The following is a 143,761-nucleotide window of genomic DNA, read 5'->3' as shown; positions in this document are numbered from 1 at the left end:
CCCCCGGATGCAACAACGCCATTTGGGAACAGGCAATGACACATCTCCCAGGTCCAGCAAGCACGCCCAGGCCCTGCGCCATCTCCAGTCGCACACTTGCCTTTTGGATGTCACTGTGGATTTCAGTGCTCACTCGTGTTCCCTGGCCTTCTGGTCTACCCACGCATGCATGTGGGGTCTGAACTGAGTTTGGGCCGTAGAAACAAGCAGAGAAAATCTGAAATCATTCAAAATATCTCCCTGTACTGGAAACACATGACCCTGAGCTTACGAGAGGAGCAGAAGCTTAAGTGGGAGGAAGACCCCAGGGAGGGTGAAGGCAGCGATGGCAAGTGAGCCCTTCAGAAGAGGATCCTTTCTTCATTACTGTTAGAATACTTGTAATTGACAAATCGTAATTGTGTTACATTTCTGAGGTAGGATTTGATGTTACATTATATATACAGTGTGGAATGATTGAATCACGCTAGTTAACATCACCTCAAATACTTGATCGTTATTTTGTGGTGGGAGCATTTGAAGTTAAGAGAATTGCTCTTATCGATTTTGAAACATATACAGGAATCCGTTGGTATCCATGGGGGAGGGGTTCCAGGATCCCCAAAACACCAAAACCTTATACTCCAGTCCCGCAGTCAGCCCTGCAGAACCCACAAATGCAAAAAGTCCTCTGCATACACGGGATTCTCATCCCTCAGTGTTTGGCTGTGGACGAGGAACCTGCCGTGCCGACCCGACTGTGTGGATGTGCAGCTCAGGCCCTCACTGTTCCCAGGTCAGCTGGCATTAGCTGTAGTCACCCTGCTGTGCAATAGATCATTAGAACGTATTCCTCCTAACTAAAGCTTTGCAGCCTTTGACTGACATCTCCCCATCCCCTCCCTTCTCTCCTTCCCCAGCACCTGGTAACCACCATCCCACCCTCTGCTTCCATGAGTTCAGCCCTTGTAGTGAGGTCGTTCAGTATTTGCCTTTCTGCACCTGCCTTATTTCACTTAACATGGCGTCCTCCAGGTTTGTCCATGTTGTCATAAGTGACAGAATTTTCTCCTTTTTAAAGGCTGACTAGTATTCCATTGTTTAATACCACATTTACTTCAGCCATTCGTCCTCTGATGGACACAGGTTTCTTCCACATGGTGACTGTGGTGAGTAGTCTTGTGGTAAACGTGGGGGTGCAGGTGCCTGTGCGACATACTGATTCCATTTCATTTGGCTGTAAACCCAGTAGTGGGATCGCCGGAAACTATGGTAGTTGTCGTTTTAGTGGTTTTTTGTTTTTTGTTTTTTTTTTTTGAGACGGAGTCTCGCTCTGTCGCCCAGGCTGGAGTGCAGTGGTGCGATCTCAGCTCACTGCAAGCTCCGCCTCCCGGGTTCACGCCATTCTCCTGCCTCAGCCTCTCCGAGTAGCTGGGACTACAGGCGCCTGCCACCACGCCCGGCTAATTTTTTGTATTTTTTTTTTAGTAGAGACGGGGTTTCACCGTGGTCTCCATCTCCTGACCTCGTGATCCGCCCGCCTCGGCCTCCCAAAGTGCTGGGATTACAAGCGTGAGCCACCGCGCCCACCCATTTTAGTGTTTTGAGGAACCTCCATACCGTTTTCCACAATGGCTGAACTAGTTTACGTCTTCTCCAACAGGGTGCAAGTATTCCCTTTTTGCCATATCCCCACCAACACTTACATTTCGTCTTTTTTGAGAATAACCATTCCAACAGGTGTGGTGTGATAGCTCAAGATTTTCATTAGCATTTCTCTAATGATTAGTAATGTTGAGCTTTTTCCATGAACCTGTTGGACATTTGTATGTCTTCTTTTGAGAAATGTCTGTTCAGGTCTTTTGCCCATTTTAAAAATCAGGTTGTTTTCTTGCTATTGGGTTGAGTTCCTTACATATTTTGGGTAATAACCCCTTATCAGATGTATGGTTGGTAACCATCCATGCTGTGGGTTGTCTAATTAAGAGAAAATAATTTCAGCTGGACCAACATCTCTTACTATGTTGCATCAAGAGGAAGGAGGTTTTGTCTGAAATAGTTAACTTTCTTAATTTCATTTTAGTTTTAAACACCAGACTTGTGATTGAAGAAAAGGTATTGAAGGAAGGGAGTGTGTATTTTGACTTTCACCTGCGACTTGCAAACAGTGCTGACACTCTGAGCACTCGGTGGGTGGGAAGTGCCATCCTGCCCAGAGCCCCTCAGCATTCCCCTCTCAGGACGCACCCTGCTCAGACAACCTGTACTTTCCGCCTGGGTCTCTGGTGGTGCCTTGTTGCCCCAGGAGCAGCCAGTGGCAGGCGGGAGAGGGTGGTGAGTGCTTTGGTATTCATGGCCCTCGGAGGGACGGCTCTGGGGCACGTTTTACATCATTTCCCAGAAAGGCCGGCAGGAGCGGGCACAGCTGCCACAGCAATCAGCGGCTTATTGAGGCACCCTTCCCAAGCTCCTTGCTCAGAGGCAGCGGCAGCAGCCAGCCTAGGTCACAGGGTCCCAGCAGTGGCCTGGGCGCCCTCCACGCGCACACTGGTGATTCACTCTTCAAATGCTTGGCCAATGACCTCATGGAGCCAAGAGCTCAGGAAGGCGGTGTCTCAAGGAGCTGGTGTCTTGGCAGCTGTTGTTGACTGGGTGACCCCGGGAGCCACCATCGTTTGTGACATAGAAAGAAAGCTGCAGTTTCCGGCTGACAGAACCAAAAACAGTGTTTTTAGAAAATAGTGTCTGCAACTTCTTCAAGGCAGATTTCCGTTTGGCTTTCAGTTTTGTAACATTTTGCTGTCCCTTGAAGCCACATAAAATGTGTAAAGTTTAAAAGAAAATCCACCAACTGCCTGAGAAGAATCCAAGAAGTTAAATGTTAGCGTTCTCAGTCTTTCTCCAAATGGACTCAAGCGTCCACCATTATGTGCTTCTATGTGAAGAAGGCGTTTTCCTGTGTGCACCTGAGAACACTGAGAAAATGGACACACATAACCTGAACGGATCTTATGCAACACAATAGATTTTACATGCACAACACACACACTACACCACACACACACCACACACACACCGCACACACACACCACACACACACAACACACACACATACACACACCACACATACACACAACACACAAAGACACACCACACACACCACACATACACACAACACACACACTACACCACACACAAAACACAACACACAACACACATACAACACACAACACACAACACACACACATACATACACCACACATACACACAACACACAAAGACACACACCACACATACACACAACACACACACTACACCACACACAAAACACACAACACACAACACACATACCACACATACACACAACACACAATACACACCACACGCATACACATACACACAAAACACACATACAACACATGCACATTACACACAAAACACACACCACACATACACCACACACATACACACAGCACACATACACACACCACACATACACACACCACACATATACACAAAACACACACTACACAACACACACGACACACATACACACCACACACACCACATAGCAAACACACCACAGACATACTACATGCTACACACACACACGCCACACCCTTATGATCAACTTATAGAGCATTCCTGACACACCGTTGTGTACCACACACTACACAACACAAACACACATATACAAACACCACATACACAACACATACACACACACACACAAGACACACACCACAACAACACACACACACACTACACCACACACCACATACACACACACACATACACCACACACCAAACACACAACCACACACACCACACAACATACAACACACACTACAGATACACACACTACACAACACACATATAACACACCACATAGCAAACACACCAGATGTACCACACGCTACACATGTCACACCTGACACACACTACATGCACCACACATACACACAACACACACAGAACACACACCACACAGTACACACAGCACACATACACACACCAAACACATACGCACATCACACATACACACTACATACACCACACACATACACACACCCCATAAAGCATACGTACCACAGACATACCACATGCTACTCACGCACACACACACACACACACACACACACCACACCCTCACGATCAACATATAGAACATTCCCGACACCTGGGAGTCCCCAGTGCCTCTTCCCAGTCATCACCCCAGCCCCAGAGGGTCACTGTTCTGACTTCTATCAGCACAGAGAAGTGTGTCTGCCCTCAAACTTTCTAGGGTTGGGCTTCTGCTTTGAGGACTCCTGGGTCTGGCTTCCCCCGACTTCATCGTGTCTGTGACGTGTTGTTGTTCTGTGTGCACCTGTCCTCTCCTGCCACAGAGGGACCCAAGGTGTGACCACAGCACAGGCCACTGCCCACTGTCCGTCAGTGCATGTCTGGGTTGTCTGTACTTATTGGCTAATATGCTCTTGTATGTGTATGCTGGTGGACACACACACACACATTTGTCTTGGGTTTGTACCTAGCAGAGGAATCGTTAGGTCATCAGTGGACATATGTCTAGTTTGTAGTACCTACTGCTAAACGGTTTTCCAAAGGGATTGCACATATGTATGCCCTGATCAACAGTGTGAGTGCTGTTACTCCATATCATTGCCAAGACTTGGTATGATCAGCCTTTTTAATTTTAGCCTCTGCACTGAGTGTCTAATGGACTTCCCTAACAAATAATGAGAAATAATTACATGGAGCACATGTGTATATTCTTAGAGGCCACGTTGGTATCCTCTTTTGATATTACCTGAAAAACAGATGTTTTTAATTCAAAATAAAATAGTATTTTATAATATTATACCATAAACAAAGATAGTCTTTAGAAAACATAATGTTTTAAGTTAAATGCATGAAGCACATCTAATATTGTTAGACTAGCTATTTTAAAGTAAATTTAAAAGGAAACAGTTATCAAGAAGCTCTGGGCAGACACAACCAGTCAGGTCTCATAAATTATCTCAACCTTGATTGATTTGCAGACATAAGCGACACTTAACTTGAGCCATTTCTTGTAAATTCTCATTTTAAAAAAGAATAGGACTTAAGTTATCAGAACAATCAGAAGTAGCCAACAAACTTTTAGTAATCATATCAGAATATCATATCAATTATATCAATCTATAATAATTGATATCAATAATATCAATTATCATATCAAGGATCATATCAGAATAAACAATCAGAAGTAGCGAACAAACTTTTAATAATCATATCAACAAGGAACTTTCCAATAGGATAGAACAAATAAGGCAGCTGTGCAAGTGTAACCAAGCCAGCATTCTTTGCTTTACTTCTGTGTTGTCTATAAAAGCCTCCCCCTCACATTCCTTCAGGGGAGTTCCTGAACCACTTCTGGTTTCGAGCTGCCCAGTTCATGAATTGTTACTTGCTCAGATGAACTCTTTAAACACATCACCGTGCCTCAGTTTACCTTTTTGACAGTCTGGTGTCAGAAGTGAGATCCCTAGGAGCAGAGAGTAACCAGGCGTGGGCAGCCCCCAGGCCACTGTGCTCACTGCTGTCTGGCTGCATTTGGTGGCCACAGGGGAAGCCCCTCCAGGAGGTCGAGCTCCACAACTGGCATCCTGAGCTCTCCGACTCCATGGGAGCAGTTTTTATTCCAGAGCTCAGCCTGGGTCTGACAGGGACTGCACTGGAACCTGGACTGGGATCCAGAGTCAAACTGGGTGTTCTACAGGAACTGGCCTGGGTCCAGTTGGAGGCCTCAGGTAAGAAAAATGTGAGAAAAACAGGGAATTATGGGTTCATCAGAATCCATGGAGTCTGGGACACCCCATCTGGAACTCCAGCTAATTTTATGTTCAGAAACTACAGACCCAGAGCCTATGCCTTTCTAGAGAAATGGGTGCAGCTCAGGGGGATGACGCTGAGTCCCAGTGGCCACACGGGAAGTTCATTCCACATGAAATCATTCACGTATGGGCACATTCAAGAAAAAGGATCCCTGAGTGTGTGCAAACCACGCAATACATTTTTTGATTGGCATACAGATTGACTTCAGACAGAATGATTGGCATACAGATTGACTTCAGACAGAATGATTGGCATACAGACTGATTTCAGACAGAAGGACTCCAAAATACAGCATCCCTAAAGGAATCTCTACAGCACTTGAACGAAACACTATTTTGAGTCTACTAACATTTGATTATTTGCCTTTTCCATCTGAAGATTCTAAAAACCAAATTCCTTACAAATTAAATCCTCTACTGAGCCTGGGGCATCTGCAACAACTAACTCAGATTTTGGCCTTGCACACAACCCTGAGCTATTACAAAAGCAGCCACCTGAGGCTGAAGATGAGAAGGACTCGTCAACACACCAGTGCCTCCTGGCCACTCCCTAAACACGCCCGTGGTCCCAACAAATCTGACCCCGGACAACAGGCAACTATGCCCACAACTCCTTTCTGGAGAAAACTTAATGTCCTTTCTCCCTGCCTTAGAGATACCGAAATCTTTAAAATGCAGGCATCTGGGAAATGACGCACCAGAAGGGAGAAAAAATGGGAACACTGTAGAAAAAAACTGGCAAATGGAAAATCTTAAAGTCCTTTCCATATGTATTAACAAAAGACTTTGGCCATCCGAACAGGTAACTTTATCTGCCAAGAACACAATTTGGACCGACCAGTGAGTTTTATATTATTGTACCTGGCACAGGGCTACAATTTGAGAACAGAGTCCAGGAATCTCTGCTTCTGTCTGTTTGGTTATGTACGTCTATATGTATGTATGTTATTTATATATCATTCTACCTCTGGATGGTATTATTAGAAATAATATTAAAAGAGCTCTATTTTACTGGCCTAAAGAAAAGTAAGTGCTTATACAAATTTTCTCAGAAAACAAACGAACCCAGATCATTTTCAGGGTCACATAACTTGAGTAATCTTTTTGTTTTGTTTCTTTTTTAAGACAGTCTTGTTCTGTTGCCCAGGCTGAAGTGCGGTGATATGATCATAGCTCACTGCAATCTCAGTCTTCTGGGCTCAAACAGTCTTCCCACCTCAGCCTCCCAAGTAGCCGGGACTGCAGGCATGCACCACCACACCCAGCTAATTTTTTAATTTTTTGTAGAGACAGGGGTCTCACTATGTTGGCCAGGCTAATCTGAAATTCCTGGCCCCAAGCAATCCTTTGGCCTCCCAAAGTGCTGGGATTACAGGCATGAGCCACCATGCCCAGTGAGTCATTTTTAATAAATGAGAATATTGATGATTTAGTAGAAATGGATATTCTACCTAGCTGTAATAGTCAAATAAGCTTACAAAATTTCTGTTACAAAATTTGTCAACAAGAAAATATCCTGAGATGACAAGGAGTTATGTCTGCCTACAAACAGTTTCCAAAATACTTTTGAAAACTTGAAACCTTAAAATTATACTAAAATTAAATGATAGTTATTAAATATCTAGATCATGCCTGGATAAGATAAACTACTAAAACATTAATGTTTCATAAAATAAATTAAAGCTTAAGTATTTTTGGCTTATTATAGAGGAACTGGAGCTACCTGGGTCTGCCAGTAAGCGTGTCCCGTGCTGAGGAAACACGTGCCATCTAATAACTATGATGCCATGGACTTCCTAATTCACAGTGAATATTAATGCCACTAAGGATTAAGAATTTGAATTAACATGTGTCATTAAAACCACTAGAAAAATAAAGACTGAAGCAAACAACAGTATATGAAAAATGTACAAAGTAGAATGTGCTTTTAATGAGAAAAAATATACGAGGTCTGTGTTTAACGAAAAAAAGAGATTTTGTCCTAAAGCAAGATAACTGATTGTTCCAGAATAAGGAAGAAAATGAGTAAGACAAAAATTTAATGCGTATAGAAAATTGCAGAAAGTCTGAGAAAAAAAAAATTTATGTGTGGTCAAACTAAGATTAGAATAATTTTACTTATAAGGTTTTTTTTTAAAAAAAAAGTTTAAGAAGTGCTGACGCTGAGTTGGAATTTTGCTTTCTCTCTGTTAAAAGGACAAAGTTTTCTTGGAGTTGGTCTGCTCTTGATTATGAAAGGTTTTTTTGCCTTTTAAGCAATTGGCCTAAAAAGCAACGATTTTGTGTTTTATCAGATTAATTTCTTATGCTTCATGTTGTCTTTTATTAGGTCTTTGATTACTTAAGAAAAGAGTCTTTTCAATACTAAAAAAGCTAAGATTTTTTTTTTTTTGCAACTAAGCTGCTTTCTGTATTTGCCTATAAAATCTTCTGTCACTTTGGCCTTGTTCCGCAGTGGCCTGTGGTCTTAAGTGTTTTAAGCCATTTGACATTTTTAACGGCATCCCAAAATCAAATTCTATATTAAGTCTTTTTCACCTCAAATTAACTTTGGTAGTTTTCAGGAGGGATCCTGGGGAGTACATCAAAAGAACATTTTCTCTCCTTATAAAAAGAGAGATGCTAAACTAATGAGCTTATTGAATATGTTAAATTGCATGAGAAGCACTGTCAAATACAGAATCTTAGGTTACACTTACATGGATATATATTATTCATAGAAGTGCTTAAAAATTACATGAAATTTCTAAAAATCTGATATGTTCTGGTATAACATCATCAGTCATAACTAATTATGTTCTTAAAATGTGGCATGTCACCAAATCAAATTTTCTTGTCAGTTGCTTGATACAAAATTGCAAGAGATTCGTGAGAAAAACTCTCAACAGGTACTTGTGTCTAATAACTTTAAGATCATACTATTAAGGATTTCCAGAACTGTAATGAAAAACGGATGGATTCATAAAACCGCTAAGCAAAGACTGAACAAAACAAAATTCAGTACCGTTAATTATATGGTACTGAATTAACTATTAGAAGAATTATAACTTCTATGACTTTTTGTTTGAAACATTACTAGCTCCTTAATGTCTTATTTTTCAGATTTAAAGAACCCTTTTTTTCTATTAAGCTGTCTATAACTTGCAGCCATTTGATAAAATATGCTTTTGCAAAAAAAAAAAGAAAAAAAAGTGGAATACTTATCTTTTTCTCCCAAGCCCTGCAAACTGAATCTGGATGACTTTAAACTTAGGAGAATCCCTGCGGCAGACCACGGATGGACAGTGTTCATGCCCGCTGCCACGCGGTCACTCAGGGTTCACCAGAACAGCCGATGACATCACTAGGGACATGCCAGCTGCAAACCAGAGAGGTCCATCGGATCTCACCTGCTGTCCACATTCCACCATCTCAAGATGCTTCAAACTCATATCTAGAAATGCTCTTGACAGCTGCCCTCTGGACTCAGCCACTAAGATCATAATTTGCTCCAAATGTTAACCTTGGCTTTTCTTGTTTTCATGAAACAATACCTTGAATTCCCTTCAAGCAATACAATCTGAAATGAACAATTTAGTCTTAATGGTACTCCAAAGTACACATTCTTGACACCTCAACAGGTTAGTAAGGAGGAGTTTGTGCTCTTATTGATCTAAAAACAAATTGTTTCTATGTTAATAAATTAGAAATTGTTACCCAAAATTTAAAGGTGCTTAGGAAACAAATACAGGTCTCTCATCTACAGGTGCTGCCTCCTCCACTGATGGATTTAATTGGTTAAGTCTCGGCTCCTCAGGGTCTCTGCTCCAGGGAGTTTGTCAATCCTTGGCTATTACTTTCTTACCTTCATGGCCGTTTTCTCCCGTGTGTTGTATCTGCTTAGGGAATTCCAGTGCTTCCCAGCAGCCACTCACACATCAAATGCTTGCCCTCAGGATCAGACAATGTGAAGAAACCACATCCTGCTCCCCAAGCCTTCAATGCCCAGGCAACCTTGGACAACCACGGCTCCAAGACCCACCTTGCAGTGCGACCGTGGACAATGCGTCCTCCACAGGACCCTCCCTCCCAGCGACTGTGCCGGTCGTGGCAGCTGAGAACAGCACTGCACTGTCGGGTCAGCCTCTTGGCTTGCTGAGACCTGTTAAAGTAAAAATTTGAGCCTTGGTTTACATTTTTAACAGCTAAAAGTTTTAAAAATGAATTTCCTTACTCAATGTCATCCTGGAAAGAAGCTGACACCATAATGGTCCTAATCGGATCGCTGAGTTCCAATGGGTGAGGGTTTGGTAAAAATGGCACAGGATGGGCTGGGCTGGTTGAGAATGTACCGTGTTGGCCTCTCTCTTGCTCTGCTGCTTGCTAGCTATGCAGCTTGGCAAGGTCCTGCAACTTTCTGCATGCACCGTCTCCAGTTTTCAAAAGTCCACAGCTCGTGTTTGTAGTGCTGGCTTTCCAGATGGAACTGGGTCTCCAGGGGCAAAAGGGCAGTGTGTCATCTGTTCTCATGCTGCCCAACGGCTTTTCAGAAAACAACATCAATGGACATTTCCACAGCACTCTGCTCTCCAACCCAGCACCAACCACATTTGGTTTTAGAGTCAGGCGTAACAGACGTTATCTCCATTGAAAAGGAAGGAGAAGTGAGAACAGGTTCCCGGCCAGGCGAAACTGATGGGTCTTCGTCCAGAGCAGGGGTGCAACCTCCCAGGAAACGGAGCTGCCACATCCTCTCTTTCTCTCACCTGCTCACCCACCTGCTCTGGCAGATGGCATTTTCCAGCATCTCCCGCCCCACATTCTCCTCTGCAGTCGGCTCTGGCCACTCCCTCGGGACAGACTCTTGTTTCTTCACTCCTTACACCTGGGCAGGACTTGTGGTTCAGACCGAGGGTCAGAGGCTTGAAGCTGTTGGCTGCAGGCACAGCCCTGACCTGGCCTGCAGCTGATGTCACCTGCCTTCGGGAAGCCACTCCATGTGAGAAGCACCATGCTGGCTCCACACACGTGTGCAGCCCCAGCCACACAGACAGCCCACGTGGAGAGACAGAGAGAGGCCAGGCACCCTCAGAAAAGCCAAATGAGAGGTGGGTCCCTCAGCCTCAGCCGCGCCAGCACCCGGTGACAGGGGGTCCCTCAGCCTCAGCTGCGCCAGCACCCGGTGACAGGGGGTCCCTCAGCCTCAGCCGCTCCAGCACCCGGTGAGAGGGGGTCCCTCGGCCTCAGCCGCGCCAGCACCCGGAGGATCAGACGATCCCTTGCCCATGGAATCATGTGCAAAATCAAACAGGTGTTTGTAGCCACTAACGTTTGTGAAAGTTTGTTATACAGCAGTAGACAATCAAAACGCGCACCGCGGACCAGGGAGAGCGCCCACTCTGTGCTTTTCTAGGCTAAGAAAGCAGCATCGAGAACACCCCATCACAACACCATCGAGCTTCACCCTAGAAAAGTCGCTGAGATTTCCCGTCTAATGGTCCAGCTGAGAGCGTGGCTGCTGGACCAGATGGGCTGGGGCGAGTCCTGCCCCACAGAGCCGCACGGCTTTGCTTCACCTCATTCCTACGCTCGTGACTCTCTGCATCTCGAAGTGAAGAAAAAGTGGCCTTCGCCTCCCGTGGGGGCTAAAAGCATTCACACCCAGACACAGCAGCACACCTAGAACAGGTGCACCCACCTTACTGTTCCCAGGCTGCATCTGGAAACAGGCTAACGTGAAACCTGCAAGGAAGGTGTTAGACTTTGTGACCCAAGTTCACCTAGAGGCTCTCAGCATCTGTGACTGTGGCCAGGGCTGGTGTCACCTTAGGACCCCATTTCATCGGGACGCTTTCCGGCCTGAGAGTCAGCTGAGAAAGGTGCAGGATGGATGGTGCCCTCCGCACAGCTGCAAGACGTTTGACATCATCCGGGACCTGCTTCAGCTGCTGCTGCTGCTGTGGAACAAACACTCCAGGATTTAGCGGCTTCAAACATGAATTTTATTTTGCCTATACACAAAATGTTGTGTGTCAGAAACTTGGGAAGGGTTCAGCTGGGCAGTTCCCACGTGGGGCCATTCATGTCGCCGTGGCCAGCCCCAGGCTGGACGCCACGCGGCTCAGGCACACAAGCCTGGCCAGGGGTTCACATCTCTGCTCAGCCCCTCAGCATGGCGGGCTCAGGCCAGGTTTCTCACTGGCCTCCCCAGTGAGGGTCCCAAGTGAATTGGGTGGAGGGCCCACGACAGCCTCACTTTTAATAAGTGAAAAACTTACGGAATTGATTTTTAAGGATGAATAGCAGGCAATTTAAAAATAAAGCTAATAAAATAATTTAAAAATAAAAATCAGTTCATGAACTTCAACTTCAAAAATAAATAACAGGCTGGGCACGGTGGCTCACGCCTGTAATCCCAGCACTTTGAGAGGCCAAGACAGGTGGATCACCTGAGGTCAGGAGTTCGATACCAGCCTGGCCAACATGGTGAAACCCATCTCTACTAAAAATACAAAAATTAGCCTAGCATGGTGGCACGTGCCTATAATCCCAGCTACTCGGGAGGCTGAGGCAGGAGAATCACTTGAACTTGGGAGGCAGAGGTTGCAGTGAGCCGAGATCACACCACTGCACTCCAGCTCGGGCAACAGAGTGAGGCTTTGTCTCAAAAAAAAATAAAATAAGTGAAATAACAATTTCACTGGTTTTGTGAAATTTCCCACGGCATTTCTTCTTCCACTGAAACCCCCCGTTAAATGGGTCACTTCACTGGAATTGTAATTTTACAAGTGTTTAGCGGGTGGGGAAGGGAACAGAAGCAATTCATTTGGGTGGGTTTGGTCATGGAAGGGGTGATTTGTGGTATCGCTAAGGAGAGACGGGCCTGCCGAGAAAGACGGGGAAGAATCCCACGGTGGGAAATGGCTCCCGAGGAGTCACTGTGGGGAGTGAGCCGTTCTTACTTGGTGTGAGCGGTGTCTAGGTTGGATGTTGACAAAAATGAGCAATTTGGTGGAGACGTCAGGAAGAGTCAATGTCACCGGCAAGATGGCTGTTCCTGCACCAAGAGGGGCGGCTCTGGGAAGCCTCTTAGAGGGACACCAAGCACAGCTTCCGAGGGTCCCCCAGCCACCACCCACGGCAGCACCCCAGAGCACAGCACTGTGATCTCTGGCTGGTGACTCAGAGCACTTCCTTTTTCCATTTTCTTAGGAATTAAATTCCTAGATTGCATTAAAGTCGTATTTTCAAAGGAGCATTTCATAAACAGAACTGAAGCGAAATTGGTATATTAAAAGGAATGTTCTGTTATTCAAAGCAACACATGAGGCTGTGAAGCCGCAGAACCACCAGTCAAATTTCAACGGGCGCCGCCAGTCTCCAGTCTGGAATCCAGCTCAGCAGCTGCGACGCCCCCTCGGGAAACCAGGGGGTTTGCTCCACACCAGCTTGTGCTTTTGGGTTTCTGTACACTTCGGTAATAAAATCAATGACTTTTTTTTAAATAGTCCTTTTCTTCCATTAAAAAAAAATGGGTCCATAGTATCTGCAGCAGTGGCTGGGGTGAACTTTGTCTCCAAGTGAGCAAATCACATTTTGTTAAAGTATAACAGTTGCCTCCGGTAACCGGTGTTTTCTTCTAGGGATAAGAAGGGTCTCGGAGTCACAGGGTCTGGAGGATCTGCTCCTCCACAGCAGGTGGGAGCACCAGGCCTGTTGGGTGCAGGTGCCAGGCTGAGCACCATCAGCCGCTCCTTCCCTGCTCATTCACAAGCGTTTACCCGAGGCCGCTGCGACGGTCGGCTCTTCTCTGGGATCCAGAGCTTCGTGATGGCCAGTGAGAGGGCAGAGACACACCGACGCATCATGAAATCACAGGACCTGCCTCTGTGCAGGCCAGAAAGGCAAGTGCCTTAGAGTGAGAAGGAGGCAGCCTCAGAAGAGGTTAAGGTTATGGGCCCTAAAGTGAGACCACTGGGATTCCCTATCCGGCTCTACCACCACAAGTGACAAGTCTCCTTGTCACTTAAACAGGAATACAAATAACATTTACTCCATAGCAATGAGCGGGATTGAATCAAATATTCATGTGAAGTTCCTGCCATAAAGTATGCCACGGCCTTCTCAGGATGAAGGAAGGCAGGGCCTGCTCTGATGGAGCTGGTGGACAGGCAGCTTCTCTCCACAGGGACTGGCCCCTGGCTACCCTGTCCCAGCCAGAACAGAAGGCCTGGACTCAAGGACACACAACAGAAATTGGTAATTCAGTGTTGTCCTGGATGTGGCCTCCAGATCTATCCAACAAAGCATTCCAAGCCCTGGGCTGGCTGCTGAGGCACTGAGAGAGGCCTGACCATTGTCCTGGCACCACACACTGGGACAGAGGAGCAGAAGCGTCCTGCAGAGACACAGCAGCCGGCCCTGGCTTCTCCAGCTGACTGCGTGGCCTTCAGCAGGGGCGTTGTCACCTGCACACAGGGGCGTCAGTCATCCCCAGGGTCCATGGACTCTGAACTCCACGCAGCTGTCAACATGCCGGTGGTGCTTATGAAAACACTGCTACCGCCGGGTTCCAGGGAACAAGTCACGACGTGGACCAGCCTCACATAACCTGCACACAATGCCACTCGGGCAACAAAGCAAAGCACCTTTCCCAGCACAGTCGACTCCATACGATGGAGTGGGGAAATCAACACAGGGTTTAAATCTAATCATCGTTTCTGCATCTGGCTTTTGAGTACCCTCTTCATTTTCCTCACATTCTTTGTCACTTCCTTGCCACAGCATCTTTTACGGTCTGGAGGAAGGGTATACTGCAAGAAGGAAATTAAAGTAGAATATGACCGCTGGAGGAGTGAAACACTTTAATACAGCTCAAGTGCCCTAATTATAAGAACATTCTTCAGGAGAAAAGTGGGTTGATTTGTGGGCTTAACAGATCTTCATTTTCTGCCATTACAATGTGTCCAAGTTGATGTGTTTAGCTGTTTGGTTGACTCATAAAGGAATTTTAGTTAAAGCTCAATACTTATTTCATTTATTTTCTGTCTATCTAAATTCCATCTGTGTGGTCAGTTGATTAGAACAAAGTACTAAAGAGGACATGGTCCGTGGTCTCATTGCTGTTTCTCCTCAGATGCCAAGCAAAGCACCTTGCACATCCTGGGTCCTAAGTAAATTGTCAATAATTGATTAACCAGTTGGGAGTTTGTTTCCTGTCTTGTGAGACCATCTGAAGACGGTTGGGGCGTGGATGGAATGCTGCAAGTTCTATGCTGGCAAACAGCACCATGTGGAAAGCACCTCCTTAGGCACCACTGGGGATAAGAGAGATGCAGGTCCGAGGCCCTGCACTCCGCAAGTCTGCAACCTAGCTGAGACGTGGAAACACAAAACAGTCAGAGGTCACACAGATCAGCGTGTGGTTACCCATCAGAATGAGCGGCAGGAGCAACAGTCATGGTCCTGGGCCGGGTCACCCACCGCCCACGTTCTGACACCACTGCCCACGCTCCGACACCGTCGCCCACGTTCCAACACCATCGCCCACATTCTGACACTGCCTTGGTTGCAGTTTTGAAATGAAAGGCACGGCTGAGCCAGGCAGCGAAGGTGGCATCGTGGCCGGGAGGTGGAGTGAGGGAGCCCCTGTGTCCTCCGATGTTCCGATCTTCATTCGAGGAATGGTTCCACAAGTGTAGGCCACTGTAAAACTCGCTGGTCGCCCACTTACAACTTTGCCCTTTACTGTGTGTAACTTACGCCTCAACTTAAAAATCAAAGAGGAAAATGATTTTAACTGCAGCCAGGCACACATTTAGTTGAGTCTGGAAACTTTTGAATTTCTGGCACACCAAGCGTCATCTGGCACGCAGAATGATTGTGGACTGGAGAAGACAGCAAAAGAAGATTCTTGAAAGTGCATCACCATGTGCTTCTTGATGGAAAAGATGGAAAGGCATATACAGTGGACCTTGAACGAAGAGGGGGTTTGGGGCCCAACGCCTCCCACCCCCTGCACAGCTGAAAATCCGCAAAGAACTTTTCACTCCCCAAAACACTTAGCTTCCCATATCCTTCTGTTGACAGGAGGAGCCTTACCGCTGACATGAACAGGTAAGTAACATATATTTTGTATGCTCTATGTATTACATACTGTATTTTTACAACAAAATAAGATAAAGAAAATGGTATTAAGAAAACCATAAGAGAGACCAAGTTTACTGTTCATGAAGTGGAAGTGTGCGTCGCAAAGGCCTTTCCTCCTGGCGTGAGGGGGAGTGGTGACTAGGACGGCAGCACTGCAAACCGCCTCCAAGTCTGTTCTCCAGAGCTACAGGCCTTCATCCTCCTCGTCCCCACCTGGAGGGGCTGAGGAGGAGGGGAAAGGGGAGGGCTTGGTCCTGCTGTCTCAGGGTGGCAGAGGGGGAGAGGGAGAGCAGGGGGGACGGAGGTGGCAGAGGCAGGCTCACCCAGGACAGTGCTTTCTTGGAAACAACCCACACTTGCCACGCAGTTCAATCGCATGCATTTGTTTTCTCCTATCCATTTATTTGTGTAGAAAATTTTTCATCTGATATTTTAAAATTCAAAACTTGTCATGAATGGAGTAGTTAATATTTGGAAAATGAGTTTTGCCCTCCAGGCTGTAATGCACGGTTTCTAACCCTCTTCCGGGAAAGGCATGCAAGTCCCTGGTGTCTCACACAGTTGCAGACCCTGAGAAAAGCATTGTGCCCGTGGGAAATGTCGTATCCTGGAGTCCTACACAAATCTCAGCAAAATACGGGGGATAGAATCTTTCCTCAAGGAGACGCAGTATACATGTGCGTGTGTGGTGGTGAATTTTAGGCATCGACTTGACTGGATTCGGGACACCTGCATGGCTGGTGAAGCATAAGTTCTGGGTGTCTCTGGGGAGATCAGCACGTGGGTCGGTGGACGGAGCGGGCAGATTTGCTCTCACCGTGGGCCGGCACCGCCCAATCAGCTGGGGACCCGGAGGAAAGAAAAAGGTGGAGGGAGGGAGAATTCTCTCTCTCTTCCGGAGCCGGGACACTGCTTCTCCTGCCTGTGGACTTCGGAGCTCCAGGCTCCCTGGCTTTTAGACCCCAGAGCTTGGGGATTTGCCCTGGCAGCCCCCAGACATGCAAGCCCTCAGCCCTGGACTGAGAATTACACCATGGGACCCCTGGCTCTCGGGCCTTTGGACTGAATTGCACCACCAGCCTCCCTGGTGCTCCAGCTTGCAGAGGGCACGTCGCCAGACATCGCAGCCTCCGTAATTGCGTGAGCCGGTTTAGGCCCCCACTAATCCCCCCCTCACATACCCGTATCTACATCATGTCCTGTCGGTTCTGTCTCACTGGAGAACTCCGACTAACACAGGGTGTGTGGCTTTTCCTAAAAGGTTCTGCTAGTCTCCAAGTGTCAGTCCCTACGAGACAGGAAGTGACTCAGAGTTCCTAGTACCTGGCTTGCGGCTTGGCACGGTGCACATGCTCTAAAATAGGTAGCTATTTAACACATTTACTGTAAGTAGAGATTACAGAAAAAGCTAAATGGAAAGAAAATGTATTTCCACAGGTATGCATCGTTCTATTAAAGACTTCAGAAGTAACGATCAGCTTTCACAAAATTGAGCTTCATTGAAAGTAAAGTCACAGAAAAATTCTGAGGTTGACAAATTTACCCTGAGAATCTCTATCCCCGGCCCCCTTTTTTGTGGCTCATTCACCCCTCATTTCCCCACACTCCTGTCCTCTGCCTTCCAATGTGAAGAGTTCCCCTCCGCAGTGGCATCTGTGCTCAAACACTGACGGCAGCCCTACGCTAAAAGCTCCAACTGTGATGATGGAATTCCAGGCACATCCCTGGAGTCGGAAAGGACTGAGGGATGGGGGTGAGCAGGGCCAGCCATGCGGCCAGCTGGGCCCACAGCCTTTGGAAGAGACGGGGTCCCCTCTGCCGGAGGTGTCTGCGCGGCTGAGCGTTTACGCCCTCCCTGTCAGATAGCAGTTTCCTCCTGGCTTTCCTAGAACTGGGCTGTTACAAATGTCCCTGGTCTTGGCAATTCTCAGACAGCGACTTTCCTGGAAAAGTCGTCTTTTGATGAGTGAGCTGTCACTGTAATACCTTTTTCCTTCAGATGAGGAGCTGATCCTTGGAGTAAGGACAGAATCCCACGGTGCAGCCGAGACACAGCCGTGGCCACAGGAGTGCTCCTGGTCCCAGTGTGCGAACATTCCAGGGCTTCTGTCTTCCAAAGATGCAAAAGAAGAAACTATAAGAGATTTTATTTCCGGTTTTGAGAGCATAGGAGGTAAAACGCCTCATAATGTCAGTTTATTTTGTTAAAGACTCCAAGTGAATATGAAAATGAAGTTAATTCAGTTTTTAAATGTCACCCTAGTTTGCCTTTGAGGGTGCTGGGGGGCGGGGGTCACTGAAATAGTCTACCAGCCCTTCAACTAGTTCCCCTCTCAAATGAGATTTGTGTCTGGAGAGATGAGATAACGCCTCCAGGTAGAGCCGGCACACCTGGGCCTCTGGGTGCCCAGGGCTCTTTCGATTGCCACAGGGCTGAAAATAAAAGAGAAGACCCTGCTGCTCAGGACGCCAGCGAGGGAGATGTTACTCAGCCACTGTTAGCGTTGTGTCTTGGGAAAGCATGGCTTAGTAACTGGTAGTAAATAACACTTTGAAAACTCTTATGTTGAGGGAATATCTCCATCCCGTCACCCTCATCTGTCTGTCCCCATCCTCTTCCAAAGGGCATTCAGAACTGGGGAGAGGACCTAGTAAAATAGGTTAGAAAATGGGAAAAAAGATTAAGAACAAAAAATCAGTATTTTAAAGAAAATACGAGGACAAAAGTTCTTGATACTGTAAACACTCTGGTTTTGTGCGTAAAAATAGTAACTGAGAACAATTAGGCATAGAAAATGCCTCACTTCCATGTGATGCTTTAATTACTCCCAGGAGAACATTATTAATTATTTAAAGGGCCACTTGAGTCATTAATTATCCTTCCCTATTCATTTCTAAGCAAACTTTTAAATTTAGTCTCATTCCCCAATTTACTCCTCAATTAGATTTCTATTTCTGCTTCACACGCAGCTAAAAATAGTTCCCTATTTTGTTCCTTTAATGTTGTTTGTTTTCTTCTCCCTAAAAAGCCACTTGGAAAGGTGGCATGGCCGTCAAACCAGGCCCTGCTTCTCTCTGAAGTCCAGGACCCTCTGGCCTGGAATCGCTGGCCTCCCGGCCTGCAGGGTCCCCCGTCACTCCCAGGACCCTCCTTTCACCCACTCTCCCCTTCTCCATGCTCCCTGGATCCCCTACACCCTTGGAATTTTGGACACGTGATAAATTCGTGACCCATGCCTACCAATGATGACCAGGGAGGCTCAGCTGACAGCTTTCTCCCCCCTCCCACCAGGCCCCACCCAGGCCTCATCTCTCAAAAAGGAAAGTCCTGGTTTACCAATTCACGCACAAATGTTTGCGATTTAGCACCTGTTGCTTCTCCTTTGAAAGGGAATTGGAGAGGAAAGCATAACCCAGAAAGTGAGGAGGCCCTGGTGAGGGGAAGGGTCTGGAGGGCAGCCCCGCAGACCTGCTCCCTGCCTGTGGAGCCGAAGCGTGGGCTCTGGGCTGGGCTTGAGGGGGAGTGCTCAGGGAGGGGCCCTGCTGTCCTGGCAGCCGCTGGCTGAACCCTCCAGACGGGAGTGAGCAGAACCAGGAGTAATTCATACATCTGCCCACTTGCTCATCAACGAACAGGGAACACCTGCTGTACAAACCCACAATGCTGGGCATTCACTGAGGGGCAGACACCAAATAATCTCTCTAAATATTGTATCCTATCGCATCATATTAAGCTAAGAAGAGTTCTCCAAGAAAGTGGCAACACCTCCTTGTAAATGGGGAGTTTAAAGAACTCTGAGCCTGGTTGGTCTGAGAAATTGGAGGACGGCAACAGTCAGGGCCCCAGGAGAGAATAAAGAGACAGCTCCTGGAAGAACTGGTCAGAAGCAGAAGGGAGAGGCTGGTGGCCTGTCTCTGTGAGCCCCACCTGCCTATGGTGGGAGGGGGGCCAGGGCAGGGCTGCGGCACGCGCTGGTGTGTGCCCGGCTCTTGGACAAACCATCTGAGATGTTCTCCCAGCTGCTCTGGCTCCATCGCAGAGCCTCCTGCTGAGCTGAGTAGGGGTCCCTGGCTGGCCTGGCACTAAACTCTGCTTAGATATGTCCAAGGGTCTCTGCTTTTGCCCCAGCGAGGAAAAGCAGGATGCTTCTCCAGACTGGGAGGGCTTTCCTAAGGCAGACACCTGAGCCAAGACAGGAGGAAGCTGTGAGGCATGTGCCTGGGGTGGAGCGTGCCTGCGGCTTCCAGAGATCAGCAAGGCTGAGGCATGAGAGGCAGAGTGGAGGCTGCGAGACGGGTCCAGGAGGAGACTCAGGCCCAGATCAGGTGTGGCCTTGCATGTAGGGTGACCACGTGCTTCCCATAATATGTCCAAACCAGGACATTTCCAAGAATAGGGGGACACGAGTAATGGTTACGCTGGGGCAATGGGCAAAGCCTGGCCAGGCCCAGCATGGCAGGTGGTTGCCTCTTCGAAGGTATAAACCAAAATGTATTTGAGACAGGTCTCAATCAACTAGAGGTTGATTTTGCCAAGGTTAAAGACCATGGCCCAGGGCACAACCTCAGGAGGTCCCAAGAACACGCACCCAAGGCGACAGGGTATGGCTTGGTTTTATACATTTTAGGGAGACTGAAGTTACAGGAAAAGACATAAAGCAATATCTGGAAGGTATACATTGATTTGGCCCAGAAAGGTGGGACATCTCGAATTGGGGTGTGGGTCGCGGGGGGGGGGCCTTCCAGGTCACAGGTGGATTACAGGATTTCCTGATTGGCAGTTGGGTAAAACAGAGTTAAGATCTGCCTGAAGACTTGAAATCAGCTTGAGTGAAGATAAAGGGGGTTGTGGAAGCCAAGGTTCTTGTGGATGAAGCCTCTGGCTAGCAGGCTTGAGAGAGAGTGAATGTGAATGTCTACTCTCAGGGCCTTGAAAGGTGTCAGACTCTCCAGAAAGACCTAGTGAGGGACAGGGATTCTCCAGAGTGCAGGATTCCCCAACAGACAGCTTTGCTGGGCCATTTCAAAATCTGTCAAATATATTTCTTCAGGGCCTGCTGGCCGTCATGTGATGCTCTACTAGAGTCTGGTGGGAATTTGCTATCTTATTGCTATGAAGAGTCTGGTCAGCCTTAGGAGCTCTGTTTTTATGTTAATGTTGGTCATGAACTCCAGGAAAGGAGGGTGTAGTGAGGCCTGCCCAACCCCCTCTCCCTGTCATGGCCTGAACTCGTTTTTCGGGTTTCTTTGGGATCCCTTTGGCCAAGAGGGGAGTCCATTAAGTTGGTTGGGGGGCTTAGAATTTTATCTTTTGTTTACAAAGGCATATTGAGGACTTTGGTCATTTTTCTAAGAGCATCAGGTAACCGCAGGGTTTAGGGGTGTTCAGCAAAGCCCGTGACTACACACACACTGGACCTTCAGAGAAGTGTGGCATCTAGCTATGACCACAGCCATTTCTCCTGGTCTACCCCGTCCAGCGGGACGCACTGCTGCAGGAGAAGACTCATCCGTCATGCGACCCCTCACTGCACCCCGGACAGTCACTTCTAAAATGTAAGCCTTCAACAAGGTATTAACGTGTGCATTAATTACCTTGATTCTTACGGAGCCCCTCTGCGGTGGAAGGGCAGGTGCTGTCATTCCTACAAATGCACAGAGTTCAAAGTTCATCGCTTGCCCAGGTGGAACCGGGAGAAAAAGATGGGTTCGGGCCGGGCGCGGTGGCTCACGCTTGTAATCCCAGCACTTTGGGAGGCCGAGGCGGGCGGATCACGAGGTCAGGAGATCGAGACCACGGTGAAACCCCGTCTCTACTAAAAATACAAAAAAAATTAGCCGGGCGTGGTGGCGGGCGCCTGTAGTCCCAGCTACTCGGAGAGGCTGAGGCAGGAGAATGGCGAGAACCCAGGAGGCGGAGCTTGCAGTGAGCCGAGATCGCGCCACTGCACTCCAGCCTGGGCGACAGAGCGAGACTCTGTCTCAAAAAAAAAAAAAAAAAGAAAAAGATGCGTTCGTCGAAGGCACCCAGCGTCAAGAGCTTTCTTCACAAGCCAAGCAGCTCGTCTAAGGCCCAGGTCTCCCTCTCTGTCGTCTCCCACTAGATACACATGGATGAAGCCAGAGAGATAACAGTTAGAGGATAGATGACAGGCAGATGACAGATAGGCAGATGATAGATGATCGATAGATGACAGGCAGATGACAGATAGGCAGATAGGTGATTGATAGATGACAGGCAGGTAGATCACAGATATGATAGGTCACAGATGACGGATAGGCAGGTGATAGATGACAGATAATAGATGATAGATTACAGATAGACAATCGATAGGAATATAATAGATGATAACCACATGATAGATGGATAGATCATAGATAAATGACAGAGAGGTAGATGATAGATGATAAATAGGTAGATGGTAGGTAATAGGTAATAGATGATAGATCGCAGAGAGATGATAGGTAGATGATAGCTGATTGATACATGATACAGAGATGATAGGTACATGATAGATGGATAGATCATAAATGACAACAGATGATAGATGATAAATAGGTGTAAATGACAGATGAAAGATAGGCAAATGATAGATGATAGGTACATAATAGATGGATAGATCACAGATAATAGATGACAGGTAGGTGATAGAGGATAGGTGGATGATAGAGGATAGGCGCATGATGATAGATACCTGACAGATGGATAGACGATAGGTAGATGATGGACAGGTAGATGATAGATGACAGATGATAGATTACAGATAGACGATCGATAGGAAGACGATAGATGATAGATAGATACATGACAGATCGATAGATGATAGATGATAGGTAGATGATGGACAGGTAGATGATAGATAATATGGATGATAAACATCAGATGATAGAAAAATCGGTATCTGTGAATACGGGGGGTGGGGGATCAGAGAGAAGCAAATGATAAGCCCAATGAGGTAAATGTTAATGATGATGACCGAATCCACAAAAAGGATAAAAAGGAGTTATTTGTAATATTCTTATTCTTCTAATTTTTGTGTAAGTTTGAAATTATTTCCAAATAAAAATTAAAACAACACAAACTTAACTTGTATCTCTCATTCCAGTGCTTTCCACTTGCTGGGGAACGCCGAGCTCTCCTGGGTTGGTCACGCAGGCGCCTCGGGAGGCCGCGCAGTCCCGCGTGGGGCGCGGCGGGGCGGCCCCAGTGGCACCGCGTGAGTCCCCGCCCAGCGCTCCCCACCCGCCGCTGCGTTTGCGGGGACAGAATGACCCCCGTTTTGCAAACGCAGGACACAAAACCAGCTACCCAGCTGAGGCTGGGACCCACCTATACCTCCGTCTGCGTTTTTCTCCAGCTTTCCGTTCAACCTGACGTCCTCTTTTGAGGCTGCGGGGGTCCCCACCAAAAAGCACTCTAATTTTCTCCATTTTCAGACGCCCCAACCGAGCCCCACTGGCTACAAAGACGGCGCGCCCACCCCGGACGGGCCTCTGGCCGCTTTCTTGGGCTTTATTAAGAAAGGCAGGTACAGGCGGCGGCAAAGGCATCCGCCCCTTCCGAGCGCACACCTGGCCCGGGTCCTCCTCTCCCGGCCCCGCGCCGGCCGCTGTTCCCCAGTTCTCTCTACTCCGAGCCGGGCGCGCACTGAGCACCCCCTTCCCAGCCCCTCCGCCCACAGAATCTGGAGGCGCGGCCGGGAGGGGGGCGTGGGGCAGAGAAGAGGGGAGGAGGACGGAGAGAGAGGCTGGGGGGGTCGCGGAGACCAGAGGGAGCGCGCGCGGCGGGGACAGAGAGCCCAGGGGCGAGGAGAAGGCGCGGGGCGCAGGGGAAGGGGAAGTGGGAGGCGGGGAGGAGGGGCGCGGAGCGGGGGTTCTCGGGGGAGGAGGGAGACGAGGACTGGGGCAGCGCGGGGCGGGGACCGGGGCGGGGGGCGGAGCGGCGGGGCGCGTGGGGGACGGACGAGCATTGAGCGCGCTCCAGCTGCCGGGACGGAGGGGGCGGCCCACGCGCTCGGGCCGCTCGGCTGCAGCTGCGGGGCCCGAGGTCTCCGCGCACTCGCTCCCGGCCCATGCTGGAGGCGGCGGAACCGCGGGGACCCAGGACGGAGGCGGCGGGCGCTGGGCTGCCCCCGGCACGCTGAGCTCGGGATGCGGACGCTGCTGCCGCCCGCGCTGCTGACCTGCTGGCTGCTAGCCCCCGTGAGTGCGCCCGCGACCCCCGCCCCACGGCGCCCCGGACCCGGTTCTCCCCTTCCGAGAAGAGCGCTCCTCCCGCCGGGCTTCGCCTTCCTCCCGGGCGCGGGCGGGGTCCGGGAGAGGCAGCGGGGTCGCCCGGGGTCCGGAGCTTCCTCCCGGAGAGCGTGAAGCGCCGAGCTCCGGCCCCGCCGGGTTGCGGGACTCGGGTTGGGAGGCTGCCTGCGCCCTTCCCCGCGCCCCACCGTCCGGGGTTTGCTGGAAACGGGATCGTTTCTTCCCGGACGCGTCAACGATGAGCTCGTTCGGGGCCGTCCCGGGAGCTGGGAGCTGCGGGCACCTGCGCGGGCTGCGCGTTTCACGGGGAGATCGGGGTTGGCGTTGGCCGCAGATGCCTCTCGGCCCCTCCCTGTACTTACTGGTTTGTTGGTTTTAGTGTCGGGGGGACGTGGCGTCGGTTAAATAAAGTTTCCTTTTGGAAATAGTTGCTTTTTTCCCAAGAGCACTGGAGGAAATAACTGCGCAAAAGTTTGTTGAATAAGTGCCTTCGCACATGGAGTTCTGAATTATTCCCTTTGTGAACCTTAAAAAAAAGAGAGAGAAAAGAAAAAAAAATTCGAGCCTTGTTTCTTGCTTTCCTCTTGGAGACCGAAGCGGGTTTGCGGTGCGCGCGGTTTTCGTGCGCGTCGCAGCCGAGGTAGGTCTGGACCGATCCGCGGCCTCTCTGCAGCTGGGAGGCTGCGATGCTGACGGGACAGTGTCATTGATTAACCGGCGACGCCCAGTCTGCAGCGGGGCTCGAGCCACACTCCCTGGCCTTGCGCGGAGGCGCAGCTAGGCTCTCCTCCCTCGAGGGTGGGCGCTTTGAGGAGCGGGTCCTTGGAAAGTACCAGGCTTTATCATGGTTAATGCCGCTTTCGTTGCTAAAATGTCCTAAAAGAAGTCATTGCTCTGCATGTTCCAGGAACGTCAGGTATTATTAATGTCTTTTATACTTTAACAAAGTTTTTCTTTTTACATCAATGTAATTTCCTTAATTCTGAAATTTAAGCCACTCACTTGTCCTGCATGAAAACAGAGGACTTGAGACCCGGAGTCAGTGCCTGGTGCTGGTTCAGTCACGAGCTAGAAGCAAGCTCTTTTAAATGGGGCTAAAGGTGGCAGAAGTTCCAGCGTTGTTTTCCCCTTAATTCTGTTAGGATATTGTGTTCCTGGTTGGAACTCTTATTGACCATTTCGACAGTAAGATAACTAAACATAGATGGCCATAGTACGCCCAACAGCGTGATTGTCTTTAGTTACTACTTTAGTACAAGTAGAATTTTGGTCGGTGTTGGGGGACGGGAAGATCAAGACCAAAAGGATGGGTGGGGGGAGCCCTCCTTAAGCCCCCAAGGGCCGCTTGGCAGGCCCTGTGCTGACTTGGGGGTGGGCGTGAAGAACAAGAACGTCGATCTAGGTAGAAACGGTGCCTTCTGAGAGGAAGCATTGTGTAGTTCTGTCTTCTTCTCACATTAATAGACGGTTAATTACTATCTTTGTAGCATCTTCCGCTCCCCTGATGGAGCCTGACTGGAAATCGCCCCCTCTTCTCTGTGGGGCCACAGTGGTGTGATTCCCCCACCTCTTCCTCCCTCCTCATCTTGCTGATTTTTTTGAATATCTCTTCCACCCCAAATTCTAGTCAAAATGATTGCAGTTTTATCTGTAGTTAGAGGGTTAAGCTTTGAACATGTACCAACACCTTTAAACATAAAGCCCTTGTATCACGGCTCTTTCCCGGGTGGAGGCCGTCCTCAGAGGACGCTGCGCAGTCCACAGGCTTAAACCAAACCAAAGGCTGTGAAACGGAGGAGCCAGGTGTCGAGAGATTAGTGGAGTAAAGAGCTCTGTTGCCTCCAAATTAGTACCGACGTATTCTGTTAGTAAGTTCATTTTCCTGCTCAGAAAAAAATATTCTATTAGATTTTGTATTTGTTTTATAATACCTTTACAAAGTAAACAGTGAAGTTTTTTTAAAAATGCCAGAAAAATTGAGGTGATTGGTTTTAAATGCATTTTGGTTTGGAAGCAGTTTAAAACTGTGAGGTTTGGGGTTGTTTTTGTAGAACTTTTGCTTGCTTTTCCTCTTATTGTGGAATTTTTAGTTATTAATATTTCTTTTAACCATGAACAGGTGAACGGCATTCACCCAGAATGCCGATTTCATCTGGAAATACAGGAGGAAGAAACAAAATGTGCAGAGCTTCTGAGGTCTCAAACAGAAAAACACAAAGGTAAGGCAGAGGCTTGGTGAGTAAGAACTCCAGTGACAGTCTTACCCGGGAATGCGCCTCACTCAGCTGTGGTTCAGGGTCACCACCTGCATCTTAAAAAAAAGAAAAAGAAAAAGGCCACTTCTCATTGTTTGTTAATGAACTACTGGTAAAACTCATAGAGAGTTGGATAGGTAAGGTCTTCACACACACCTTTAAAAAGAAAACCTGAATCCTTAACAGTAACAGTTTCCATGGTTTGAGATGATAGCAACAGTTACTAAAACAATTTCATGGGCTTTGTTATGCTTTGCAAAAGCAGCTTCAGTTTTCCAGGGGATAAGCATTTATCTGAATTCTTGCATTTTAAATTCTTAGCTATAGGACAGATGATTTTGATCTGGTTAAGGATGGTGGGTACTTGGCAGAAAGCAAACAGGAAAATGGGACTTTGGTTGTGCTGAAGACGGGCCTGTGGTGAACACTGTGAACGTGCAGATTGCCTTCTCCGGTTTGACAGAGGCATGCTGGGCCATCATGCCCCAACTGGGCCTGCTAACAACCTGTTTATAGACTCTGCCCTGGGATAGCACCCGGCCTATAAATAGTAGCAAGGCCTTTGTCCCTCAGCTTTCTCTGCTCTTTGTCATGATTTTCTCCTCTTCAAGAAAGAAATTAAATCTGTGTTAAAACAGTCTGGTGTCCTGTAGAGGGCCTCAGATGGTGGGCTTTATTCAAGAATAGCCCTGCCCAGCAGCAACAGAATGCAAGCCACATTACAATGAGTAAAAAGAAGCATGAGAGGTTAATTTTAATAGTATCCTTTATTTACCTGAATAAATCTGAATCGTTAACATTTCAACGTATAATCAACCTAAAATTATTAATTTTGCATTCTTATTTTATGATAAGTTTTAGAAGTCCAGTGTGTTTTTTGTGCTTACAGCACAACACAATTTGGACCCCATTTCAAGGTCCAGTAGCCACAGGCAGCCAGCGGTCTTCACGCTGGACAATGGGCTGTAGATTGTCACTAAAACAGGTGTCCCTTCCCATTCCCATCCCCCTCTGAGCCACCGTTTCTTGGTCTGAAACATGCAGGCTCTGCCTCCAAGGCTTCTTCTGGCTTTAAAGATCTGCGATTCCGTGGTGCACGCATGGTTCTGGCCCATCTTCCAGATTGTCTGGTTGAACTCTGTCCAGAGAAAGGCAAATAAAGTAACTTGGCTGAAGCCATGCTGAGAGTCTGTCCTGGGAAGTGCTGATGCGGCCCAGGAGACGTGGATGGAGGAGGCAGCCAGTCCGCCACAGCAGAAGCAGCAGCATGGCCATGGAGGGTCCTTCTTAAAGGTAGTCCTGAGGAGAGACAGGCTTTTAGGACTACCTGGGGGCCTGGGGGCCTGGGCAGCCCTCCTCACCTCCAAGTTCCAAATTGTCCATCTTCCTGTTTTCATGGGATATTAGAAATGCAGATTTATATAAAATATTCCACTTTCTTAAAAGTTTGCAAACAATACATTAAAAAAAAAAGATTTTGAGGGAGCCTGGGGCCATCCGATGCCTCCTGGAACACCCTCATCCAAAGACAGGTCAGCACATTTACACTATTCACAGGGCTTCCCTCCTCCTCAGTGGGCAATCTGTGTGTAAGTCACATCGGACGCCAGGGGCCACAGGTCCCAGGCAGTCACTCAGCCCCACACCAACTTGAGCGGGTTCAGATGCAGGCCCAAGAGGCCCTCGTAGGCAGCGTGGGTTGGGAAACTTGTCACTGGGCTTTCTTGCAGCGACAGGTCGTATTGAAGGCTCTTATTTCCAATATCAGCTCTGTAGGAAAAATATCTGTATCTGATCCGTTTTACCCTTTTGACTTGCACGAAGTACTTGGTAACAAGACACTGCCCTTCAGGAGAGAAGCAGCAGCATGCCGGGGCCTCAGCCTGGCCACTCTTTTGTTTTTTTGCACTCTTTGAAATATGCATGGCTCAAATGCCGGGGATGTAAATAGAAGTAAGTTACCAGAATAAAGATGCTATCAGCAATGTCAACCAGAATCTACAGGCTGAGGCAGGCGTCTGATTAGATGGGCTGAGTGACTCCATGAGACATGCATTTGCACATGATGCCAGGTGAGGTGAGACACTGACGGTCTGTTACAGCCACTTTTAAATCTGTACGATTAAGAAATTTGTGTGAAAGAGTGCCAGAAATGAGGTGAAAAAACCTAGCTTCCAGTTCCAGTGAGGTAATTTGTGTAAGTCTGATTTGGAAATTTGGAAATGTTTCTCTTTATTACATGTTGAATCTAAAAAAAAAAAAAACACGTAAATCCAGACAGAAACCAATTTCAATTCTAAGCTCTCTTACAGGATTCTCTTTGTAAGCTTAGGAGTTATTGGAGCTGTATGACTTAACATCGATGCATCACTAAGACAAGCTTTCTCTTGCGGATATGTGTATGAGGCACTCCTGGCCTCAGAGCCGAGATCCAGCCCTGTTCCCATGGCCTGTGCCAACTCACAGGTGGAAGGCACAGGTCCCTGAGGGGGCTTTGTCCAGGCTTCCTGCCTAGGCACAGGCTGGATAGGAACTTTCGTGTGATTTTATATCATTCTTAACACCCACGTCTGGAGGGGTGTGACCTGCTCTGGGGAGAAGCAGAGGTGGTCTCTGTGTGTTCTGGGAGCTCACTGTTCTGAGACATCCTTCAGAGGTGCATGGTTGAAATGGATCTGATGGCGAATGTCAGCTTAGACCAGGCCACAGAAAGTGCTAGGCTTAAAAACTAACTTTTGTTTGATTTTTTTTAAAACAATGGATGCTGAACTAATTTCAATCTACATGTCAGGAACTATGAAGGGTTTGAGGTCATTCCCCACTTGCAGGCTAACAAGGTCGCCTGCCACAGTTTTGCAGATGCTGCAGAAGATGGGAGATGCTGGGCCAGAGACAAGAGACTTGCTGTTCACGGCACAGCAGGCATCATGAGCTGCATGTGCCCACGGGTTCCCTCTGCTTCTCAAGCCCCCCAGGAGCAGTGGGAGCGGCCCCCTCAGATGCAGTGCATTTGTGTCGTAGCTGAGGAGAACTGGCTTAGGAAACCCCCAGTGTCAAAAGGAGGCTGCTGGCAAACCCCCAGCCTTTGTTACAGAGAGAGATGGTATCTTAATTATCTTAATTATCGAACTCTCCTAGGTTGTTTGCTATACAAACATCCTCAGAAAAAAGGATGACTTATGTCAGAGAAACATATTATCTATCATACTTGGGGGAATGATCTCCTCAAGCAAGGATTGGTGGCTGCCGAGTAGGATGTAAATGTGCTTCCTTTACTGTCCCATAGCATTCTGTGACTTTCGTGATTGTAACTCACTGTGTGATTTCTTGGTCCTTCTCCTACGGTGCCCGGAGGAGATGGCATCATGTTCCTGCTGCTTCTCCCAAGTCTCACACAGAACTTAGCATCTAAAGAGATATTTTAAAAGCTTTTGCTGAACAAATTAATGAAAATTCTCACAGTAGAAATTAAGTGATATATACGTGTATATATATATATATATATATATATATATACATAGAAAAATTCTGTTCAAAAATGTGTGTAACGGGAAATGTCTCTACAGACTCCACCACTGCCAGTCCCGAGTTGCCCCGGAGAGTCGGGGTGTGCACGTGGGCAGACCCCGCTTTTCCTTCCAGACACGTGGAAGCTGGCACACTCTTCACACATGCACCCGGCATTTTGCTTTTCTTTTCTGTTTTGTATTTCAGTGTAACAACTATTTGGCGACTGTTTTGTATTTGTTCTTATATTCTCTTTAAGAGCTGCTATAGTATTCTAATGTGTTTCTTTAGTCTCTCCCAGGTCCGTGGACTTTTACGTAGCCGACAGTATGTCGCTACTACAAGCAATGTTCTAGTGACTGTTTTGATGGTGGGAATAAAATATTTCACCAGCATTTGAGGGTTAACTTCAAGCTACTAATATAAAATTGGAATCACCATCTCCTATGACCAAATGACACTATTTTAGCCCACTTTCTCATTCCTGTGATGGTTGTGTCATGTGGAATATGGTTAATCACAACCCATTTTACACCTAGCCCTTTCTTTCTTGTTCCTCTTTGTCAGAGGAAACCGGACTGTCCACAAAAGGGTTCTCGCTCACAGTGTCATGTGGGGACTGGCCCTCCTCGGGGGGTCCAGGGCCCTGTGCGACGGCAGCATGCCACCTCGCTCTGTGGTCTCAGCTCAGCTGCCCCGCGGTGCTGCTCTCTGCTGCGGGAGCTGGAGCTGTGGTGGGAGCTCGCTGTTCCTGGTCCTCAACAGACGTTCAAGGCAGACCAGTGCTAAGAAACTAAATGAATAATCACTGTGTTATGCTCCAGGAGGTCTGAACTGAGCAGTTTTGGAATCCATGGCAGAGAGCAGAGAAGTAGGTTCCTCTGATGTCGATACTGATGGTGTAGACGTCAGTTGTATCTTAAATGGTGCCTATCTCTTTCCTTTTCGTTTTCTCTCTGATATAAGTAGGTCCTTGTTCTAGTCCAAATACCTTTTTGGACTGATGATATAAACAGCTGGTCACTTTTTTCTTTTGGATCTTTTTGACTAGATTTCTTCTGTTTCTACGCTCCTTAAGGTCATTTCCTTGTCTTGGATATTTAAATAATTAATAACTGTTGATTGGTTGGGACAGTCTTAAAGTAATGTCTTTATGGCCTGGTGCAGTGGGCTCACACCTGTAACCCCAGCACTTTGGGAGATCGAGGCAGGAGGATAACTTGAAGGCAGGAGTTCAAGACAAGCCTGATTAACATAGCAAGACACCAAAAAAAACTTTTTAACTTAACCTGGTGTGGTGGCACACACCTATAGTCCCATCTTCTCAGGAGGCGGAGGCAGAAGGATTGCTTGAGCCCAGGAGTTCAAGGCTGCAGTGAGCTATGATGGCGCCACTGCACTCCAGCCTGGACAACAGAGCAAGAAGCTGTCTCTATTTTTTTAAAAGTAACATCTTTATATTTACTTTTTATAGGAAACAAATCTCACTGAATTAATTTTTACCCTGAATAAAATGCTTATCTTAAGAATCAAAAAGGGAATTATGGTTGAGAAGTCAGTTCCTGGCAGGTGAAGGAGGGGGCCACTCAGAAGTGCACCAATGGCTTCTCCTGTCTGGGAAGAACGGAGCTGTTGCCTGGGTGACCACAGTGGGTCACAGGAAGTGATTCAGGGTGAGCGGCCGGCCCCTTGGGGTGAGCTGCTGCTGATGGGGTCAGAGTCGGCTTCCTCCCCACCCCTCCTGCTGAGGTCAGGGCTCAGTCTGGTGCTGGTGACCCCAGACGCAGCAAGCTCCCACCAGTCGACGGCCTCTCCCAGTGCACACCTCTCTGCCTTCTCCACTCCCCTCCCTTGATCTCTGTCTCCTCCATCCTTGGGCTCTCACACCTGCCTCCTCCTCCCCAGGTACGCCTGGGTGTCCTCAGAACCTGGCTGCTTCCTGTCCTGCTGGTGGGGGTTGGTGACAAGTGGCTGCTCCTCCTTCACATGGCCACAGCGGTAACAATTCCTGCTGGCCTCATTTTTTATGATTTTACATTTAGATACCCATTTCACATTCTTGACTTACAAGCCATGGTTTTTACAGCATATTGTCTGTCGGGGCCTCCTCCTTTTCCTGGGCTCAGCCTGTTCTTCCACAAGGACTGTGTTGACGTGGGGGTTCTTGAGAGGCTCAGAGACCTGGGCTGGCTCAATGGAAACCAAACCCACAGCCAGCATGCAGCTCACCACACACACAACTCCTCAGTGTGTGGCCAGTGACCTCTCAGCTTCTTCCTGGGCAGCAGTGGTTGTCTTGGGTACGTGGCCACTGTGGATGGACACTAATGTGCGCTTTCATGCAACCTGTCAGATTCTTGGTGGCTTCGGCTCTCAGGTGTTTTTGATTTGCTACGGTTTGAATATTTATCCCCTTAAATACTTAGGTTAAAACTTAATCCTCAATGTAGTAGTATTGAGAGACGGGCCTTGAAGAGGTGATTGGATCATGAAAGCTCTGCCCTCGTAAGTGGGTTAATCCGTTAATAGATTAGTGGGTTTTCATGGGAGAGGTTTTATAAGAAGAAGAAGAGAGACCTGGGCCAACACGCTCGGCCCCCTCACTACACGATGGCCTGTGCCACCTGGGAACCCTGAAAAGTCCCCGCCAGCAAGAAAGCCCTCACCACTGTGACCACTCGACCCTGGACTTGTCCAGCCTCATAACTGTGAGAAATAAACGCCTTTCCTTTATAATTTACCCAGTTTCCGGTATGTTGTTATAAGCAACAGAGGCAAACTTGGACATGTGAGCAGACTGCAGCTCTTCCTGAAGGGGACTCGGGACTCGAACCTCTTTGGTCACAAAGCTTTGTAGTTTTCTGGGTCAGTACCCAGTCCTGTGATTCCCCGAAGGCTTCATGGCCAGGGCCTGTGTGTTTGAGGGTTGCCTCATGTCATGGGATGAGTGGAAATTAAACCATCCGGCTGACATTTGCTGATGCGTTGGCTGATCCTCTCATTTATTTATTTTTTCTGAGATGGAGTTTCACTCTGTCACCTAGGCTGGAGTGCAATAGCGTGATCTCAGCTCACTGCAACCTCCGCCTCCTGGGTTCAAGCAATTCTCTTGCCTCGGCCTCCTGAGTAGCTGGGATTACAGGCACCTGTCACCATGCCCAGCTAATTTTTGTATTTTTAGTAGAGATGGAGTTTCACCATGTTCGCCAGGCTGGTCTCAAACTCCTGCCCTCAGGTGATCCACCCGCCTTGGCCTCCCAAAGTGCTGGGATTACAGGTGTGAGCCACTGTGCCTGGCCTCCTCCCATTTATTAACATTTTTCAGCAGGTTTTTATGGAACAGATACCAGATTGTAATTAAAAACTTTCCTTTTTAAATATTATTTTTATTTTATTTATTTTTTGAGACAGAGCCTCACTCACTCTGTCACCCAGATTGGAGTGCAGGGGTGCGATCTGGGCTCACTGCAACCTTTGCCTGCTGGGTTGAAGCAATTCTCCTGCCTCAGCCTCCCGAGTAGTTGGGATTACTGGCATATGTCACCATGCCCAACTAATTTTTTGTATTTTTGGTAGAGACAGGGTTTCACTATGTTGGCCAGGCTGGTCTTGAACTCCTCAATTGATCCGCCTGCCTTGGCCTCCCACAGTGCTGAGATTATAGGCGCGAGCCCCTGTAGCCGGCCCTTTTTTAATATTAAAGACTCACTTTTCTTGACTAATCAAAGACTAAATAAAGACAACATGAAGCTTAATAAGTTATCCTGATAAAGCACAAAATCATTGTTTTCTAGGCCAATTACTTAAAATGTAAAAAAAAAAAAAAAAAAAAAAAAAAAAACTTTTGTAATTAAGAGAAGACCAATATTCAAGAAAATATTGTCCTATTGGCCGGGCGCGGTGGCTCACGCCTGTAATCCCAGCACTTTGGGAGGCTGAGGCAGGCGGATCATGAGGTCAGGAGATCAAGACCATCCTGGCCAACATGGTGAGACCCCGGCTGAGGCAGGAGAATGGCGTGAACACAGGAGGCGGAGTTTGCAGTGAGCCGAGATGGCCCCACTGCACTCCAGCCTGGGTGACAGAGCAAGACTCCATCTCAAAAAAAAAAAAAAAAAGAAAAGAAAATATTGTCCTATTAATGGAAAACAAACTCACTTTGTGTCAGTAGTTTAAGCTTTAACAAAAAATTATAAATAAAATCATTCTAATGTTAGTAGTTTGACCACACATAAAATTTCTTTTGTCAGACTTTCTACAACTGTGTATACCCACTCAGTTTTTGTCTTACTCATTTTCTTCTTTTTTATTCTGGAACAATCAGTCATCTTGCTTTAAGATAAAAGTACTCTCTTTTTCCTTAAACACAGACCTCGTATACTTTTCCTTATTAAAAACACATCCTACTTTCTGTGTTTTTTTCATATACAGTTGTTTGCTTTCATCTTTATTTCTAGTGGTTTTAATTACACATGTTAATTCAAATTCTTAATCCTTGGCAACACTGATACACACTGTGAATTAGGAAGTCCATGGCATCATAGTTATTAAATGGCACGTGTTTCCTCAGCACAGGACACGCTTACTGGCAGACCCAGGTAGCTCCAGTTCCTCTAGAATAAGCCAAAAATACTTAAGCTTAAACTGCTTTTTAGGAATTAGTGTTTTAGTAGTTTATCTTGTTTGGGCATGATCTAGATATGTAGTAAGTGTCATTTAATTTAACAGTATAATTTCAGAGTTTCAAGTTTTCAAAAATATTTTGGAAACTGCTTTTAAACAGACAGATAATATCAAACTACCTGTCATCTCAGGTTATTTTTCTTGTTGACAAATTTTTTAACAGGAATAATGAGCTTAATTGACTAGCTCAGCTAGGTAGAATGTCTATTTCTACTAAATCATTGATATTCTTATTTATTAAAAATTACTCAAGTTATATGAACTTGAAAACCATTGGGTTAGTTCCTTTTTTTCTCACAAAATATTTAATTTTTACAAGCACCTAATTTTCTTTAGGCCAATAAAATAGATCTCTTTTATATGTTATTTCTAATAATAACATCAGAAGGTAGGGTAATATGAGATACAAATAACATACATAAATATAGACGTACATAACCAAACAGACAGAAGCAGAGATTCCTGGACTCTGTTCTCAAATTGTAGCCCTGTGCCAGGTACAATAATATAAAACTCACTGGTCGGTCCAAATTGTGTTCTTGGCAGATAAAGTTACCTGTTTGGATGGCCAAAGTCTTTTGTTAATACATATGGAAAGGACTTTAAGATTTTCCATTTGCCAGTTTTTTTCTACAGTGTTCCCATTTTTTCTCCCTTCTGGTGCGTCATTTCCCAGATGCCTGCATTTTAAAGATTTCGGTATCTCTAAGGCAGGGAGAAAGGACATTAAGTTTTCTCCAGAAAGGAGTTGTGGGCATAGTTGCCTGTTGTCCGGGGTCAGATTTACTGGGACCACGGGCGTGTTTAGGGAGTGGCCAGGAGACACTGGTGTGTTGACGAGTCCTTCTCACCTTCAGCCTCAGGTGGCTGCTTTTGTAATAGCTCAGGGTTGTGTGCAAGGCCAAAATCCGAGTTAGTTGTTGCAGATGCCCCAGGCTCAGTGGAGGATTTAATTTGTAAGAAAGTTGGTTTTCAGAATCTTCATATGGAAAAGGCAAGAAAACAAATGTTAGTAGACTCAAAATAGCATTTTGTTTGAGTGCTGTAGAGATTCCTTTAGGGGGGCTGCATTTTTGGAGTCCTTCTGTCTGAAATCAATCTGTATGCCAATCATTCTGTCTGAAGTCAATCTGTATGCCAATCAAAAAATGTATTGCGTGGTTTGCACACACTCAGGGATCCTTTTTCTTGAATGTGCCCATACGTGAATGATTTCATGTGGAATGAACTTCCCGTGTGGCCACTGGGACTCAGAGTCATCCCCCTGAGCTGCACCCATTTCTCTAGAAAGGCATAGGCTCTGGGTCTGTAGTTTCTGAACATAAAATTAGCTGGAGTTCCAGATGGGGTGTCCTAGACTCCATGGATTCTGATGAACCCATAATTCCCTGTTTTTCTCACATTTTTCTTACCTGAGGCCTCCAACTGGACCCAGGCCAGTTCCTGTAGAACACCCAGTTTGACTCTGGATCCCAGTCCAGGTTCCAGTGCAGTCCCTGTCAGACCCAGTGAGCTCTGGAATAAAAACTGCTCCCATGGAGTCGGAGAGCTCAGGATGCCAGTTGTGGAGCTCGACCTCCTGGAGGGGCTTCCCCTGTGGCCACCAAATGCAGCCAGACAGCAGTGAGCACAGTGGCCTGGGGGCTGCCCATGCCTGGTTACTCTCTGCTCCTAGGGATCTCACTTCTGACACCAGACTGTCAAAAAGGTAAACTGAGGCACGGTGATGTGTTTAAAGAGTTCATCTGAGCAAGTAACAATTCATGAACTGGGCAGCTTGAAACCAGAGGTGGTTCAGGAACTCCCCTGAAGGAATGTGAGGGGGAGGCTTTTATAGACAACACAGAAGTAAAGCAAAGAATGCTGGCTTGGTTACACTTGCACAGCTGCCTTATTTGTTCTATCCCATTGGAAAGTTCCTTGTTGATATGATTATTAAAAGTTTGTTTGCTACTTCTGATTGTTGAGCTTAAATCCTATTCTTCTTTAAAATGGGAATTTATAAGAAATGGCTCAGGTTAAGTGTTGCTTATGTCTGCAAATCAATCAAGGTTGAGGTACTCTATGAGACCTGACTGGTTGTGTCTGCTCAGGGATTTTTCAGCTGTTGTCTCCATTTTAACTTTGAGAAGCTTAAGCCACCTCTGGTGATAACCAAAATCAGTGACTTAGGCATGGATTTCAGTGAAGGTTTCAAGAGGTTTATTAAGCCAGTCTTATAGCAGATCTGGAAAAAACGTGAGTCACAGACACACCTGTGACTCTTTTCTGACGAGGTCTTCAGGAGGGTTAGTGTTTATACTTGTCATTAAAGCGGCGAAGGCCTGTGGGGAGACCGGTGAGGAGGTAGTAAGGCAAATGGCCACATGCTGAGACTTTAGTTGGTACCCAGTAAATCTGCGTTTTACATCAGACCAGATGAACTTTTGAAGAAAGAAAGGGGGTAAAGGAAGCATCAGTTTTGCAGGTATCTCTGGGTAGGTGGAGGAAATGACTGATCTCATCTTGTCATTCTGCACCTGGGAAGACAAGCTTGTAATTCACATGATCAGTGTGAAATGAACTGGGCCTCCATCCTTAACTTTTCCTTTGGCATAAAGAGTTTGGGGGTCCTGAGAGTTTTCTGTTTGCCTTTACACAGGAGATAAGGTTTTCCGTTTGTTCACCATCCACTTTGTGAAATCAGCATTTTCTCTTCTCCGGTCTGTCAATTCTTTGAAGTTTGAGGGCAGGGCCCCGTGTTCTTCTTTCTAAGATTTGATGACCCCTCCTTGTTCCACTGGCTAGAGTCTCCCCTATCACACCTCTGGCACAGACCACCCCATTCTCTACGTTTCTGCGTGTAGATGAACTGGGCGGAGGCAGCGCATTCTGTCTGGAAGAGGAGACTGCCATGCTGGGCCTTGGATGCCACGTCCAGAGCACACTCAGATGTCTGCAGCCACTTGAGTATCCTGCCATTTGTAGTGCTTCTGTGGCTCAGAATTAACAGTTAATTTCAAGGCAACCTTCCTCCCATCCCAGGAGATTATTAACAGAGCTTTTCAAAGGATCTGTAACTTACCTGTAGCTCTTTCCTTGCCAGTGGAGAATGTAACTGCCCGATGGATTCTTCCTGCCCTCTGCACAAACAAAATCAATACACAGCATTTCAGTAAAGAACGAATTTAATTGACGTGATGCTGGCCACGCCATGTGGGAGACCGAGTTGTTACTCAAATCACCTCACCAAAGGCTCAGAGGGTAGGGTTTTTCAAAGGTAGTTTGGGGATGGGGGGGGTGCTAGGCAATGGTGCTTGCTGCTGATTGGCTGGGGTGCCATCCTGGGGGTGTGGGAAATGGTCCTCAGTGGGCTGAATCACTTCTGGGTGGGGCTACAGGAGTGGTTGGCCGGTGCAGGTGGAGCCATGGTGTCAGACATGCAGAAACTCTGAAAAGACATTTCAAAAGGCCAATCTTAGGTTCCTACAATAGTGATGTCATCTGCAGGGGTAACTGAGGAAGTTGCATATCTTGTGACACCCAGAATAATGGCTGCCAATCATTTATATCTGTGCCTTAGCAGAATTCAGCCTCTTCTCCTCCCCCTAGCCCGGTGGTCTCTCATTAGCTTTACAAACATGGCTGAGTTTGGGGGAAGGGCTCTTATCACTTAAACCATAACCTAAAAGTCTCCTGAAGTTAGCTTGACCTAAGCCCAGGAATAATTGAGGGCATCTAAAGGCAATATAGGGGGTGGTTAAATCAGGTCTCTCACTGCCATCATTTTCTCACTGTTATAATTTTTGTGAAGGTAGTTTCAAGAGGGGAGGACAGAGGCCAGTTTGAGGGGACAGAGTGTGAAGCTGGTCACCTGGCCCTGTCCCCCCCAGAGGCCAGTTTGAGGGGACAGAGTGTGAAGCTGGTCACCTGGCCCTGTCCCCCCTAGAGGCTAGTTTGAGGGAACAGAGTGTGAAGCTGGTCACTGGGCCGTGTCCCCTCCAGAGGCCAGTTTGAGGGAACAGAGTGTGAAGCTGGTCACCTGGCCTTGTCCCCCCCAGGCGGGTGGTGACAGGTTCTTCTTACAGCTGCAGACGTCCATGCCATCGCCCCCAAGACCACTGTCTCCTGGCACCAAAATGTGCTGTGGGAGCTCACAGGAGGGAGGGGGTGCATTTACACTGGTGCTCGGGCTGGCTTTGCCCTGGAGCTTGAAGGGTGGCAGGCTTTGGCTTGCAGCAGGTGGAAGAAGCCTGTGTCAGGCCTGAGCTCAGCCGCAGGGAGGGAAGGAGGGAGCGGTTGAGGGAGAAGAGCAGTCAGCGTGCCCAACCTGCAGAGCTGAGACCACTGAAGGCTCCTGAGAAGTGGGGTTCTCATGTGAGCTGTGTTTCAGGAACGTCCATGGAGCTGTCATTTCTGGAAGGAATTAGGGCATTCCTGGAAATGAGGAAACTCATTGATTGAGTTCTTCCAGGTGGGAGACGGAGATGCCCTCGTGGTAAGTATGGGAAGGGCAGCTCCAGGAGCCACCTCCAAGGATCAGTGGAGCCAGAGCCAGGCCACAGGGCAGGACCCAGGCTGCAGGACGGCAGTGGATGCTCCCCCTGAAATTTCACGGAGAGCAAAGAAGGCAGGGTCAGAGGTGAGGAAAGTGCCTCTGGTAGGGACTGCCAAGGCTGCTGGAGGGAGGGTGAAGGGGTCCCAGCACACAGGTGGGAGGCCTGCAGCAGGAGGAGAGTGGCCAGGGGGGCGCAGAGGTTTTTACACAGTTGTTAGGACCTCAGTCATCTGGGGGACATAAGGTGTGTCCTGGTGCCAGCAGGCACCGGGGGGCACAAGGAGACCACTGCAGGCTCAGAACTGTTCCAGGGTGGTCAGGGGTTGGGGAAGGATGGGGCTGTGAGATCATGAGAGCTGGGTCCCAGGGTATGGATGGGGCAGACGTCCCAGGGCCAGCAGCTGTCCCACACCGTGGCCGGCCGTTCTGTGGACCCTGGGCACAGCTGCTGGCCCTGACTACGCTGGGGTGGTGTCCCCCCACCCCCGTCACATCCCACAGGGGCAGAGGCAGCAGGAGCCTCAAGGAGAGACCACTACCAGGTGTGCTCACCTGGCTCCATTCCTGCCGAGACCCATGGTCAGGCCCTGCTGCAAGGTGGGGGCAGGCAGTTTGTCCTGGCGCTGTGGATGTATGTTCTGGGATGATCCAGGAAGAGATGCAAGTCCCAATCATAAATCTATGGAAGATTGTCCTTGGACTAGCATGGCAGGACACCCCGTGCTTTGAGGCCTTGAATGCTCACCCTCTCCGAGGCCTTGCGTGGCCCCAGCCCTAAGCCCCTGCGGCCCCAGCAGCATCTGAGCCATGGCAGGAGTTCGGGAAAGGGGTTTGAGAATATTTGATGTGGAAGGAAGCACTGGCTGTCCATGAAGGTAATAACAGCAAACTTCTGGAAGAGGAAGAGTTCAGGTATTTTGCAGACGAATTAGCACACACATCCATTTTCCTGATGCCCACATGCATTTGCTCAGTGCTCCTGTCAGTGCAAAGCTGAGGGCCCCAAGGACCCTGCAGGTGTGGGAGAGACTCCCACCTCTGAGGCATTTGCAGTGATTCCTTCTCTTTAGGCAGAGATGGCTGGTCAGGGATCCAGCCACATGTATTGGACTGACTGAGGCTCAATGTGGAGCATACTTGGATGTTTGGGTTGTATTGGATTCAGCACATTCTTAAAAAGGCATAGGTTCTATCTGGACCTATATACGTTACTTTGAAAAATCCTCTTGTTCATTTAATAGTTTTTTTTTTTCTGGATTTGTAGTCATGGGTTTAATGTTTGTTCAGGTACCAGAATGTGGCCCCCAACCTGTGGAATCCACCTGAGCCCCAACCCAGAATCAAACAGCTGTTTCTGAAATTCAGAATTCTGCTATGATCCAGTTTCCAGGTGCCACCTAAGGGCAGTGTCCCAGGAGATGGCATTTCCCGACACAGTCTGTAGTTCACCATCAGGCTGTTGAGGGTGGGATGCGTGCAGCGCACTAATTAGAATGTCAGCATATCTGAGTCATCTGAAAAAAATCCGGCTTGCTATAAAATATCCTCTGCAGCATTCTAAACACAGTTGGAGACCGCACTCTGCTGTGGGGCATTGTCCCTCCTGTCTTAGCTGTTTCTCTTAGGGACCAGGAGCGGACTCTTGCCAGCCAGGGGGATGTTCAGAGCAAATCCCCACCTCAAGGCTGTGTTTGCAGGGTTAAGCTTTGCCATCCTTTCTGGCAAGAAAAGCACTGGTCAGGGAGCCCTGGACAGTGGCAGGTGATCCTGTCCATAGTACAGTGCATGGCAGTGCAGCAGATGCTCTGTAAACATTTGCTGGAGAAACAAATGCTTGTTACTGCCAAGTAGAAGCAACTTGTCTGAAAACCATGCTAAATCATCAAGAGCAGCCTGTTGGTTGGACGCTGTATTGCCTGGTTTCTGCCTCTGTGGACGGTAGGGTTACTGTGGCGCCCAGAGTCCCTTCTCTGATTATCTCTGCAGTTAGTCCCTCAGCTCTCAGCTGCAGCTAAGGCCCTTCCCAGCATGTGGCCATCTCACACCTCCGCCGATTGTCTCCTGAGAAGGGCACATTCTCATTTCTGTACTCTGTGCATTCCAGGGCATGCTCCTTTTATTAGTTTTGACAGGTAATTGCTTTGTGTATTTCCCTCCAAAGGTTCTTCCCTCTCTGTTTCTGCCAAAAGCAATTATTGTCATCATTCTTAATTGCAGCATTTGGCATCATACTCAGCTTAGCGAATGCATAGATGTAGCTCTCCTCATATCACTTGCAAATATTTTAAGAACAAATGATGTAAACATGCACCCTCAGAACAAAAAGAAAGACAGAAGCCTTCATTTGGTAGATCTGTGTAATCACTGTTTGTGTTAGAATAACTGAGATTCTGTAGGACTGAGAGTAACAAGATATTTTGTAATTGGCCACCTGAACAGGCAGCATTCAAAAATGTCACTGACAGAGAGATTTCAGGAGTCTGGAAGTGTGGGCCACCGTTTCAGAATCTCCAGATGCGGGGAAGGTTTGTTTACGAGAGCCCTCAAGTTCACGTTCCACGGGGTTGTGAAATCTGGACCTGGGTGATGTCGCATCCAGCTTCCTGCATTGTTTCATCAGCTTCACTCTGGAGCTTTGTTTAACCATAAACACTAAGACAAGAAGGTCCTGGAATGCAGCTACTAGAACACTGAGGGTCTCTGTACAACTGCTCCCTGAAGGGGTGGGCAGGGATGCTGGCAGTGGCTCCGAGGAAACATCCACCCACCTCTCAACTATGAGCCCCTGAGCTCTGGAGATGGACACCGTGGGGACCTTGCTCTGCATGGTCAGCTGGGTGGCTGGGAAGTGATGGCCCTGAGTGTCCAGGCTGACACCAGGTGTCCAGCAATGGTGTTATTTTGAAGGGTCTCTGAGCAGAAAGTCAAAGTAAGGCAGGGATGGAAATCATGCTAAACTGCTGCCAATCATAACTGCAGTGGCCCCTTGAAGGCTCCAGAAAGCAGAACTAGGGCTGGGGGTAGAAATCACAAGTAGCCAGATTCTGGCCCTAGGACATACCAGAGAATTTTCTGGTGAACTGAGGTAGGCAGCTGCTGCAGGAGGTGCTGACCTCCCAGACTCTGAGAGTAACCCAGAGGGTCGGGCTGCCCTGAACCAGCTCTGTGGCCTTTCCAGTCCTGGGCACCCACTGGTCCAGTCTAAAGTGAGGAAAGAACCACAGTTCCCTGTGTCCTCCTCACCCAGGGACCCTGCGGACTGGCCAAAAACATCTTACACTGCAAGAAAGACTGTGTTCTCCCTATAGGCATGGACACCAATTGGCTTTGCAAGGTCAGCAAGTAGGGGTCAGTTTGTCTGGTCTGGGATGATTCAGGTCAGAGCAAATGGCCATGGTTCACAGAGGACAAAGCAGTTTTAAAAAATGATTTTGGATGCCCTCCCTCACCACTCCTATTCAACATGCTATTGGAAGTCCTAGCCAGGGCAGTCAGGCAAGAGAAAAAAATAAAGCGCATCCAAATAGGAAGAGAGGAAGTCAACTTATCCCCTTTTGCAGATGACATGATTCTATATCTAGAAAACCCTATAGTCTCAGCCCAAAAGCTCCTTCAGCTGATAAACAACTTCAGCAAAGTTTTAGCATACAAAATCCATGAACAGAAATCAGTAGCATTTCTATATACCAACAACAGCCAAACTAAGAGCCAAATCAGGAAGGCAGTCCCATTCACAATTGCCACAGAAAGAATAAAATACTTAGAAATACAGCTAACCAGGGAGGTGAAAGATCTCTACAGTGAGAATTATAAAACACTGCTCAAAGAAGTCAGAGGTGACAGAAACAAATGGAAAAACATCCCCTGCTCATGGTTAGGAAGAATCAGTATCATTAAAATGGCCATACTGTCCAAAGCAATTTATAGATTCAATGCTATTCCTATCAAACTACTAATAGCATTCTTCACAGAACTAGAAAAAAAACTATTTTAAAATTCATATGGAACCAAAAAAGAGCCCACATAGCTAAGACAATCCTAAGCAAAAAAAAGAAAGCTGGAGGCATCACATTACCCTACCTGAAACTATACTACAGGGCTACCATAACCAGAACAGCATGGTAGTGGTACAAAAACAGGCACATAGACCAATGGAACAAAATAGAGAACCCAGAAATAAGGCTGCACACCTATTACCATCTGATCTTCAACAAAGCTGACAAAAATAAGCAATAGGGAAAAGACTCCCTATTCAATAAATGGTGCTGGGATAACTGGCTAGTCATATGTGGAAGATTGAAGCTGGACTGTTTCCTTACATCATATACAAAAATCAACTCAAGATGGTTAAAGACTTAAATGTAAAACCCCAAACTATAAAAGCCCTGGAAGACAACGTAGGCAATAGCATCCTGAACACAGGAATGGAAAAAGGTTTCATAACAAAGACACCAAAAGCAATTGCAACAAAAGCAAAAATTGACAAATGGGGTCTAATTAAACTAAAGAGCTTCTGCACAGGAAAAGAAACTATCATCAGAGTAAACAGACAACCTACAGAATGGGAGAAAACATTTGCAACTATGCACCTGACAAAGGTCTAATATCCAGCATCTGTAAGGAATTCAAACAAATTTACAAGAGAAAAACAACCTATTAAAGAGTAGGCAGAGGACATGAACAGACATTTTTCAAAAGAAAACATACATGCAACCAACAAGCATATGGAAAAAAGGTCAACATCACTGATCATTAGAGAAATGCAAATCCCTACCATTATGAGATACCATCTCACACTAGTCAGAATGGCTATTGTTAAAAAGTAAAAAATAACAGATGCTGGCAAGATTGCAGAGAAAAGGGAATATGTATACACTGTTGGAGGGAGTGTAAATTAGTTCAACCATTGTGGAAGACTGGCAATTCCTCAAAGATGTAAAAACAGAACTACCATTTGACCCAGCAATCCCATTACTGGGTATATACCAAGAGGAATATAAATCATTCTACCATAAAGACACATGCACATGAATGTTCACTGCAGCTCCATTCACAATAGCAAAGACATAAAATCAACCTTAATGCCTATCAGTAACAGACTGGATAAAGAAAATGTGGTACATATGCACCATGGAATACTATGCAGCCATAAAAAAGAACCAGGTCATGTCTTTGGTGGGAACATGGATGGAGCTAGAGACCAGTTTCCTTAACAAACTAATGGAGGAACAGAAAACCAAATACTACACGTTCTCACTTGTAAGTGGGAGCTAAATTATGAGAACTCATGAACACAAAGAAGGAGACACTGGGGTTTTCTTTTTTTATATATATATACAGAGTCTTGCTCTGTTGCCAGGCTGGGGTGCAGTGGTGTGACCTTGGCTCACTGCAACCTCTGCCTCCTGGGTTCAAGCGATTCTCCTGCCTCAGCCTCCTGAGTAGCTGGGACCACAGGTGCACGCCACCATGCCCAGCTAATTTTTGTATTTTTAGTAGAGACAGGGTTTCACCATGTTGGCCAGGATGGTCTCAATCTCTTGACCTCGTGATCTGCCCACCTCGGCCTCCCAAAGTACTGAGATTGCAAGCGTGAGCCACCGTGCCCGGCTGACACTGGGTCTTCCCCCAGTTGGAGGGAGAGGAGCAGAAAAGATAACCACTGAATACTGTGTTTAATACCTGGGCAATGAAATAGCCTGCACAACAAGCTCCCGTGACACGAGTTTACCTATATAATAAATCTGCACATGTACCCCAGAACCTAAAATAAAAGTTAAAAAGATTTTCCCACCTCAACCGGTGAATCATTCCATCAAGCTGTTAGTCCTTTAAATTGATAACTGGCATAGAGGATCAATGGCTTTGATGGCCGAAATGAAGGTAATTAGTTCTCTAGAAGCTCTGTTACATCTGCATTTAGAGCTCAGATGGAAACCTCCTTGCGCAGCAGCTGTCTTTCCAGAGAAGACACAAGGCTCACCGGTGTGCCCTGTACCTGGACGTGACCTGTGCTTTCACATTAGTGGCAGGGACTCAGAAACACAGTCAGCCAGCACCCTCCGGACCCACCCAGTGGCAGAAAGTGAGGTTAGAGCTTTCACTCTCCTTTGTTGCCAGGTCTGTTTTTATCGAGTTCAGTCTCTTCCCGGGAGAGCAGGTGAGCTCCGCAGAAGCAAGAGAGCAGTGGCTCAGGAGATGACTTCCAGACCCCAAAGAGAGATTCCAGTGGGAGCACACTTGCCCCTGGAGCCTTGTCTCTGCCACCAGCCAGGCACCACCTCGGTTCTGTTTGTGTAGCCTTTGGTGCATGACCTCGGGGTCCCCGTGGGAGGGGGCCGGCCAGCTCTGCTGGATGAGCCAGCAGCTCCCCATCACAGCCTCCCCAGGTGCCTTGCTCATTCAAGGGCTCAGGATTCCGTGAGCTCCTGCTTTTCCAGAGCCAGGCAGGACTCTGCAGGTAAAGGAACCCTATCTTCATTCTCATCTTAACGAGCATTTCTCCAACAGTAATGCTGGCTCCTTTCTGAATGTTTGATAGTTTGTATAATCCTGGTGGTGGAAGGGTCTGTGGAATAGTCTCGCATTCCGCGGCCTGGATTCGGCAACATTTTGCTGCATTTGCTCCTGCTGTGTTTACAGACTCTAGAGGGCATATTTTGGGAAACTGTGCCTGAGGCTCCTGTCAATGGAGGCATTTTAGCAGGCAGGTCTGTCCCCTAACCAGCCCACATTCTGTCTCAGCATTTCCTTTTGGTGTTGAATTCTTCCTCTGTTCCCTGTGGTTCCTTTGAACTAGAATTTGGTGTTAAAGGCTTGATTAGATTCAGGTCCAAGGCTTTCAGGAGGAATATGTCTGGGGACACTGTGAGCCTGCTGGTGCATCTCTCAGTGCACGGTCCTGCCGCCCATTGTGCCCCTTGACCTCACGATCCTGCCGCCCATCATGCCCCTTGACTTCCCATTATGCTCTTTGTCACCTGGTTAGGAAGTGACCTCCAGAACTCCACGCATAAAAGCGTCTCTTTCCCTTCCTGGGGAGTCAAAGTGGGGCTGGAGAACCACCTGTACGGTTGCTAGCCCAGTGGTGTAAGCTCTGGTTCAACAACTTTTCATGTCTTGGCTTTCGTATGTTAATGATTCGTACCCAATCAGTTGTCTTTGAAGGTTAAACCATGTTGATTTCTCCAATTCTAATCATTCTCCACACATTATTAATGAACATTTGCAGTAAAGAAGGGCTTTTCTTCATTGACTGGGAAAGAACCACAATTCCTTTTAAAAGGACAGGATAAAAGTCCAAGCATTTTCGGCCCCTATTAAATACTGAATAACTAGATTTCCTATCAGACAATTATTTCATTGCCATTTGTTTATATCATAAATATTGTGGATATTGAAGATTACAAATGGGGCATTTAACTGTGTTATGATTGTACTGTGGAATATTATACAGCCATTAAAAATGATGGCATTCTACATGAATAACATGAAAAATATGCATGATCTATTAAGTGGGAAAGCAAGGAAGATTTCCATATGTATAATATCATATTTTTATAAAAAGATATCATACGTAACTTCTGTGTATCCTGTGCATGGGTACCTAAGCATGTGTAACAGTGTGTCAAAATGAACTCCTGGGGTCTCAGATTTATTATGGCCCTAAGCAGGGAGGTCCTCTTCCCAAGCAAGTCCCTGACGTTGCTGGACTCAGAAGTGGTGTCCTGATAGTTACCTCTGCCCTCGGAATTTCGTGTCTCTCCCCCATCCCCTGTGGAGGGAGAGGACTGGAAGGAAAACCTCCCCTAGTAAATGGAGCCCTGGGAGCCGCCTGGTGCAGAGGGAGCTGGCCTGGGGCTGTGTTAGGAAGGAGGAATCAGAACAGCAGCCTGGAGGGAGGGAGGGAAGTGACCACCCAGGTCTCCCGAGCAGGTCAGGAGCAGTCTCCCACCCTCCCCTCCAGCTCCTCACGCCCTGGCGTGGGAGAGAGAGGCCTCCCCTCTTCCCATGCAGGTTTCTGCCCCAAAGCTTATTTGATATGTTTAGCTCCAAACTTTAATGTTTAAGTCCAAGCTTAAAAAGCAGGCAAGGGTGCCTTGTGCAGAGGGTCAGCCAGGAGGCGGCAAAGTAGGGCTGGATGGCCCCTGTTTAAGTCCAAGCTTAAATGTTAAAGTTTAGAGCTAAACGTATTAAATAAGGAAACCAAATCGTACCTTAGACTAGGATGGTTAGAAAATGCATTTTCAAAGAGTGGACAGAAATACTAGGGACGGAGGCACCTGCTCACAGAGGTGAGAAGTGACAAGGCCCAGCCTCTTACCCATCATAAATAGGGTGCAGTGGGATGCAGAGACAGAGCCTGCACAGCTGCACCTGCCGCCCAGGCTGCACACTAGCCTGTTACTATGCAGTGGTGCCAACGTGAGGCCTTCACTCTTCTGCCTGTGCTGTGTTGTGTTGAAACATGTTCCCAGCGGGCAGAGATTACTTTCCTAATTTGAAAATTTACACCTGGAAAAATGCTTGGAATCTTAAAGACATATTGAAGTGAGGCATGTGTATTTTCACCTTAGATATGAAAAGTTCTGGGCTGTTTCCCGTAAAAGAATCCTAGTGGCCCAGGGCAGCCTGGTGTGATGAGACTTGGCGGTGGCCCCCTCTGTCCCTACCTTCGTGACCTGGGAGGGGTCCAGGTGCGGTGGGCAGCCCTTCCTTGGTGAGCACTCCAAGGGGGACCGTCCAGCCCTGCTTTGCTGCCTCCTGGACGACCCTCTGCACCATGCATCCTTGCCTGCTCTTCTCCCTGGTAGAAGGCTGCTCCTTATTTGAGACAGGTGAGGAGAATGACAAATACAGTGAGAAAAACATGAATTTTTTTTCCCATTCAGAGATGTTTAGTATGAGTCTGGACTAAACCAAAATACAGAACACAGGCACGGCTGTGATGGGAGCCCCTCCTTGTCCCTGCCTGCGTCCCACCCAGGTGGGCCGCGACGACCCTCAGCAGGTGCAGGAACCTCAGGAGGTGCCCCTGCAGGGATCAGGGGCCCATGGTGGCAGATGTCACCAGGAACAAGCTCAGAGCTGAGGGTGGCCCCAGCATGCTGTCCCCTCTCCAACGGGGACAGGCGTTTCTTCCGGCCCCACCTACCAGGCTTTGTGCATCCCTGGACAGCTCTAGGTAGGCATGCCTTGCAAAGCTGCACTTCCCAGGCCGGGCCCTCCTGGCCTTCAACCCACCCGACCCCACCCTGGAGGATGCTGTATGGAGGCTGGGAGCAGAGGTTAGGGCATGGCCGGGCACCCCCTGGCTGCTTCACCTCAGGCATTACACACATGGGAGATGGGACTGGTGGTGCCTCCTGCCCTTGGGGTTCTGGTGATGAATGAGTTCCCACATCACAGTGTTGGGGTCATGCCCTGGGAGGGGTTTGCCTTGGCCTCTGCCTTGCACTGCTGCCTCTACTCCCCCCTGCAGCACGCTGGTCTGGGCATCTGCGTCTGGGCTCCTATGGGTGCAGGGGGAACAGCAAGCACGAGTCCGAGTCTGGAGACACAGGCCATGTGTTGTCCTGCAGGAGCTCTGAGTGCCGCCACCCTGCAATCGAGGCCCCGTGCACCCAGCTGTGCCTTGCAGTGCTCGTGATCACCTCCTACCTGGTGTCATCTCTGTTCTGCAGAGGAGCAAACTGAGGCCTAGGGTTAGCAACATGCTCAGGGGCAGCCAGGAGCTGTGGGGCGGGACCCCTGCGTGCCTGGGCCCCATCCTTCCTGTCTCCTGTGTCCACCCGGGGAGCTGCGGCCCGTCGTCAGAGTCGCCTGTTTAAATGGATGGCTAGGGACCACCCTGCATGGTGACCCCATTCCAGCCTCCACGTTCCATGGCTGGGCCTCACCCCTGGGTACACTTGGAACCAGGAAGAATCCTGAAACAATAAAAACATCCTCCAGGCACATTAAACCAGAACCCTGGGGTGTGGGTGTTTATAGCAGTTTTCTCTGAAGGAAATTACAGCTAATTTTCCTCTGAAGGTGTGATCTGTATGGAGGTGTGGTCTGTAGGAGTGCACAAAGCGCTGTGCAGCACAGCCAGGCCTCGGTTTCTGTGCACTCGGGACAGCACAGCCCATGCTGGTGACAGCGTCCAGGAGCAGCTCTGTGCACCGGCGCCAAGTGACTGTGGGAGCCGTGTTGTTCTGGTCACAGCAGATTTTATACAAAGAATCACCATGGTACAAGAAGTGCTATTTTTCTGGTTTCTCTTAAGGTAAGAAAAAAAGTCACTTTCTATAATGAAAGAACTTGGACCTGATCATGCATCTCTGCCTGCGCTGGAAGAGAGGGGCTAGCGGAGCCGGGCTCATGCCTGCCGTTGAATGGCAGCTACGTTTCCATTTCTCTCTTCCTTCCCCTCCATCTCATTCACCATAAACACCCACTGAACCTGGAAGCACTGCACAGGAAGAGGCAGGATCAGGAGGCAGGGGAGGTGGGATGCTGAGCACGCTGTTCTCCCACCTTGGTCTTGCTCATCGGGACCTGTGTTTTAAGCTCGTTCCCTGAGATGGACCAGGCTGACTGCTTTCACATGCAGCTCCTTGAGACACAGAAAATGGTATCCAGCAGCACACTCCATCACAACCAGGCAATCGGAATTCCTCCCGCGGGTCTTTTCCTCATGGCTATCTCCAGGAAGAATCCTGTTACGTTTGGGGCAGAAGCGGTGAGGATTGCAGAGAACTCAGCCACTCAGACATCCGGCTGGGAAGGCATTTAAACACCCACCTTCGGAAGGAGTGGTCACAAGGACTTCAGCAGCCCCCCTGCAGGAAGAGAGAGGCTCATCCTTCAGCCCGTTATTTGCCGTGCGAGGGGAGTATTCGATGGCTGTGACGCCCCCGGCCTCTCTGAGCTCCCCGTGAGAACCAGCTGGGACTTCCTGCTCTGCCCAGATTCTGGAGGAAGCTTTGTTGTTGTCACTTGAGACATAAGTCAAGCTTTCTTGAATGGAGGATGTGATTGGAAATATTTGCTTCTAAATGTGTCGGAGGCAAGCTGTCATCCGAGCCGATGGCCAGTCTCAGGAGGCTTTGCTTCTCAGCTTTCCTTTTCCCACTCGCTGGTTCTTAGAGCTGTTCCCCAGCCCTGTCTGGATGAAGCAGCTTCAGCCCTCATGCCGCTCCTGCCAGTCCTGCTGACACTTGGTGGTCACTGATGACAGCAGCAGGGTGGCCTCCCATGACTCGGGCCTCCTGGGCCACCTACCCTCAGCTGCCACTCTCTGTGGAGTTGCATGTGGGGTAGGGGCAGGTGACTCTGAAGATGGTAGGAGGGTGTGGGAGAACCATGGGAAGATCTAGGGCACCACCCGCCAGAGCTGCCCATTGTCCAAAGAGAGCATGAGCTGCGTGGCAAGCACGGTGCAGGTGACAACTGGAGTTGCACCTGTCTGTGTCCATGACTCAGGTCAGCAGGTGCAGCCCCACCTCCGAGATGACGTCCTGCATTGCCTTTGCGTGGTGTGGCACCGTGTGTGATGTGCTCACTGTTAACCTGTCTGTTCACAGGCCATACAAAGGGGTTCATCCTCATTCATGCCGGAGGTTTAAAGAGATCCTGGACCCACATACCTACCCGTTGGCTCCATGACCAGTGCTTTTATAATTACAAAATCATGGAGAAATTAAGTCACAGGAAGCCTCGTGTGTGGTATACACTGGTGATAAAGCAAGTCCCATGAGGTCTGAGATGGCAAGTGACCTTCTAGGGAAAGGGCAGTGACCCAGCAGCCCGACTGCTCAGCCGGCTCCCGCACTCCATCCTGTGGCTCAGAGCGTGTTTCCTCCCCTCTGTGAACCTGGTCTCCTCCCCAGCGTGAGGACAGGGGCTCTTGCCTTCTTCAGGGAGTTGCTGGGAGGACAAAATGGAGTATATGTAAAAGTCATTTCCTAGATAAGGGGGAGCATGTCGTGAGAGCCTCTTGAAATTTAATTGATGTTTATGTAATTGACATTGAAATAATGAGAAAATAAATCCAAATCCAGAGTTCAAAGTAACACCTATAACGTCATCTGTAAGAGCCAGGACTTCCTAGGGAGTCGCTGGAGAGAAGGCAGCGTCTTTGATACGGTAGGACTGCAGGATCCTGTAGGTTCCTTCCCACTCTGTGCACGCTCCCCTTTGGCTAGAAGGTGTCACATAACTGAGTTACTGCTGTGTTCGTCAGAATTCCACCTGGAGGAATTCCCAGCATACTGATAAGAACCTGTTCTAGCAGCAGCCTTTCCCAAACCCTGTGTATTCCGTTGAAGATGCTGTGAAGCCTCAGAAATGTCGGAAGGCTGCACCATCACAGGGTCCGTTTTTCTGAACCACTTAGTCTGCAATGTCTTTTTCAGGAGACTAAGCTGATTTTCAAGCAAAAAGTTAGGAAGCCACCACTGCCAGTCTACATCGAAAAGTCACTCATTGCCTGGAAGCTTCCAGCACCCTGACCAGCCCCTGTGACTGACCACCGGTCACTGCCCACTCTGCCCACTTGCTTTCCTGAATGCACTGAGCATGCGGGCACTGACCATGCCGGTGCCAACCCACTGCAGGGCCCTCTGGAGGGCCCATGTGACTCTGCTCCACCAGCTGTTTGCTTCCCAGGCAGATTTGCTCCTCGTTATGTGTGACTATGGCACAAATCTCCTGAAACTTGGCTTCAAAATTAGTAGTTGGCTCCTCCCAGCGCTCTGAGGTTGGCCCAAAAGGTTCTGCCCACGTCACCCAAGCTGTTCCTTTCCTACATTCAGCAGGTGCCTAAGCCTTGCTTCTCCCTGCAGCCTCTCCGACCAGGCCTCCACCAACTGCTCCGACCCTTCCATGATGATCACCTTCCAGAAGGACGCACAGCCTGTCAGTCCGAGTGGTCAGCATAGGTCACGGGGCCACATAGCAGGGTAGGGACAAGACCCCATGTCCAATGGGTGAAGCTGGTGTGCATGGGATGGAAGGAGCTCACAGCAGCCCTGGGAGACCTTGCTGTTTACAAACAAATCGATGCCTCACACCTGCTGCCTGACTACTTAGCTAAACGCAGCCTAAGCTGGTATATGAAAGGAAGCACGTGGCCCCAGGAAGCTGACTTGAGTGCTTAGGAAAGACTAGAAGCAGCAATGGAATCGGAGGTGAGAAGGGCAGCTAGAGGGCATGGGGTACCTCCTCCATTCCCAGCACCCTGACCTTGGAGGTTGCAGGCAGCACGTCAGGGGCATGATCTGAAAAGGCCAAGGGATGACCCAGCCAGCAAGCCTGAGCTCAGGGGCTTTGGTGACACATTTTAAGCACTAGTGGTGACACACCTTGCTATGTTCTAATTAAAGTGAGATGTCCAAAGCAGACAGATTGCAGTCCTGTTTCAGCCAGGCTTGCCTGCCAAGCCCTGGCCGTGACTTTGGGTGAGAGGCTGCTGAGATCACAGGAGGCTTCTTCTCTACCCCTCTGCCAAGTTTTGAAAGAGGAAGATTGGGGTGATAAGTGAAACAACTTTATCATTTATATTGATTCATGGGTATTTTGGATTATTTATATGGGACATTTTAGCTGAAGAGCAATGACCCAGAGAAGCGGCTCCTCTGAGCTTCTGCCTCAGTGTGCGAGCCAAAGGGTTTCATTGCTCTTTTCTCTCTCTTTTTGCTTCTTGATTTGCGAGACAGGTTTGCTGGGTTTATGTTGCATTTGTCTAACTCTGACTCTAGACAGTGCTGTCGAGTAGAATTTCCCATGGTAGTGGAAATGCCGGTATGATGGCTACCAGCCGTGGTCCACTGTGGAACATTCAAATGCTGCAGCTGCAACTGAGGAACCAAACCTTTAACTGCATCTCATTTTAATTAGCTTTCATTTAAATGGCCATGTGAGGCTAGTGGTTGCCATATAGAAAGTACAGTTCTAGGGTTTTTTCTCTACTTTTTACCAATTTATACCTCTTAGTTCTTCTTTTATCTGCTGTTTTAGCTGAAACTTATGACACATTGTTGAATAATAATGAATTGCAAGTACCCAACCTGGCTCCTCAGTTGTACAATTCTGTTTAAACATGTCTAATACTTGCTCTTTCTTTCTCTTTCTTCTTCCCTCCCTGCTCCCTCCCTCCCTCCCTTCTTCTTCCTTCCTTTCTCTCTCTCTTTTTCTTTTCTTTCTTTCCTCTTTCTTTGAGACAGGGCCTCACTCAGTCACCCAGACTTGACTCAAGCTCCTGGGCTCAAGTGATCCTCCGGCTTAGCCTCCTGGGTGGCTGGGACTGCAGGTACTTACCAGGGTGCCTGGCTTAATGCTTGCTATTTTTAACAAATATTCTCTGTGATGTTAAGGGAGTCTCATTATTTTACTATTTTATTTAGGGATTTAAAACAATTAGAAATGGCCACTGAATTTCACCAAGTAACTTTTCAGAGTCTATTGATACATTTTCCACTTTTCAGAGCGACCTTTGATTTTATGATCACCATCTCGAAAGCCTAGGTTGCCACCAGAGCTTAACAAGTCCCATTTCCCTGACTGCATTATCTGAGCACTTTTGTTTGTTTCTCACTACCTCCATCTGCAAATCCTTTGTTTCATGAAACCTCAGCTGCCCACTGCTTTCCAAACAGACAGGCGTCTCCAAGTGGCTGTGCTTCTCTCGGGGATGGCCCTGCCTGCCTCCCCTTCTCCTCCCATGCTGTCCTGTGTCTCGGCGCACACTCCTACAGAAGGACTTGCTGCCTCTCCCAAATTCACTGCCTCTCCCAAAGGGTTCGCTGTGCCGAATTTGAATCACGTCCGACACTGAACTGATGGCCTATTCATGCACTATTTTGCTTTGGCCGGCACAATGTTCCTTCAAAATGTAAACATTTAAAAATGGGTATCTTAATATTATGATACACTTTAAATGCTAGTTTTCAACAAAGAGTGCATTTATAAAATTGTAAAAGGCAAATGATACTGCAAGGCTGTATGACGATAATAGTCTCCAGCCCCTCCTCAGCCCCTCCTCATCCCCAGTTCTCAGCCCTATGGCAGCGTCTCTTTCATCTCTTCTCTGGTATTTATTTTACTTCTAAACAGCATACTTATGCTCCTGTTTCTTTTCTTTCTTCCTCCCAATTTACATCAGTGTCCATTAGACTCTAACAAGAATAAAGATCTATCTCTCCTGTGCCATTCTCACCACCCAAGTATAATTTATCGTCCCACCAGCCTCCTGATAGACTCACTTCACATTGCTGGTGTACATCATTGCCACACAGTTGAGCCACATAATATCCAGCATTTCCTTTCTTCTTAACTTTATGCTTTTCCTCGTTTTTCTGTTGCTGGGTTTTTCACCTACCTGTCAATAATTAGGCATCAAACCTCAGGCCAGAACACTCTCAAGACACTGCACTCATGAGGTGGTCTCAGGGTTCCATTTTTTCTCCTGTAGCAGGACGAGCCACAGACAAAACCCCTCAGACACCGAGATAGTGAAGGGAGTGGCTTTAATCAGCTGGAAGCATTGGCAGACTAGCGTCTTAAAATCCGAGCTTGTCAGGTGAACAATTTTTGTCCCTTTTAAGGGCTCACAACGCTAAGGGTTTCACATGAAAGTGTCATGATTGATTGAGCAAGCCAGGGGGTATGTGACAGGGGCTGCATGCACCGGTGGTCAGAGTGAAACAGAACAGACCGGGAAGTTTCACAATGTCTTTCTATACAATGTCTGGAATCTATAGATAACATCAGTTGCTAGGTCAGGGGTCGAATTTTAACTACCAGGCTTAGGTCAGGCAGGTCCAGGCCCGGTGTCAGGTCTGGTTCCTTGGTTTCGGGTCTGCTTCCTAGGCGCTGGGCTACCTGCCTTTAGTTTCGCTTCTCTTTCCTTTTCTGAGTATAAAACAATCTAAAACAATATGAGAGGGTCTGTCTCTCTTCTCTCACTCCTAGAGCTACTCCCTCTGGATTCCCCCTCCTTGCCCAGTTGGAATCCTTGGGCTGGGGTCTGGCCCCAGGCAGGCATTGTGAGCCGCCTGCTCACACAGTAGGGGTCCTCGGGCGGGGAATTGGCCCCAGGAAGGTGCCATGAGCCTCCTCCTCACAGTTGGGATCCGGTCCCAGGTAGGTCCCGTGAGTCTCCTCCTCACAGTCAGGGTCGGTCCCAAGTAGGTCCCGTGAGTCTCCTCACAGTCAGGGTCGGTCCCAGGTAGGCGCCGTGAGTCTCCTCCTCACAGTCAGGGTCGGTCCCAGGTAGGCGCCGTGAGCCTCCTCCTCACAGTCGGGTCCGGGTCCCCAGGTAGGCGCGTGAGTTCCTCCTCACAGTCGGGGCTCTCGGCCGGGTCCCGTACCAGGTAGGCGCGTGAGTTCCTCCTCACAGTCGGGTCCGGCCCCAGGTAGGCGCCGTGAGTCTCCTCCTCACAGTCAGGGTCGGTCCCAAATAGGCCCCATGAGCCTCCTCCTCATAGTTGGGGCTCTTGGCCAGGTCCGGTCCCAGGTAGGCGCCATGGCCCGGCCTCCAGAAGGCTGCAGTCTCAGAGCCCGGGACTCCAGCTGGACGCGGTTCCCTGCAGCATCCTCCGCCCATGCCGGTGCGGGGGGTACCGATGGCCTGTCTCTCGCCTCTCCCCCTCCTCTGCCTGCCTATTTAACACAGTTGCTTCTGTCTGCAAGGCTGTAGGGACATCTCTTGGTGCTGCCCTTTCAAATTTTTGGCTGTCCTTTCCATGAGGTTGAGAAGCTGAGGGAGAAACTCCTGTGTTCCCGCCTGGCGGCTGTTGCCGGAAGGTTGCAGCCAGTGCCACGCGTGCGCCCGGCACTGTGGCAGCGCTTCCGGCTGCACCTTCGGCTGCACTTCCGGCGCTAGCTCAGCCTCGGCGCCCTGACACCCTCGCTTTCTCACATCCTGACAGCTTCTAGCTCTGCTCCCTCACGTGCGGTTCAATAAAGGAACAAATGAAGGGAAGACTTTACCTAGCCATTGAAGGGTTCAGATGGTAAGCTCTAGACGTTTAAATCAAATCCTACTGTAATGCAAAGACTGTTTGATGTGGTATGAGTTTAGTATCTCTGTTGAAATTTAAAGCAGCAATTAGTATTATACAGTATATATTGCATTATAATTTATACTATGTATTAGTTATCTTACTATACATTATCTTATTTATTGTTTGTTTATTGAGACAAGGTCTCGCTCTGTCGCCTGGGCTGGAGTGTGGTGCCATGATCTTTACTCACTGCAACCTCGACCTCCCAGGCTCAAGTGATCCTCCTACCTCAGCCTCCTGAGTAGCTGGGACTACAGGCATGCTCTGTTACCTCCAGCGAATTTTTAAATATTTTCTGTAGAGATGGGGTCCCGCTTGTTGCCCACGCTGGTCTTGAAGTCTTGGGCTCAAGGGATCATCCCGCCTCAGCCTGCCAAAGTGTTGAGATTACAAACATGAGTCACCACACCCAGCCCATTATTTTAAAATAACAATATTATATAATTATTACTTTTTTTTTTGAGACGGAATCTTGCTCTGTCACCCAGGCTGGAGTGCAGTGACACAATCTCGGCACACTGCAACCTCCGCCTTCTGGGTTCAAGCAATTCTCCTCCCTTAGCCTCCTGAGTAGCTGGGATTATAGGCGTGTACCACCAGACCCAGCTAATTTTTGTATTTTTAGTAGAGACGGGGTTTCACCATGTTGGCTAGGCTGGTCTCACGCTCCTGACCTTAAATGATCCACCAACCTCGGCCTCCCAAAGCGCTGGGATTACAGGTGTGAGCCACCACACCCACCCATTACTATTATCAAGGCAGAAATTTGTCATTTTTTGATAAAAAGGTGACCTTTCAAAATAACCAGACACGAAACTGCCAGAGCTTGCTGTTTTGTAGGAGATGGACAGATTTGCTGATCACGTGCAGAGTCTTCACTTGGAGGCCTACACATCTTCACTTTCCTCTCCATCTTGTTCACTCTTGGCTAGGAACCCCATGCTGACACCTCTCCACCACCTGCCCTACACACCAGAGTTAGAGGTGCTTGGTTTATGAACTTAGCACTTAAATAACTCTACTACTTAGACTCTAAGCAGCCTTACAGGGGGGCTCACGCCTGGTGAGCCCGAGGCACATCTGGAGTTTCTAGTGATGCATTTATATTTGATCACTTGTTTTGAACATGTTAAAAGAAAACCAACATTTTCTTTAAATATGTTAACATTAATGTAATATAGATTTATGTACTTATTCAAGTATTGGTATGTAATTTTATTTTATAATAAATATATTTTCACTTTTATTGAAAGTATTTAGAAACTATTTTCATCTGCAAAACTTACTCATGGCCAGCTTTTCACAGACATTTCTGTATTCTTGAAAGTAAAACACTCCTGTGTTCACACCGAAGCTGTGTGTTCTCCATGGATGTATTCCTGCAGTTATTGCACAGGTCTGGGTGGCATGTGCTGAAAGGAAAACTGATGTTTGTTTGTTTGTTTGTTAGTTTTTACCGAGGCTAGCACATTGCTTTTCCGATATTGAGGTTTAAATAAAAGGTAAAATTTTAGAGGTCTCAAATGCAGTATAAATACTATGGACAAGTAGGAAAAAGTCCTGGGTTTAAACATGGATTCCATCACTGTTGTGTGATATTGAGAAGTCATTAAATGATTTGAACCTTACTGCTTTTCATCTAGAAGATAATTAATGCAATATTTTTATATCTTACCTTCACCAGTTGGTTATTAAGGCCAAATAGTAGGTCTAAAAATGTTTAAGCTGTGCATTATGCAAATTATTTGATAACTCCATGAAGATAACATAAGATTTTGTTGCTAATAAGGCATCTTGATGGTGAAAAATCAACCAAATATTATCAAATACTTCTATTTGCAAATCATTGAAGTCAGATTCCACAGAAACACAAGCACACTTTCCCCGGGCGTCTCCTTCCCCGACGGGCCCTTACACTAATACCCAGTGGTGCCCATTTCATCACACTAGGAAATGCTGATCACAAGAAGTAAGTAATGATTCTCTTAAAATTCAGAAGGTACATGATATACATTGAATTACTCAAATGCTTTCTACCACCATATGGTTATTCCTCCAAAGCTAATTGAGATGAACCCACAAGCTAACTATAGTCTCAATAATTGTGTTGGTGCAATTGTGTTTCACAGGAAAGGAGTTTGCGAGGCAGTTATCACATTAATGGCATTTCTATTTGTGATGCTTCTGTCACCTTGCACCTGCCTCACTCTGCTTCTCTCCTTCCAGCCTGCAGTGGCATCTGGGACAACATCACATGCTGGCGGCCTGCCAATGTGGGAGAGATGGTCACGGTGCCCTGCCCAAAAGTCTTCAGCAATTTTTACAGCAAAGCAGGTACTGTCCGTGGGTTGAGTTCCTGAGCTCCTCCAGGGTGTTTGCATCTGAGCATCCATTTTTTCCATCCAAGAAGCAGGAACATCACTTTCCTTCAGGCATCTCTTGCTACCCTGGGGGTCAGGGAACAGCTGTGGCATATTGGGGTAAGTGCCCATCTTAGGGAGCAGAAGGGCATCACCTGCCTTCAGCCAAACCCCAGAGAACAGGGCTACTGCAGGGAAAGAACCAGGGGAGACAGGAGCCAAATGGGAACAAAAGCACGGGAAACATGCGTGAGAGGGGAGGGGAGGCAAGGGGAGCATAAAGGAGGCTCCCCTCCTCCTGCTGAGTCGGCCTTTGACCTTGGAGACCATGCTCTGGAAGTTTCTGGGAAGTGGGAAGTGTGGCACCCAGAGCCTCCATGCTCAGGGCAGAGGCCCCAGGACGCACCTAGTTTATCGAACCCACTCCCCTGACCTCCCTGCCGCCTCACAGGTTTGATGCTGCCTGGAATTTGCAGTTTCTCTGGGCTTCCAGGCTCCTCCTCTGCACCCAGGGCATGCTCCGTATGCGGTGCTGCAAATATCTCTTGGCTGAATCCTGAGAGAAGGGTTTTGTTTGTTTTTGTGAGTGATTCAGATTTTCATAGTGTGAAGAAATCTATTCAGAAAAATAGAAAACAAAGGAAACATCTGGAAACAGAAAGCATAATACTTTGGAGCACTATGGAGAATTTGCTTTTATCTTGGACAGAGGTTAAAGGGTAAGGACTTTGGGAAGTAATAATGCTGTAGTGTTTTAAAGCAGAGTTTTGGAAGAGAGATTGGGACAGAGGAGAAGGAGATTCTGAAAGGAAGATTTTGACTTTCTCACCCCAAGTTGCCAGCAGAGCAGCCTGAACGTGGGGACCGTGCTTGCGTTAGCATCATTGCCCACCCCTGAGTTAGAATCTAAGTCACTTTAGAGAACCTGAACTTTAAGAACTGCCCTCCAATCAGTAGCATTTCTGCTGAGCAGCTTGGGCTACGTCCATTCTCCTGGAGATCTGGAGGAAACTGGCATGGACTCTGGCTTTTCCTAGTCAATGGCATGGTTCTGAGGCTTCCAGAAAGCACCCAGCAGCCTGGTAGTTTGCACATTAGCAAACACCAGAATCCAGTCCAGCCTCTGCCAGACAGAAGCCATCTGGGCACCAGGCGCCCAGGTCAGTGAGGCTCTGGCCCTGCCTGGAGCCTGTGAGAATGGAAACTCCCAGTCGGCTTTGGGTTAAATGCTTATTCCACCTTTTTCCCAAGCAGGGAGCATGACACCACCTTGCTATCGTGAGGAAACCTGTGGTGTTTCCCCAAGTCTGGGTACTTGAGTAGTCGCAGCTAGATGATCTGAAATGCAAGGAAAATACGCTTCTACTTTTTCAACTGATCACAAAAACGTGAGCTATGCGAGGACATGCACGAACTGTGGACAGATGGTCCCCATGGAATGTCTGCATAGAATTCATCTTTGGGGCATTAAATGGGCATCCTTTGCAAATACTTAGAGAGATGTGGATGGGACTGGGGGCCAAGCAGGGCTGGGGTGAAGCCACCTGGCATCGTACCACAGGGGCTGAGGCTTCAGAGACATAATTCAGCAGGATAACTGGAGAGTGTTGGGATGAAATGAAAGTCAGGCTTGCATCTGCATGGTGCTCTGTGGTCTACAGAACACTCTACACATGTGATGGCTGCTCCTCCCATGACCTGTAAGGAAAGCTGGGTCATAGAACACACGTGGAATCATTTCTGCCTGCAAACCCAGGTGTTCCAGAAATAAGTCACCATTCTAATGAAACGTTGTTTTCTCTTTTGATTTCTCATCCTTCCAGCAGGTGGGAGGTTTGGGGGCTGTCTGTCCTATGCTAGGCAGGTGGCCTCTGGGCATCATCACATGTGCCCGGCTCATCATCACAGTGACCAGCACACTGGCGCCCTGCGTCTCTGTGCCAGGCGGGACCTTGGGCCCTGTCCAGAAGCAGTAGGCAGCTCCTTCCCCAGGTCCTAACCCTGCCCTGCAGCAGTAGGACCCGGGATGCAAGTCCTCTCCCCACCCGGGCTGGACTTCACTGCTGCTGCTTGGGGAAAGCTGTGAGGATTAGGTGCTTCAGATATTTCCTGCCCCCATCCCTTCCAGGAAGCAATGAGCCAACTGTCTGCATAGAGGAGAACAAAGGAAGCAGGGAGCCAGGGTGAGAGGCACGAGGACTCATCACCAGGAGGACAGCCTTCTGTGAGCAGCTGCTGTTCATGCCCCATGCTCAGGGCCCAGGAGGCAGCTCCAACAGCTGTGTGCTGACCTTTCTCCCTTGACTTGCTTTCTGTGTTTCCAGTTGCTCCTGGTGCCCACCTGCCAATTCTGCATGGCACTGTTGTAGCCAGACCCAGGGCAGCAGCTCAGCCACCCATCCAGCACAGGTGTAGGGCCAGGTGTGGTTCTGAGCCTTTAAAGGGGCATCAGCACATCCCCCAGTGGAGGATGATGTAGGCTCGTGGGGCTTGGAATAGTGGCTGAGAAGCACTGAAGCCCTAAGGGAGGCCTTCAAGTATTTGTCATCCTGCAAGTGAGCATGCCCCCGCCCCCCACAACCTTTCTTTGCATCTCCCTGGCCTCTCTGCACCTGGGTGGCCTCTGACTGCACCCCTTGGCCTCTCTGCCCCTCCCTGGCCTCTCTCTGCACCTCCCTGGCCTCTGTCTGCACCTCCCTGGCCTCTCTCTGCACCTCCCCGGCCTCTCTCTGCACCTCCCCGGCCTCTGTCTGCCCCTCCCTGGCCTCTCTGTACTTCCCTGGCCTCTGTCTGCACCTCCCTGGCCTCTGTCTGCACCTCCCTGGCCTCTCTGCCCCTCCCTGGTCTCTCTGCCCCTCCCGGCCTCTCTCTGCACCTCCCTGGCCTCTCTCTGCACCTCCCCGGCCTCTCTCTGCCCCTGGATGGCCTCTGTCTACAACTCCCTGGCCTCTCTGCACCTCTCTGGCCTCTCTCTGTACCTCCCTGATCTCTCTCTCTACCTCCCTGGCCTCTCTGCCCCTCCCTGGCCTCTCTGTACCTCCCTGATCTCTCTGCAGGTTGCCACCTCAGTCATGTCCTGTCCTTCCACATCTGCCCCATGTGTCTCAGGAGTGAGAAGTCAGAAAGGATAAAGAACCTGTGAGGGAATCGGCACTTCATAGAATGACTTACTGACTTAGTTTTTGGAGTTTTATTTCAGCATCTTCTTTGGATTGGTAAACACTGATCTCCTGTAGGAAAGAAAAAAGGCTGCACCTCGCAGATGATGAGTGACAGGCTCAGCTCCCACTCAGGTGCTGGCTTCCAGGCTCAGGATAGGGGCCTGCAGGTGACAGCCGGCCTGTCAGGTGTGGTGCTTGGCCCATCGCTCACCAGTGTGACTTTGGACAAGTGACACGACTTCCTCAGCCTTGGCTGTCTCATCTCTGATATTAATTGAAGAGCCGCCTCCTGTGGTGTCAGGATTAACTGGGTTGATGCAAACACAGAGCCCGGTGTTCCTGAGGGCTCAGTGAGTCGTAGCGGCCACTACCACATGACTAGTATTATTATAATAACTATTATGAGTGCTGTTCCTGAGTCTGTGGTGGGCACATCATTTATCTTTGTGGACCTGTCTCCTTGTCTGCACAATGGGGCCGTGGGACCAGGTCTCTAGGAGTCTTGCCTGCTTTAGGGCTCTGTTTTGCCTCTACCGTGTACGGGGTCTCTGCAGCTAAGATGCCCCCAGACCCCACTGGGGCTCCCTGTGTAAGGTGTGGGCCTTGTAGTCAGAGCCCCTGATTAGTGATGGTGTCGGGGCGCCAGTGGGCAGGGCCAGCCCTGTGGCCTTGCTGAGACCAGTCTCCCACCCCACTCCCCGCCTAGTAGAGCCAGAGCCTGGCCCGGCCCTCTCTCTGCCTCTCATCACTGCAGGACAAGAATCACGCACGCACCCCACTCAGAAACTACTGAGTCTTCAAAGCCTTGTTTTCCCCTTCTGTAAAATGGGAACAGCAGTGCCCACCAAGTCTGTCTTGCAGGGTTGTCTTGAAATTAAAAAGTCATGAGAGTGAAAATATTTGCTAAATCCAAAGCCCCAGACCCTTCCAGTCACACAGGCAGGGAGACAGGGACCCTGCTCTGGCCACACCAGGCGCAGGAGTGCATGGAGGGGTCCAGCCTCCTGGGCTCTGCTGTGGGGGTGATCCTGAAACCATGCAGCCATGCTCGGGGCAAGGCTGGCCCGGCATTCAGTGCCTGGTTTTATTCTTACGGCTCGGACACCTTCAAGAGCCTTATCACTTACTGTTCTGTGTGGCCATCTGCTAAGGACATACACAAATACAAGGAACATTGAATTTCTGAGTTTACATATGATTTTAGTTCCTTAGGAGCAAAAGATGAGATTCTAAGGGAACAACTGCCTTGGTTTCCTACAAGTAAACTGTAATTCCGCCATCCTTTCTTCCAACACCAGTGGCCAAATGGAGCCTGCCCTACTGGTCATGGTTGGTGGTGAGGGCCTGGCCGGGAGGAGGGAAGGTGCTGTCAGGAACTGGGGCAGGCCGGGCATCCAGTCACTGTCAGTGGTGAGGGCCTGGCCAGAAGGAGGGATGGTGCTGTTGGGAGGAGGGAGGGTGCTGTCGGGAGGAAGCAGGGTGCTGTCAGGAACTGGGCCAGGCACCTGGTCACCGTCGGTGGCGAGGGTTCTGGCCGGGAAGAGGGAGGGTGCTGTCGGGAACTGGAGCAGGCAGGGTACCCGGCTCCAGGATGGCCAGGGCTTGGCTGTAAATATCACTTATGGTGGCAGAACCTAAGAGTCTGATAAGAATTTTCATTCTGCCCCAAAAGAACTACACTTACAGTCACGGTAATTATGACTTAGGACAGTGCGTTCATTCACATCTCAGGCCCCACCGGCCCTGAGAGGTGACCTGCTGGCCAGGCCACGTGGACTAGGAGGCCAAGGAAGGTTTTTTGAGTGGCAGCCCTGTCTCCTAGCTGACCCCTGGGTGTGGGAAGCATTTTAAGAGAGCACGGGCTCAGCACGGACTAAGGTCCCTTCTAAGGCCAGTTTTCATGGACTTGCAGATAAAATATCTGAATTTCACTTTCCAGGAAACATAAGCAAAAACTGTACAAGTGACGGATGGTCAGAGACGTTCCCAGATTTCGTCGATGCCTGTGGCTACAGCGACCCGGAGGACGAGAGCAAGGTAGGCTCCTGCGTGGTGCTGCGGTGGTGAGGTTCCACTTCCTAACACTGCACCAGCAGCCCCTCCTGCCCTGCAAGAATTATAAGATTTTTCCCGTAAATAATCCTCTGAGTACCAACGCTACTTCCCGCTTTCCAAGTTAAGCGAAGTTCGTGTTTCCGTTCTGCTGCCGGCACTTGGGATTGTTTGATTGTTCCAACATTTTGCAGGCAGGGAAAGGCCGGTTTTCTTGACCTGCTGTATGAGTGTCTGGGAGATAGTGAGGAGAACCTGAGAGTGGGCCCGCCTGCCCGAAAGTTACTTTTCAGATGGGTCCTGGAGAGCACGCCCTTTCCACATTTGGATTTCTTGTCCCATTTAAGATTTTGCCACATTCTGGGGCATTGAGAAGTCAGTGTCATGGTTTCCTGAGCCCTGAGCCTGCAGCAGGAGATGTGACCACAATTAGGGTGTCTTTTCAAGCTAAGAGACCCAGCTTGTCCTCCGCCAAGAGGTGTCTGGGAGCAAAGGTCCCAGGATGAGTCGGGGATCCCCCATCCGGGCTGCACAAACTTGCTGCAGTGATCTGGAGCTCTCGGGTGTTATGTCCACTGTGAACCCTTCTGCAGGGTTGTGATCTTTCAGTAATGAGGATGTTTCTCCCGAGTGTGGGATGTGTGTCCTTAAGCTCTGCTCGGGTCCATCCGTGCAAACTTCCCCAGCTCTGCCTCAGGCAGCTGCTCCTCCCAAGCTGCTCTGCGCAACGTCCTCCTGTGGTTTATCACCAGACAGACCTCCGTCCTTCCCTGCAGCCCTGGCAGCACCGTGTGGGTGGTGGGCGCCGTACCAACTCGCGGCCAGAGGTGTGTGCAGAGCGTGCTCCCTGCACGGGGCGAGGTAGGGGGCAGGGGATGTATTGGAGGCTGCTCTAAGGAGCCCCAGGAAGTATGGTGCTCCCCACATGCAAATGTTCTCCTACAAGCCCACAGAATTCCGGGGCGAAACCATCAGCTCATAGGCCGATCGCCTCCTGCCCTGACCCTGCTCCGCCTGCCCCTCCTGGAGGTGTGGCCAGCTTGTGGGCCGATCACCTCCTGCCCTGACCCTGCTCCGCCTGCCCCTCCTGGAGGTGTGGCCAGCTTGTGGGCCGATCACCTCCTGCCCTGACCCTGTTCCGCCTGCCCCTCCCGGAGGTGTGGTTTCTGCCCTCTGGGCCCCCAGAGGATGGTGGCAATGCTGCCTGGCTGCCTCTTGGGAGAATGAGCCCAACTTTCTCACAGAGGCTTTCTTTGCTCACTTCTTTAAGATTCACAACTCTAAGCCAGTTCTTTCTCCGCCAAATTATTAAACCCCAGGAAAGGAAGTATCTTATATGGTAACCAATATCCCAACAATTGGAAGATAAAACTCCTGACCCATGGTTTATGGGTCATTTTCACACTGCTGATAAAGACATATCTGAGACTGGGTAATTTATAAGAAACAGAGCTTTGATGGACTCACAGTTCTGTGTGGCTGAGGAGGCCTCACAATCATGGCAGAAGGTGAAAGGCACGTCTTACATGGCAGCAGGCGAAAGAGAGAATCAGAGCCAAGCGAAAATGGAGACCCCTTATCGAACCATCAGATCCCGTGAGACCCATTCACTACCACAAGAACAGTTGGGGGAACCGCCTGCATGATTCAATTACCTCCCACAACACGTCAGAATTATGGGGGCTACAATTCAAGATGAGATTTGGGCGGGGACACGGGAAAACCATATTACATGGCCAGTGGATAAGGTGGTGGTGGCTGACGTTGGCAGGTGTTACTGTGAGCCCACTGTCATTGTGTTCAGTGGATAAGGTGGTGCTGGCTGACGTTGGCAGGTGTTACTGTGAGCCCACTGTCATTGCGTTCAGTGGATAAGGTGGTGGTGGCTGACGTTGGCAGGTGTTACTGTGAGCCCACTGTCATTGTGTTCAGTGGATAAGGTGGTGGCTGGCTGACGTTGGCAGGTGTTACTGTGAGCCCACTGTCATTGTTCAGTGGATAAGGTGGTGGTGGCTGACGTTGGCAGGTGTTACTGTGAGCCCACTGTCATTGTGTTATTGTAGTTAGGCTTGAAAACAACTCACTGCATGGTTGGAGAAGCTGAGGCTTAGAGGAGTGGTGAGGTGTGCTCCCCACTGGTGAGCAGCCACAGCCAGGCCCTGGTCTGTCTGCTTCCCATGCAGTCTGCTTGTTGCCATCTGGTCAGGACAGCTCCTGGCCCTGCCGCCCTCCCTGAGTGGGTTGAAGGCATCTGCAGGAGCTGCCCAGCTGGGGACCGCATTGACCTGTGGGCCCGTCTAAGATGCGCTGTTCTCCATGGTGTCCAGTGGAGTTGAGAGAAGACTGAGTTGAGTGTTGGGGGCCCAGCTCCGGCGTGCATGGCTGGGCCGCATGTGAGCCCTTGAGGAAGGTCCTCAGGGAGGGTCCTGGGGTGCATGGCTACACTCAGCTCAGCCAGGGAGGGGGGAACATTGCGGCCTCTGTCATCACACACCGTGGCTGACAGCTGGCTCTGGTGTGTGAAATCACAGCAGTGACAATACCATCTGCCCCAGGCTTCCATAGAAAAGGGAGTGGCCAGGGGTCTCTGGGGCTTCTATGGCCTGGGGGTGATTTCAAGGTCCAGGTGGGATTCCCAGTGTGTTGGAGGCACCACCTCTGAGTCTTCATCTTCGTCTGCACCTGGCCGGCAGCCGTGCCTGGGAGACATTAGGACAGAGGTGCTGGTGAAAAGCAGAGACCAAGACCCCCAGCAGCATCACCCAGAGCCCCGTATGTGCAGGCTCCTTCCTTCATTCTCTCCTTCCTTTATTCACTCCATGAATAAGCCTTCCCTGGGAACCTCTGTTCTGAGCCCGAGCCTGGGTTATAAAGAGTGACGTGGATCTGGGAGGCAGTGACAGCCACCGCCTGCTGTGGCAATGGCAGCCCACAGAGTCATGCCCAAGCTCCTTAGCTCCTGCCGCCTCCTGGGCACACCCTGCGAGGCATCCCAGGGACACGTGGCAAGCTCTTCTGGGTCCATTGGTCCTTCATCAGGGCCCATAACTAAACCCTGCCTGCATGAGCATAGTTGCTCTGTGATCACCTGATGCTTTGCTGTTTAGTCTGAAGAACTATTTTTCTTCTTAATTAAACATTTCAGAGATTCTGCAAATATTATAAGTGCATATTCACTGCTAAGGGATTAGAAAGTCAAAATATTTTAAAGTGAGAAAGCAAGGAAAAGGATGGCACAAAACCAAAATGAATAATTTTTCTTCCTGTTGCAGTTTCTGCTCATTGAATACTTTGAATACTTGGTTGGTTTAGGGACTCGTTTCCAAGATGAAGCGACGGCACATAGCACAGGCAGTTCTGGAGGCTGCAAGCGCCAGAACAGGCCCCAGGCAGCCACGGGTGGACATGCACGGCCCTGGGCCGGCTCTGCCTGCTGGCGAGCACGGGGCCGCCTGGGAGCTGAACTGAACAGAGTTTCTCCTGCCCGGAGCTCATGCTTCGTCCCATCAGGCCCACTTGCTTCCCAGATTCACATTTTTAGTTGTGTTTCCTGCTTGCACAGGGCCAAAGTCTGCCCTGGGTGTTGTGTGTGCAATCATTATTGTTTATTGTTCTCAAAATTAATTAAATTTGAGAAAAAAATTAGCCTCCACAGAAGCCACAGACTTGGCTACATGTGTGAGGGACTCAGCAGAGAAGTGGGTGTGGGAGCCCCTGGGAGGAGAAGGGCCCTGGGGACCAGAGGGCTCTAGGGCAGCCCTGGGCACTGCTGAGCAGCTGCATCTCATCCGGACCCGGAGCCCGAGGGGCCGTACGGGCTGTGGCCGTGGTCTGGGCCTTTATTTGGGGTCTCACCTGCTGCAGTCAGATCCTGAAGCAGATACGGCAGCCAGGGATCCGTCTCCCTATCCAAGGACTTCCCACCTGTGTCCTTCTCCCGCCAAGACCAACTTTCAGGCCTGGGGGAGTCTTAGGTCTTCACTGAGTAAAGGGTTTCATCCACAGTGTATCAAGGAGCAACAGCCCCAGCCCTTGCCCTCCACAGCTGCTCCTCTCCACTTGCCCACCCGCACTTCGCTGTAAGCCACAGCTCTCGAGCAACACCACCAGCAAACTGAGGGCTCGGGATCACCAAGCGTGGGGGGCTCCCCAAGCCATGTGCTGGGGCCCAACCGCCCGGCCCTGCCCTGCCCTTCGCTTCATCCCATCACAACCCTTCTGTGCTGATGGCTGGGGGCCGGGGTTCCCACTGCGTGGAAAACAGAACGGCTCAGGCAGAGGATGGGAGCGGCAGCGGCCGGGCGTGTGAGGCTGGGGATTCCACTCGCCCCAGCAGGGCTCAGGTTTCCAAGAGGCCACGCAGGAGCTCCTGGGACTCATCGTGGTGGGGGCTCTGGCCCAGTGGGTCTGTGTGGGGGCTGAGACCCTGCCTTTCCAGCATGTTCCCAGCTGGTGCCAGTCGGAGTCAGAGCCTGGAATCCTTACGCGAGAGGCCAGAAGCCTTGGCCTCAGCAGTCCAGGCCTGAGAATCCGCCCAGCTGTCACTCACCGATGGCTGAGTAACTTTGCACAAAGCCCTGTGCCTGCCCTGTCCCACTCCTGGGATCAGACCCAGAAATCTCGGTCTGTGCATCCCAACTGGCTACAGTTGCTGCTCAGCTTCTGAAAGGTGCCTCTTCAAGCCTGTTTCTTGAAACAAGACACTGAAAAGCACACTTTGTGTCAAAAGCCCAAAGGGAGTGGGAATTCTCCTTAGTGATTTGGATTTCATCTCGGGCACCGATGAAAGAGCACGGAGTGGGGGCCTCCCTCCTTGAGTCAGGGTCAGGCAGGGGCAACGCAGTCAAATCTCTAAGACCCTGGGCACTCACAGGCCCTGCCATTGCTTCTGTGGTGGAGGTGGCCGGGGCGGAGCGTGGCGTTCCCGGGAATGGCCCCAGCAGCACGCCGTGGTGGGCACGCAAGGTGGCCGGCTCCTGTAAGGCTTCTGTGTTACATACTTGTTAACTCCATTCTTACATAAAAAGCACATCTGCTAAATTTAGCCAAGAGAACTGTTTGGCATTTCGGCCTTCCCATGCTTCAAGTGCACACATTTCTTCCGTGTTACGCCACATCCCTAAAAATAAGCCTCTGCCTCCCTCCAGCACTCAGGCCACCACGGTGACTCGTTCCCCCTGATGGCAGACTTCACTCCCCAGGGCTCCCATCCCTGGTGACAAAGATCACAGCAGCTGGCACCGCGGATGCCTTTGTGGGAGGTACCATCTGATCATCCCGCCAACCCTCCTGCAACCCTGCAAGGACACACCAGCCTCCCAGGGTGCCAGGAGGAGCCTGGCAGAGACCCCCAGAGCAGCCTGCCCCAAATCACTTCTGGGAGCAGCAGCGTTTCAGAAGGAAGCCTCCCCTCGTGGTCCTCAGGCCCAGCAGATGCCAAGCTCGGTGCCAGCCACAAGGGCATTGGCTCATCAAGTGATGGGAACAGGGACAGCTAGGCGGCCATGGACAGGGTGGGCTCGGCCATGGACACAGTACTGCGGAAGCATCCAGAGGTGGGTCGGGACGAATGCTGGGCCCGTGGCTGCTGCAGGGGCCACGAGACTAACCTCAAGCAGGGGCGGAAATCCGGCCACAGGCAGAAATCATTCAGCAGTCACCTGGCACAACCAGACAGGATTACGAGCACTTTTCTGCTGTTTAGTTTTAACCTGTGCATGTGATGCTTAATACTTTCCAAATAAATGGATGAGTCTTTTCAGGGCCAAAGGAGATACGGGACCAGGGAAGGAGGTTAAGAAGGAAATGCATGGATACGCTGGTGCCCAGGGACAGCGATTGGGTCTCCAAGTTCTTTAAGTTCTAAAGGAATCCACTAGGGAAGATTCTCCTAATGGGAGGGAGATGAAGGCGAAGGAATTAGAGGTCCACATGATCAGGAAGGTGGAAGGATGGAGGAGCACACCGGGATGATGTGCAGCGCAGGACAGGGGACCTGTAGGAAACACAGCAGTGCGCCAGGCGCTTCTGGGCATGGAGCTGGCCGATGCCGGAGGAGGGGAGGTACGTGCCTGGCACAGAATGGACCATCCAAGGTAGCAGGGTCTGCACACCAGGCTCTGCATGAAGGAGTGTGTGGCCCCGGACAGGGGTTGAAACTCTCCCAGCCTCGATGGATAGGAGGTCTGTCTTTGGGCTTGGGCAGCCTTGGGTGGGACCCCCGGCATTGTGCTCTAGGGAAGGGTCCAGCCTCCCTGCTGCTCCCCTTAGGGGGAGGTCTGTATGTGGGCAGCAGATGTTCAGCTTGGGCACCAGGCAGCTGGCTCTTGGGCCCCACAGGTGGATGGGGTGGGGGCGCTGGTTCCAAGAAGGTGTGCGCCCTGCAGCTTGTTGCCAGGAGCCCCCGGGGACTCTCCGGATCGTACACCACACACCACACTGGCCCCTCCAGGACACACAGCACATGCTCCAGGACTCAGCATTTATGGTCCTAAGAAACAACTGAATTGAAGAAAGTGTGGAAACCCAAAATTCAGGGCACTAGGGAGGTCTGTTAAAGACTTTAAAAAAAAAAAAGAAGGAAGAGTTTTGAAGGGATTCACCTACTGCCTGTCAGGTCAGCACCACCTGTCACGTTGGTGTGATTTGGAACCCGGATAGGAGCAGGGACTCGTGGAGACCACCATGGGCGGGATAGCGGCCGAGGGGGCAGAACAGCAGGGCCTTGAGTCTGGGGCTCCCAGTAACACTCCTGTTCTCCCTCTTAATAGTCCTTTTGCTCTATTTTCTGCTTTTTCAAAAATAAGAATATATTGGTTTTATATTTACAAAAATCAAATTTTAAGTACTAAAAAATTTATACGAGCTTTGCCTTTGAACCCCAGACTTTGCCAGTACAAAGAGGAAACTCAGTTGTCACATTCTGTCTGCCGTTATCTTTCTTAGAAGCTGTTTTGAAGTTAGTTGCAAGGACAGGGCCAGGTTCGCCGGCTGTGAGCCCCGTCACCGGCTGTGAGCCCCGTCACCGGGCTGTGAGCCCCGTCACCGGCTGGAGCCCCGTCACCGGCCCGGCTGTGAGCCCCGTCACCGGCTGTGAGCCCCGTCACCGGCTGTGAGCGTTTGCCTGGCCCTCACACTGGGTGTGTGCCAGTCACTTGAGGGTGGGTTGCACACACGCCTTTTCACCCTTTAAATGTTAGGAATCCCCTAAAAGCAGGGCTGTTCTCTTAAATCTCTTCAGTAGTGTCATCAAATTTAGGAAATGTCCCATTTTCACTACTGCTGTCATCTGATTTGCTGTCTCGGCTCCGACTTCACAGACTCCAGGCCAGGAGAGCGTGCTGTGTGTGGTTGTGGTAGCTCCCCGGCTTTAATCTGGAACTCTCCCCAGCCCCTCTCCATCATTGTGGCCGTGATGCCCTCAGAGACCTCAGCCCTCTCATTTCACGAAGTGGCTTTGCTGGGGTCTGTCTGATGTCTCCTTGGGACTCGGTTCAGGAGATCTGCCAGGTACCTGTTTTAAAGCAAAGTACAAATATTTGCTAGCAAAGCAAAGGCCCCCACTTCCTAGGTCAGTTGCATTTTTTTAATCCTAAACTCTATGCATGAACTAGGTCTCAATGGGATAAAAAGCTCCAAATGTCTCTGACTGTTTCTGTACTTCAGAAATGTCATGTTTGGATTTTAAAAGAAAAGAAGTTCTCCCTCTAACTTGGACACACCACAAAGGAAACACGTGGCTTAAAATAAGGTGTGTGGCATGGCATGGAGTCGCACTGATTACGGGCTGTCTGCCTCACAGCCGTGTATACGCAGGATCTTCCTCTTTAAAACGTCACCACCAGAGCCGGATGCCACCCTGCAAAGAAGCTGCGCAATCACGCTGCAGTTATCACCGCAGGCTCACTTGGGGTAACAGCAGTGCACACTCTTCTCTGGGAAACCAGCCCTTATTCAGAGGAGGAACAGGAGGCCACCCAAGGATATGTCTGCTGCTCCCCCAGGGAGAGCGGTGCCTGTGCACGTGGCCACGGCCTGGGCCTCCCAGCAGCTCTGGCTCCTGAGTGCCAGCCCTGGCCGAGGGGTCAGGGGCTCCAAGGGTTCCTGAGGGCTGAGCTTAGCTAGTGGCTGATGTCAGAAGCAGCCATGGACTCAACTTTCCGTGGGCCTTGGGCACTGTCTGGCCTGTGTCTAAATGATGTCCCCATTCCTCAGACAGCAAGATTTAAGGGGCAAGTTTCCACGTGCTCATTAGAGACCCTATGGCCTCTTCCTCTGCTGAGTCTGGAAGTGAAGCCACAGGTTTCACGTCCCGGATGGCAGAGGCGAGGCCCTGGCTCCCCTGGGGATGGAGCAGAGGGGAGGAGCCTGCCCTGCGGAGAATGAGACCAGGGTTGCAGTGAGAGACCATCCCCTCCTCCGCATCTGTCCTCTTGGGGCCTCTTAAATGATTTGGAAATCATTCCCCTAAAAATTGAGCCTTTCCTTGAGAGGTCAAGGCAGACTTTCCCATCACAGATGTGAGCCATTCCCCATCCTACCCTTCAGCTTCCTGCTCCCTTTCCATCACCCAGACATGACCACCAGCCCTGAAAGAGGGAGTCACGAGGGGTGCCCGTCAGCACTGGGCATGGGGTGGCCGCTGTCCAGGAGACCCAGGGACGCTGCGGGGTCTCCCATGTCCGGACCCAGGGACGCTGCGGGGCCCCCCTTGTCCGGACCCAGGGACGCTGCGGGGCCTCCCATGTCCGGACCCAGGGACGCTGCGGGGTCTCCCATGTCCGGACCCAGGGACGCTGCGGGGTCTCCCATGTCCGGACCCAGGGACGCTGCGGGGTCTCCCATGTCCGGACCCAGGGACGCTGTGGGCACCTGCTTGTTGCGGGTGGAACACCTCCTTGTTCCCATCTCGGATCCTGAGCCCAGCGCTGCTCTGCACTGACAGACTCCAGGGGAGTTTTCAGCCCGGGGAAGTGGTTATTTTTGTGAGAAATAAAACTATTTTAAAAAATCTCCCCTGAGCGAGGTGGAGAGGCTCCTCACTTCTGGCAGTGAGAGTGAGCTCCAGCCACACCTGCCAGCACCCTCGAAAGTGAGCGTGGAGCCGCGGTGCCTGCCCTGACTTCTACTAAAGGATGCTTCTTAAAACACGGTTGGTCTGAGTTTCCCGTTTCCCTCAAGGATGACCTCTGAGAAGATGGACGAGACCAGCCTCCTGTGTTGACGTTTTCAGTCTCAACCTAAGGAAAAGTAAATGAGCACACAAAGCTCTCAAAGTCTACAGTGTTTTTAAAAATATAATGACATTTACCTCTCACCTTCCTCCAGTAACTGCCAGTGTCTTGAAGAAATGTTTTCTGCCCCCAGCAGCCCCCACAGGACCACATCTCTCAGCTTGTTAGCAGCATCTCCGCTGCTTGGACGGGTTCTCTGAGTGGATGGCACCAACGCAGAAGTGGATGGCTTGTTCCACCTGCCTTGACTCCCCCAGGTCACCCATTCTCCCCGGAGAGGCTGCACACTCACATGTGTGTGTGAGTAACAACAGTCACAGCCTGTGCTCCCAATGCCTGAGTCTTGAGAGCAGTCTTGAGGCTGCTCTTGCTGGCAGCTCCGTGCCGCTGCCCAGAACCAGGCCCATGAGACACCCAGGGCCCAGGACTCTGAGACGCTGAGCTACAGTCCTTCCAAGCAGAAAGCCACGTTGCAAACACCGACCACCTCCATCTGGCAGACACACGAATCTCTGAAAACAGCCGAACCCGGGAGGCGGAGCTTGCAGTGAGCCGAGATCGCACCACTGCACTCCAGCCTGGGCAACAGAGCGAGACTCTGTCTCAAAAAAGAAAAGAAAAGAAAACAGCCTCCTGCCAAAAAGCATCCCGAAATTGCCCATGGAAGGAGGTTATTTTGGTGATTTGGTTCAAGTTATTTTGATGCCAGAGGCTGTGCAATTTGGAATGAGTCAAGACTCTTCAGTTTAAAATGGGAAAGGAAACGAATATTTGAAGATAAATATCTCAAAGGGCAGTGGCAGACCAGAACCCAGAAACCCTCCTCACCCTGTCATCTTGAGGAGAAAATCCCAGAGGAGAGGGTAAATGGGGTACTCAGGTCACTGTCTCCTCCTTTTGACCTCAGATTAGAACGTGGTGGCTGGGCCTGTCTGGAGGGGACAGGGTAAGACCCGCTCCTGTTGCACCCGGAGCTCTCGGCTTCATGAGCGTCAGATTCGCCGATTTCGCTCTGGGCCCCAGCCATCCATTGCTGTGTCCTTTTGCTTAAAAAGGGCTCAGCCTGCAGAGTCCACAGCTCAGGCGGAGGTGGGCAGGCTGTGCAGGTGGGAAGCCCTCACCTCAGCCTCTGACTCTGTCTTCACAGGAAAGCCCTGGGAGGTTCTCACTTCCGTTTTCTGAGGGACTAACTGCTGCCCAGGAGTTCAGTGGCATAATCTTGGCTCACTGCAACCTCAGCCTCCCAGGTTCAAGTGATTCTCGTGCCTCAGCCTCCGGAGTAGCTGGGACTACAGACGTGTGCCACAAGCCTGGCCAATTTTTGTATTTTTAGTAGAGACTCCTGGCCTCAAGCGATCCGCCCGCCTCAGCCTCCCAAAGTGTTGGGATTACAGGCATGAGCCCCTGCCCCTGGCCCAGGTGGCTTTTCTAACTGCGGTTGCTCAGGCCCATGGAAGGAGGACAGGTCCAGGCCCAGCTGACTGGGAAGCAGCCTTTGAGGCCAGGCAGGCTCCCGACCGCAGCTCTGAGTGTTCCAGCCTCCTCCTGTGGCACCGACCAGCGCTCGCGTTCCGGGAACCACGGGAGGCGGCCAGGCAGGTCTCATGGCCCCTCGTTCCCCCACTGCTGATGCTGATGGGGGAACGGGAGTGTGTGAGGAGTGACGTGCAGGGTGGGGCTTTCCCTGGGCCCCCTGTGAGGCAGTCGTGTGCGAAGGAGGCAAGGAGGGCTGCAGTTGTGGGATTACACAACCTGTCACATCCCTTCCATTATAAAAATTCCTTTCATCATCATATCACACCAAATAGCATAAATTATTGAGCGTTCACAGAGCACCTGGCACCATGCTGAACTCGGCATGGACTAGCTCATTCAGTCCCCCAGCCGTGCATGGGATAAGGTGCTGCATGACCACACTTTACCATACGGGGACACGGCTCAGAAGGGGCAGCCACAGACTCATCTGTGAGCAGGCGGTTCGCACGAGCAGTCGAGACATCCGCCCTTATCTTCTGCTTCGTATGCAAAGACCTCTATTAACCTCGCTGGTGTTGCTCCAGTTCCGTAAACCACAATTTGATGCTTCTACGGAGCTCCTGGGATGAAGTAGGTTCCCAAGGAATCCAGGCTTTGCCGGTTTGGTAAAATGGTCACAGGAAGTGGCCTCTGTGCGTGGTCCCAGTGTGTCTGTGCTGAGGTCACCGGCGATGGCGATGGTCGCAGGGGGTGGCCCCTGTGCGTGGTCCCAGCGTGTCTGTGCTGAGTGTCTCCTTTGGTGCCTGCCTTGCTTTTGATTTGCTGTCCCTTCGTCCACAGTAATTGTTTAAGTCCTGATTTGCTCTTCTTTTCTCTCCATGAGTAACTTGTCCCTTCCCCACGGTGATCCTTGCTAATCACAGGTCTTCTAGATGTGGAATGCCTTGCTCTCACAGAAATGCCGCCTCATACTGTCATCGTGTATGCAGTGTACAGCCAGTGAAGTATTAGTTGTTAGGGTCCCATGCACTTTTTGAGACAGTGGGACAGATTTTTGTTGTTGTTTTTTTACAGGTGGAGAAACCTGAGTTATAAAGCATGTAAAGACTTGTCTCAGGTTTCCTTGCTGACAAAAATCACTAATATGTATTGAACATCTAGAATGTGCTAATAATATTAATGATAATAATAATTTAAGGGCTTACTGTGTTCTAAGCACTTTACATGAAATTCTAAATTTAATGCACAACACTGCCAGATAGGAACTATTCCTGTTCCACAGATAAGGAACTAAGGCCTGGAGGCACAGGGATTGTTCTCCCAGCAGCGTTTCCAGGTTGTGACCGGAGGAGCTGAATGGACTGCAGAGCTCACTGCTTTCACTCCGTGGTGCAGGCCGTGCCGCTACTGCTGTGTGATTCCCTCTCCAGCTCAGACAGTGGCTTCTCCAAGAAATCCTACTCAAGAAACAGGTCAGGACTTAGTCCAACTTGGGAGACACTGTCCTGTCCACTCGCTCACTGTGATGTGAATAATGTGGTGGGACTGTCCTGACTCCTTGCAGGTGTGCAGGTGTGCTGCAGCAGGTGTGTAGGTGTACAGCTGTGCTGCAGCTTGTGTGTGGTATACGGGTGTGCTGCAGTGGGTATGCAGGTGTACAGGTGTACTGCCGCAGGTGTACAGGTGTGCTGCAGCATGTGTGCGGATGAACAGCTACGCTGCAGCTTGTGTGTGGTGTACAGGTGTGCTGCAGCAGTTGTGCAGGTATGCAGGTGTACAGGTGTGCTGCACTGGGCACGCGGGTGTACAGGTGTGCTGCACTGGGCATGCGGGTGTACAGGTGTACTGCCACAGGTATACAGGTGTACTGCAGCGTGTGTGCAGATGTAGCGGTGTGCTGCAGTGGGCAAGTGGGTGTTCAGGTGCACTGCCACCAGTGTGCAGGTGTGCTGCCACAGGTGTGGCTGTGCTGCAGCATGTGTGTGGATGAACAGGTGTGCCACAGCTGGTATGCAGGTGTACAGGTGCACTGCCGCAGGTGTATGGCTGTGCTGCAGCATGTGTGCGGATGAACAGGTGTGTTGTAGTGGGTGTGCAGGTGTACAGGTGTACTGCCACAGGTGTGCAGGTGTGCTGCAGCATGTGTGCAGATGAAAAGGTATGCTGCAGCCAGTATGCAGGTGTGCAGGTGTACTGCCACAGGTTTACGGCTTTGCTGCAGCATGTGTGCAGATGAACAGGTATGCTGCAGCCAGTATGCAGGTGTGCAGGTGTACTGCCACAGGTGTACGGCTCTGCAGCAGCATGTGTGCGGATGAACAGGTGTGCTGTAATGGGTGTGCAGGTGTACAGGTGTACTGGCGCAGGTGTACATGTGTACTGGCACAGGTGTACGGCTGTGCTGCAGCATGTGTGTGGATGTACCAGTGTGCTGCTGCAGATGCCGGCTCCTCTGTAGGTTCTCTCAAGATTGGGCAACAGTCAAGGCTGATGGATGCTGTGCTCTAGTAGGCAAAGGAAGAACCATTCTTGACTGTCAGAAGACCCTACGGCTCATTGCCGGCTTCCCCTGTAAAAGACCCTCAGGCTCAGTGCCTTTAGGGGTTGGGTGAGCACCGAGTGGGGCCCCCAGCCAGCCACAGGACTTCCCACAGCTTGGATTATGGGGGCAGCAGGGAGAGAATAGGGAGTGCCCCCGCTTGGGTACTGTTTGTTGGTGAAGCCGTATCTCACTATGAGGATCCTGGGTATTGTTTGTTGGGGAAGCCGTATCTCACTGTCAGGATCCTGGGTATTGTTTACGGGGGAAGCCGTATCTCACTATGAGGATCCTGGGTACTGTTTGCTGGGGAAGCCGTATCTCACTGTCAGGATCCTGGGTATTGTTTACGGGGGAAGCCGTATCTCACTATGAGGATCCTGGGTACTGTTTGCTGGGGAAGCCGTATCTCACTATGAGGATCCTGGGTACTGTTTGCTGGGGAAGCCGTATCTCACTATGAGGATCCTGGGTATTGTTTGCTGGGGAAGCCGTATCTCACTATGAGGATCCAGGGTATTGTTTGCTGGGGAAGCCGTATCTCACTATGAGGATCCTGGGTATTGTTTGCTGGGGAAGCCGTATCTCACTATCAGAGTCCTGGTAGAGTGTGGTTATTGTTTGTTGGGAAGACATATCTCACTATCGGGATCCTGGCAGAGTGTGGTTTTCTTCACGTGAGGACATGTGAGTCTACTCTAGACCATTTGAGGTGAGAGCTGATGTTTTATTCACAGAACCTGAAGACAACCTGCTGGTGTCACAACCAGCCTCCAAGATGCACTTCTGCTGCTTCAGAGAATTGTGTTTATTACATGGGTATCAGCTACTCACTGAGGAGTCCTGGCTTTGTGCCATCCCACGGGGTGGGAAGCAAGCACCGTGAGCCAAGCGTCCTAGACCGGGCGCTCGGAGGTAGGCAGAACTCAGACCCAGCAGGACCAGCTCCTGGGCACGACGCCTGGCCATGGAGAATCAGCGCAGCTGCCACACCCAGGTGGCCCATGTAAAGAGGAAGAGCATCCCTGGAAAGAAACTTCACATTGACATCCCCCGGGTTGAGAGCTTCTCTCTCACCTTCCTGAAGACTCAGCAGAACCATACAGGCCCCAGCCTCAGCCCTTCCTGGAGGCAGAACACATGTGGCAGGTCTCAGCCACGCAGCCATGGGGCAGGATCCAGGCTGTCACAGCTTTTGCTCTGGGAAGGCCTTTTCAGCTTACCTCAGATTCCGGGATGTTACAGTCCCCCACGTGGGTCAGAACAGGGCACCTCCCCACAACCCAGCTCAGCAGGGTCTGATTCTCACAGGACTCCATGGGCGAAACAAGTCAAGATCACGTCTGTGCTTTACCTTGCTGTTGGAAAAACAGTTATCACTGGAACACACATTCTTAAAATGGAACCACCCCAGGCATCCCTGAGTTCTCCACTAGACCTAGCAGCTCCTGCTTTTTCAAGTGAATTGACTTTTTAGAGCAGTTTTATGGTGACATAAAAATTAAGCAGAAAGTACAGGGGGTTCTTGTGCAGTCCGCACTGCCCAGTGCCTCTTATTAACATGTGTTGTTAATGTTGCACATTTGTTACAACTGATGGCTTTGGTATAATATTGACCCCTTGTTGTTAACTGAAGTCCCTGGTTTACTTAAGGTTCACTCCTGGTGCTTTGCATTCTGTGGGTTTGGATAAATGCCTAGTGACAAGGACCCGCCATTACAGCATCGCACGGCTCGTCCTCACTGACCTGAAACTCCCCTGTGCTCCGCCTCTTCGTCCCTCCTTCCCCAGCCCCTGGCAACCACCGATCTTTGCCCTGGCTCCATAGTTCTGCCTTTCCAGAATGTCATGGGCTGGAATCCTACAGCATGTGGCCTTTTCAGATGGAATCACCAGTTACTCCTAACAAAAAAAAAAAAAAAAAAAACTGAAACAAAAGAGTAACTCTGGATTCTCGCGGTGGGAGGCTTCCTTCAGTGAGACGGTGTCATGGGATTCGATCCTGGTGTCAGCTTCAGCATGACAGCCGTGTCCTTAACTCACCATGTGGCCGGGCGTGGTGGCTCATGCCTGTAATCCCAGAACTTTGGGAGGCCAAGGCAGGCGGATCACCTGAGGTCAGGAGTTCGAGACCAGCCTGACCAACATGGTGAAACCCTTTCTCTACTAAAAATACAAAAATTAGCTGGGCACGGTGGCACGTGCCTGTAGTTGCAGCTACTCAGGAGGCTGAGGCAAAAGAATCACTTGAACCCAGGAGACAGAGGTTGCAGTAAACTGAGATCTCACCACTGCACTCCAGCCTGGGCAACAGAGCGAGGCTCCATCTCAAAAAAACAAAACAAAACTCTCCACCCACCTCATCCGTGTCATGGGAACGGAGCAGTGAGACTCAATCTGGTGCCTTCACAGGGTTGTTGCCAGAACAGCATGAATTTGTTCTGTAAATTGCAAAATGCTGCACCATCATGATGATGGTCCTGACAGTCCCCTAAGTGGAGTGACTTGTAGAATCTGATGCTTCACACCAGGATATTTGCCACAGGGTATATCCTCAAAGTAAATGTCCTCAAAGGATATTTTGCCAGTAACTTGAAAGAAGAAAAATTCAACTTGCTAATGCTTTTCCACAGTGCAGTGTTCTCATCCTGAATCTTGAAACAGCGCCTCCGTTTTCGGAAGAAGCTTCCATGGGCCATGACGCCCTTGGAAAATACTGCAGTGGCATCTTGGAGAACATTTCCCACAAAAATAGGTGTGGTTTCTGACGGTGTCTAAAACATTTGAGAAGCAAAAGGAAGCTCCAGCCTTCGACTTCTAAGGCAAGAACAGGCACCTCAAACCTCTGAGACTGGCAACTGGTGGCCTCCAGTGAGGGGTGGAGTCCATGGCCTGAAATCCTCCCTGCACCCCACTCTGTGCCAGCACCGGGCAGAGGCCCCCCAACAGGCCCACATGCTCCGGGGACCCATAAGAGGTGCAGACAAACCCTGCACTTTCTGCAGCATGAGGCCACGCCGCCAGGGGCCCTGCAGACACTGACCAGGCACTGACCTTGCCTGCCATTGCACAGGCAGAGTGCCCTGAATCCCGTGCCCGGCGCCCTCTCTGCAGGAGCCTGAAGCCTGGCAGAGGGAACAGGGGACACATTGTGCCACTCTGGGAGGGAGAGGCCAAGGGAGGGTGCTGTCACTCGGCATGAAATGCTGCCCCAGGGGCCCCCACGTCCTGTCTCCTGCCTCACGCTCTTCCTGCCCCACCTGGCAGCACTGCCCTCCAGCGTGCCCAGCCGCCTGCCCCATCACTCGCTATTTCCCTTCACCTACTAAGTGCTCCCAGGGTTCCTGCCCCGAGCACTCTTCTCCTCCCACCCACGCCTCCTGCGGTCCTGCCAAGAGTACACTGCCTGCCTGCAGAACTCAGAGGCATGGCCCTTGCCCCTCTGGCCTGGTGCGCATTGGTCTTGTTTACTGAGGACCGGACAGAAGCTGTCTGAGTACTGATGCGGCTTTGCCTTCTGCACCCCACAGCCCCCTGTGCAAAGTGGCATTGGTTAAGATGTTCATCGTTACACTAACGGTTGGAAGAAGCAGTTTCCGAGATGGAGATGTGTGTGATGGGGGCTGAAGTGGGCTGGGAAGCTGAGACTTTGTCAGAGCCCATCCAGCAAGGGCACATCCGCTAAGGGGTAAAGACGGCTTCTATCTGACGGGTTTCTGAGAATGTTCATGTGCACCAGCCCAGACACTGCCTGCAGCAAACGCAGGCTCCAGCACGGCCAGTCATAGAGTGAGGAGCCCCCTGGCCTAGCCCAAGGCTTGCTTCGAGTTTGCCTGAGACCTGCAGTTAGGGACACAGTTCACACTGTGATGCAGTGCAGACACCTCACAAAACCACAGGTTCTCTTCCAAACATTGCTTGTCACCCACCAAACTGCATACCTCCTGGATGGGTTATGAATGGAGTGACAGTAAATGTGTCCACCAGACCTGGCCTCTCTCAAGAGAATGGGGCTGTGCATGATTGCCCGGGACAGCAGGTGAGAAGCAGGCCTGGCCCGGCTAGCGGGTACTGGCCGCCCGGGCTGTGGCTCCTGTGGCTCGCTGCCTGGAAAACCGTTGAACCCACGTGCTGTGTGAAGGACTCTGCTATCATCACTCCAGGGCAAATATTTATGGAAAGGTGGAGCTGGAAGGGACTTAGACACCTCCTCGACCAACACACTCATTTAGGGACGAGGAAACTGCTCCCAGAAGGGGAACTATCTAAGGTCATTGCTTTAGGGAAGAAAGTGGGCTGGGCGCCAATTGAGATTCCTTGCAAATGGGACTGGAACAGAAGCACTTTCTCCATCATGGCCACAAGGTTCCAGATGAAGTTGGGGGAGACTCCCTCACCCAGACAAAGATGAAGGGAAGGGGCTCTGTAGAGCAGTGGGGAAGGCTTGGGATCATTGCCGAGTGAGTGTCAAGGCTGCTCCAGGGTGGACAATGGAATTAGTGTGTGTGACAGGCAGGTGGAGTCAGGACAGGGGCAGGTAGGACAGGTGGGACCAGGGACAGGCAGGGATAGGAGGTTCAGGAAGACTTGGGGGTGTGGCCACCAAGATCCAGTATTAGAACACTGAAGCTCTTGCCCTTCTGTTCTATTCTTGAAGCCAATCACAACTGAGACAAATATGATATAACACCATGTGTAATTACATGAGGATGATGGTTAGCCTCATTTGCATGTAATTAGGAAGGATCTAATCATTGTTCATCACACAGTTGGTGACCCATTGATACACTGGGAATGGTCTTGAGCCACCCTTCATGATAGCTGCCTCTCTGTCCATCTGGGAGCAGGTCTATCTGTCTGTCTGTCTGCCTGTCTGTCTGCAAGTCTGTCTGGCTTTCTGCCTATCTGCCTATCTGTCTGCAGGTCTATCTGTCTGTCTGTCTGTTTTCAGCACAGCCTATTCTACTGCCTTAGAAGCCCAAAGGAAATGGGTGAAAAGGTAATTAGGATGAATTCAGAATGTTGCTCTTTCATAGAAACATTCTTTTTTTCATTATTATTATACTTTAAGCTTTAGGGTACATGTGCACAATGTGCAGGTTTGTTACATATGTATACATGTGCCATGTTGGTGTGCTGCACCCATTAACTTGTCATTTACATTAGATATATCTCCTAATGCTATCCCTCCCCCCTCCCCCCACCCCACAACAGTCCCCGGTGTGTGATGTTCCCCTTCCTGTGTCCATGTATTCTCACTGGTCAATTCCCACCTATGAGTGAGAACATGTGGTGTTTGTTTTTTTGTCCTTGTGATAGTTTGCTGAAAATGATGGTTTCTAGCTTCAGCCATGTCCCTACAAAGGACATGAACTCATCCTTTTTTATGGCTGCATAGTATTCCATGGTGTATATGTGCCACATTTTCTTAATCCAGTCTATCATTGTTGGACATTTGGGTTGGTTCCAAGTCTTTACTATTGTGAATAGTGCTGCTATAAACATACGTGTGCATGTGTCTTTATAGCAGCATGATTTATAATCCTTTGGGTATATACCCAGTAATGGGATGGCTGGGTCAAATGGTATTTCTAGTTCTAGATCCCCGAGGGATCACCACACCGACTTCCACAATGGTTGAACTAGTTTACAGTCCCACCAACAGTGTAAAAGTGTTCCTATTTCTCCATATGCTCTCCAGCACCTGTTGTTTCCTGACTTTTTAATGATCGCCATTCTAACTGGTGTGAGATGGTATCTCATTTTGGTTTTGATTTGCATTTCTCTGATGGCCAGTGATGATGAGCATTTTTTCATGTGTTTTTTGGCTGCATAAATGTGTTCTTTTCAGAGGTGTCTGTTCATATCCTTCACCCACTTTTTGATGGGTTTTTTTTTTCTTGTAAATTTGTTTGAGTTCATTGTAGATTCTGGATATTAGCCCTTTGTCAGATGAGTAGGTTGCAAAAATTTTCTCCCATTCTGTAGGTGGCCTGTTCACTCTGATGGTGGTTTCTTTTGCTGTGCAGAAGCTCTTTAGTTTAATTAGATCCCATTTGTCAATTTTGGCTTTTGTTGCCATTGCTTTTGGTGTTTTAGACATGAAGTCCTTGCCCATGCCTATGTCCTGAATGGTATTGCCTAGGTTTTCTTCTAGGGTTTTTATGGTTTTAGGTCTAACATGTAAGTCTTTAATCCATCTTGAATTAATTTTTGTATAAGGCGTAAGGAAGGGATCCAGTTTCAGCTTTCTACATATGGCTAGCCAGTTTTCCCAGCACCATTTATTAAATAGGGAATCATTTCCCCATTTCTTGTTTTTGTCAGATTTGTCAAAGATCAGATAGTTGTAGATATGTGGCATTATTTCTGAGGGCTCTGTTCTGTTCCATTGGTCTATATCTCTGTTTTGGTACCAGTACCATGCTGTTTTGGTTACTGTAGCCTTGTAATATAGTTTGAAGTCAGGTAGCGTGATGCCTTCAGTTTGTTCTTTTGGCTTAGGATTGACTTGGCAATGTGGGCTCTTTTTTGGTTCCATATGAACTTTAAAGTACTTTTTTCCAATTCTGTGAAGAAAGTCATTGGTAGCTTGATGGGGATGGCATTGAATCGATAAATTACCTTGGGCAGTATGGTCATTTTCACGATACTGATTCTTCCTATCCATGAGCATGGAATGTTCTTCCATTTGTTTGTATCCTCTTTTATTTCATTGAGCAGTGGTTTGTAGTTCTCCTTGAAGAGGTCCTTCACATCCTTTGTAAGTTGGATTCCTAGGTATTTTATTCTCTTTGAAGCAATTGTGAATGGGAGTTCACTCATGATTTGGCTCTCTGTTTGTCTGTTATTGGTGTATAAGAATGCTTGTGATTTTTGCACATTGATTTTGTATCCTGAGACTTTGCTGAAGTTGCTTATCAGCTTAAGGAGATTTTGGGCTGAGATGATGGGGTTTTCTAGATATACAATCATGTCATCTGCAAACAGGGACAATTTGACTTCCTCTTTCCCTAATTGAATGCCCTTTATTTCCTTCTCCTGCCTGATTGCCCTGGCCAGAACTTCCAACACTATGTTGAATAGGAGTGGGGAGAGAGGGTATCCCTGTCTTGTGCCAGTTTTCAAAGGGAATGCTTCCAGTTTTTGCCCATTCAGTATGATATTGGCTGTGGATTTGTCATAGATAGCTCTTATTATTTTGAGATACATCCCATCAATACCTAATTTATTGAGAGTTTTTAACATGAAGGTTATTGAATTTTGTCAAAGGCCTTTTCTGCATCTGTTGAGGTAATCATGTGGTTTTTGTCTTTGGTTCTGTTTATATGCTGGATTACGTTTATTGATTTTCATATGTTGAACCAGCCTTGCATCCCAGGGATGAAGCCCGCTTGATCATGGTGGATAAGCTTTTTAATGTGTTGCTGGATTCGGTTTGCCAGTATTTTATTGAGGATTTTTGCATCACTGTTCATCAAGGATATTGGTCTAAAATTCTCTTTTTTTGTTGTGTCTCTGCCAGGCTTTGGTATCAGGATGATGCTGGCCTCATAAAATGAGTTAGGGAGGATTCCCTCTCTTTCTATTGACTGGAATAGTTTCAGAAGGAATGGTACTAGCTCCTCCTTGTACCTCTGGTAGAATTCGGCTGTGAATCCATCTGGTCCTGGCCTTTTTTTTGGTTGGTAAGCTATTGATTATTGCCTCAATTTCAGAGCCTGTTATTGGCCTATTCAGAGATTCCACTTCTTCCTGGTTTAGTCTTGGGAGAGTGTATGTGTCGAGGAATTTATCCATTTCTTCTAGATTTTCTAGTTTATTTGCATAGAGGTGTTTATAGTATTCTCTGATGGTAGTTTGTATTTCTGTGGGATCGGTGGTGATATCCCACTTGTCATTTTTTATTGCGTCTATTTGATTCTTCTCTCTTTTCTTCTTTATTAGTCTTGCTAGAGGTCTATCAATTTTGTTGCTCTTTCAAAAAACCAGCTCCTGGATTCATAAATTTTTGAAGGGTTTTTTGTGTCTCTATTTCCTTCAGTTCTGCTCTGATCTTAGTTATTTCTTGCCTTCTGCTAGCTTTTGAATGTGTTTGCTCTTGCTTCTCTAGTTCTTTTAATTGTGATGTTAAGGTGTCAATTTTAGATCTTTCCTGCTTTCTCTTGTGGGCATTTAGTGCTATAAATTTCCCTCTACACACTGCTTTGAATGTGTCCCAGAGATTCTGGTATGTTGTGTCTTTGTTCTCGTTGGTTTCAAAGAACATCTTTATTTCTGCCTTCATTTCATTATGTACCCAGTAGTCATTCAGGAGCAGGTTGTTCAGTTTCCATGTAGTTGAGCAGTTTTGAGTGAGTTTCTTAATCCTGAGTTCTAGTTTGATTGCACTGTGGTCTGAGAGACAGTTTGTTATAATTTCTGTTCTTTTACATTTGCTGATGAGTGCTTTACTTCCAACTATGTGGTCAATTTTGGAATCTCACTGAGTGGGTGAGGCCATGGTTGGGGCGAAGGTCAGTCCCCACCTGCATTTCTGTGTTTATTTGACAATTCTTCCCTTGTGGTCTTTCTCCGAGTGGAGCTGGGAATGCGGCCATTCAGCATTCCTGTCACCACCCATCCTTCCTCCATGGACACTGAAGGCTTCAAAGTAGGATCTCAGTGGGCCCTCCAGGTTGTTGTTTGGTTCTCACGGAGACCATTTGCTGAGTCAGTGGGCACTGGAGTGGATACAACACCCGAGAGAGGTGGTGGATGTTACTCTCAGGAGGATAACACCTAGCATCCAAAAATGCCACCTGCCCAGATTTAACCAGCTCAAAGGATAAAATGGGTCACAGTCTGATTCAGATTGTACATTTCCAAGCCCACCTGCATTTTTCTGGATAACGTGTAATTGGGTTTCCATTTTTCCTGAGTTACTTATGTAGGCACAACGCGATGCAACAGCGTGCTCCTCCTCAGCCATGAATAGCCCGAGGCTGTGTATTTGCCTGATGCAAATCTGGCTCAACAGTGGATAGATCTTTGTTATAACTGTAAATATCTTGCAGTAAAAAAGACCCCTTCCAACAAGACTCAAATGCAGACTTTCGTTGGCATCTTTTCCAACTAAGTCTCCAAGTTTTAATGTATGGGGCACATTGCCTTCTTTTGGAAGCAGATCACAGAAAACTTCTTAGATCTGGTGAAAAAAAACTTTTGAATATTGCATTAGTGCCTTACAGTGTTGAACCATGTCATGATTACCTAAGTCAAGATAAACATGGGGATGTCTCATTTCAGGAAGCAGTGCTACAAGAGAGCTTCCTCCTAAATTAGGCTTCTACATGGTGTGAGCAATCAGGTATTTGTTAAGAGATATATCTGTGGAAACAAACAAACAAAAGGTTACTAGTTGGAACAAATTATAAACTCAGTCTCTCAGTTCAGAGGGAAGCCAGTTGAGATTTGTAGATTTGAGCTGGAATTATCTTTAGATGGTAAAATGAGGAGGGGGGAGTTTCAATGTGAACGATTTTCCTGATTTGCAGCTTGAATGTCCCAGGCGATATCACCAGGTGTTCCAATGAGCTCTCTAAGTGGCCCACACAGCAACAGGCATGAATGTTGTCCATACATGAACTGTGGCAGCGATTTCTCTGAAGTTTATATCAAATTTTCCAGTTTCAACTTGCAGGGTGTGAGGGAAAGGGCAGTTTTATTTCTGGTGATTCCAGGTCAGAAGAGCGGGGGAAATTGGAAATGTTCATTTCAAAAGTCATAGCCAGACATTGGAGGAAAAAGGAAAAACTCAAATTCCAGTCCAGGTTAGAGGTACACAGCAAACCTCAAAGACACTGAACAGGGCTAGAATCTGATAACAGGTACACTGTAGTACCTCAAAGACACTGAACAGGTAGAATCTGATAACAGGCACACTGTAGTACCTCAAAGACACTGAACAGGGCTAGAATCTGATAACAGGTACACTGTAGTACCTCAAAGACACTGAACGGGTAGAATCTGATAACAGGCACACTGTAGTACCTCAAAGACACTGAACGGGTAGAATCTGATAACAGGCACACTGTAGTACCTCAAAGACACTGAACAGGTAGAATCTGACAACAGGTACACTGTAGTACCTCAAAGACACTGAACAGGGCTAGAATCTGATAACGGGCACACTGTAATACCTCAAAGACACTGAACAGGGCTAGAATCTGATAACAGGTACACTGTAGTACCTCAAAGACACTGAACAGGTAGAATCTGATAACAGGTACACTGTAGTACCTCAAAGACACTGAACGGGTAGAATCTGATAACAGGTACACTGTAGTACCTCAAAGACACTGAACGGGTAGAATCTGATAACAGGTACACTGTAGTACCTCAAAGACACTGAACGGGTAGAATCTGATAACAGGTACACTGTAGTACCTCAAAGACACTGAACGGGTAGAATCTGATAACAGGCACACTGTAGTACCTCAAAGACACTGAACGGGTAGAATCTGATAACAGGTACACTGTAGTACCTCAAAGACACTGAACGGGTAGAATCTGATAACAGGTACACTGTAGTACCTCAAAGGCACTGAACAGGGCTAGAATCTGATAACGGGCACACTGTAGTACCTCAAAGACACTGAACAGGGCTAGAATCTGATAACAGGTACACTGTAGTACCTCAAAGACACTGAACGGGTAGAATCTGATAACAGGTACACTGTAGTACCTCAAAGACACTGAACGGGTAGAATCTGATAACAGGCACACTGTAGTACCTCAAAGACACTGAACGGGTAGAATCTGATAACAGGTACACTGTAGTACCTCAAAGACACTGAACGGGTAGAATCTGATAACAGGCACACTGTAGTACCTCAAAGACACTGAACAGGTAGAATCTGATAACAGGTACACTGTAGTTTTCTACTAGAACACAACTTTTGTCTCTTCAGTCACCCCAATTCCTACCAAGGATAATCATACTAAGACTAATCTGTTTGCAAAATCAGTCTAGTCTCATTAAACTTGGACTGATCATTTATGTAACTGCATCAAGGATAGTGGTTCAATGCACATTCTCAAATATGACATTCCAGTCAAAGTTTTGGTGATAACCAAAGGGGTTATTAGCTCCATAAAGTCCATCTCTACTCATTGAAACTGTCTGGTAATAAGGAATCTCAGATTAGACTTTTAAAAGCTGCTCCAGGCTAAGCAACCAAGCCATGGACTTGCACAATTGTTTCCTGTAATAAGGAGAACAGATTCTTACTGAATTTATGTAAATACCTGTATTGCCATGAAAATAAGAACATGCAGTAAGAGTTTCTGAATTCTGGAGGGTTCAGGTAGAGAGAAAAAGGATGAAGGCTTCATTTTTGTTTACAAAAGTATACTTAACCAAATTACTTTGTTATAGATGCGTAAGAAAAAAGCCAAAAGAGGTTCTTTAAATCTGGAAAACAAAATATTAAAGAACCAGCAAAGTTTCAAAAAAGTCATAAAAATGTTAATCATCCTTGTCAGTTCATTCAGTCTTATGTAATTAATTCTTGTTCTGCTTGATCTTGGGTTAGCAGTTTTATGAATCCATCAATTTGACATTAGAGTTTTGGAATTCTTACCCAGTTCAATGATATGATCTTAAAGTTACCAGAGAGCTCTGTTTGTTCGTCTTTTCCATGAATTCTTTCCATTTTGTGTTATAGCTGCTTACAAAAGTTTTCAGGAAAACAGAATAAAAACAAGATCTATGGATGACAAAAGACTTAAAATGGTCATGTTTAAAAATTTGATGAGCGGCTGGGCACAGTGGCTCAAGCCTGTAATCCTAGCACTTTGGGAGGCCAAAGTGGGCAGATGGCTTGAGCCCAGGAGTTCGAGTTCAGCCTGGGCAACATAGTGAGACCTCATCTCAAAAAAAAAAGAACAAATAAATAGGCCGGGTGCAGTGGCTCACACCTGTAATCCCAGCACTTTGGGAGGCCGAGGCAGGCAGATCACAAGGTCAGGAGTTTGAGACCAGTCTGACCAAATGGTAAAACCCCATCTCTACTAAAAATACAAAAATTAGCTGAGTGTGGTGGTGCACGCCTGTAATCCCAGCTTCTCAGGAGGCTGAGGCAGGAGAATCACTTGAACCTGGGAGGTGGAGGTTGCAATGAGCCGAGATTGTGCCACTGCACTCCAGCCTGGACAACAGAGCAAGACTCTGTCTCAAAAAATAAATAAATAAAATAATTTTAAAAGGTAAAAAATTTGATGAGAGTTTATTGTTAACATTTTAAGACAGTAACTAAAATTATGACTAACAATATTATGCTAGGACATATCAGATTTCCATTAATTTTATACAATTTTTGGAACACTTATATTAATCGCATATCCATACAAATATAACATAAAGAAGGTTAATCATAACCTTTATTTGACAATGCTTCTCATGCAATTTAACATGTAAAATAAACCTGAATAGTTGTACCTTTGACAATTCTTCCCATGCAAATAAGCCTGATTAGTTTCACATCTCTCTTTTTATAAGGAGGGAGTTTTGTTTGTTTGTTTGTTTTTGAAATTTATCAGAGGACCCCTAGAAAATCCAAAAGTTTGCTTGAGACCAAAAAATCCTCACTTAGAATTTGATTTTGGAAAGTCTGTAAAAAATATCCAAAGATTTAAAACACTTGATTAGGATCACAGATAGTTATCTGCTATGGCTTAAATGCGTCCCTCAAATGTCATGTGTTGGAAATGTAACCCCCATATGCATGCGTTGATGGCATTTGGAGATAGGCCCTTTGGGAGGTAATTGGATTAGATAAGGTCATTAGGCTGGGATGTCCATGATGGGACTAGTGTCTTTATAAGAAGAGGAAGACCAGCTGGCATGCCCTCTCACCATGTGATGACCTCTGCCATATTATGACATAGTGAGAAGGCCCACACCAGATGCAGCTCTTTGACCTTGGACTTTTCCAGCCTCCAGAATTATAAAAAATACATTTTTTTCTTTATAAATTACCCAGTATATTCAAGTATAGCAACAGAAAATGAACGAAGACATTATCCATTTAACAAAAGTGACAAAGATTTCAAAGGCAAATACAGAATTACATCATTGTATTTTAAAAAAGCATTAGATTTTTTGATAGAGAAGATTCAGTAGTCAAATTATTTTGATAAAACACATAACCTTTGTTTCATAGGCAGATTACTCAAAACACAAAGAAAAGCCTTTCACAATCTCTTATCAAGAGTAGATCAGTACGCTAAGATAACTTTGTTCTTTTAACAGAGAAGACTAAATCCTAGCTTTGCATCTGTGTATTTTTGTCATTAATGCCCATTTTTAAAAACTTTTATAATTCAATTTTAGCTAGCTTGACCACACAAGATCCTCTCTCTCTCTCTTGCTCTCACCAACTTTCTATATGTATTGATTAACCATTTGTCACACCAGCATTTTGAAGATTGGCAAATCCATGAATACAGTTTTTCTATGTGGTACAGGACATATTTACTAACAGACCCAAATATCTTCAGTTTCTCTGTCTAAAAGTACATAAACTTATGTTGAGCAATTAATGTTTTAATACTTCATCTTATTTAGATTTTCATCAGTTTAATTCATTTGTTTTTCATCTTTCTTGCCTGGAAATTTTGTAAAATGGAGATAATTTAACTAGTAATAAAAGTTGTATGTCTGTATTATAACTAATACTGACAACTCTGAAGGTATATCCTTTTCTTTTTTAGAAAAACTAAATCAACAATATTCTTACTTACCAAAGATTATCCACGTCACATGAACTTAAAAAGCATTTGAGTAAATTCCTGTTTTTCTGAGAGTTTTAGGATTAATTATACAAGTGCTTATTTTTCTTTGAGCCAATTAAATAGAGCTCTTTTATAAATTAATTTTGGAAATGCCATCCAGAGGTTAAAAAAATACACGTCATAAACATAGAGACAGACACAGAGATCTTATAGCGTCCATTTGGAAATTTTAGTCATGTGTCTGGTACAATAATATAAAACTTGCTAGTTTATAAAAGAATAGCTGGATCCAAATTGTGTTTCTGGCAGATAAAATAATTTGCTCAAATGGCTAAAGACTTTTACTAAAGATTTTTCATTTGTGCACTGTAAGTATTCTTTTGGAGAATCATTTTGTCTTTTAGAAGCTTCTGCATAACAAAGAATGCATTTCACTGTCTCTGAAAAGGTGAAGATCCTTTGTTTTCAAGGGTACCCCTAAGCTGATCTATCTTACTTATGGACTTACACGATCTACAAGCAACAGTTTTGTTTTTTTTTCTTTTCTAATGTGTAAATGTTAAAGGTTCCCCAAAGTGGCCATGGCAGTTCCAAATTATCCTCTTTTAAGTTTATCCATTTTTCCAAAAAGGCACAAGATTCTGGCCCACGGAGGATTTTGGGCCAGGTGGAACCCATCTTTGCCTTAAATTACCCAGACATGAACAGCTGTTCCAAAACAGTTCAGCTGTTTCTTCCACTTCTGTACAGAACAGGGTGACCCACCAAGAAGGTTCAACAAAGATTAATCAACAAAATGGGCAAGTTCAACACAAAGGGTGTGGAGATCAGATCCTAGAGACTTACCCTGGACATTCCATGGCCCGTGAAAAAGCAGTAAATGCAGTAGGTCCGTGGGTGCTGGCCCTGGGCTACTCACCGATGCAGTGGGTCCATGGATGCCGGCCCTGGGCCACTCACCGATGCAGTGGGTCCGTGGGTGCCGGCCCTGGGCTACTCCCTGATGCAGTAGGTCCGTGAGTGCTGGCCCTGGGCTACTCACCGATGCAGTGGGTCCGTGGGTGCCGGCCCTGGGCCACTCACCGAGGCAGTAGGTCCATGGATGCCGGCCCTGGGCTACTCCCTGATGCAGTGGGTCCGTGGGTGCCGGCCCTGGGCTACTCACCGAGGCAGTGGGTCCATGGATGCCGGCCCTGGGCCAATCACCGAGGCAGTGGGTCCATGGGTGCTGGCCCTGGGCTACTCACCGATGCAGTGGGTCCATGGATGCCGGCCCTGGGCTACTCCCTGATGCAGTGGGTCCATGGATGCCGGCCCTGGGCCACTCACCGATGCAGTGGGTCCGTGGGTGCTGGCCCTGGGCTACTCACTGATGCAGTGGGTCCATGGATGCCGGCCCTGGGCCACTCACCGAGGCAGAGGTCCGTGGGTGCGGCCCTGGGCTACTCACCGATGCAGTGGGTCCGTGGGTGCCGGCCCTGGGCTACTCACCGATGCAGTGGGTCCATGGATGCCGGCCCTGGGCCACTCACCGATGCAGTGGGTCCGTGGGTGCTGGCCCTGGGCTACTCCCTGATGCAGTAGGTCCGTGGTGCTGGCCCTGGGCTACTCACCGATGCAGTGGGTCCATGGATGCCGGCCCTGGGCTACTCACCGATGCAGTGGGTCCATGGATGCCGGCCCTGGGCCACTCACCGATGCAGTGGGTCCGTGGGTGCTGGCCCTGGGCCACTCACCGATGCAGTGGGTCCGTGGGTGCTGGCCCTGGGCTACTCCCTGATGCAGTAGGTCCGTGAGTGCTGGCCCTGGGCTACTCACCGATGCAGTGGGTCCGTGGGTGCCGGCCCTGGGCTACTCACTGGCCTCAGGGCTCATCAGGGGTCTTCTTTGGTTCCCACTCCTGACACCAAAAATATGATATGAAGATTTTATTGAGAAACAAACTGTTTGCAAAGAGGGAGACTTCAAAGCCAAAAGTGGTAAGAAGCTTGTCTCATGGTTACAGCAAGGTTTATATGCTATGAAAGAGGAAGTTCATAAGCTTTTAAGTCTCACTGGTTAGGTTGAGTGAATTACTTGGGTCACTAATTGCCTACAATGTGCTGAGGTGTTTCAACAGAGAAATAAAGCTCAAAATTGGTTTACAGTTTAAGTGGGTAAATGGACACCTGTAGATTTTGAGCTGAGCTGATGGTAGGCCATTGGCTCACAGGCAAAGGTCAGTTCTAGCCTCCATTTTTATTCTTATTTAACAGTGATAATGGGGGGATCCTAAACTTTTCAAAAGCATCTGCAAAGGCCACATGTAGTCATGTAGTCTAAGACTAACATAGAACAAGAGGCTTCTTAGCCTATCTTTACTCCAAAAGCCAAGCCAAGCTATTTAAATTTCAACTAAATAATGTATCCATTGAGTTCACTTTTCATAGACATAGAGATGCTCCTATCCCAAGTTACCTGTCTCATGGCACCTCGAGCATGATGGGTACCCAGTTTTTCATACATGTCCGTTGGTTTCTTTCTATTGGCTTAAGAAAAACCAGTTCTTTTTTTATCTGGGTTTTTGTTTGTTTGTTTGTTCATTATGACAGAGTCTCACTGTGTTGACCAGGCTGGTCTCACACTCCTAGCCTCAAGCAGTCCTCCCACCTGAGCCTCCCAAAGTGTTGGAATTACAGGCATGAGCCACTGCTCCCAGCCAGAAAAACAAGTTCTTATAGATTTCTAGTCATAAGAACAATTTTTAATACTATATTATCTTAGTCTATTCACGTTGCAATAACCAAATACCATAGGCTGGATGGCTTATGAAAAATGGAAATTTATTTTTCAAGCTTTGGAGGCTATGAAGTCCCAGATCGAGGTGCAGCCGATTCCTTGTCTGGTGAGACCACATTTCCTCTCACGATGCTCCCACAAGGTGGAGGGAAAAGGGGCTCTAACCCTGTTCATGAGGGCTCCACCCTCACAACCTGATCACCTTCCAGAGGCCCCACCTCTTGATACCGTCACCAAAAAGTTAAGTTCCAACATAGGAAATGATGTCCTGAGCAAGCTGAGTCTTTCACACAGAAATGGGTCTGTCTCCCTTTTATTTGGATTTCTCTTCTGTTGCTTGGGGAAGTGCTTCAGTTTCCTCACTTTAGGCCCAGAACATTTTCTGCTCAGTTTATTCCTAGATATTTTACCCTTTGTGCAGCTCTTTTGAATGAGGCCTAATTAAACTTACTTGATAGTTTCACTGATTATTTCTGTTGACTTCTCTTGATTTTTCTGAGTATGGACTTACATGATCCACAAGCAACAGTTTTGTTTTTTTTCTTTTCTAATGTGTAAAAAATTTCATTTTGCATGTTTTATTTTATTGATTAAAATGTGAAAAACATTTTGTGGTAGAAGCAGGAGTGGACATTGCTAATGTTAATGAGAAATTTCTAGTCAGGGCTCTGATTCCATCAGCCCCCAGAATTGTGTGCACAGTTGTCTGTCTGTGCGCTCATGCCTGTGTGCATTTTCTTCCTGTAGAAAAAAGGTTCCATGTCTCCCTTAGGTGGACAGACAGCTCCACAGCCCAGAAGAGGCGTAGAGTTCTGCCCTGGGGCTCCCCCACTCTATGTGGCACTGCCTGTGCCTGAAAGGAATTGTTCTAATGAGACCTAAGAAATTATAATTCTATTCAATTTAAAAAAAAAGGGACAGGCTGAGCACGGTGGCTCAGGCCTGTAATCCTCGCATTTTGGAAGGCCAAGGCAGGCAGATCGCCTGAGCTCAGAAGTCCAAGACCAGCCTGGGTAACATGATGAAACCCTGTCTCTACAAAAATTAGCCAGGTGGGGTGGCACACACCTGTAATCCCAACTACTCAGGAGGCTGAGGCATGAGAATCACTTGAACCCGGGAGGCAGAGGCTGCAGTGAGCCAAGATGGGGCCACTTCGCTCCAACCTGGGTGACAGAGCAAGACTCTTGTCTCCAATAAATAAATAAATAAACAAGGACAAGTGAATGTCAACTGGGATAAGCATTTTTTTCATTGACATATGGATGCAATGTATTGTACTAATTGCAAGCATGCGTCATCTTTGCATCCTGGGGAAAATCTACTTGATTGAGGTGTGTGTATTTAATATACTTCTAAATTGATCTTCTTTTATCCTTGATATTTTGAGATTTTTCCTTTTGAATTTATAAGTGAAATTAGTCTGTAGTTATTACTGTTTGTTTCAGTGTATTGTCTGCTTTTGACATCAGACTTATGCTAGCTTTAAAAATAAGATGTTGTGCTTTTTATTTGTTACTATTTCTGGAACAATTTTTATATCCTAGGAATAATGTGTACCTTAGAAGATGAAAAGAACTCACCTGTGAAAACTCCTGGGTTCACTAACATTTTTACAACTTATATTTCACAGACTTTTAAAAAATAGCTCTTCTGGTTATTGGTGTTTTTTAGCTTTTCCTTAAATCTGTTCTGGAAATGTTTACAGCCCCAGAATGTTACCATTTCATTGAAGTTTTGACTTTGTTAGCACAGAGTTGTGCATCACACTTTAATTAAAATGTGTAAAATAACATTTCTCATTATTTTTCTTGTTTTGATATTTCATAAATATATCTACTCTATTAGGCTATACCAAAAAAGTGGGTTATTGTAAATCTGACCATTTTTTAAAATTTACTTTCCTTAATAAATATTTCCTGAGTATTCCTGTGTGCCAAGCACTGTTCTGGGCATTTTGGATATACATCAATAATTACAAAACCAAGGCCTGGGGCCTCATGGGCCTGTCTTCCAAGAAGCAGGTAACTTTCTGTGTCTTTCGTTTTTGTGCTCTTATTATTATAATTTCCTTCTTCTTGCTTTCCTTGACTTGTTTTATCATTCTTCTGGCTTTTTAGTTGAATGCTTTATTTTCTTATTAACAAAGGTATTTAAGGCTGTAATTATGCCACTGATCATAATTTTGACAATGTTTTGAAATGTTATCATTTTCTCTTTTTCAGATGTTTACTGTTTTTCTAGTTTTAATTTTATTTTTTGAGTTTATTTGGAAAATAAGTTGACTGTTAATTTTCTTGCTCTTTAAAATTTTATAGTCATAAGTGTCATTCTGCAAGCTTCAGAGACATGGGACTCTGGATTTTGTTGCTAGTCTAGCGATGTGTGTTTTCTTACCTGCCAGTACCATCGTGCCTTCATCCAGCAGGTGCTGCAGGGTTCCCAGCCGTGCTCTGTGCAGCGTGACTGCACTTTTTGTGGCTACTTTGTATATTATGAATTCCAGTTTACCAGAAGTCTCCTCTGGATCTAAAGTTAAAGAGAAAACTCTTTGCACCTGTTCTCCTGTGAACAGTCTCTCTGATATGGACAGGTTCACTCATTACCACTGAAATGAACTCCTGTTCTGGACAAGGAGGGGGCCTGGGCCTTTGAATGAGGCTGATGGGGCTGTGGGTCTGAGCTCCAGGCACAACTGAGGAACCATGAAGAACAGAACACAGTGCCCATGGAAAAGCCAGTGCCAGGGAGATGCTCAGAGCCAAGATTCTCTCTGAAGGCCCCAAATGGGGACAGGCACTCTCTGAGGGGTCCAAGGCTAAGGGTCTGCCTGGGGACCCAGGAGGAAGGAAACCAAGATGCGAGGCTGAGCTGGGGAAGGATCTGGAGTCCGGAGGCAGAGGCCTCCTAGGAAGAGACCCTCTGTGCAGTTCTTGAAACTGCTGAGCTGGCTTGGCCACCTCTAATGAAGATAAACTTAACCTCACAGTGAAGATGGAAAAGTGTGCACAGTTCCTCATGACCATGTTCTAAACATTGGTGCTTATTACAGGAGGTTGAGTGAATGTCTATGCAACCCAGAAAAACCCTGGAAGTTGCTCAACCCACCTCCTGCAACACAGTAGCCTGGTGGTTTTCTTGTGAGTTGCCTCATGTTTTTAAAAACTGACTACGGGAAGGATTTCTTGCTGGTAATGACCTGCGTGGTGAAGCCACGGTCAGCCAGTCTCTGGGCGCGCCGTTTTGCGTACTGCTGAGCCACGCTGCCGAGGTTCTGACAGGACCTTCCCACCTGTGTGTGCTTCAGCACTCACCACAGGGTCTGCTTCGCTTCCCCAAGGCCTTAATGGAGGCATTTTTGCAAGAAACCAAATAAGCCTTCTTAAATGATTGAAAGCACGGGATGTGTAAAATCAAAACCAGCTTTAAGCAAACTCACATAGTTTGAAATGTAGACCTTTCTATTCTTCTAGTGAAGACAAACACAAATTTTAATTCATATTCATCTCACTTTCCAGCTCACTGATTGTCTTGTGGGACAGTTCACGAAACAAAGTTCCTGTGGTAAAATACAGGCCGAGTGACTTGTGGGGCCTCTACTGTTAGTAACTGCCGTGTTTCCCACAATGCCTTGCATGGTGTCTGCATCCCATTAAGCGTCCATGAATGTCCTGGATAGAATGAATTAAATTAACCAAGGATACCAAACACGTTCAGAAGAAACACAAATCTTATACGAGAAACTGGGGATAAACAACTCCCACCACAAATCATCCCAAAATGCTAAATAAAACATAACAATAATCCTTTAAAATGCACAGCTGGGATTTCAGGAAAGTAAGAAAATCTAAAAAAAAAAAACAGCTGAGAACCAGAGTGACCGCGGTGGTGGCACCAGGCCCTGGGGCGTGTGCGGAGTCCTCTGTGCGGTCCTGGATGCAGGGCGGCTGCTTGGAATCTGACCCTGGGACACCTGGGAAAGTTGCCTTATATGCCTTTGCTTTCCACAAAAAAGATTTTTAAGGTCCTTCCCAGGAATCTCACCATGGATATGCCCTCCTAAAGGGCAAGTTCCTTTTTACCCTCGATGCAGAAGCCCTGAGCTGAGACTTTGGCATCAGCTGTTGCTGAATGGGCAGCACTAGGGGGTACCAGGCAGAGCAAACAGGTTCTGTCTGGAGGGAAATGCCCACCAGGCCTCAAAAAATTCCCATGGGTAAACTGCAAACATCAGCTCACTTTCCAGGTTGACAAACTACAGAAGGAAGAAGCACCATGAACAAGAATTAGCCAACGACAGACAGTAAAATTACACCCAATCTTCAGCTCAGGAAATCATCAGGCACCAAAAGGAAATAAATGCATTTAAAATGTTTTTTAAAAGGGGGAACTGGGGCTGAAAGTGTGAACCAGAAACAAGATACCCTAAAAAGTATGGGTTAGATGAGTTTCCCTTATTTGGGGGGAAAAATGGAGTGGGTGCATTAAACAGCACATTAGACATGATGCAAAGAGGGTTCTGGACCAGGAAGGATCCATACAGAGAAACCAGCCCAGATGCAGGCAGAGAGAGGGACAGAAAACAACAGGGTCGGAGACCAGGACTGCCCGAGGCCAGTCGCAGGCTTAGTAGAGGTTTTCCAGAGTTTTTGTGAGGCTCCAATCCTCAGATTCGGAAAGCCTGAAGACCCTAAATACAGTGAATAAAAGGAAATATCTGGCCAGACAATTGTGGTGGGTCTGGAAAGTTCTGGAGACAAGAGATGGATTCCGAACACATGAGGAGGAGCGCAGCAGGTGCATTGTTGTCCGGGGCCTACAGCCGTTCGTTCCAGGAGTGCATACCCGGCCAGACTGCACGTGGATTCCAGAAAGCAGGGACTGGCAGGGTCCCCAGCCAGCAACTCTCACTCGGAGCACCTGGAAAAGGTAGTTCAGGGGAAACGACACAGGAGGAAGAACTGAGACTCAGGAAGAAAAAGTGAGCAGGGAGAAAGGCCCCCATGAGCCCCTGAGCACAGTTGCTGAGGCGGTAGTGAAACGAGACAGGTGGAGCGGACACCACACAGCCAGGAGCCTGCGGGGAGATGGAAAAACTGTGAGGAGTACCTGCAGATTAAGGCTGCCCAGTGAGGTACAGGAACCAGAATGGTTCACGCGGCTCAGTGAAGCCTAAGGCCATGGTGCTGCACAGCCCAGAGACAGGGGCCTGCCGGCACCCACTGAGATTTTATTCCCTTGCAGTTCTCTTTCTGCTGTTTGTTAGTAGCTGTGTGTCCTCCTTATATTGTTTTCTATGCTTTTGGTAGGTTTGAAACACCGTTTTCTGACTGTTTAGTCTGAACTTTGATCACAAGATAATTGTTGAAGAGCGGCCATTCCACTCTGGTCCCCATGGGAATGTCTCAGAAAGGAAATTAGAAAGGGGACAATGGCCTCAGTCACAGCTGTGGAGATGCCTTCAGAACCCTCCTCAGACCCTTCCTTCTTTCTGAGGCCGTGCTGTTGCACCCGCTATCCAGAAGCACCACTCCTGCAACGAACGTCACAGCAGCCAGCAGTGGGATCTGCTTTCTCCCTCACACTCAGGCCTGCCCTAGCCCCAGCAGGCTTTGTCATGGGTGCCAGGGCTGTCTGTGCTGACCGGAATTGAACAAGAGAACAGAGAACCCACTTCTAAACACACATGCTTTGGAACACAGAACACATGCTGGCCGTGTGGGAACCCTCTTCCTGCATTGAGCCCTCGCTGGTGGCTAATTAGAAATGGGTCACAGCTGCTGACGGTGTTCTAGGGGAAAGAACGCTGGGTTTGAGGTCAGATGGCTTTGCCATTAATGCTGAGCGTGCATGATTTCTCTGACAGATTTTAATTAGTTCTATTCCCCTTACAGGAAAAACATGTGAAAAGAGAGGGGCTGTTTTTTTAAAGGGCCTTGAGTTCCAGGGGCAAGAACCCCGGGGCTGGGCTGACTCTCCCCTCTCAGAAGTGAGGACCTGCTGCTTCGGGTCTTAGCACACTGTCTACACACTGTGGGGGCAGGGTTAGTAATACTCATATCTAAGGCCAGGTTCTAGGACGTGCTTGATATTTTCAGTAAACACACCATTGGCCTCAGTGTTTTTAAATTTCTGAGCCAGTTGCTGTTCACTTCTGGAGTTGGGTATGGGCAGCTCCCCTGCGTTTAGCATGCAGGAGCTGCAGCCTGGATTGCTCAAGAAGGACCTCTGCAGAGAGGGGCTAGCGGTCCCCACAGCACCTGCCCTTCCTGTCCTGACGGTGGCTCTGCCCAGCCACAAACCATTGCAAGTGGCAGCAGCAAAGTACCTGCTTCCTTTTGGCAAGCCCAAGTGATAGCCTTGAACTTATGAGATTATCTTTCGCCCTTCTCCTTGGCCTTGACAGAATCTTGGGTCCAGGGAAAGAACTTGAAGGTCTTGCAAATCCTTCTTTCCAACATCAGTGCTGGAATTAACTTCTGCTGTGACCGAGCCGCTCCCTGGAATTGCAGCTGTTAGTTTAGGCCCTTTCTGATCATGAACACATCCTGCTGGATTATTCTTTCTTTCTAGTAGGAAATCATCGTGTTTTTAGAATCCTGTAATGATCAGAGCTATTGTACATTCTTGAGATTTAAAATACCCACATTGAGCGGAGCATTTTCTTGTTGCGAGGAAATTTGAAAGCATTGAGCTCACGGGATGAGTGTAGCTTCCAGGTTTCAGGCCGGCGCCACCTTCTCGTGCACGCTGGGTTCTGGGCCATTGGTGGAAAGGTTAGTGCTATTCAAACAGATCATGCTTTATAAGTTCTGGGCATTGCCCATGGATCTGCCCCCACAAACCTGGAATCCAGAGCTCTGTGTTGGGAATAAATCCTACAGCTGCACAGCAGAGATGATGACTTTCAAATGGGTCAGAGCCTCCGCTTGGCTGCCCTTTATGTGAGACTGGAGAATACACACATGCAAATGTTGATAAACAGAGTGAAGGTTCTCGTGTGGGTGAATGGTGGTCATATGGTCTGTGCCAACAGAACGGTCTACGCTGATGGGAACGTTCTTTATCTGCTTTGTCCAGTGTGGCAGCCACTGGCCACATGTGGCCTTGAGCATCAAAATATGGCTGGTGCAACTGAGTCACTGGTGTGTCAATTTTATGTAAGTTTAATTAACTTCGATCTCAGCATCCGCACATGGCAGGCACGTGTTGGAGAGCGCCAGTGCCTACTCACAGGAGAGTTCCACTCAGTGTGGATCTTGGTTTTCCTACTGAGGTTTAACAAGGCAAAAAAATCCCCCTTCTAAAATTGTATTAATACATTAGTTTCCCAGATCAAAATTGATGTCAACCTTGATTATCTGAACTATTTGAGGAGTTATACTAACGAATTTAGTTTTCTTGCTAAGTATTTATCAGTATTGTCTTTCTAAAATGTGTTAGCCCACCTTTGAGGCTTTGTAAGTAGTAATGAGCATAGGGAAGCTTTCCTTGAAACATCATCACTGAGCTCTAGTTCTCGCACCACAAAAATGCAGGGAGTGGAAGCAATTCAGACAAATCTGCTTGGTCCACCAAGCCATCCCAGAGCACAGGCTGTCCGACTAGGCCAAGTGGCCTCCCAGAATGCCATGGAAGGGTTCAACAGCAATTGTCCTGGAATCCACGGGATGGTGCCCTGAATCCCACAGAATGCTGCAGGAGCAGGCATCCTGGAATCCCACAGATGGTGCGGGAACAGGCATCCTGGAATCCCACGGACGGTGCGGGAACAGGCATCCTGGAATCCCACTGACAATGTGGGAACAGGCATCCTGGAATCCCATGGACGATGCGGGAACAGCCATCCTGGAATCCCACGGACGGTGTGGAAGCAGGCATCCTGGAATCCCACGGACGTTGCAGGAACAGGCATCCTGGAATCCCACGGACACTGCAGGAACAGGCATCCTGGAATCCCACGGAGAGTGCGGGAACAGGCATCCTGGAATCGCACAGACATTGCAGGAACAGGCATCCTGGAATCGCACGGACGGTGCGGGAACAGGCATCCTGGAATCCCACGGACGGTGGGGGAACAGGCATCCTGGAATCCCACTGACAATGTGGGAGCAGGCATCCTAGAATCCCACGGAAAGTGCGGGAACAGGCATCGTGGAATCCCACGGACGGTGTGGAAGCAGTCCCCTAACGGAAAACCTGCCCCAGCAGCCCTCTTTTAATCTCTAACACATGTTAGGTTAAATGAATTTGCTTCATCTGCGTTTTCTGTCTCAGTGGAGGTCAAACCTCACAGCTCTGTGCTCTGTGTGCCTTCTTTCATTCCCTAAACGCAATCTGTGGGTCAGCCCTGAGCACTCTGTAGTGGACACTGTGGTGGAGAACGTAACCACAGGTGGGCCAGGGGCCACAGAGAAACCAGGGTACTTTCTGGGTGGAGGGTTTCTGAGACGGGTCAAGCAAAGCACTTTCAATAACTGTGTCCCTGATGTATTCTCGTTTCTTGTGCGATCTCAAGTTCTAAAACCTTAGTGTTGAAAAATTTTCCTGGTCAATCTGATGGTCTTTTTATGGGGATTCGAGTTCATAAAAAATGTTATTGCACATTGAAGGAACAGTGTGTCGATTCAGGGTTCAGCAACAGGACACTGCTGGCACACGCCAAGGATACAACTGAAAAGAGCTTAAATGCAGAGAATCCTTACAGAGGTCTGGGCAGGTACGGAGCCCAGTGAGAACTGGGCAGCCTCCACTCTCTAGCCACGGGAAGCCAGAACCCTGGCCAGAGGGGCAGGGAAGGGACCCGAGACACCAGGGCTTGACGTATTTGAGCAGCCACGGAGGGCCAGAGCCTGGGGTGGCCGCCCTCCTGCCCCCGTCTCCTGAGGGTTCCTCCTGTAGCAGCCACTGCAGGGGAGGGGAGGGAGGGAGATGGGCGGGCAGAGGGAACAGCAGCATGACGCTGTCCAAGGCTTTCTAAATCCAGGGGTTGAGGTCCTAGAACAACTCAGAAACACAGACACATCCAGACACTTCTCTCTCAGCTCTCAGATCTTCCACTCCCCAGGGATCAGGCCTTTAGGAGAGCCAAGAAAGCCTTAGTTCAGGAGGAATCGTGTGGGGTTCCAACAGCGTGTTGTGATTTCCGCCCTCCCAGCTTTCAGGGTGCGGTGCAGTGGGCCCGCCATGGCTCCAAGGCCCACGGAGTTCCCACCGCCTGCTTCTGGAATTCCCACCGCCTGCTTCTGGAAGGTGGGCAGGTTCTCGGTAGAGGTGGCAATGCAGAGTCTACGCGGGGAACATCAGGCCCCTGCAAAGCTGGGACAGCAGCTTCCTCCACCTCATCAAAGCCTGTCTTGCCAGGCTTGGAACCCCGGGCCTCCAGGCGAGGACTCTGCAGGGACTGAAGGAGGAAGGATCGGTGCCCCATGCTGTGCACAGAGCCCCGGGGCCATGTGGTGCCAGAGCTGGGGTGAAGGCCGGGCCAGCAGAGGGCCCTGGATGCGCCTCAGAACTGGACGCCGACCTGGCAAGACTCAGTCAGCACCAACTGCTCGGCCGCGAGAGAGCAGCCTGGCCGGCCTCTGTGCCACTGCACCCAGGACCCGCACCCAGGACCCAAACCCAGGCCTCTGCGCTCCTGCTGCTGCCGACCTCGAAGCCCCACCCGACAGCGGGTGGCTGCCGCCACCTTCAGCCCAGCACCCAGCTCGCTGCCCCCACTTGAGACCACAGTTCTGGTCTCGTCCATTTTCACCCCGCCAGAATCCTCACTCACAACGAACCTGGACGCTGCTGACTCAGGAGCCGCCGATTCCACTCCGTCTCCGCACCTTCCTGCATCCCTCCCTGCCACAGTCCGGTCCCGGAGGGCTCTGCACAGAGGGGCAGCCGGGGGTCCTCCGTGGGCCCGCTCGAGCCCACGGGGCCCAGGTGCAGGGTCGCCTCAGCCAGGCCCCAGTGGCTCCGGGGCAGGGGACCTGGGCTCCTGTGAAATGCGGGAAGAAGGAGCCCTCCTGGCCCGGCGCATGGGGCCGCCCCTCCCCGACCCCAGCAGCCGCATCGCCTCCTTTCTGCTCCCTCCGCGCCCACCCACGCCCGGAATCACATGACAGGCGTTTTTGTCATTGAATTTCTTGGTGAACGCCCCGGCCCTCAGTGCTGCCTCAGCCTGAGGAAGTCTCAGGGGACACCTCTGACCTAGACTTTCCTCTTGAACCCCAGCCCGGTGTGGGCACCGGGTGCTCTGCGACCCCCGGACCCCGCCAGGCCCCCCAGATCCAACGAGGACCCCACATCCTGCCAGGAACCCCAGATCCCCCCAGGACCCCCGGACCCCCAACCAGGACCCCTGGACCCTGCCACGCCCCCCAGATCCCGCCAGACCCTCGGACCCGCCAGGAACCCCAGATTCCCCCAGGACCCCCGGACCCCACTGAGAGGTGACAGCCTGCTGGCAGCCCTCGCTCGCTCTCAGCGCCTCCTCTGCCTCGGTGCCCACTCTGGCCGTGCTTGAGGAGCCCTTCAGCCCGCCACTGCACTGTGGGAGCCCCTTTCTGGGGTGGCTGAGGCCAGAGCCGACTCCCTCAGCTTGAGGGGAGGTGTGGAGGGAGAGGCGCGGGCGGGAACCGGGGCTGCCCCGCACTCGGAGCGGGGCCAGCGCCGCTGGCCCTGGGCAGTGAGGGGCTTAGCACCCGGGCCAGCAGCTGTGGAGGGTGCACCGGGTACCCCAGCAGTGCCGGCCCGCCGGCACTGCACTCAAATTCTCGCTGGGCCTCAGATGCCTCCCCGCAGGGCAGGGCTCAGGACCTGCAGCCCGCCATGCCTGGGCCTCCCCAGCACTGTGGGCTCCTGCACCGCCAAGCCTCCCCGAAAAGCACTGCCCCCTGCTCCGTGGCGCCCAGTCCCATCGACCGCCCAAGGGCTGCAGGCAAAGGGCACGGGACTGGCGGGCAGCTCTGCCTGTAGACCCTGTTCGGGATCCACCAGGTGAAGCCAGCTGGGCTCCTGAGTCCAGTGGGGACTTGGAGAACCTTTATGTCTAGCTAAGGGATTGTAAATACACCAATCAGCACCCTGTGTCTAGCTCAAGGTTTGTAAATGCACCAGTCAGTGCTCTGTGTCTAGCTAATCTAGTGGGGACTTGGAGAACTTTTGCATCTAGCTCAGGGATTGTAAATGCACCAATCAGCACCCTGTCAAAACAGACCAATCAGCTCTCTGTAAAACAGACCAATCAGCTCTCTGTAAAACAGACCAATCAGCTCTCTGTAAAATGGACCAATCAGCAGGATGTGGGTGGGGCCAGATAAGGGAATAAGTATAGGCTGCCTGAGTCAGCAGTGGCAACGCGTTCTGATCTCTTTCTACACTGTGGCAGGTTTGTTCTTTCCCTCTTTGCAATAAATGCTGCGGTAAATCTTGTTACTGCTCATTGTTTGGGCCCGCACTGTTCTTATGAGCTGTAACGCCCACCGCGAAGTTCTGCAGCTTCACTTCTGAGACCAGCGAGACCACGAACCTGCCCGGAGGAACAAACAACTCTGGACGCGAGGAACGAACAACTCCCGACGCACCAGACATGCCGCCTTAAGAGCTATAACACTCACCACGAGGGTCCGTGGCTTCATTCTTGAATTCAAGTCAGTGAGACCAAAAACCCATCAATTCCGGACACACCACCAGGACCCCCAGACCCCGCCAAGACCCCAGATCCCACCAGGACCCCCAGACCCCAGCCCAAGGCTGGCGCTGCTCTCTCACCTCCGGGCCGCTATGGCTGCAGCTTGCCCGGGCTCAGGCTGAAGCCTTACGGGTGTCCTTGCCCTGTTTTCCTCCCATCTCCGTCGGGAAGGCCCACGGGCCCCCCCATCAAGTCACTGTTGGGATCCGACCAGTTCTCGCCCGCTTCACACCCGCTGGTGCCACCTGAAGACTCCACACCTCGCCCCCTGCAGGGCCCTCAGGACGGGGCTCCCCAAGACCGGGGTTCTTAGGACGGGTCTCCTCTAGAGACTTCAGGCTTCCCGCCATCGGCTCCAGATGCGGCCGCCGCTCCCCTCCCCCCAGCAGGGCGTCCGACCCGGCCTGGCTTCCCCACACAGCCGCGCACCGCGCTTGACCCGGTACTCCGCTGCGGCTCGCCCTCCCGCTGTGTGAGGCCCGCAAGGCCACCGTTCCTGTTGGCTTCTCTCACGTTCTCAACCGTGGTGGGCACCTAGTAAATACTTGTCGAATGAGAGAAAGGGTGGAAGTATGGATTATTTTTCACTTTTTTTCGTTCTTTCTTTTTTTTCTCTTTTATGCGACAGATCCTCGCTCTGTCACCAGGCTGGAGGGCAGTAGCGCGATCACAGCTTAGGCAGCCTCCACCTTCCTGGCTCAGGCGATCCTCCTACCTCAGTCTCCCCAGTAGCTGAGGACCACAGGCACGCGCAACCACACCCGGCTAATTATTTTTCTATTTTTTTATAGAGACGGGAGTCTCACTTTGTTGCCCAGGCTGGTCTCAAATTCCTGGGAAGAAGCAATCCTCCCACCTCGGCTTCCCAAAGTGCTGGGATTTTGCAGGTGTAAGCCACCAAGCCCAGCCTTTTTTTTTTTTTCAACTTTTATTTTAGATTCAGGGGGCACATGTGCAGGCTTGTTACCTGGATATATTTCATGATGATAAGGTTTGGGGTCTGACTGATCCCGCCACTCAGGTACAGAGCATAGTACCCAACAGTTAGTTTTTCAACCCTTGCCCTCTCCCTCCGTTTCTCCTCCCTGAGTACCCAATGTTTTGCTCCCACTTATGAGAACATGTGGTATTTGGTTTTCTGTTTCTGTGCTAACTGGCTTAGGATGATGGCCTCCAGCTGCCTCCATGGTGCTTCAAAGGACGTGATTTCGGTCTTTGTGGCTGCATAATATTCCATGCTCTATATGTACCACGTGTTCTTTATCCAGTCCACCTTTGATGGAAACGTATTGATTCCATGTCTTTGCTTTGTGAATAGGGCTTTGATGGTCATGTCTTTTTGGTAGAATGATTTCTGTTCCTTTGGGTTTATACCCAGTAATTGTATTGCCAGGTTGAATGGTAGTTCTAAGTTCTTTGAGAAATCAGCAAACTGCTTTCCACAACAAAGTGAAGGTGGTGGTTACGTGATGTGAGGGTGGGTTAGGTAAGGTGCAGGCTGTGGTTAGTTGAAGTGAATATGGGTTAGATGAGTTCAGAGTGGGGGTTAGGTGAAGTGAGGTTAGTGGTTAGGTGAGGTGAAGATGGGTTCTGTGAGGTGAGGGTGGTGGGTAAGTGAAGTAAGTATGGGTTGGATGAGTTGAGAGTGGTGGCTGAAGTGAGGAAAGTGGTTAGGTGAGATGAAGGTGGTTGTTAGGTGATGTGAGGGTGGCAGTTAGGTGAGGTAAGAGTTACGGATAAGTGAGGTGAATATATGGTGGGTAAGTGAAGTGAGTATGGGTTAGATGAGTTGAGAGTGGTGGTTAGGTGAGGTGAGAAAAGTGGTTAGGTGAAGTGGATTGTTAGGTGAAGTGAAATGGTGGTTAGGTGAAGGAGACGGTTAGATGAGTTGAGAATGGTGGTTGGATGAGGTGAGGGTCATGGTTAGGTAAAGTATGGGTTAGATGAGGCTTGTGGTTAGGTGAGGTGAGGGTGGTGGTTGGGTGAAGTGATGTGATGGTTAGGTGAGGTGAGGGGGGTGGTTAGGTGAAGTGAGTATAGGTTAGGTAAGTTGAGAGTGGTGGTTAGGTGAGGTGAGTGTGGTGGTTAATGATATCTTCTCATGAGTGGAGTCGGGAAGGATGAGGAATAGCAAAGAGAAGGGATCTGGCCAGGACTACTCTGCTCTTTTCTGAGCTGTCCTAAGTAAGCAGGGCCAAGGTTCCCAAGAATAGATTCGTGCAATACAAAGTAAATGGGTTAATACGTTCTAAATAATGATTAAACAGTAAAGTTATAATTAAGAGCCAAACTAATAAACAAGAGCATAACTTTTTGAGTTTTGCCTTAAATTTTGTATTGTAAAATAACAGTGAGGTTCGGTTGTACGTATACGGAATTAGGACCTCTTGGCAAAAAATAAAACTTGTCACATAAGCACACGTGGATTGTTTCCCTCTTTATTTTGTAGGAATTAGCTTTATCAGGAAAATGCAGACCAGGAAGCAGCCTTTGGGAGTGGCCAGCGATGACGATGCCCTGCAGGTGTTGCTGGTTTTTTCACTACCAGCACTGGTTTTCCTTCTAGAGGACCCAGTTCTTTTTGTGTAGGATTCCCTGTTGTCGTAGAACTCCCAGTGATTCTGCCACCATGATGATCATGAATCCCTCCTGTACCTGATGATTTCGTGGAGATTAAAAGTATCAAGCCATGAACCTTGCTAAACCAAGAAATGTTAAGGAAATAAAATTCCCAAGATACTGCAGCTCAGCAGCTAGCTCTGGCTTAGGCAACTACCTCTGTCTGGAACACCTCACCCTGAGCCTGTAGGTCATAGTGTTTAACATACTCAGACTTGTGTGTCCACCTGAGCTCATCCAGGAGTGTCAGAAAGCTGGATGTGCTGCCTCAGGGACAGACTAGCTCTCTTTCTGAATTTAAGCTCAGCACTTCCTTCCTTTGCTTTCCCTGATGGTGGCGGTTCATATTCCCTCCAGACAGAGGTGCTTTACAGGAACCATGCAAAATCATTCATGATGAATTATAAGAAAAAAGTGGAGGTTCCGAGTGGTGGGTGTCATTTTTTGGTTCAAAATGGAGGTGGAATTATAAAGCAAGACTGTCTCATGCCTTCCAGGCAGGCAAGAGTCCTTCATGGCCAGAGCACTGGGCTGGATCTTGGAACCATTCCTGTTGTCTGGTGCTGCTGGTCACCCTCAGCTTACAGATCCGTTTTCTTTCTTTATAGATCACGTTTTATATTCTGGTGAAGGCCATTTATACCCTGGGCTACAGTGTCTCTCTGATGTCTCTTGCAACAGGAAGCATAATTCTGTGCCTCTTCAGGTAAGGAGCAGAAATTAGTAATTCTGCAAAGAATACAAGACAAGCAAAGTTTCCATTTAGGCCTTCTAGGCGCCACCCAGCCTGGAGCCCTCTGTGTGCTAAGCCAATAAGACTCCCTTGGAGAATGCTGCCATGAAATATGATGTTAACATTTACATTTTTATTTAAATACTCTGTATTTATTATGTAAAGAGATAATGCTGACCTTGGATAGGAACTCAGCTCAGCTATCATTTATTAAATACTTAGCCATTATGCAAATGCATGGAAAATACAGAAGAAATATGATCTCACCCTTGCCATCCAGAAGCTCCTGTGTTTTGGCTGTAGGTGCTCTATTAGAGAGATGCTACGATGTGTTTAAGAGCATGAAGGTGGAGTCAGACTGTGGGTTCAAATCCTGGTTCAGTCTCTTAGCAGCTGTGTGACCTTGGACAAAGTACTTAACTTGTCTGCTTCTGTAACGTGTGGAGACTAAGAAGCCCCTTTCAGAGGGCTGTTGTGAGAACTTGATGTGTCGGTAGATGTGAAGGGCTTAGCATGGCACGTGAGGTTGTGATGAGGGCTTATTAAATGCTGCCCACTCTTCCCTGGCAGTGAGGTGAGATGGCCCCTGCACACCTGCATCTTTAGTGGGTCTCTTGGTAACTAATGATGACATAGTACAGATGATTTGACCAATCAAATCATTGTTTGATTTGGGTTGGGGGTAGAGGTTTTGGTCCCAGAACAGCAGTTTCTCTATAGGAACAGCTCATTGGTGAATTAGGATTAAATCTGTCTTACGTATCATTAGCATGAAATAAAATGGAGGCTATTCAGCTTATTCTGTGTATCAATCACTACATATTTTATTTCTCTTTGCTAAAATGTAATCCAAATGTTTGCCAGTATGTCAGATAAAATCAATGATAAAACAAATAGAATATTTCTAGACCCTAACAATAGTCCATTAGAAGATCCATACTTGGAAGTGTAAAATAAACAAGTTAGGAGTGGTTGAGAATCCAGCTAAGAAACCCAGCAAATGTAATTGAGCTATGCTTTTTATTGTTCACGCATCTCAACTATGGTTGGTAATTCTCAGAATAAGTCTACCTTTAATGCAGGGCTGCACTCTGAAAAGTGTGAGGAAGGCCTATCATATTCTAGTTATTTTTAAAAGCTGGTACAATATTAATATTCTATTATACTCTATATTTTATGGAGTATAATATTTTACTATATATGTTTACTATTTTACTATATATGTTTAAATTTTTAAGTTGCTAAAGAGAAAGAGGAAAACTTTAAGGAGGTAAGCTGACCCAGGGTAATTGAATCTGAAAATTTTATCTTATTTTCCTATATTGAACAATCCCTATTTTTTACACACATCCGTTTCCTTCACATATGTACAGCATGACATATTTAATTAGACAACCCAAGAGCATCAGGAATTATCCCGCCTATGAACACTGATCCTTTAGGGCACAGAACACACTCCTCCATCTGTGGGCATCGTTCGTCACCTGCCTGTGGCACTTCTAAGCTGAAAAAAGTGCATGTCTGCGTTGGATGTCATTCTGCTGGTGACCACATAGCGTCCAGAGCTGGTGTGCAGCTCTAGGCTTAGGGCTCATCCCACATCCTTCTGTCAGAAGCAGGGTCCAGTGCCATTTCCTGAGAGCTGTGAGAGTCTGTCAATTCTAAAGTCCGAATTATAAAAATAACATGCTCCATTGTCTCAGTAATTATACCCAGGAAGCAGAATGCTTTGCGGGCATTGAACATTTCTTCTCCAAAATAGCCCTATAAGCCAAGAAAGCCTTCAGTAGCCATGTTCTTATTTTATACACGGGAAATGGAGCTACTTACTTCTTAGAACACGTCCCAAAGTGCAGCATTGACGCTCACAACAAATACAGGACCAGCTTTGTGGGGCAGTCATCCTATGGTGACAGCTGCCCCTGTGACCCAGGGACTGACAGAGACGGCTCCAGTCCATGCCAGTCCAGCAGGGTCCACAGCACGGTTGCTCCTCAAACAACACAGGTTTGAACTGCATGGTCCACTTCTCTGAGAATGTTTTTTCAATACGGTCAGCCCCCTGTATCGATGGATACCACAGATCAGAAATACGGCCTATTCTCAGGATGAGAAGCCTGCAGATACAGAGGACCAGCTTCATATATCCGCAGGTCCTGAATGTGGGACTTGCACATTCATGGATTTTGGCATGGGGTAAGGGGGGCAAGATTGGGGGAGGGGGATTGGACCCAATCCCCTGTGGATACCGAGGGACAGCTGTAACTGCTAACATGCACCGTGTCAAGTACTTTACAGATGTTAACATCATCAGGTAAGTACTGCCACTTACCCAGTTTCTCCAGGTGGAGAGTGCAGCCCCAGGAAGGTCGCTGGACATTGCAGGGTTGCTGAGCTGGTGCATGCAGAGCCCCGATTTCAACCCAGGCTCTCATCACTGCAGCCTGCACCTCCATCACTGTCAGATGGATGTGGCCTCCAAAATCCTTTCCCACCATTGCTAATGAGCATATTCCCGTCCCCCTTTCCAGAAGCCACACTTTCTGCTACCTCCATCACCCATTGGCAGATCCATACATGGAAGTGAAAATTTAAAACGAGCAGTGAGTAATGAAGAATATCACTGAGAAACCCAGCAAACATGTATTTGGATGGCTTGCTAACTGGACCAAAAGTGTGCTCATCTCTGAGCGATGGCTGTGAGTGCCAACCGCACTCCACAGAAACACATGGGGTGGGAGAGAGAGGGAAGGAGAAAAAATGAGAGGGAAAAAGGTGATTTGGAGAGATGAACGCAGCCAATGAGAGAATCAGTGGGAGCAAAATGGCACCGGTGGGGGACATTTGCCTTCTGAGGAAGGGACGTTGAGGAGAAGCCAGAGGGAGCGGCACTGGTGCGTGAGCCTGGCGCAGTGGCCACACAGCTTTGGAATTGCTCCCAAGACACCAAGAAACTTCAGAGCATATTTACAATTCTTCGCTTACTAAGGCTCTGTGGCAGTGTTACATATGCTAAAATAAACGTTTGCTAATGCAGTATACGTTCAGAATGCATGTTTACCAAGTGAACACAGCACCAGATCGAGTTGTGGGATAGGACTCTCACCAGGGACCCTGCAGCCACACTGTGTCCACCCCACCTCCCACTTGATGCCAGGGACCCTGCAGCCACCCTGTGTCTACCCCACCTCTCTCCTGAAAAGCAGTTGTTATTCAGAGTTCTGGCACCAGAGACAACTTTTCTCTTTTTGAAAACGTTACCTTGGAATCATGCAAAAGGAACTCCTGGTCTCTGGGTTCTTTCACTCAGCATTTTGCAAGGAGGTTCATCCATGTTGTTGCATGTAGTTACCATGTTTTATTTTCTTGCTGTGTAGTATTCCACTAAAAAAGAATAATGTATTTATCCAATCAACTGTTCATGGACATATAGGTTACTCAGTTTGAGGCATAACAAATAATGCTGCTGTTATATTCTTAGTCATCATCTCATGCACAGATGCCCATGTTACTTTAGGTGTGTGTGTATATGTACACACATTTATATTTACATTTGTTTTATATTTACTGGTCATAGGTTATACATAGAGTTAGTCTTCCTAAACACTGCCAGTAGATACACTAATACCCTGATGGGATCATCATACCACATAGATATGTATCAAAGCATCAAAGTATACCCCATAAATATGTACAGTTACCGTGTGTCCATTAAAAATAAATAAATTTATATAAAAGAATGCTGCCAAGTAATGTCCAAAGTGGTTACCAGTGTACACACCCGCCCGCAGTGCAGGAGGCTTCCATTCGCACCACACCCTGCCTCCATTCGGTTTTGTCTATTTTTAAGCCTTCAGCCATTCTTGTGGGTCTGTAATAACATAGAATGGTGTTTTAATTTACATTTCCCTGATTTCCCTCGTGGAAAATGAGATCATACATTTCAAAATCTTGCTTTTTTTGGAGTGCCATTTTAAAATGAGTTTGCTTATTTTTCTATTTGGTCTCTTCCTCTATTTAAGTCAATGTTTAGGAGTCCTAGAGCCTTTCATTACATACGAGTATTACGGATTTTGTCTCTAGCTCTGTGACTGGGTTTAAGCTCTCTTCATGGTCTTTGGATAAACAGAAGCTCTTAACTTTAATGAAGCTCATTTGCCATTTGTTTCTTTATGTCATTGTTTCTGGAGTCCTCTTAAGAAATCTTTGCCATATTCTTTTTTTTATCATCTAGAGATGTTATTATTTTAACTTTTCATGTTTCTGTCCATAATCCACCTGTGATTTATTTCTGCTATGGTGTGAAGCAGGGTAAAGTTTCTTCAGGGCTTTCAGCATGTGTATCCCATTGTCCAGGAATGGGTACAGGAAGGAGCTTCTGTGGCCTGCAATGCTTCTCTTCACAGGGCAGGCAGTGGCATGTGTGGGGGCCTCGAGTCCCGGTTCTGCTCCTTTGGCCTGCCACTGTACTGTTTCCGTTTATTATAATTACCCTGCCTTTAATAAGTCTTTATTCCTAGGAGTCCAAGTCCATTAACCCTTTTTTATTTTTTAATTAGGAAGAGCTTGGCCATTTGTACTTACATGTGAATTTTAAAAATCAAGTCTTAAAAATAAACTTTTAATGTCAATTGCCATTTTAAAAAATCAGGCTGGATGCAGTGGCTCACGCCTGTGATCCCAGCACTTTTGGGAGGCCAAGACAGGATGATTGCTTCTGCTCGGGAGTTCAAGACAAGCCAGGGCAACATAGGGAGACCCCATCTCTACAGTCTCTACAACAAAATTTAAAATTAGCTGGCCGTGGTGGCACATGCCTGCAGTCCCAGCTACTTAAGGGGCTGGGGTGGAAGGATCACTTGAGCCCAGGTCGAGGCTGCAGTGAGCTGTGATCACAGCACTGCACTCCAGCCTGGGCAACAGAGCAAGACCATTTCTCTCAAAAAAAACAAAAAAACAAAAATTCTATTGCAATTTCATTTGGTATTGCATTGTATCTATAGATCAGCTTGGATAGACAGGACATCGTTCTAATTATGAATCATCCAACCTGTAATCATAGTAGATCCTTCCATTTGTTTTGGTTTTCTTTAATTTCTCTCAGTGTTTTATGATTTTCTGAGTGGAAGTCTTATACATAATTTAATAGTCATTCCTAGATATTTGTTTATGCTATTATAAATATTTTGTTAAATTCCATTTCTAATTGTTACTTGAAAAAGAATTTATTTTAGTATATTAATGTTGCTTCAAAGGCCAGGTACAGTGGCTTATGCCTATAATCCCAGCACTTTACGTCAAGGCAGGAGGATCGCTTGAGCCCAAGAGTTTGAGACCAGCCCGGGTGACAGAGTGAGACCCTGTCTTATAAGGGGAAAAAAAAAAAAAAAAAACCTCTTGCTTCAGCAACCTCACTAAATTCATTTATGGATTCTTTAATTATTCCATAAATTCACTTGGATTTTTCTGTGTGTAATTCATGCTGTTTGTGAAGTACAATGTTGAATAGAAGTGGTGATAGCAAACAACAGTTTCTTATTTCTGAACTCAGAGTGAAAGCTTTCCATACTTCACTATAAGCATGATGTTTGCTGTAGATATTTTGAAGATACCTTTTACCAAATTAAGTTCCTCTCAATTCCCAGTTTTATGAGAGTTTTTAGTCATGAATGGCTTTTGAATTTTATCATGATTTTTATGTACATACATACGGTTTTTATCATTTGTTCATCTAATTTGAAATATTACATGGATAGATTTTCTTTTTTTTTTTTTTTTTTTTTTTTGAGACGGAGTCTCGCTCTGTTGCCCAGGCTGGAGTGCAGTGGCGCAATCTCGGCTCACTGCAAGCTCCGCCTCCTGGGTTCACGCCATTCTCCTGCCTCAGCCTCTCCAAGTAGCTGGGACTACAGGCGCCCGCCACCACACCCGGCTAATTTTTTGTATTTTCAGTAGAGACAGGGTTTCACCGTGGTCTTGATCTCCTGACCTCGTGATCCGCCCGCCTCGGCCTCCCACAGTGCTGGGATTACAAGCGTGAGCCACCGCGCCTGGCCCATGGATAGATTTTCTAATGTTAAATCCACCTCTCATTCCTAAATTAACCCTATGTGGTTTTGATATATTATGTTTTTAATATATAGCTGAACTCAGCTTGCTAATATTTTGTTGAGGATTTTTGCATCTACATTCATGAAATTGATCGATTGTTTTCCTTTCCCATGAGTCAATCTGGTAAGGTTTGGTGTTGGCCCAAAAGTGTTTTCTCTTTTCTATTTTTTGGAGTAGTTTAGGTTAGATAAGATGTTATATCTTCTTTAAATGTTTGGAAGTCGTCACCAGAAGAGCCAACAGGGCAGAGAGTTTTTTTGTGAGCAGGTTTTATTTGGCTGTTCAAAATTTCTAAACCAGATATAGGACTATTCAGACTCTGTTTCTTTGTATGTTAGTTCTGCTAAGTTGTACTTTTCAAGGACTCTGTCCATTTCATCAATGTTTTCAATGTTCCGTTACATTTTTAATGTATGTGAGATCTATACAGATCTCTGCTCCTTCAGTCCTGGTATTGTCAATTTGTGTTTTCTTTTTATCTTGATGAGTCTTACTGAATAAAATGTTATCAATTTTATCAATGTTTTCCAAGAACCAACTTTCAGTCCTCTGAAGTTTGTTGAGACTTGCTTTATGATCTGGCATGCCATCTGTTTTGGTAAAAGTTTCATTTTCATTTGAAAGTAATGTAAATTATGCAGTTCTTGGTTAAATGCTATATAGGTCATTCACATCGTTTTTCAATGTTATTTAATTATTCCAAATCTTTACTGGTTGATTTAACTGCTTTTTCTACCAGAACTGAAAGACGTATATTTTTCTACAGTACTGAAAGACATGTATTAAAATCTCCAACTATAATTGTGGGCTTCTTTCACTGTTTACCATCTATATTTTAAGGCTTTGTCATTAGGAGTATATCAGTTTAAACTGTCAATGTGTAGTAATGTCCCCTACCTTAAAAATCTGCTTTGTCTGATATTTAAGATAATTTTATTAGGTTTATTTTGTATTTTCAAGGTATACGGTTTTCTGTGCTTTTATTTTCTACTTCCCTGTGTTTTATAGTAAATGTAGGTATTTTATAAGCTCCATTTAATTGGAATTTGCTTTTTGTCTCCAATCTTTATTTTTAAATGCAGCATTTTCATACGCACGGTCTACTTATGACAACTCTGAGCTCTAATCCACCTTTCATTTCTTTGCTTTCTAATTGTCTCAACTGTTCTTTGTTGGTTTTGCACATATTCTTGTTTCTTTTGAATTGATCAAGTATTTTTATTCTTCCGGTTTTCTCCTCTTTTGGATTGTTATTATTCTTCTAGTTGTCACCCCAGATTCACAATAGGCATCCTTTCCTCATGAGTTAACCTCCAGTTACTACTTTTACCACTTTCCAGTCAATTCAAGAATTTTACAACATTTTAGCTCCATTTTACCTCTCATGTGTTTTTTGTTTTTGTCATGTATTTTAATTCCATATATAAATACTATTGTTGTTGTGTTAAAAGTCGCATTTACTTAGCATTCCCTCAACATTTCTTTCTGGTGCTCTTCATTCTCCTGCATTTCATATTTCCATCTGGGATCATTTTCCTACTGCAGGAAGATTTCCCTGTAGTGTTTCTCTCAACACAGTCCCACCAATAGTGAATCCTTAGGAGTTTTGGTTGCTTGAAATCATTTTAATTTTGCCTTCATTTTTGAGGCTATTTTGGGGAGGATTGAATTCTGTTGGCAGTTATTTTCTCTCACCATATTAAAGATGTATGTCGTGGCCTCTTCTGAAAAGTCAGCTGCCAGTGCACCATTGTTCCTTTGAGGCAGTGTGTCTTTTTTTCTCTGAAAGCTTTGAAGACTTTTTTCGGTTTTTACCAGTTACACTCTCATAGGACTTAAGGTGGTTTTCTTCATATTTCTCCTTCTTGGGGTTTGTAGAGTTTCTTTAATTTGTCTTTTATCAGTTTCAAAAAACTTTGTGGCTAGCATCTCTCCAATACTGCTCCTTCCTAATTCTCCTCTCCTCCTAAAACTCTATTTCCCATGTATTATATTACTATTTTTTCCTATATTTTTCATATTTTTGGTTTCTACTTTAATCTGGGCATACTACTGATCCAATTCATAGTACTCGCATCTGCTGTGTTAAATTAATGTTAGTCCCCTCTATTTAACTCTTAATTTCAAGGTTTTTTAAGTTTTAAATTTTCTGTTTGTCTTAATTTTATTATCTAATAAAATTCTCCATCTCTGTTTTCTTAAATATATTTATTTTATAGTCCATGTTTTAAAACACTAGCATCTGAATCTCTATTGTCTGTTTTTTTGTTGTTGTTTTTGTTTTTGTTTTTTTGTTTTTTTGTTTTTTGAGATGGAGTATGTCTCTGTCACCCAGGCTGGAGTGCAGTGGCGTGATCTCCACTTACTGCAACCTCTGTCTCCCAGGTTCAAGCGATCCTCCTGCCTCAATCTCCCAAGTAGCTGGGATTACAGGCGTGCACCACCATGCCCAGCTAATTTTTGTATTTTTAGTGGAGACGGGGTTTCACCATGTTGGCCAGGCTGGTCTCGAGCTCCTGATCTCAAGTGATCCACCCACTTCCACCTCCCAAAGTGCTAGGATTACATGCGTGAGCCACCGTGCCCGGCCAGTGTTTTTTCTTTTTAACTTGGCTTTTGATTACTTAGTCCTGTTTCTGGCATACCTAGTAATTATTACTGAAATTACAAATACTTAAATTGCAGAGGCTTCAGATGATTATCGTACTGCAGAGGATTTGAATTTTTCTTGGTAACAAGGGCAGACCAGCCTGGGCCGTCGGGGCCACGTGGGTTTGGGGCTGGGTTTGGGGCTGCGTTTCAGGCTTCAAGCAGCCAGGTGCTCTCTGGTTTGTTGTTACTGTGGGCCACAGCTATTCGGGACTCCCCCATGAAGGCCTGGGAACCCCGCCACCCTCAGGCCCTGAATCCTGGCACTTGCCACCCAGTACCCATGAGGCTGCAGGCATTTCCCCCAAGTACTCGCCCTTGGCCACTGCTTTCTGCTTTATTTCTCAGCCTTTCACCCAACACACAGCCATCTCAGAGACCAAAAGGATTTGGATGCAGCCTCTATTTCCTTTCCTGCAGAGTCGTTGCTCCCTGAGGGTCACCCAACAGCCTTTATCTCCCGTTTCTGCTCTGGCAGGTGAGGCTGCCCTCGCTCTGGCCCTGGCTCTGGGCTTGTCCTTCTGAACACCCTCTGTGCCCAGAGAGCAAAAGCAGCAGACACCCACGGAGGCCCTGTGGAAGCACCCACGGAAGCACCCACCCAGGCGCTCCCCACAGTGCCCTCGCCTTCTCCCCAGAGTCCGGCCCTTTGGTCCCCACGGCTGTGGCTGCTCCCCAAAGCCCTCGGGCTGCTTTTCAGGGTCACCCTGATCCTTTCCTGAGGGATTCTCCTTCACGCCATAAGTGCAGGTCCTCTTTAGGGTGTGTTCCAATTAAGTCTTCTCTGAAGCAGAATTTAAGTGTTCTAAGAGAGTTATAAACAAAATGTTCTGAACATTTTTTAGAAAAGCAAGATGTCACATAAAGTTAAGCCCCAAGAAAGGTTCATGTTGACATTTGATGAGGGTCTTGCTGGAAGAAGAGAATTCCAAGAGAGAAAGTTTTATGGGAGTGCGTGCTTGGCAGAGGAACAGGATGCTCAGAGTCCATGGAGGGTGCAGGAATGGGGGTGGCATGTTGATAGAAAAAATAAAAATAAGGTTTAAGAGACTGAAGGCTAAGAATGAGGAATCTTTTCAGTGGGAGAGAAGGGTCCTCCATGCCTTGAACAAGTGGACCCAGCAGAGGTTTGTGGAAGAACTAGAGAAAGCCCCTGGAGCTGTGCAGGACATCGGGAAGGGCTGAGCTGAGTGCACGCTGGCTGTGGAGGAGTTTGAGACTTGCCAGCCCAAAGAGAGAGCTGAAAAAGCACGATCCAATAGCTGTCGAGATCGGCAGTGTCCAACAGAAACATAAGGCAAGCCACTAGCATAATTGTAAGCGTTCTAGTAGCCTCATTTTAACATTTTCTTTTAAAAATAAAAAGAAACCAGTGAAATTAACTTTAATAATACATTTTATTAAAGTCAGATCCAAAATATTACTTCAGTATGTAAATCAATAGAATATTAATGAGCTATTTATGTTCTTGTGTTCAGAGTAAGTCTTAATCCAATTTGCAGCTCACACAGTGTAGTTCAATTTGGTCACTGATTTGTATTGGAAATACTTGATCTGCCTTTAGAGTTTTTAAAATTTACAGTTGAAAAAGTTGTTCAAACATACCTAGCTGTCCAAACATACATAAAAGTTCTCCAGCAAGTCACTTGAGTACCAGGAGTCATTTCCCTTTACTATTCATATCCACATTAACAAAACTAGGTCACCATTTTTAGAAAGAGTTGATTTAACTTTGAAGCAAAAGCACCTTTGTTTGCAAATTATGTCTTCTCAAGTTAAATAAGCTTACCCTTGTATCAGCTCAGTATAACTAATGTCAGATTCCAAGGGGCAATGCATAAATTGGCAAACAACTCTAAATCCATTAATTAGAAAAAGTGTTTCTCAAATTTATATGGTATTTTTCTGCCAGCTTAAATGGTTCTCTTGATTGTAATTAAAATATTCTGCATATTTATTCATGTTAGAAAAATATTAAATCATTAGTTATGATTTATATTATGAAAAGTTTTTATTTCCACATAATTTTTCATAACTAGCTATGTCACAAATGAGCTCTCCTTTCTTCAGGGTTTCAAAATCAACAGGACAGCAGAAAACATAAATTATATTGTCATTTTGCTTGTGATAATTGAGTATTTGGAAAGCACTTATTGTTTGAGAAAAATCTTGACTTGGAGTTACCAATACAGTGAATATTGTAAAATTCTTCCATGACTCACCCAAGCATTGGCAAAGAACACTAGATCATTAAGTTCATTGTCTTGTTTCTTTCAGCTGTTGTGTAAACGCTCAGCGATTCAAAGCATTTGCACATAAATACTAAAAGATTTTACCAACTACATTCTTGATGGTTTTTCTAGAGTCTGCTTCATAAAATGGAACACAAATACTTTCAATAGTATTATACAGTGGAAAGAAGCAATAATGGAAACATCTGTCACTTGTTTTAAATTCCAAATGAATTGCAATAAATTCAGATTTTTGACCTGCCATAGCTGGAGCAGTGTCTGTCATAATAGAAACTAGTGTTTTCATATATAACCGAATTCTTTGACAAATGGAAACTATGAAAAAATATTTACACCATAGATTTCTAATTTTTAGGCCATCAATAGACGTTTGTTTATAAATTTGGAATTCTTCTGAAATTAAAGAATTCAAAATATTAATTGTCCAGTGAGTTTCTCTTAACCACACAACTCATCAAAAACCAAAGAAAAATACTTGCAACTTTTCAAGTTTTAAATTAAAGGATCCTTTATAATTTTTTTGTTTTGTTTGAGACAAAGTTTTGCTCGTGTTGCCCAGGCTGGAGCTCAATGGCACAATCTCGGCTCCTGGGTTCAAGCACCTGGGTTCAATCTCAACCTCTGCCTCCTGGGTTCAAGCGATTCTCCTGCCTCAGCCTCTTGAGCAGCTGGGATTACAGGCACCCACCACCAAGCCTGGCTAATTTTTGTATTTTTAGTAGAGACAGGGTTTCACCATGTTAGTCAGGCTGGTCTTGAACTCCTGACCTCAGGTGATCCACGTGCCTCAGCCTCCCAAAGTGCCAGGATTACAGGCATGAGCCACCACGCCCGGCCCAGGATCTTTAATAATGTTAGAAAGGGCTTGTACTCTGTGGGCAATAGTTTGGCTTAATTGAAAATTTTCACTTTTTGTAAAATATATTTCTTAGTCTGTTCTTTATGTTTCTCTAACAAATGAAATAAAAATTTCCTTTAACATCCTTTTGGACAAAAATTATTTTTCTTTTTTATGCAAGAATCCAAATTGTTTCAGCTGGCCATAATTGTTTAAAAATTTGAGGGGGAGGGTGGATTTTCAAAATTTGTGGTAAAATACCCATAACACAAAATTTACCATTTGAGCCATCTTAAGGTACACAATTCCTTGGCACTAAGCACCTTCACAGTGTTGTGTAACTATCACCATTATCTAGTTCCCGAACTTCCTATTGTCCCAAAAGGAAGCCTTCCATACATTAGGCAGTCACTCCCCATCCCCCCCTGGCTCCTGGAAACTAGAATCTGCCTTCTCTATGGAATTGCCTCCTCTGGATGCATCATACAGTATGTGGCCTTTTGTGACTGGTGTCTTTACTTAGCATAATGTTTTCAAGTTCCATCCACGTCGGTACTTCATGCCTCTTTATGGTCGAATAGTATTTAGTTGTATGGATATGCCACATTTAGTTTATCCATTCATCTGCTCATGGTCATTTGAACTGTTCCACCATTTGCCTGTTGTGAATAGAGCTGCCGTGAACATTCATGTACACGTTTTGTTTGAATACTTGTTTCCAACTCTTTGGAGCATATACCTACAAGTGAAATTCTGGGACATATTGTAATTCTGTGTTGAGAAACCACCAAACTGCTTTCCACAACGACTGTACCATTTTACATTTCCACTAGCAATATATGAGGGTTCCAGTTTCTTCACACCCATCCAATACTTTTTAGTTTGTTTTCTTAATTTATTATTATTATTACTATTGCCATCCTAGTGGTATGCAATGATGTCACATTATGGTTTTATGTGCTTATTGACCATTTGTATATCTTCTTTGAAGAAATAGATAGTTGAGTTTTTGCCCATTTTCTAATTGGGTTTTTGTTGTGGAGTTGTAAGAGTTCTTTATATATTTTAGATACTAGTCCTTATCAGATATATAATTTGCAGACATCTTCTCCCATTCTGTAGGTTTTCTTTGAACTCTCTTAGTAATGTCCTTTAATACGTAAAAGTTTTTAATGTTGATGAAGTCCACTTTATCTGTTGTTTTCTTGCTGTGCTTTTGGTATCATACATAAGAACATACGAAATACAACAGCCTAATAGACTTGTGGCTGACACCACAAGTACATAGGAAATCCAAAGGTCATGAATATTTGCTCCTATGTTTTTTCAGAGGAGTTTTATGGTTTTAGCTATTATGTTTAGGTCATTGATTCATTCTGAGTAATTTTTAATATGCTGTGAGGTAGGGGTCCAGCTGTATTCTTTTACATATGGACATCTAGTTGTCACAGCACCATTCGTTAAGAAGACTATTCTTTCCCTATTGAATGTCCTTGGCACCCTTGTCAAAAATCAAATGGCCTTAGATGCGTGGGTTTATTTCTGGACTCTCAGTTCTATACAGTTGATCTATATGCAGTGCCACACTATTTGGTGGTCTCTAGTAAGTTTGAAGTTGTGATGGTGAGTTCTTCAGCTTTGTTCTTTTTAAGATTGTTTTGGCTGTTCAGGATCCCTCATAACTCCGCATGACTTCGGGATCATCATTTTGGCACTCCCCCATGCGTGTGCTGGTGCACTTGACAGAATTCCACAGGTCTCTTAGGCTCTTGGGCTCTCTTCATTTTCCTCCATTCTTTGTTTTCTTTCTGCTCCCCAGACTGGATAATTTCATTTGACCTCTCTGCAAGTTCACAGATGATTTCTTTTGCCTGCTCAAACCTAGGCCAGGTGCAGTGGCTCACACCTGTAATCCCAGCACTTTGGGAGGCCAAGGCAGGCGGATCACATACAATCAGAAGTTTGAGACCAGCCTAGCCAACATTGCGAAACCCCACCCCATCTCTACTAAAAGTACAAAAATTAGCTGGGCGTGGTGGCAGGTGCCTGTAATCCCAGCTACTCAGAAGGCTGAGGCAGGAGAATCACTTGAATCAGGGAGGCAGAAGTTGCAGTGAGCCAAGATTGCACCATTGCACTCCAGCCTGGGTGACAGAACGAGACTTTGTCTCAAAAAAAAAAAAAAAAAAAAAAAAAACTGCTTTGACCTACCCCAGTTAATCTTTTAGTTCAATTGTGCATTTCAGCTCCAAAATTTCCACATGGTTACTTTTCGTAATTTCTGTCTCTTTTATCAATATTGTCTATGTGTTGAGACATTGTTCTCCTGGTTTCCTTTATTTGTCTATGGTTTTTTGTTTTAGGGTTTTTTTTTTGCACTCTTTAAGCATATTTAAGACACTTTATTTAAAGTTGTTGCCTATGACTTTAAGTCAGAAACTTAAGGTAAATCTATTTCATGTGATGCCTCAAGGATAATTTTTGTTGATTCATTTTCTTTTTCCTATAAATGGGCCATATTTTCATATTATTATTAGTTTTTGCTCTATATTTTTTGTTGAAGCTGAGCATTTTGAATATTCTGATGTGATGACTCTGGAATCACAGTCTCCCCTCTCTAGGATTTGTTGTTTCTTGCTGCAGGTTGTAGTTGTTTATTTAGGGATTTTCTAAACTATTTTTATAAAGACTCTTGGTCTTTATTGGTCTCTGAAGACTCTATACTTTTAGCTCAGTCATCAGCTAGTTATTTGATAGAGATTTCCACAAACACCTGGAGTCAAAGAAATAAAAAACTGAAAAAAAAGAAAAAGTGCCCTCTAAAGGCCTTTGTAGGCTGGCTCTGTGTTGGGAGCACTCCTTCAATGCTTAACCATACTGTCTGCAGCTCTGCCTTAGCTCTCGCTGCCTGCTTGTGCTGAGCCCAAAGAGCAGCCTGAGATAACAGCTTGTGGGATTCTTTGGTCCTTTCTGCCCTGAATGTGCACCTGGATTTCTAGGTTCCCCACTTCATGTGAGAGCTTCCTGAAGCCCTTATTCTCCAAGATTCTCACTCACCAGCTTTTCCTCTCAGGCAATCAGAGGACCTGATGTTTGCCTCCACTGCCACCACTGCCAAGTGTTTCCTGAGGTGGCAGGACCTTATTCATTCAGCTTCCAGCATGTCTGCAAAACCACTTCTCAGCCTGAGGAATCTGAGTCTTTTGCCCAGAACCCACAGAAAGGTCAAAACAAACACAATTCCTTGGGTTTATGAAATTCCTCCAGGACCAAGTACCCACAATAGGAACATGGGCTTCTGTCTTCAAAATAACCACCATGTTGGGGTGGGGTGGACAAAAGGTGAGCTAAATACAGCATGTTCTCTGCCTGTTCAGGGCCTTTCCCCTGGCTAAGGGTTCACTTGGTTGCCATAAGCCTTTGAATATCGTTGTTGTTGTTGTTGTTTCTTGAATGGTCCCTACACCACCATTTTCACTGACCTCCTTTGTTGGGATTTTAACAGTTTTTTAATTGTTGATAGGAAACTTCTTATCAAATTTAATATGTATTTGCTAAAAACATTTCTTCATCTCATCCACTTTATTATCTCAAAAAAATTCTTAACAGAGCTTTCTCCTTTTTCTCTGCCACAGCAAATTGCAGTTGCCATTCATGGTGAAATCTGCTTCATGCCCTCAACTCTTTTATTTTTCTGTGCTTCTCTGATCATAGTATGAGTTTCTCATCTCTATCTGGTTCTCTCTCCCTCCCTCCCCTTCCCCCTCCAATTCCTCTCTCTCCCACTCCCCCACCTCAGGAAGCTGCACTGCACCAGGAATTACATCCACCTGAACCTGTTCCTGTCCTTCATCCTGAGAGCCATCTCAGTGCTGGTCAAGGACGACGTTCTCTACTCCAGCTCGGGCACGTTGCACTGCCCTGACCAGCCGTCCTCCTGGGTAAGTCTGTCCCCACCACAGGGTCCCACTGTCTTGTCCCTTTGTCTTGTCCCTCTGTCTTGACCCTTCTCACGATGAGGACATCTCTGTGCTGGTGCAGGGTCCCTGTCAGGGCACAGGGTCATGGCCAAGAAACAGAGAGCCTGGTAGAGTGGCTGGGGCCAGAGTAGGCCCAGTTGGCAGCTGAGACGTGGGGGTGGTACTGAGGCAGGGAGGGTGGGGGCCCCAGGCACCATCAGGGCTGCGACGTGAAAGGGCCCTGAGCCCTGACCCCCATGGAGCTAGACTGAGGAAAGGCACACCCTTCCTCACACACATCTGGGTTGAGAAATCGTGGCACAGGTGAACACACACAACTCTGTTGCTTTCTATCTGAATCTCCTAGATTCTGAGCGGTAAAGGCTTCCTTCCAGATTGCTGGAAGAACTTGATCTGTGCCATGGGTAAATTCCATGCAAAGCCTGATTGTGAAACCAGTTGCATGTCTGTGAATATCTTGCATCCAACTCTTTGATTTGAGGATAATCTTAATTATTAGTTCCTACAAATGCAGTACAGGGTGTTTCACTCCACCCACACCCTTCTCCCTCAGCTGTATTTGTGGTAGTTATTGGTGGTTATATAGCACCCAATCAAGTCAGTTTAACATAGCAAGTGCTGCTGAGCACTTCCTACATGCAGGCCGTTCTACCAAGCACATCCCTGCTGGCCCAGAGCACTCCACATGCTAGGCATCTTTGTGAAGGATTCATGCCCCTGGTACCTCACTCTCGACCCGAGACCCTCGCTACCAAGGTTCTTCTGAAGGAGCCAGGAGCTCCAGACTCTCCTCCTGTATTCCACGCAGATAGGTCCATCTGCTGGCACAGTTGCTCAGTCTAAACAGATTCGAATTAACTTAGTTTTAAGATAGTAAAGCCGTTTATAACCACACAGACGTCAGCTTTTTCATAGCCCATCATCGTCTTCATGCAGGAAATGTGCCTCTGGGGATAAGCTGGCACGTGATGCCTGTGAATCAGATTTGCTGTGATAACAAAATTAAAAACAAGATTCTTCACCTGGCAAGCCCCTGTCCCAGGTGGAGTTGGGCCCCTGGAGTTCCTGTCCTGGGAATAGGGTCTCCCCACATGTGTAACAGTGGTTAACGCCCATAAGAAGTGTGAGGATGGTGTCAGATTCTCTCTCACCGAGATGGTTTCAGGCTTCACTCTGCAGATCCCCCTGCCCTTAGCTCTTCATGAAGAAAGCAGTCACCCTCGACAGACACTTGACAGACACTCAGAGGACCACTCGGGCCCATGACAGACCCTCAACGGACCCATGACATCGAAAGCAGTGACCCATGACAGACCCTCAGGACCCATGACAGATCCTCGACGGGCCTGTGATGTAGAAAGCAGTGACCCATGACAGACCCTCAGGACCCATTACAGACCCTCAGGACCCATGACTGACTCTCAGGACCCATGACAGATCCTCAACAGGCCTGTGATGTAGAAAGCAGTGAACCATGACAGACCCTCAGGACCTATGACGGACCCTCAGGACCCTGACGGACCCTCAACGGACCTGTGATGTAGAAAGCAGTCACCCTCGACAGACACTTGACAGACACTCAGAGGACCACTCGGACCCATGACAGACCCTCAATGGACCCATGACATCGAAAGCAGTGACCCATGACAGACCCTCCGGACCCATGACAGACCCTCAGGACCTATGACGGACCCTCAGGACCCTGACGGACCCTCAACGGATCTGTGATGTAGAAAGTAGTCACCTTCGACAGACACTCAGAGGACCACTCAGACCCATGACAGACCCTCAACGGACCCATGACATCGAAAGCAGTGACCCATGACAGACCCTCAGGACCCGTTACAGACCCTCAGGACCCTGACGGACCCTCAGCAGACCTGTGATGTAGAAAGCAGTGACCCATGACAGACCCTTGGGACCTGTGACATAGAAAGCAGTGACCTGCAACAGACCCTCAACAGACTGTGAGGACCCTCGACAGACCCTCAGGACCCACGACAGACCCTCAGTGGACCCTGGAGGACCTGTGACATAGAAAGTGGTGGCCCTCGGGACTGGGTGCTGGCCTAGAGGAGCAGCTCTCTACTCTCCCCTATTGCTTCAACCTGAGAGGAGTGCCCAGAACCTCTGAGGCAGAGTGGATCTGAGCCAGCGTGGCTGCCCCACTAGGAGGGCCTGGCCTCCCACACACCGCACAGAGCATCCTCTAAATGCCGGGCTCTTTCTGTGGACACTGTGGGTAAACACTCATTCGCCTCTAAAAGAGCAGTTGCCCCATTTCACAGACGAGGAAACTGGGCTGAGGGGAACCCAGCAACTGACCCGGAGTCTCAGGATCCAAAGCCCAGGTACATGTGGGGCCCCACGACGCCCAGCAGCACGGAGCCTGTTCCCCAAGTCGAGCTCTGTGAGGACAGAGGGAGTTGGCTTTGCCCCTTGTGCCAGATGCCCCGTGACTCTAGTACCAGCAACGGGAAAGCAGAGGCAAAGGGAAAAGCATGTGACAGATGGAGGAGGGAGGGGACAGAGGACAGGAGGGAGGGGAGATGCCTGAGGCCAGAAAGGAGCCAAGCTGGGTCTTCCCTCTCGCTGTCCTCTAAAGAACGCTCAGGCTTTGAATAAACAAGTCAGCCAGAGATAGTCAGACCTCAGTATAAGGAACAGGAAAAATATCTTTCCTTCCAGTTTTATTTTTTTGTATATTTTTTGTTCCCAGCTGACTTCACCAAACCAAGATTATTCTCCCAAGCAGAGTACCTGGGGCAGCCCCCCAAAAATAGGTGCAGGGTCTTTTTCTCATGACATTAGGATCAGCCAGGAACATGAACAGCTCTCTTCTAGGTCCTTCCACGTGGCCTAGACAGAGACACAGTTTCCTCTGGGGCCCTGGGCTGTCCCGGGACATGGAGCAAACCTGCCCTTTATTCTCACCGTCGGCCACAGCAGGTTCCCTGCGGGGTCTGTGGGACTCCCAGAAGTACACCCCCAGGCTTACTAAGCTGAGTCCTGCCTGCCTCACGTGCACGTGTGTGCGTACTCACACGCTCACACACAGGCTCCCCGACAAGGCCACAGGGCTGAAGAGGGACCAGCCGCTGACTGGGCACCGGGCCTTGGTCGGTCTCCTGGCCGGGGGTCCTCACATCAACCCTGTGGGTGGCAGCTGGCCCTGGAGGACCCCCTGTGGCCCGCTGGGCCCCTCCTTCGGTGTCTGGAGCCTGTGTAATGAGGTTGGAAGGTCACACTGTAGAAAATGAAGTCAGGAGAGGCCTTGTCATTCCCCAGACCTCCCTTCCTCAGTGTGTTTGTTTGGTGAATGGGCACATGGGAAAAAATGCAGAGATGTTTTTGTTACCATTTAAGAAGAAAATAGAATCATCTTCAGCACGCTCTTTCTGCATCCTCTTTGCTCCTTCAGCAGGATATCCCAGGGCCCCACCAGGTCGGCACCTGCTTTCAGGCGGCACACGGCCCCTCGTGTGGCATGGCATCCTCCTGGTACGGGGCCTGCTCTGCACTTTATTTTTTTCTTTTGCCACTGTAGGCATCACCAGACATGTGTCTTTATGGACTGGTGTTCTTATTTCTGTCGGGTGGAACTCGCCTCACTCCATCCACGTGTGCTCCTGCCGCAGATATTTACTTCTCAGTTCTGGAGGCCTGAGACCGAGGCACCACTGGATTCGGGTCTGACTTCTCTGTGTCCTCACATGGTGGAAGGGGCGAGGGATGTTGCTGGGGTCCCTTTACAGGGTACTAATCCCGTCGTAAGGCTCTACACCTGTGGCAAGGCCCCACCCACTAACACCCCCCCACAACGGGTGGGGCTTCAACACATGAATTCTGGCAGCATAAAGAAGCCTCCAGCCCATTGCAAAGGGCATGCATATTTTTACTTTTTGTTTTGTTTTGTTTGTTTTGTTTTTGACACAGACTCACTCTGTTTTCCAGGCTGGAGTGCAGTGGCAGGATCTTGGCTCACTGCAACCTCCACCTCCCAGGTTCAGGCGATTCTCATGTCTCAGCCTTCTGAGTAGCTGGGATCACAGGCAGGCATCACCACACCCAGCTAATTGTTTTTTTCTTTTTTTTTTTTTTTCTGTATCTTTAGTAGAGACGGGGTTTCACTATGTTGGCCAGGCTGGTCTTGAACTCCTGACCTCAAGTGATCCTCCCCGCCTTGGCCTCCCAAAGTGCTAGGATTACAGACGTGAGCCACCGCACCCGGCTGCATGTGTATTTTTAAACTGTAGTAAATCTGTTTTGCTAGATCGTCTTCCAAAAGGCTGAGACAGCTGACAGCTGCACGTAGAATGATACCAGAGCCCAAAGACCTGACTGGTTTTACTGTTTTGCCTGTCTGGTGGGCGTTGGCACTGCCTCTGTGGCTGTCATGCACACTCCAGGGCAGGGCACCTGCTGAGAACTGGCGTCTTTCCACAAGCTGTTCCGGCCCTCTAAAACACCGCATTCATCTGTAATATTGGTGTCATAAAAATTAAACATTTGTCATTTCTATTGTAAATATGTTTCCAAATTCATCATTTGTCAATTGTATTTTTATGGTATTTTTGCCATCTAAAAGCTTTTAAAGTTTATATAACCAAAATTGCTGTCTATCCTTTTAGCACTTCATGTTTTCATTTCAGATTTCCCGTCTTGGTTAAGAGGTTTCTATTCTGAGTTTGTTCATTTGTGTCTTGGTTCATCTGCAATTTACTCCTTGTGTTTAAAATGCGGTCTTTTACCGAGAGACAAAAGAAGGCACAATGCATCCCGATGGGTCACCAACTCCCAGAATCCCACCTCCCAGAGATTTTAAAACCTGATTTATTTCACTTTACTATTCAAATGAGTGGCAATAAGTCACAAATTGACTTACCGTGACTCTCCTGTGCTCATGGCTGTGTTATCGTGTGTGTCTTTCCACATGAGAGGCTCTGTCCTGATGCCAGGGGCAGAACTCGGTGGGATCTCAGTGTCCATTCAGCAGGTGTTGACACACGAGATCTGCGTGCAGGCACTCGCCTCGCTCTGGTGGCAAAGATGGACCATAAGGGTAACTCCCACCTGTGCCGTGCCTCAGACAACAAAGCACCCACCCTGCTATGCTTGGGAAAAAGGAAAAGCAGAGGAAGGCGGCAGACCCAGAGTACTGGGGAGGTCGGGGCAGCCTGCAGGGCTCACTGGCTCTCAGGACCCTGGAGGCCAAATTGAAAGGCCACCATATGAAAGTATATCCACCCATATATAAGTGTATCCACCCATACATATAAGAATACCCACCCATATATAAAAAAGTATATTCATCCATGTATATGTATAGGGATAGCCATCTGCTATATGTATATAATATATCCACCCATATATATATACATATATATATGTATATCCACCCACAAATATGTATAGGTGTATCCATCTGATCTATGTATCAGATATACATATATCTGCCATACATATGTACATCCACCTACATATGTCTATAGATATATATGAACATAAATATAGAAATAATGGAAATGAAAATACTATTCTTTTTCAGCACACTTTATATAAGCTTAGTGATTAAAAGTAGCAGTTTCATGGTTGCTCATGAAGCTGAAATGCCTGGTACATTTAGTTAGATGAAGGTCTGAGAGATTAAAATAGATTTATTTTATATAATATGTAATTCTTTCCCAATGAAAATCCTCTTAAAATCTCCTCAAAATATTTTATTTGCTAGATTTCTCTTGTTTTCCCCTTTATTTTCTCATGTTTAGTTAAGTTACCCAATATTAAAACCAGTTTTTTACAATTGAGGAACTTACGTAGTTGTCAAAAATTTAAAAGAAAAGTCTGGGGACTGGTGCGGGTCCACTGTTTTCTCTTCCCAGGCGCTGCTCACCTGAGCTGCTAGTGAGAGCAGCTGGCGGGTGTCGCACCCTCTACCTGCACTCGTGCTCTGTTCACACAAAGGGACAGAGGCCAGAGCCCTGGGCACCTGCAGGGCCCCTGCCACCCACACCTTGCCCCACACATGAGCTCCTGCCGGCTCTTCTGGTTCTTCCTGGCTGGCCGGCAGGACCACTGCGGGGGTTCCTATGGTGAAGCAGGTCAGAGAAGGGGAAGTGGAGAAGCCGAGGGGAGGGGCTGAGAACGGGAGGGCCAGGGAGCTGTGCGGCCTGTCTAGGACCCTCCAGCAGTGCGTGCGCTCCTGGTCCGCAACAGTGAGTAAGCTCATCTCAGGGAGGGCTGTTCACAGTTGCCTCTGCAGTGATCTCCCTCTGGAGCCGCGGACACAAAGGGCCCGGTGCTACCAGCAGGCATTCCTGGCCAGCACCCTGGCCGCTGTGTTAATCACTTTCCTTCCCAGTGGCACCGGTGTCACCTCCTTCCTTGCACAGATATCAAGCGCCCTGTGTCCTGGAGCAGCGCTGCCTGCTGGGAGCTGATGTTACCAGATGAGGTCATGCTCTCCTCTGTTTGTGGTTTCTAGGTGGGCTGCAAGCTGAGCCTGGTCTTCCTGCAGTACTGCATCATGGCCAACTTCTTCTGGCTGCTGGTGGAGGGGCTCTACCTCCACACCCTCCTGGTGGCCATGCTCCCTCCCAGAAGGTGCTTCCTGGCCTACCTCCTGATCGGATGGGGTAAGCGTGCCCCTTCCCACCCACAAACCCTCCATCCCATCCCATCGGACCAAACAACACAAACATTTTCAGCTCAGAAAACACTTTGTCACCCCTGTAGAATGCATGTCAGGGTCATATCGTGAAGAGCTCTTCTAGGATGACTGGAGGCTCCTACGAACAACACGTTAATATTTCTGGTAACCAGGAACCTAGTTTAAAATACTCCCATTCCTGGCCCCTTTTAGCCCCATTCAAACTGGGCTGTTAACAAGTAACAAAACGGTTTCCTCCTCCCCGCCTCTGCCCACTTCACCTTTCACTGAGGGTGGGGATCAGAGAGGAGAGGCACAGGTAGCGGAAGCCTTGCCTTGCCCAGGGTTGGAAAGGGGTGCCAGTTCAGGACATCCTCATGGACAGGATGAGGCAAACGTAGCCGATAGCTCTGCGGGTGGTCGCAAAATCAGTGAACACATCTCCTCCGCGCGTTCAACTCCGTGGCCTCCAGTAAACACTTCTCATGTGGAATGGCAAGTCTCAGATTCTCAGCTCTCAAGCATGTGTTTAATTGTCTTCGCTGCTTACTAAGGCATGAGCATAACTTGTAAATATTTACAAAGACTTTGTACGAGAGATTGCACTTAATATTCCCGTGAGAAAGCGTGTCCTTGAGGGTTTTGCTGGTGAAGGCACCCACCTGTGTGCCTGCACACCACTCCGCTCCACCTGCATAACCAGGCATCTCTCTGCAGGCCTCCCCACCGTCTGCATCGGTGCATGGACTGCGGCCAGGCTCTACTTAGAAGACACCGGGTGAGTCCATGCCCAGACTGCAACCTCGAAAACAGGCCCGGCAACATCTGGCAACACGAAGTCCTTCGGAAGCCAGAAGGTTACCTGGTTGGAAGGACAGGGAGCGTTTGCAGCCAACCGACAGCCACGCAGGAAGCATCTGGGCGATTCATGGGGAGAAATCCTGTGAGGTTGGAGTGTTGGAGGAAGCCCCGTGCAGGAGACAGGAAGTGAGCCAGGTTTTGCAGCATAGTTGAGATTGGGATAAGCCAGGTAGAGACGGGGGCAGCCCCTGCGGTGGGCACAGCGATGTCCACAGAAGAAAACCGCGTGCCCTGCACATTGTTTACCAGAGCAAAGTGGAAGTTCAGGTGATGGTGGCTGCAGGGCCCCCGGCACTTTCTAAGCACTGGTCTTGGCTCGTGTGGCCCAGAGCACTTCTCCACTGTGCTCACCCTGAGCGCTCACCCCGAGGGAGACCACAGCCCAGACACGAGCACGCATGGTTCCAGCACAAATATCCTGCCTTTAAAGGGCCTCAGTGTGTGTCAGTTATCCACTAAGTAACAAATCACTCCAAAATCTGGTAGTTTAAAACACCCACCGTCTAGTTACAGTCAATTCTGCACCTGGTGACCTGGGAGGACTCAGCAGGGGCTGCACCAGCCGGAAGGCTCCTGCCCTCGGCCCCCGAGGGAAAGCATGGACCCAGGCCTGCGATGGAGATTCTGCTTTATGGGAGGGCTGCAGACTCCAAGCTCAGGGTGTGGACCCTGGGGAGAATCACTGAGGCATTTTACAAGCCAGGGGTCACAGCTTCCTGCTGGAGACACCCCATGCGCTGAAAATCAAAATGAAATGCTACGAGATGGAGAGCTGGTGGCTCTCCCACCTCAGTCACTCTAAGGACATTTTAAACCCTTTGCCATACATATGCAAACCATTCGGTAGGTGAGGGGAAGCTAATTTTCAGGAGGAAGGTTCTTGTCTCCTGATGTCGGCTGAATGGGGCTGACACGCGTTCATGCTCAGAGTGGAGGGCGTCAGCAGCCCTCCTGCCCTTGTCCTGGCTTCTGGGGCCACACTCCATTCCTCCTCCCCACAAGCTGACTATTGTTTTGAAAGCATAAAACAAAACTCAATCACTCCCTGGGACAGATTCCTTTACGATCTGTCAGTGCAGAGAAACTGTGCTTCCACGGTGAGGGGAGCGGGCAAGTTGGGAGGGACAGATGGCCCCACTGGCAGGCGCAGGCGCTCATTCTCCTGTACCTGTCTTCCGAAAGTGGTTGGTGGTAACCTGATTTCCCGTCTCTCTCTGACAGTTGCTGGGATACAAACGACCACAGTGTGCCCTGGTGGGTCATACGAATACCGATTTTAATTTCCATCATTGTAAGTAGCCCCTGTTGAAATGTGAATTATCTGTGGAGTCACACACTTGGGCAGACACAAGCTGCCATCCTTTATTAAGTAGAAATGACCCCATTCCACTCATCACTCAGCCTTCCCAGAAAAGGACCTCTTCAGGCATGTGGACCCCCCAAGCCAGTTCCCAGGGAAGGAGGGAGGGACTGAGGGAGTGGAGGGGGGGTCGAAATCAGGTGGACTTCAGGGCAAATTAGGATCCACGTGTCTGTTTCACAAACTTATTATCTCTTTTGTGCAGGTCAATTTTGTCCTTTTCATTAGTATTATACGAATTTTGCTGCAGAAGTTAACATCCCCAGATGTCGGCGGCAACGACCAGTCTCAGTACAAGTGAGTGTGTGTCCCGGCCTGGCCGTCCCCAGTGGGGATGCCGTGTGGAGACAGGAAACCCCCAGGCTGCCAGGAAGATCCTGGAGGTGCGGCGACTCCGCCTCCACCACCGTCACGCCTTGAGGCTGGGCCCCAGGGCTCTGCTCCTGCCCAAAGCTCAGAGAGGTCCTGGACAGCATTTCCCGGGCGAAGTAACAAATCACTCCAAAATTTGGTGGTTTAAAACACCCGCCGTCTAGATAGGGTGTGATTCTGCACCTGATGACCTGGGAGGACTCAGCAGGGGCCCTTCTGGCCTTGGCGACTGTGAAAGTCAGGCAGCATTTCTTTTATTTCAAGGCCAGAAGAAAGTCCTCTTTAGTGAGCTTGCTTGTTTAAGCATCCGCCCACTTGCATGTTATACAGCCTGTCTTTTTCTCCTTGGCCACACGTTATTTTTTATTTTACATTTAATTCTGTCTTCCCCTCAGACCACATGGTCCATGGCCGTGTGTCTACTGCCAGCCCTAATACCAGGCCTTGTACCTAATAACAATTCAGAAAGCGGCGTTTCCTGCCCGCGTGATTACATGACGATGGCATTGTGATCTCCCTTCAGTAGATGAAGACAGGGCCAATGTTCAGCCAGTCACCCCCGGTCATCCAGCTAATTCATGATGATCTGGGGAATCTATAAAGTAATGCAAAGTCTCCATAAATTTATATCAAGAATTTATTTCTTTTTTAAAAAAAAAGGTAAAAACCAAAATTCAAGTATAAACTAAACACTGGCTTGGTGTGGAAGTGGTTGGCCCAGCCCAGAAGGCACCTCGGGCTCAGACTGACCGGGGGTGGAAGGGCGGCTGTGCTTAGAGCTGCACCGTGGCAGGAACCCTGCTGCCCGGCCTAGGAGGGTGCCTGGCCTGCATTTCCCTTTTCTCCCACCTTAGAAAACAGGGATGGATTTGGGGAGGGGTGGTTAGACAGGAGCATGGCCAAGAGCCCCAAAGCTGGGTGCAGATACCGGCCAGTGCCCTGAGAGAAGTCACTTTGCCACTCCATGCCTCAGCTTCCCCATCTGTAAGATGGAAGTAATAATGTCACTAAGGTCAGGAGGATCAATGCAGTCTGTATTTGCCGGATATTTGCTGCCTGGCACCAGAGTATTGCAAAAGAGTCTGGTAAACCAGAGAATCTAATTCTGCCTTGTGGTGCCTAAATCCAGGGAGTATCCGTCTCTGCCTGCCCACATGAGGGATGGGATTCCACGTAAGACCCTGCATGGCAGCATGACCTTGTCCCTGCTCAGCGGAGTCCGGTGGTGCCTGCATGGCAGAGACCCCCGAATAAGATCGTTCTTGGTTGCCCTTCAGGTTGAACTTGGATTTCCTGTGACTCTTGTTTAGTTTCTATGCTGACCTTTGCATTGGTTCTTTGGGAGTGTTTGTTAAATTGGACTTGGAGATGGATGCTTTTATTTGGAAACAAAATCTGTTCCCTTTCCAGGACAACAGAAAAGGCCGAGACACCCTTGAGGCCACACGAGGTCCTTTCTGTGTAACTCTCTAGTCACAGAAGTAGCAAAACCTCCCTGGACAGGGGCCAGGAGCTAAGCTGCAGAGAGGCCTCTTTTCCAGCAAACTTCAGATGCGTTCATAGAGGGAATTAGGCGGGTCCTCTGTCGCTGACTGAGGGGCCTGGCTCCCACAGAGCCCAGCTGTTACGAGCTGCAGGTCTGGGAGCAGGATTGGGGCCTCATCATTTAAACATGCGCGTGGCCATGGTGGAGGCCGGACTTCTTGTCCCGTGCCTGCCTCAGGATGGGCTGGGCTCCCAGGCAGGGCCCGTGTAGGTTTTGGGTCACTCACAGGGAATCTTGCCCCTGCCAGCTATGAACCCCAGGACACAGCATGTGTCCTTGTGAGGGAATTTGGGAGAAACGGACACTTCTGGAATGCATGTTCCCGGGCCCTGAGTGCTGGATCTGCACAGGGGCCTCAGACATAAACGGAAAGAAGCAGCGGTTTTTCTTGTTGGGCGGCGACTCCAGCAGTGGAGAGGGGGTGTGGAGCCCCTCCCACAGCCAGCTGCCCCGTCCTGAGAAGGACCCTGCCAGGCGTGCAGAGGGTCCGCGGGTCCAGCAGCTGAGCTGGCTCCTCTCCTTCTGTGCAGGAGGCTGGCCAAGTCCACGCTCCTGCTCATCCCGCTGTTTGGCGTCCACTACATGGTGTTTGCCGTGTTTCCCATCAGCATCTCCTCCAAATACCAGATACTGTTTGAACTGTGCCTCGGGTCGTTCCAGGTAGGTGTGCAGAGGCGGCCGCCCTCCCCCAATCGCGGGTCCTGCCTGACCATCTCTTCTCATTGCAGGGCCTGGTGGTGGCCGTCCTCTACTGTTTCCTGAACAGTGAGGTAAGTTCATGGCCTCCTTGGAACCAAGCGCAGGTACTCAGTTGGTTCCTGAAATGCTGCCCAGTCTGGTGCCGTGGCCCCCACACACGCCTGTCTTCCATGGGCTCAACTCACTGCCCAGGCCCCCACAGTTCTCTGTGTCCCCATCAGAGAACCCACAACGACACAGGCAAACCCACTCTTCTGGGCCCGGCTTCCAAACCCCGCCGTCCTTCCGTCCACCCCAAGTAGCATCGACTGCCGTCCGTCTCGGAGCCCTCTCGGGAAAGCTCCCGGCCGGGTCTAGACAGAATCTGTTTTTCCCCATGGTCAGCGTCTCGCTCCTGACCATAGCTTGTGAGTCCCAGAAAGCCGGGCCTGGGTTGGGGGGTGGGGATGCACAGCATTTTGTGAGTCCTTGGGGAGGAAGCCGGGAGCGGAGCTCTGCCCTGCGTTCATCGCCAGCCAGGGATGCTGTCTCCGGGCTGCTCCAACGGCCTGGCCCCATCCCCTGACCCCTGACCCTCAGGCCCCACGCTGCGGTCGCTGGTGCTTTCTTTGCTTGACATGCAACTTTCACCAGCACGGCTTCCGCAGAGCTGAGCCCCAATAGTGCCACTTGTCCTTCTCCCTCCTCTGCCGCCCGGGCACCCCTCACTCATCCCCACCCCCTCCCAGAGCTAACATTTCCCTGCCCGCTGGGAACAGAGAAGGAGACGGAGGCCCAGCACCGTCACATCCCCGGCTGCTAAGGAAAATCTTTCCAGAAAAAATCTTTCCAGACTGTGGGACTGCGGTTGCCGTGGCAGTGGCGACCCCCGAACCACCCATGCACAGCCTTAGAGTCTGGCCGCGTCCCCCGCCCTCCTGTGGCCGTCCGGTTCCCGCTCCCTGCAGCCTCTCTTCCCCCAAGGCCGTTTCTGTTTCTGTCCATCTGATGGGGACACAGATGTAGCCCCACCCTCCACACGGGAGCAGGCGGGAGGGAGAGCTGGAGGCTCGCGGGCCGCGCTTCCCAGAGCACCCGCCGACCCCCGCACGCCCGCCCGGGCTCACAGGCGTTCCCGCTGCCCTCACCTCCCAGGTGCAGTGCGAGCTGAAGCGAAAATGGCGAAGCCGGTGCCCGACCCCGTCCACGAGCCGGGATTACAGGGTCTGCGGCTCCTCCATCTCCCGCAACGGCTCGGAGGGCGCCCTGCAGTCCCACCGCGGCTCCCGCGCCCAGTCCTTCCTGCAGACGGAGACCTCGGTCCTCTAGCCCCACCCCTGCCTGTCGGACGCGGCGCGAGGCCCAGGGTGCGGGGCTTCTGCGGGGCTGAGACGCCGGCTTCCTCCTTCCAGATGCCCGAGCACCGTGTCGGGCAGGTCCGCGCGGTCCTGACTCCGTCAAGCTGGTTGTCCACTAAACCCCATACCTGGAACTGGGGTCGTGTTGTCATTGACTCGATTTAAACTCCAGCATTTAGATAATCTTGTTCAAAATGTGTTTCAGCCGTATAGTGGATCCACTTTCTTTTTTTTTTTAAGACGGAGTCTCGCTCTGTCGCCCTGGCTGGAGTGCAGTGGCGCGATCTCTGCTCCCTGCAAGCTCCGCCGCCCGGGTTCACACCATTCTCCTGCCTCAGCCTCCCGGGTAGCTGGGACTACAGGCGCCCGCCACCAAGCCCGGCTAATTTTTTGTATTTTTAGTAGAGATGGGGTTTCACCTTGTTAGCCAGGATGGTCTCGATCTCCTGACCTCGTGACGGGCCCGCCTCGGCCTCCCAAAGTGCTGGGATTACAGGGTGTGAGCCGCCACGCCCGGCCCAAGAGAATAGGGGAACCAAGGAGCAAATGTGGAAACGCAGTTGTGTGGCCCAGCAGGAACCTGGGCGACCACCGGGTGACATCCGTCCCATATCAGGGCGGCCTCCCAGGTCCTTAAGGACAGCCCCTCATCTGCAGGACAGAGGGAAGCCAGTCAGGGCCCGCCTGACTTTAGGACCAGGAGAAATCAACAAGAGGGCAGCGCATCCTCCCTCCTGGGGCGCCCACCCAACTGCACAGGGCTGTTCTGCCTCCCCACGGAATGCGGGCTGAGGAGACCACCAGATCAGGAGAGCAAGGTCATGAAGGAGGGGGCCTCTCCACACAGGTGTTCTGTGGGACCCTCAGCAGCTCTGGCTCCGCCTCAGGAGGTCACCTGCCTCCCTGTGAGAGCCGCAGAGCCCGACGCTCAGCCCCAGGCTAGCTGCGGCCAGGCTTGCAGGCCCCTGGTGATGGGATTACGTGGGGTGTGGGATACAGCTGAGTGGGAACCGGAAACCTATTCTCCTTTTAACAAAAATAATCTTAGGATAAGAATTATTTTAACATTTAAAACTGTTTCAAGCCCTCCTCCCCAGAGCTGGCACTCAGCAGCCTTAGTGGCTGTTCCTTCCGGCGAAGGGTTATTTGCAGACGTGGGGAGGGTGTCTGGGGACGTTACTGAGCCGGCTGCACAAGAGTGGGGATATCAGGGAGCAGTCTCCATGCGTGTGCCAAGCCCTGGTCCCCACAGCGCTCGATGGACCTCAGCAGGCTCCCCAGCCCTGGCCCAGGTGCCCCGACTGCAGGACTCAGTTGTTCTGAGCGCATTTGACTCCACTTTTCCCTTAAAAATGTGCATTGGTGGCATCACAGACCCCAGCTGGAGCGCGATGCCGAAGGTCAGGACAGCCATGCCGGGAGGCAGCCACAGGGAAGCTGACACATCCTATCAGCGTCACCTTGGTTTGCAAAACCCATGTCCCCGGTAAAATAAGGCCGGACAGAGGGGCTGTTAGGATGGCAAAGCAGCAGTGTCCAGAGACCCCTCAATCCCCAAAGGTCCGCACCCTGTCCTGCACGCCCTGGGCCACGCCGGCCACACCCCTCTGCTGCAACAAGCTCATCCCTGGACTTCTGGGAGAATGAACCCGAGGTTGGTTTGGGGAGACAGGTGAGGCGGTCAGAGGAGCTACAGACCTCACCCACCATTTCCGGGGGCCGCAGAGGCTCCATCACAGACTGATGTTGGGGAGCAAACGGCCCAGGCCAGGTGCCCAGGAAAGGACAGCTGAGCGTGTGGAGCGAGAGGGAGGCAGGTAGACGCTGCAGACCCCAGGTTCAGTGCCGCCCCTTGGCTGCTCCTCCCCTGTAGGGTTTGGACAGACCCACCCCCAGCCTTGCCCAGCTTTAAAAGGACAAAAGGGAGCATCCCCTACCCACTCTCAGGGTTTTGAGGAAACAAAGATTTGTGGTAACTGAAGGTGTTCGGTCAGTGGCCAGGTGCAGACACTGAGCTGTGACCCAGAGGGGACGCTGAGGAAGTGGGCATGAGCGGTCGTGTCCGGCGGTTACCAGGCACTGGTTGTTGATGGTCGGTGGTTGGGTGTCGGCTGTCATTAGTCATCAGGTGTGCCCAGGGGACGCTCTCCCCTCAGCCACGTGTGTGCCACTGTCCAGTGGAGCCGAGAACTGGTTCCTCCTGCTTGGATCAGGTGTGCCCAGGGGACCCTCTCCCCTCAGCCACGTGTGTGCCACTGTCCAGTGGAGCCGAGAACTGGTTCCTCCTGGTAGAGGGGCAAGCTGCCAGCTGTTTCCTGACAGATGCCTGGTGAGCAGGGGACGCAGGACCCAGTGGTCAGCAGGTGTCTTTAACTGTCGTTGTGTGTAGAATGTCGCAGACTCCTCCACATGGCGTCAATGAGCTGTGTAAATACTTCAATAAAACCTGACTTCACATCTGCACGCTGAGTAAGAATTTGCCCTGACCAGACCTGAGGCTCTGGAGCATGGAGGACACGCTTGGCGTGTTAGCCGTGGCTGCTGCGTTCAGATGAAAACAGAGCTTGGACGGGGAGGGAGAGGGTGGGCAGGGTCCTGCCAGCCACAGGGCACTAGGGAGGACGTTGGAAACAGCCACCCCTCCCTGAAGACAGTCACAGACCCCTGTCAGGGCGTCACCATTGGGGAGCCTCAGTCTGGCAGCTGTGACGCGTGAGCAGTGCCCTGTGGAGGAGGCGCCTGCACACCCAGCCTTGTCCTGCCGCACCCAACACGGCCTCTGTCAGCTCTGCAGAGCCCATGAACCTGTTAATAGAGCAGGACTGAGTGCAGGAGTGTGTGTGTGTGTGCGCACACGTGCATTCACATGGTGCACACGCGTGTGTGGATGTGTGCGTGTGTGTGCCCGCATGTGCACACATATGCGAATCTCTGCGCCGAGCCTTAGCCACGTTTATGCTACGAGCAAATAAAATATATTTCTAATGAACGCCACGCTCCACCAAATGGCTGCATCGTCAGGAGGGATACAGCACGCTGGAAAAAGCCACATTCCTAAGGAGTCAAACCTAGAATGAGCCAGACCAACCAGCCTTTGGTGACTTTCCTAAGAGCAGAGCAGGTGGGAAGGGGGAGAAGGGGCTGGGCACACAGCCCTCCAGGGAGTCACTGTTTTGTCTGACTCAGGAGCTCAGTGTCCATTTGCCTGAGGTGGGAAATATTCAGCCGCCTGAGGAGACAGCCCTGACCGGAGGCAGAAGGTGCAGGGCCGGGGGCTGCTCTGAAGAAGCCCCTCCTCCATCCATGGCAATAGCTTCGTTCTTTCTCATCACCAATGGCAGTTTTTTAATTGGCTATTTTTTCAGGCTTTCAGATGACGGAAATTATACAGGAAACTTATAAAACATCAAACTCTGTGGGCAAAGATTACATAGAAAGTGAAGTCCTCTGCCTGCCTCCTCCCCTTTCTGGGGGAAACTCGTGCCTGGCTGAACCGGGGTCCCAGTGCCTTCCTCCGTCGGTACAAACCTGTCTGCCTCCTGCCCTTTCTTCTGTTTATTGGTGGGAATCCGGCTAAATTGTGTGAAGCTTCTGCAGCTGTCTTTCTCCCGCTGAGGCAGGTGGTGGCCATCTTTCCCATCTGAAGGTGCCTATCTCATAAGTTTTAACCGCCACCTAACATTCCACAGCCTGGGCCTGGTTGGTTCGATTGACTCCCTGCTGGCGAATGTGTGAGTTGTTTTTGCAGGTGTTTCTTTGCTTACCCGAGTATTCCCTCGCTGTACACTCCTGAAGGGGAAAGGTCAAAGGGCACGCACATTTGGCTCTGGAAGGATGTTTGCCCTACGGCTCTGCCACCCCTCACCGAGCATCCTGCCGTGCGTGCGTGGGAAACACTTCCATTTGCATGTCTTGAATAGTTTCTTCACAGGTTTTGTCTTTTAACTCTGATGTAAAGCTGAACCTCTGCCTGACACACTCACGTCGCAGCTGCCCATGTCTCCAGGGGCCACCCCGCACACATGTCCGCATGCCAGTCCACAGAGTCACTCCCGTTCTTGGGACGGGGGACGAGGACAAGAGTCGGCCTCTTGTCTGCAGGCGGCAGCGGCCGGCGGCGTTGCTTTGTGTCAGCGCACGCTGCTTGTGGACGGGCATCACAAAGGATTTAGGGCACCTTTTATGCTGAAAAGTCTTCTTTGGAAGATGCAGAGAAAAGGGGCTCTCAGCTCCTTTGTGTTCTCTGAAGGTTTAATGAGGAGAGAGGGGCAGGCGGCGAGGGCAGTGGGGGGCCCACTTGTTCCACTTGTGGAAACAGTCCCTTCCCAGGACTCCCTGCAGGCCCCGTGAAGCGGGCGTCCCAGGGCTATTACCAGTACTGGGATCTTTTGTAAAGCTTCTATTCAGTACCTGGAACTGAAGAAGCAAGAGGGAAAATAAACTATTAAAATATAATACAAAATAATGAGACCTGCTGGGACCAAGCTCTCCCTTTGAGATTCAGGGCTCTACGTAGCCTCACGCGTGAAGGTTCCATGGGATAAAGTCTAGCAAAGCCACGCATGAATTCAGTGCACCTCAGAAGCACGAGCTATCATGGTTTAAGACCTAAGACTGTGAATCCAGATGTTAAATGTGTGACTTTCAAATCCTTAAATCATGTCTGTCCTTTTGGATTTAAAAGCACATGATATCACGAAGCTCCACTGTCCATCACTCAGTCGTGCAGATTTTCGCATGGCTTGGATGGATCACGTTCTCCCAAATCTGTCAGCATGCAGTGGAGACCGGAGTGTCCATTCCTACCTCTGGAGAAGCTGGAGACGCCAGCATAGGCTCCGTGCCTCCAGTGTCCGTTTGGAATTAGTATTGTGTAATTATTACCAAGAGTCTGAGGGAAGGGGATAAGAAGGAAGCTGTGAGAGGACAGGGACTTCCCTCGTCAGGGGCAACGAGGGCCAGGTTCAGTACAACAGGAGGGAGCAGCATGGAGCTCCAAGCAGGAGAGCAAAGGGCAAAGGGGAAAGGTCACCAGGAGCGTCCAGGACCTGGGTGCGGCCTCCAAACTGTGCAGAAAACTCAGGGAAAGGGTTGAACTTGAAATCACTCTTGATGTGTTCATTCTTTCGATTGTAACACCGCCCTGGAAATGAAGCCGGCGGCCTATGGCTCCAGGGGCACGTGTGGTGGTCAGCCACGCCCAGTCTGCACTGCGTCTCATCGTCTATCCGTCATCCAGCCGTCTAACTGTGTGACCACATGGTGGCCAGTGGCTTCAGGGGCACGTGTGGTGGTCAGCCATGCCCAGTCTGCACTGTGTCTCCTCATCCATCCATCATCCAGACGTCTAACTGTGTGACCGCACGTGAGCATTGCAGAAACAGCACGGAGTGTTCGGCAGGCACGCTGCCTCTCAGCGAGGGAGAGATGAGGAGGAGGGAATGAATGCAAGCGGGTGGTGTCCACATAAGTCCACGTGCAGAGCTGTACACAGTGAGTGTTGTGTTCCCAGGGGCACACTCAGTTCCCGTGGGGAGAAGCAGGAACTGCAGTGGGCACCCGCGAGGTCACCCTGGAAGGGCACCCAGCGCCCTGTCGGAAGAAAAATGAGAGCTCTGAAGGCTTTAAAGCTGGGGAATGACATGGTCCAGGCAGTGGATTAACTTGGTGACATCTTACCAGTTGGGAAGAGGAGACACCAATGGGTGTGGTCTACAGAGGGTCACAGAGCAGAGACAGTTCCTGAAGAGATGATTTCTGGACGATAAAGGGGCTCCAGGGTGCAGGAGTTGCCTAGCGCCTAATCATGGTGTGCCCTGATGCTGGGAGACTGCTGCGTGCCTGCGACTGTCCACACGCCTGATTGCGGTGCGCCCTGCTGCTGCGAGACCATTGCATGCCTGTGACTCTCTACACGCCTGATTGCGGTGTGCCCTGCTGCTGCGAGACCATTGCATGCCTGTGACTCTCTACACGCCTGATTGCGGTGTGCCCTGCCACTGCGAGACCATTGTGTGCCTGTGACTCTCTACACGCCTGATTGCGGTGTGCCCTGCTGCTGCGAGACCATTGCATGCCTGTGACTCTCTACACGCCTGATTGCGGTGCGCCCTGCCGCTGCGAGACCATTGTGTGCCTGTGACTCTCTACACGCCTGATTGGGGTGTGCCCTGCTGCTGCGAGACCATTGTGTGCCCACCAACTGTCCACAAGCCTGATCGATGCCACAGCACACGGTAAGGTGGACTTTTTCCTTCACACGGACGATTCACGATGGCTTTGGCCAGGCATTTGGACAGTCGGTGGCACACAGCCATCTCGCGTCGGAGGACACAGCAGTGCTTTAGGGCACTGGGCAGCCATGACCTCCTCACAGTGGTGCAGCTCAGGGTGTCTGGCGGCGGCGAGGACAGCCACCTTCAGGGACA

The 143,761-nt window shown here is 48.6% G+C and overlaps 1 protein-coding gene across 3 annotated transcripts; it reads left to right on the top strand.

Moving 5' to 3' along the window:
• The first annotated feature begins 23,955 nt into the window (after positions 1-23,955).
• VIPR2 (vasoactive intestinal peptide receptor 2) lies at positions 23,956-137,467 on the top strand. 3 transcript variants are annotated; one of them, XR_004032971.1, is made up of 13 exons: positions 23,956-24,185; positions 26,356-26,455; positions 58,496-58,603; positions 63,730-63,827; positions 108,555-108,652; positions 124,329-124,470; positions 130,994-131,144; positions 131,876-131,936; positions 133,241-133,310; positions 133,585-133,676; positions 135,828-135,957; positions 136,026-136,403; positions 137,131-137,390. XR_004032971.1 is itself a non-coding variant. In XM_030825696.1 (13 exons), exons 1-13 carry the CDS (start codon positions 24,135-24,137, stop codon positions 137,302-137,304), a joined length of 1,317 nt encoding a protein of 438 aa, XP_030681556.1. In that variant the 5' UTR covers positions 23,978-24,134; the 3' UTR covers positions 137,305-137,467. The 3 variants fall into 3 exon arrangements, 2 of the variants coding, with proteins under 2 accessions (XP_030681556.1, XP_030681557.1); XM_030825696.1 differs by having other exon boundaries at positions 23,978-24,185; positions 136,026-136,067; positions 137,131-137,467; XM_030825697.1 differs by lacking the exons at positions 108,555-108,652; positions 124,329-124,470 and having other exon boundaries at positions 24,135-24,185; positions 136,026-136,067; positions 137,131-137,304.
• Positions 137,468-143,761: the final 6,294 nt, after the last annotated feature.

The sequence above is a fragment of the Nomascus leucogenys genome, chromosome 13 (assembly GCF_006542625.1).
Source record: "Nomascus leucogenys isolate Asia chromosome 13, Asia_NLE_v1, whole genome shotgun sequence".
Classification (NCBI taxonomy): Eukaryota; Metazoa; Chordata; class Mammalia; order Primates; family Hylobatidae; genus Nomascus; species Nomascus leucogenys.
Note: the sequence above shows the minus strand (reverse complement) of the source record. Positions and strands in the feature narration are given on the sequence as shown.

Bases quoted from the DNA above. Each gene is read 5' to 3' on its own strand.
- VIPR2 (XM_030825696.1), top strand. From the start codon at position 24,135: ATGCGGACGCTGCTGCCGCCCGCGCTGCTGACCTGCTGGCTGCTAGCC. The intron at 63,828-108,554 runs GTAGGCTCCTGC...CTTTCTTTATAG, and splicing joins ACCCGGAGGACGAGAGCAAG to ATCACGTTTTATATTCTGGT. The intron at 108,653-124,328 runs GTAAGGAGCAGA...CCCCCACCTCAG, and splicing joins ATAATTCTGTGCCTCTTCAG to GAAGCTGCACTGCACCAGGA.